Consider the following 143546-nt stretch of genomic DNA (forward strand, 5'->3'; position numbering starts at 1 on the left):
GTCAGAAGGTCGGCCCACTGCACTCGCAGTGCCCTTTTTACCTCTGCTCTTTGTTCTTTTACTCCTTCACTTCCAAAATGCTCTTTGTCTGGAAATTCCTTTCCAACCTGGGCTCAGACTGCTGCGTCAGTTTAGAGACAGGAGGGCACTCTCTCCCAGGCTCTGGCTTCTTCTACCTCCTGCCAGCCTGAGATCCTGTGGGGACCCTGGGTCTGCAAGATTGCGTTAGGGGTAAATGAGGCCTCACCTCACTCCCTCAGAGGCCAATTTTACCTAAAAGAGGGGCCCCAAAGTGCTGTATGATGTCCTGAGGGGGAATGTTGGCCCCTGGCCTCCCTACTCCCATCCTGTGTTCTTGTGGGGTGGTCAGGATGGTCAAGGGGCCAGTCAGTACACATGCATACACCCACACCCACTTTCACATCTGCACTCACACCCACACCACAAACTCCCAACCACTTCCTTTGTTTTGATGGTGAGAGAGACAGGATCTTGGAAGCTTCCTAACCTCTTACCCCAAATCTCTCCCTCCATGGTCCCCCACCCATTTAGGGGACTGGCCTTTGCCCTGGGTGGGGCAGGATTGGGGCAGAGTTGTATGTGGGCGCTGACTCAGTGCCAGGCCCTTCTTGCAAGTGGAGTCACGTCCCTCCTTATTCACCCTGGCGACATGTGCTTTGGCTGTGGTGGCCACATCGGAGAGTAGGAGCCCCCTTGGGCCAGCCCCGGCTCCCATTGCCAATGCCCAGCCTCCACTGTCCTCATGGGTCAATTTCCTTCCAGCCCCTCAGCACTGGGCACACTGTGGGCGACATGAAATCTCTTTCTCCTCTAAACTAATACAAACCCTACATTTCCAGAAGATCTCATTCAGGATGCCCCTCTGTTAAAAAAAAAAAAAAACCTTCCTGGGATTTCCCTGGTGGTCCAGTGGTTAAGATTACATGCTTCCAATGTAGGAGGAGCGGGTTCGATCCTTGCTCAGCGAACTAAGACCCCACATGCTGCGTGGTGCTGCCAAGAAAAACAAACAAAAAGTCTTCCTGATGACTCTTTCCCTTTGGCATGCCCACTGAGGATCCTGCTGTTGCCATGAGCTTCTGCCCTGCCTGGTGTTACTGGTATCGTGAAAACAAGCCGAACCCAGAGTTTCACTTCTGCTGAAATGTCCCTGATGCCAAGATCCGCATCTTTGACCTAGGGTAGAAGAAGGCAAAAGTGGATGAGTTCCCACTCTTTGGGCACACAGTGTCTGATGAGGATAGGGAGCTGTCCTCCGAGGCCCCAGAGGCTGCATGTATGTCATGGTGAAAATCTGTGGCAAAGATAGCTTTCACATCCAAGTGTGGCTCCACCCCTTCACATCACCTGCATCAACAAGATGTTGCTCTGTGCTGGAGCTCTTAGGCTCTGATAGGCTCCAGATAGGTATGTGCAGTGCCTTTGGAAAGCCCCAGGACCCAGTGACCAGGGTGCACACTGGCCAAATTATGATGTCCATCTGCACCAAGCTGTAGAGCAAGGAGCATGTGATTGAGGCCCTGGTATGTGCTAAGTTGCTCAGACGTGTCCAAATCTTTGTGACCCCATGAACTGTAGCCTGCCGGGATCCTCTGTCCATGGGATTCTCTAGGCAAGAACACTGCAGTGGGTTGCCATGTTCTCCTCCAGGGGATCTTCCCCAGCCAGGGATCAAACCTGTGTCTCCTGTGGCTTCTGCTTTGCAGGCGGATTCTTTGCCACTGAGCCACCAGGGAAGCCCTGAGACCCTATTCATGACCAGATTCAAGTTCCCTGGCCACCAGAAGATCCATGTCTCCAAGAAGTGGGGGTTTACTGAGTTTGTTATTTATTTAAAAAATACCTATTTATTTATTTGCTTGCATCGGGCGGGTCTTAGTTGTGGCATTTGAGATCTTTAGTTGCAGCATTTGAACTGTTAGTTGTGTTCTGTGGGATCTCAGTTCCTTGACCAAGGATTGAACCCAGGTCCTCTGCCTTGGGAGCGCCAAGTCTTAGCTGCTGGACCATCAGAGAAGTCCCGGGACTTACTGTTTAATGTAGATGAATTTGAAAACATAGTGACAGAAAAGTGGCTCATCCCAGATGACTGTGTAGTCAAATACATCCCTAATCGTGGCCCCTGGGCAAATGGTGGGCCTTGTGCTCAGGAGAGCCTTGGCGCTGTCCCCTCCTTATCACACTCACCAATAAATCCTACTTTCCTGTTAAAACAGAAAAATGGCCTTCCTGATGTATTGCTCCACTTCCCATCTCGATCCCTCCACGTACCTCCCACCCCTGTGTGAGGAAGCCCAGTCTATGGGAAGTTTCTGGTGATTTTGAGAGAGTTTCTCCAAACTCAGGGAAACAAAAGGCCCCTCAAACTGTGCTGCAGTGGACCAACTGTGTGATCTGGAATAATACCTCCAGCTGAAGGTGGAGGTGAAGTGTGAGTGGTGACCGGCCTACTCCATGCTCTGGGCGCCCCAGATCTGGCCACCTTTCTGAGTGTCAGGTGGCCATGGGGAACAAGGCCATCATGTGCTGGGCCTGGACACCTTCCAAACAGGCACAGCCTGGGTATGAGAGTCAACAGGATTGCAGGCTGAATGGTCCTGTTTTTATGCTGCCTCTGGGTGGATGGGAGGGGCCTAGCTGGGAGCTCAGAAGAAATTGGGAGCAGAAGTGACCATTCAAGGTGGTAATGTGAGGGCCTTGGGCCTCCTTAATTAAAATATATATATTTAAAATTTGGAAATAATTCCAAAAGTTTATGAAAAGTTGTAAAAATAAAACATAGTTCAAAGAACATCTTTATTCTTTTTGCCAAGATTTACCTATTGTTGGGAATTCCCTGGTGGTCCAGTGGTGGTGGTGGTGTTGTTTAGTCACTTCAACCGTGTCCAGTTTTTTGTGACCCCGTGAACTGTAGCCTGCCAGGCTCCTCTGTCTGTGGAATTTTCCAGGCAAGTTTACTGGAGTGGGTAGCCATTTCCTTCTCCAAGGGATCTTACCAACCCAGGGACTGAATCCGAATCTCCTGCATTTCCTGTATTGCAGGTGGATTCTTTACTGCTAAGACAGCAGGGAAGTCCCCAGTGTTTAGGACTCCACATTTTTCACTGCTGAGTCCCCAGATTTAATCGGACAGACACACACACACATATGTGTGTACATGCATAATTTTTTCCCTAAACAATCCGAAGTTAAGTCACACATGTCATGACCTTCACCCTGAAAACTTCAATATTTTCCAAGAATATTTTTCTTGTGGTGTCAACTTTACAAATTGATCCTGAGCCAGTGCTTTAAGCTGCCGTCGATCATCTAGTCTTATTTGTTGACCTTATTATGTCCTTGGGTTAAATCCCCTTCCCCGATTGAATATCTGAGAGTAGATACTGCAGTTAGTTGGCATGTCTCTTTAGCCTCCTCCTCTGAAACATTCCCTCTGCCTTTGTCTCCCACGCTGTTGAAAAGTCCAAGGTCTTCGTGAGGGCTCTAGGCAGAGGTGGGTGAAAATGAGCTAACGTACCTCCTGCAGCCTCCATAATCTTGCCCCACCATCTAACCATTGTTCATTTGGAATTACCAAGGATGGGACTAACTATTTCACTGAAATATTTTCTTCCACCCAGATAATTTCTATCCCTTCAACGATGTCTAATTTCATTGAGTTTGGCCATTTTGGAGAGAATGTTTTATCAAATGTATCATAAACTTGTGTTCCTTTTTAAAAGAGGACATGCTACATCCTTTAAGTCTTTCTGGATGATCCAGGTCAAAACTCTAAATGGAAATCATCATGCTTTGTTGCAAAACCAGCAATTATGGACGCTTAGGGCCTGATTGGGTTTCCTTGGTGGCTCAGATGGTAAAGAATCCACCTGCAATGCGGGAGACCTGGGTTCGATCCCTGGGTTGGGAAGATCCCTTGGAGGAGGGCATAAGCCACTCCAGTAGTCTTGCCTGGGAACTCCCCATGGACAGAGGAGACTGGAGGGCTACAGTTCATGGAGTCGGACATGACTGAGTGACTAAGCACAGCACAGCACAGGGCCTGTTTACAGCTCTGCACTAAATGATCACAATGACTCTGCTCTTGGGTACTTATTTTTGTACTTTTTTCCCCCTGATTCTGAGATTCTAGTCATCTGCCATTTCTTATAGTTTCTGGTACACTTCTAGGGCTTCCCTGATGGTTCAGTGGGTGAAGAATCCACCTTCAGGGCAGGAGACACAGGAGATGTGGGTTTGATCCCTGGGTCAGGAAGATCCTCTGGAGAAGGAAGTAGCAACCCACTCCAGTATTCTTGCCTGGAGAATCCCATGGACAGGGGAACCTGGCGGGCTACAGTCCATGGGGTTGCAAAGAGTCAGACACGGCTGAGCAATTAGGCACACTTGTAGCAATTCTTTTTTCCTTTTTACAATTCATATTTATTTATTTGGATGTGTCGGGTCTTGGTTGTGACATGCAGGATCTCAGTTGCATCATGTGGGATCTTTCTTTGTACTTGGGCTCCAGAATGCATGACTCAGTAGTCGCAGTGTGGGGGCTCAGTTACTCCAAGGCATGCAGGATCTTAGTTCCCTAGCCAGGTCGCCTGCATCTCAAAGTGGATTTTTAACCCCTGAGCCACGAAGGAAGTCTCCAGAAATTACTCCTTTAAATGGTTGTGGGCTAGGAAGATTGATAACCCAATGTGCTAGAATTGTTTGCAAAGCAGGAATCCTAAGTGCTTTCTTTCTTTATTAGACACTTTTATTTATTTATTTAAAAATGTTTTTAAAACAAAATTCACACTTTATTTAGGTTGAAATTGATTATGCAAAAGTTGATTTCCTTCACTAAAAATAACTGCAATATTTTGTGTATTATTCCTAGGTAAACCACAAACACTTCTTTTTGTAGGTTTTCTAGGTTTTGCTTGTAAATCAAGATGAGGCAGTAGACACCGTCATGTCTTCTGCACAGCCAGTAGCTTGACTGTCATGCACTTACTGAATGCACTTACTTGCATTCAGTAAGTGAAGTGATGGAAAATATCGAAATTTATCATGAATTTTGGTTTGAGGAAGCCACAAATGTGGCAAGCAAACTTGACATTCAGATGACAATTTCAGGGAAATTTCGCAGAGTTTATGGCTCAGCTGGTAAAGAACTAGTCCGTCAATGCAAAAGAGACGTGGGTTCGCTCCCTGAGTTGAGAAAATCCCCTGGAGGAGGAAATGGCAACCTACTCTAGTATTCTTGCCTGGGAAATTCCATGAACAGAGGAGTCTGGAGGGCTGCAGTCCCTGGAGTCTCAAAGAGTCGGACACGACTGAGCGCACATGCACGTAAAAACAGAAGGGACACCAGAGACTGTCCTGGCTGACTCCTCCCTCAGAGGAGGAGACAATGGGGGTCAGGGTGGGGCCAGCAGGGTCAGCAGTGTTGTCTGAAGGTTTGAGGGAGGGGAGAGCTGCTGGACACCACTGATAGTGGGCAGGTGACTGGAGAAAGAACCACTGCCTTCTCACGCCTGGTGGCGATGGCCAGTGTGGACGCAGGCCCTGGAGCCAGACTGGCATCAGCGGTGAGATGGATGGGGGTGAGGGGATCATGATAAACACCCCATTTCCTGACATGCCCCATACAACACAGCAGCCCTGGGGCCAACTCCTTCAAATACACAGAGATGATGACACTCACACACAGGCAAGCCCCTGCTCTCACAAGGGAACATCCTCCTGTAGGTGGGCAGCCGCTGACCACATGGAAAACTGACTGTACGCTGAGTGGGGGGAGGGGCTCTCCCCCTCCCCCACCCCAAGACATGGCGCTTTGTGCGGCCCAGCTGGGACAAACGCAACATCTCTGAGCTTGGACACAGCGATCTTGATCAGGAAAGTGAACCCCCACTGACCAGGGCACATCCTCGCTCTTGCGGATGCCCCCAGAACACTCCCACGGTGAGAGGAGCCCTTCACACGCTGGCACACGTGCTCAGGTACACACGCGTGTTCAGACACACGCAGGTCCAGGGAAGCCCTGGCCCTTGGAGTTTGGGGGCGTTGATCCGGACATCCTCCCCTTTCCAGGATTTTTGTCAACTGCAGCCTGACGATGGGGAAGATTGGCTGCTTCGGCTTTGACGTGGACTACACTCTGGCTGATAACGGAAAGGGGGAGGGGTGGGGGTGCGGGAGTGAGGATTTGGGGGCCAGGGGCGCCGGCCGGGGAATGGGCATCAGCGGGCCTGGGTCTGCTTGGCCCGCAGCCTACAAGTCTCCGGCTTATGAGACGCTGGCCTTGGAGTTGCTGCTCCGGCGCTAGGTGTGCATCGGGTACCCACACGAGATCCTACGCTACACCTACGTCCCCACCTTCCCCACCAGGCGAGCAGGGCCCGGGGGTGGGATGCTGAGCCGAGTCCCGGCCCCGGCACCCCATTCACAGCCTCTATGCCCTCACCCAGGGGGCTGGTATTCGACGGGCTCTACGGAAACCTGCTGAAGGTGGATGCCCAGGGGAATTTGCTGCAATGCACCCACGGCTTCTCCTCCCTCTTGGAGTAAGGCACCGGCTGGAGGGCAAGGATGCTGCAGGAAAGACGGTGGGGGCTGAGTCAAGCACACAGCACGGGCTCGTCAATGCCAACTGGAGAAAGAGGGACAGGAGTTTGGGGACAGGCGCGAAGGAGTGGCAGGGCCTGGCCGACCACTGGGGGGCGCTGTGGAGGGGGCATCATGGCACAGTGCTCACTCCCTCCTCTGGAGGTCTGGAGCTTCTACCCCAGCAAGTTCATTCAGAGGGCCGACCTGCAGCGGTTTCACATCCTCAACATGCTGTTCAACCTGCTTGGTGAGGGCTGATGGGCTGCGGGCTGATGGTGAGGTGGTCCCGGCTCTGACCTGGATCCTTGGGCCAGAGACTGACCAGCCTCCCCACCCCCAGAAACCTACCTCTGTACCTGCCTGGTAGACGACTTCTCTGGCTGCTCCCGCTACATCAAGTGCGTTCTGTGCCCCTCCCCTCCCCCAGCCCTGGGTGACCCAGCAGGATACTGCTCCCCTTAGGGGCCAAGCCCTGAAGTGGGGGCTCCAGCAGGAGGCAGAGGCTCCTCCTAAGGGGTTCCCAGGGCTTCAAGAACTCAGTGGGAAGGCCTTAGATGTGGGAGCCCCCAACTGTATAACTGATACCCCTAGGGGTGACCCTCAGCACAGGGTGACACCCCTCCCAAGAGGGCTGGGACATGAACCCAGTGTCCTGCTCACTGTGGATGGAAGGAGTCCCACTGATAGGGCTCCAGGGTGGTGGTCACCTCAGGGGCCCTTACCAGCCTTCCTCTTGGCTTGACTCAGCTGTGACACGGGCTATCAGCACGGGAACCTCTTCATGTCCTTCCAAAGCCTCTTCCAGGATGTGATGGATGCCATGGATTATGTCCACCATTCGGTGAGTGTCCCAGGACCCCAGGCCGCACCCAGGTCCCCAGATCCCATAAGGTTTCCCTCTGCTTCCGGTTGAGGATGGTGGTCTGGGTTCCTCCATCTTGGATGTAGGCATGTGCATGCATGCCCACGTGCACACACACACATACACACATGAGATGTGAACTCACAGCTCTGCTCCCTCCTGTGGGGCTGTCTCAAGGAGAAGACCTTGGATGACTTAGAGAAATAACTGGAGATGGTGTGAGTGGCTGTAGACTAGGGTCATGACTAAGCCTTGTCCCCCTTGTCCCCTCCTCCCCCAGGGCAGTGGGGCTGCTCCTCCTTTCCCTGGCTCCTTCTTCAAGATGTGGACAGAGCTCTGCACCCTGGTCTTGTTCCTTGCCTTTCTGCCTGACCTGGGGCCCCCTGCCCACCCATGGGGCTGAAACCTGAGAACAGGCTCCCAGGGCAGCTCTGGGGAGGCCCCACTGCTGGAGGTGGCTCCTGTCTCTGCCCCAGGCATGAATCCCTGTCCTGCTGGACAAGATGAGGGAGGTGGGAAAAGTGTTCCTGGCCACCAACAGCAGCTACAACTACACAGATGTGAGTGTGTAATTGGAGGTGGGTGGAGGGGCGGGGCTCAGCCTCTGGGCCAGAGAACTTTCCTTTCTGGCTCTGGGTAAGCTGAGGCCCTGCAAAAACAGTGAGGGAGTGGAGAAGCAGTGGGGGTGAAACCCTCACTGCCTGGTTGGTATCTTGGGTTCCATTTCTTGGCCTTTTAAGGTCTCAGTGAAATGTTAGTCAGTCATGTCTGACTCTTTGTGACCCTGTGGACAGTAGCCAGGCTTCTCTGTCCATGGGATTCTCCAGGCAAGAACATTGGAGTGGGTTGCCATTTCCTTCTCCAGGGGATCTTCCTGACCCAGAGATCAAACCTGCCTTTGCTGCACTGCAGGCAGATTCTTTACCCCTGAGCCACCAGGGAAGCCTAGGTTCTCTGTGAAATTATCCATTTCCCCTCCATCTTGCTACTGTGGTCCCCGGTGTGTCCTGTGGGCTGAGGGCCTTGGCAGCCCTTGGTCCAACCCAGCTAGGTGCTCTAACTCCTGGCTTTTCCTTGCTAGGCCATCCTGACCTACCTGTTAGGCGCTGGTGAGGTGAGTGCCATGGGCCTGGCTGGTGGAGGCTGTGCCTAGGGCAGGGAGGCCGGGCCACCTTGCTGTAGGTCCCTCCCATGTCCAGCTCTCTCCTCCGGAGGAAACAAGGGTATGGGAGGGATCGTTTCACCTGAGTGGGCCCATTGAAAACTCCTCAGTGGGTGCTGGAACTTCCCCAGTGGGTGAGAGACTGGTGACTTCAGCCAGGCTATGGGAAGAGCCCAGAGGGGTGGGGAGACCTTGGAAAAGTGACTAGATATTTGGGGAGGGGCTGGATGGGGCAGAAGAGAGTGAGGGAGGGGGTGAGAAGTGGCTTTGGCAGGCCTGGGGGTGGGCAGTGTGACATACCTTGTGGGGACCCGGCCGGCTAATGGGTAAGCAGGGCTCCAGCTGGGGCGGGGGGTGGGAGGGGGGGGGGGAGGAACCTGTGCTCTCGTTCTGTGTCCCTGGGTCTCTGACTCTGTGCTATGAGGGACTCCAGGGGCTGACACAGCCACTCAACATCCAGCGCTGGCCTCTGCTAATAGCTTTTGAGCCCTTCCTGCCAGCGTGGCTGGGGATGCTGGGTGGTCAGAGGCCCAGATTCCTGAGCCCTGGGATGTCCCATCTGGCTGAGAGGCCAGGGCTGAGATGGGGGAGCTGGCGAGTTTTCACCGGTCCAGAGCCAGGCATCCCGGCCAGGGTGAGTGGGGCAGCTGTGGGTGAGGACCTGGCTGAGAGCCTGAATCAGATTTTCCAGGCTGAGCGCGTGTGTTGGCACATGCCTCACCATGTGCCCCGCCATGTCTCATCCACCCACCTGCAGGCTGAGGCTGCAGCCAGGCCCTGGAGGTCCGTGGACACACAGAAGCCCCACTTCTTCGTGCAGGGCACAGTGCTGAGACAGGTCAACATGGTAATGCAGGGGTCGAGGCCTGTCCTCCGTGACCCATGAACCACACTGTGGGGAGGGAGCCCGCCTCTCAGGCTTGACTTGCTCTTGGTGGTGGCTGTTCTGCTGTCTGTCTGTCCCTGGAGGCAAGGATCCAGGGAGGGGACTCCTTCAGGGCCAGCTGTGGCCCCCTTCTCTCCTCACCCCATAGTTACCCCTGCCAGTCCCAACCCGCCACCCTCTCTGACCAGGGCACCCCTCTGCCCCCTCCAGGACACGGACAAGCTCTGTGTTGGTACCTACACTGGCCCTCACCACCACTGTGCTGCCTACTCTGGAGGTACCATCTCCCCCTTTCCCCTCCCTCCCTCCCTCCCATTCCTCCTTAGCGACCCTCCTTCAACTAGAAGCCCACGTCCTGGGCCTGCCTGCCAGGACAGGACTAGGAGCCCCTGTCCCCAGCCTGCTCCCTAGGACAGGAAGGACTGTGAGTGGGCCTGTCCTTCTCTGGTCCGGCAGGTTCATTGGACACGGTGTGTGAGCTGCTCGGGGTGCGGGGGAAGGACATCCTATACATCGGGGATCACATCTTTGGGGACATCCTCAAGTCCAAGAAGCAGCAGAGCTGGCAGACTTGTCTGGTGGTTCCTGAGCTGTCCCGGGAGTTGGGCATCTGGGCCCCAGAGAAGGGTGAGTTGTAGGGGGCAGATCAGCAGGGGGCACTGGCCAGAGATGCTAAAGCCTGCACCATGGTCATCGTCCCCTCTCTCCTATGTGGGGTCCATAGTGACCATGATCATACTGTCTGCTCTGTGCTTTATGAGAGTGGATTTATTTATTCATGAGGAAACAGAGACCCAGAGAGGTTAAGTGTCTTGCCCAAAGTCACACAGCCTGGAGGGCTAAAGCTGAGACTCACATCCTGTCTCCTGACTCCAGAGCCCCATGGTGCTTCTGTAGTCCAAGGTTTACTCCCTCATCTGACTGCATCCTCCCTACTCACCCTGAAAAATTTAGTGAGTGCAAGGCCCAGTCCTCCAGCTGAGAAGTCTGAAGTTACTGTGAACCCAAACAATTCGGGCTTGTTCTAAGGGCTGGGTTTGAGTCACTGATGTCACAGAGTGAATGGAGACACTGAAGAGGCTGGACACGCATCTAGTGGACCTGTACCAGCGAGTGGCCTGACCTGTGACCCCTACCCTGGGAGGGAAGCAGGATGGAGGGTGGTGGTCCATGTCCACGCCTGGCAGCAGGGTCCACGCCAGGTTGCTCAGGAAATCACGATCTGTTTCAGACTGGGCTTCCCTACTAAACTGGACTCTGACCCCCTTGAGATGCTCACCCTGACTGCTAGGCTCTTCCTCCTGAACCACTGACCCTCTCATACGTGGGCACACACCCAGCTCAGCGCCCCCACTGGGTGCCCGCAGAGTGCCTCCCACCCCATGCCATCTGGGGAGGTTGTACCTGGAGTCTCTGGGGCCCCCCAGCTCCTCTCCTCCTGGGTCAAGTGGCCATTTTTGCACCGGGCATACAGATGACAGCAGTTACAGCCTGCAACTCATCAACTCCACCAAGAGGGAGATTCGGGGAAGAGCAAGGTGCTGAGGAGGAGGGGATGGGCCTCCAGAGGGTGAGGCGTGTGACTCCAGGTTGCCTGCCTGGATTAGCTCTTTCCCAGGTCCCCAGAGCCTAGTTATGACTCCCCCAGTCTCCAGGAGTGCCACTGGGCCTTGTGAGCTGGTGCCCTCTGCTGGCCCACATGCTGAATGACAGCAGTGTGCTCTTGAGGGGTTGAGGTTTTTCCATCTCCACCATTAACCTTGAGAATGGATTGGGTTCTCATGTGACCCACTGCCTGGCTAGCATCTGGGGTCAGCCAGACAAAGGGCCTGAGAAGACAGGCTTTAGGGTGGATGCGCTGGTGGGTCTGGGTGAAGAAAGGACATGTTCCCTAGTGTCTTTCCTGACGAGTCACTAGAGGTGGAAGAGTCCCACAGGGATTCAGGCCACTCGGCCTTCCCAGGCCCGGTAGGGACCAATAGTGCAGGTTCTCGGCTGAACCTCTTGTAGGAAATTCAGTGCTTTCATGCCGCATGATTCTCCCACAGCTCCTCGTGGGGACCTGGACAGGGATTGTCACCTTTATTTTATAGATGGGGAAACTGAGGCACAGAAAGGGGAACAGGGAAGCCCTAGGTCACACTTGGTAACACGGGACCACTTTTCTTTTTTTAAAAAAACTGTTTTTGACCTGGGACTTCACTGTTGTGCACAGGCAAGTGGGCTTCTTACTGTGGTGGCTTCTCCTGTCGCAGAGCACAGACTCAATAGCTGTGGTGCACAGGCATAGTTGTTCCCGAGGCATGTGGCATCTTCCTGGACCAGGGATTGAGCACGTGTCCTCTGCATTGGCAGGCAGATTCTTAACCACAGGACTACCAGGGAGTGGAATGCTTTTTTAGATTCTGAAGGCAGGGCCTGTAATGAGGTGGGGGCCTGCTAGGGGGAGTGGGGTAGGAGTGGGGCTGGGTGTGTGGGTCTTACCAGAGAGTAAGTGATGCTGAGAGTGTAGAGCAAGCTGGTCGCTCTCCAGGGCCAGGCAGGGAAGCAGGGAGTGGGGCCTGGGGCCAAGCAGAGAGAGCTGCCCCACCTCCCAAAGCCCGCACTGGCTGAGCGCCATGGCAGCCCCTTCCCTGTGGTGGGCGAGGGCCTCAAGTGTCCTTGGTGGTGGTGATGGTTTAGTCGCTAAGTCGTGGCCGACTCTTGCAATCCTGTGGACTGTAGCCTGTCAGGCTCCTCTGTCCATGGGATTCTCCAGGCAAGAATACTGTGGGTTGCCATTTCCTTCTCCAGGGGATCTTCCCGACCCAGGAATCGGACATTCCTGGGTCTCTTGCATTGCAGGCAGATGATTTACCAACTGAGCTATGAGGGAAGTCCTCAGTGTCCTTAGGGGACTGTTTCCCGGGAGGGCAGAGCTGGGCCTGACCCTGATAGACAGGTTCACTTGTGGGTGATGCAGGTCTGGGGTGTTGGGGGGAAACGGGATCTCGAATCAGTGAGCTGCCCCTCTGCCAGAGAGTCAGCCGGGAGTTGGACCTGTGCTACAGTGTGATGGGCAGCCTGTTCCGGTGTGGCTTCCGCCAGACACTCTTCTCCAGCCAGCTGATGCGCTACGCCGACCTCTACACAGCCACCTGCCTCAATTTCTTGTACCACCCACTCAGCTCGCTGTACCGGGTGGCCCCGGAGCTGGTGGTTCCCTGCGGAACCTCCCTAGCATCCCTGAACCTCTGTCCCAGAAGGACCCATGGGTGGTTGGCCCTGCCAAGAGCATTTGAGGTCACCAGACCCCCCTCTCCCATCTCCAGGCACAAATGGGCCAAACCCTTGCAGATAACTGTCTGCCTCATAAAGAATGCTCTGGAGGGGTTATGGTTCTACAGATAAGATGCCTCTGCTAGGAAGTTTTCCTCCTGCTCAATTTTAACTCCTGCTTTAAACTGAGACTGCATTATCTCCCTAGTACACATGATACCACTTTCAAGGAGGAAGGCTGTGGTTCCCCTACCTTCAGTAATTGCAGTACAGTGATCGTAGGGGAAGTGAACGAAACAGCAGACTGCATAGTAAACACTTCAGCTGGTTTTCCTCTGGAAGACCTGGGATGCTTCTCAGTCAAGAGCAGGGAAGTGAAGGCGACAGTGATGCCACAGCGTTCATGGGGGCCATGAGACTGACCAGTGCGGAATTCCCCGGGGCATGCATGTCCCTTCTCCCAACGAGCGGTCATTATTTCCATCTTATATGATGTACCGTCTGCAGTCAAGGATCTAGACTTGAAGCTAGTTCTCTGGGGCTCCATGCACCCTGTTTTTCTTGCCACTCTCAGCTGCCTTCCTGATAATTGAGAGCAGGAGAAACCATTTTATGTTTCTGGGCTGGGTGTGTGTTTTTTTTTTAAACGATTCTGTTTAATGCTTAATATAACTCAGCAAAGTAGGTTTTCGTCTCCTCATTTTACCACTGGTGAACTGGAAGTGCAGAGAACCTAAATTACTTAGGTTCAGACTGCTGCTGGGTAGGCTGCAGAGTCAGGATTTGAATCCAGGGCCGCTTTGTCCCCTGCACCACACTGCCACATTGAGCTCTCATTGTGCAGCCTCTCCTCATCTCCGGGCTTTTAAATGAGCAGACTGGAGGATTCCTGTAGGCAAAACAGGGCGTCTGAGGCGTTATCGTGCAGTTAGACACCGTTCCTAAAGTAGAGACCAGACAGGTGAAGAAACAGCATCCGGAGCACCCAGGTGAAAGAGCTAAAGAAACCGGAACTTACCCAGCAGTGCTGCCTGGGATTTTTGAGGAAGTGAAGTCCATCTGCCAGAAACTTCCTCCTCCTGCTGACCCTCTTGGGCTCCCTTTTCTGTAGCATCACTGGGCAGGAAGCTGGCAGCTGTGGGCAGAGGATGGCGTTGGGGGGTATTGATGTGTAACTGGGGACTCCGGAAGGCCTCGGCACCGATGGCGCTCCTCCACCTCCTGTGTTGGTCCCTACAGATGCCCCATGAGACAGCAGTGGAGCAAGAAAGGGCCGGTCTGGTTCCCGCCTTCAGCCTCTTCTCTCGCAGCCAGAGGCTGAGTTACTGGAAAGTGAGGGCTGCCAGCAGACTGGCCGGGGAGTTCAGAGACTTGGGGACTCCTCTTGGGCTAAAGCAGGGGTCCCATTGGAGCAGTATCAACCTGAGGGGTTATTTGCTCCCAAATTTGCTGCAGGAGCTATTTTGTCTTCCAGTGCAATCATTCCTGAATATTCATGTAGGAATACATTTTATTTTTTTTTTTTAGGAATACATTTTATTATACGTTGCTTTTCATTTCTCATTCGTTATAGTTAAGGTATGATATTGATTGTTAAGATTATAGAGACAATCATATTGTCTATGAATCTCAATTCAGAATCAAGAAGAGCAAATGAAAATATTTGTTTTATTTATTTTTTAAGTATAGTTGATTTGCAATGTTGTGTTAGAAAATACTTGGTTTTAAGATGAGGCAGGGGGTCTGAGAGGGCCAAGAACCACTGGTTGTCAGACTCACAGGTCCTGCTCGGCTGACTGAATGGGGGCCCGTATCTCCCCACATTTCTTCTGGATCATTCCTCTGATAGATCCATCCTCATCCTGGGAGAGGTGACAGAACACAGACTCTCCCCAGCCAGGCTTCCTCAGCAGGTGACTTTAATGGACACAAAGTGGAGGGGCTCCTTCTTCGCCCCCTCTGTGACTCTGCCCTCTGAGTGGAGACCCAGACTTTCCTGGGTGCAGGCTTGGCTCCTCACCTAGTTCTGCAGCCCCGAGCCCTGCAGGAGGGTTCCTGTTTCTACCCTGGCATTCCTAGGGCTTGATTTTCAAAATGCCCATCTTATTGGTTCCCTTTATCGTGGTGGCTCCAGGCTCAGTGTACATTCTTCCCACCAGTGATTTTCACCAGGCGCCTCCCATGTGCCTGACAAAGTAGAAACTGAATTATGAGCCGTTTTACTCCTGCCCAGGAGAAGCTCAAAATTCAAGTACATCGGTAATATTAAATGAGAAGCAAAAGTGATGAAGAAGAGGTGGGGAGAATACACAGAACTGAAGGTCTTAATGACCCAGATAACCTTGATGGTGTGGTCACTCACTTAGAGCCAGACATCCTGGAGTGTGAAGTCAAGTGGGCCTTAGGAAGCATCACTACGAACAAAGCTAGTGGAGATAACAGAATTCCAGCTGAGCTATTTCAAATCTTAAACCAGTGGTTTGCAACTATTTTTTCCTTCCCAACCCACCAGAGGACTAGACCCACTCCCCTCTGTAACTGTGGGTTCTCTGGGGATGTGTTGGTTACTCTATCCTCTCATCTCCATCCCAGGGCAGACTAAGGCATTTGGACACATTTTCTACCCCTGGCTGGGAGTCACTTTGTGAACCTGGGAAGGTTCCATAACCAGCTTTCTTTGTTTCTTATAAGACTGAGGGCAAAGAAAGGAAGACCAGAAGGGCTGCATGGAGGCAGACTGAATCCAGGACATGGCTGGCATCACTGTCCTCTTCTATGAGATATTTTTCAGATAACAGGAAAAATATGGGAGAGAGAGAAAGCAACCATATTGAAATCTCCTAAATGTAACAGATCTGGAGCCCAAGAGCCCTTCTTTTAGGGAGGAGGAAGGGGTCTTGTTCTCCCTGTCTGCTGGGCCGTTTGTGTGTACCAAGTGGAACTATTTAACCCAGCTCCCCTGAGTGTATCCTTTCTCATCCATTTTTATTTCTATAAATTTCTTTTTAAAAATAGTGTTTCTGTGCACTCGATTTTTTGATTCTGTTACTAGTAATGACAATGGCTATAGATGACTTCATTAACTGTTCTTTCCAGTCACTGTGAAAGACAGCGAGATAGTCTTTGAACTTGATGTATATACATGCATTAAAATCTATAAAAAGTCCTTCTTGTGATTTTAAAACTTGATTCTTCATTCTAGTTGGAGCTCCTCCATGGTGTTAAGCCCTCGCCCTTTACTGAATTTGAGTTCACTTTTCTTGTTAATGGTATCACCTGGAGGCTTTTGTTGTTCAGGCTCTCAGTCGTGTCTGACTCTTTGCAACCCCATGGACTGCAGCATGCCAGGCCTCCCTGTCCTTCACTATATCTCCTGGAGTTTGCTCCAATGCATGCTGTCCAAACATCTCATTCTCTGTCGCCTCGTTCTCCTGCCCTCAGTGGAGGCTTAGAAGGAATATATGTTTAAAATGAAAGCGTGTGATCCAGTTTGCTAGTTTTATTTTCTGTGGGTAAATAGGGGAAACATTTGGAATATCTGAGGATAAATAAGGGACAACAGGCCCCGTGCTTAAGTTCACATTTTTTGATATATCCTGTGCATTTCAGAAGCTTCCAGACCTTTCATTCTTTTTCCTGTGTTGACTTTTGGGCCTCAGAGTCACCAGAGGCAAGTTTTCCAGGAAAGGACTAGGTACCCCTGACCTTGTGTCTTTATTTTTTAAAGAAACAGAAAGTATATTTTTAGCTCTGTTTTCCGTCTTTTTAAATATTTATTTGGCTGCACCTGGTCTTAGCTGCAGCATGCAAACTCTTAGTTACGGCATGTGGGATGGAACCTGGGCCTCCTGCACTGGGAGTGCAGTCTTAGCCATTGGGCTCCCAGAGAAGTCCCTGGCCTTGTTTCTTTAAACACTAGACTCTTATTAAAGGCCTACAGGATAGTATTTTACCAGGAAAACTGCTCAGACCCTAGGACGCATGCTTTTCTTTGAAACCCAGCAGCATTACAAAAAGTATTTTGTTAATAATACAAAAATGAATGCTTAGAATTCCCTCCTAGGGCAGAGAGAATGCAGAAATGGCCTGGGGGATAAGTGGCCTGGCAGAAGATGCTTAAGGGGTCTGAGGAAGAGATGAGGCAGAGGGAGGGGAGAAGGGGTGGGGGGGAGGGCAGACCCGCAGAAAGAAGAGGTGGTCAAAGCCCCTTCCTGTGCTTTTCCACCTCACCTCTGCTCCTCCTTCAGGTCTCAGGGGCCTCCCACCTCCCTGATCCTCTTTCTCAGGGTCATCACACTCTGACACTTGTGATGCTTTAACATGTGTCCCCACTAGACTTGTGGCTCCATGGGGACAGGTCATTTGGGTCACCATTGTATCTCTGGTGTCCAATGTCCTGTATGTTTTATTGCATGAGCCATGTAACCTGACTTATTATTACACTAGGCCAGCGTGTAGAATTGCAGGGAAAAGAGTGGGGCTAAAGATATATCATAAAGACCAGAGGAAGTGGGGAAAGTAGATAGACAGCTTTGGATTAGAACTCTGCTCAACTCCTAGGAAGTCATCTGTATTTCTATCTGGGGGTTGTTCATTTGATGTGGTGTTTTGTATTTGTTTTTTAAAAAACACCTTATGTCGGGACTTCCCTGGTAGTCCAGTGGTTAAAACTCCACCTTTCAATGCAGGGAGTGCAGGTTCGATCTCTGTTGGGGAATTAAGATCCCATATGTCACGTGGCAACTAAGCCCATGTGCTGAAACTAGGATCGACATATATATGCTATCACGTGTAAATATTAATAGATAGCTAGTGGGAACCTGCTGTATAGCCCAGGGAGCTCAGCTTGATGCTCTGTGATAACTCTGTGATGACCTAGAAGGGTGGATGGGGTGGGGAGCATGAAGGAGGGATGTCCCAGAGGGAGGAGATATATGTATATATATACCTGATTCATGTTTTTGTACAGCAGAAACTAACAATATTGTAAAGCAGCTATCAGTTCAGTTCAGTCACTCAGTTGTGTCTGACTCTTTGTGACCCCACTAACCAGAGCATGCCAGGCCTCCCTGTCCATCACCAACTCCTGGAGTTTACCCAAACTCATGTCCATTGAGTCAGTGATGCCATCCAATCATCTCATCCTCTATCATCCCCTCTCCTCCTGCCCTCAATCTTTCTCAGCATCAGAGTCTTTTCAAATGAGTCAGCTCTTCACATCAGGTGGTCAAAGTATTCAGAGTTTCAGCTTCAACATCAGTCCTTCCAATAAACACCCAGGACTGATCTCCTTTAGGATGGACTGGTTGGATCTCCTTGCAGTCCAAGGGATTCTAAAAAGTCTTCTCCAATCCCACAGTTCAAAAGCATCAATTCTTTGGCACTCAGCTTTCTTTATAGTCCAACTCTCACATCCATACATGACTACTGGATAAACCACAGCCTTAACTAGACAGACCTTTGTGGAAAAAGTAATGTCTCTGCTTTTCAATATGCTGTCTAGGTTGGTCATAACTTTCCTTCCAAGGAGTAAGAGTCTTTTAATTTCATGACTGTAGTCACCATCTGCAGTGATTTTGGAGCCCCCCAAAATAGTCAGCCACTGTTTCCACTGTTTCCCCATCTATTTGCCATGAAGTGATGGGACCAGATGCTATGATCTTAGTTTTCTGAGTGTTGAGCTTTAAGCCAACTTTTTCACTCTCCTATTTCACTTTCATCAAGAGCCTCTTTAGTTCTTCTTCACCTTCTGCCATAAGGGTGGTGTCATCTACATATCTGAGGTTAGTGATACTTCTCTCAGCAATCTTGATTCCAGCTTGTGCTTCATCCAGCCCAGCGTTTCTCATGATGTACTCTGCATAGAAGTTAAGTAAACAGGGTGACAATATACAGCCTTGATGTACTCCTTTTCCTATTTAGAACCAGTCTGTTGTTCCATGTCCATTTCTAACTGTTGCTTTCTGACATGCATACAGATTTCTCAAGAGACAGGTCAGGTGGTCTGCTAATTCCCATCTCTTTAAGAATTTTCCACAGTTTATTGTGATTCACACAGTCAAAGACTTTGGCATAGTCAATAAAGCAGAAATAGATGTTTTTCTGGAACTCTCTTGCTTTTTCAGTGATCCAGCGAATGTTGGCAATTTGATCTCTGGTTTCTCTGCCTTTTCTAAAACCAGCTTGAACATCTGGAAGTTCACAGTTCACGTTTTGCTGAAGCCTGGCTTGGAGAATTTTGAGCATTACTTTACTAGCATGTGAGATGAGTGCAACTGTGTGGTAGTTTGAGCATTCTTTGGCATTGCTTCTTTGGGATTGGAATGAAAACTGACCTTTTCCCATCCTGTGGCCACCGCTGAGTTTTCCAAATTTGCTGACATATTGAGTGCAGCAGTTTCATAGCATCTTTTAGGACTTAACATAGCTCAACTGGAATTCCATCACCTCCACTAGCTTTGCTCGTAGTAATGCTTCCTAAGGCCCACTTGACTTCACATTCCAGGATGTCTTGCTCTAGGTGAGTGATCACACCATTGTAATTATCTTGGTCATGATCTTTTTTTGTACAGTTCTTCTGTGTATTCTTGCCACCTCTTCTTAATATCTTCTGCTTCTGTTAGGTCCATACCATTTCTGTCCTTTATTGAGCCCATCTTTGCGTAAATGTTCCCTTGGTATCTCTAATTTTCTTGAAGAGATCTCTAGTCTTTCCCATTCTATTGTTTTCCTCTATTTCTTTGCACTGATCACTGAGGAAGGCTTTCTTGTCTCTCCTTGCTTTCTTTAGAACTCTGTATTCAAATGGGTATATCTTTCCTTTTGGCTTCTCTTCTTTTCACAGCTATTTGTAAGGCCTCCTCAGACAGCCATTTTGCCTTTTTGCATTTCTTTTTCTTGGGGATGGTCTTGCTTCCTGTCTCCTATTCAATGTCACGAACCTCTGTTCATAGTTCATCAGGCACTCTATCAGATCTAGTCCCTTAAATCTATTTCTCACTTCCCACGGTATAATCATAAGGGATTTGATTTAGGTCATACCTAAATGGTCTAGTGGTTTTCCCCACTTTCTTCAATTTAAGTCTGAATTTGGCAATAAGGAGTTCTGAGCCACAGTCAGCTCCCAGTCTTGTTCTTGCTGACTGTGTAGAGCTTCTCTATCTTTGGCTGCAAAGAATATAATCAATCTGATTTTGATGTTGGTCATCTGGTGATGTCCATGTGTAGAGTCTTCTCTTGTGTTGTTGGAAGAGGGTGTTTGCTATGACCAGTGCATTCTCTTGGCAAAACTCTATTAGCCTTTGCCAGCTATCCCCCAATTAAAAAGAGAATTGGTTGTCTCATATTGGAAAGTACAGTGCTTGGCTGGCTCCGGGCTTTAGCCCGGGGATCAAATGATGTCATTGGATGTCACCTCACTCTCTCCAGCTCTCAGGTTTATTCCATATTGGTGCCATTCTCAGGTAGGCTTTTTTCCTCCATCAGTATAAGTAGATTTACAGATTCCCATCCTATCTCTTTTGGCAACTCTACCAGGAAAAGTCTCACTGGTTTTGTGTGAGACACAACCCATTATCCAGTCAATGTCATTAGCCAAGAGATACTGGGTGCTGGTCGGCCTGACCTGGGTCATATGTTCTGGTGGGTGGAGTCCATTCCTCTTAAGCTATAGACTGTGAGCAGGAAAGAGGTTGTCCTCAGGAAATTAGGGTGCTCTTTTTTAAAGATAGTTATCTATTTTTATTTATTTGGTTGCTCCAGGTCTTAGTTGTGTTATGTAGGATCTAATTCCCTGATCAGGGATCAAACCCAGGATCTCTGTATTGGGAGTGTGGAGTCTTAACTGCTGGATCACCAGGGAAGTCCCTAGGGTGTCCTTATTAGGACTGCATGCCCAGCAGGCACAATGGATGTCTTTTATAGCAGGTGTAACTGGTACCCAGTAAACAGTAATAATGGCCATAGCTTCTCCCTTCCCTGTCTCCTGGTTCCCAGGCATTCTGCATCTGATGTCAGCACATAACCATCCCTGTTTATCTTCAATACTCATACTCCCCTCTCCTAAGAAGCTGTCCCTACACATTAGATTTACAACTGTTTAAAGCCTGTATCTCTGCTACAATTCCCTGTGAATCTTCCTGCCAAGTGATTAAGGGCCTGCCTTCTTTTCTTCCCTCCTGCTCTGGTTTCTAGGAACAGCTATTTACTGAACAAGCGGGTTACTGAGAACCTACAAAGAGCTCCAGAATCAGGGTGTAGTTTTCTGCAGCTGCTGTACCATCCACTATCATTTCCACATCCTTTTAGATCTTAAAGATGCTACTTAGTCTAATCAGGCTGTTTAAAACCTCTAATTTGTCAGTTTGAAAACTACACATTATTAGATGCCAACAATTTATCCTGCATTGTCAGAACCCAGAATGGTATCGAGACATCGTGCTAAGAACTGGCAATGGTGAAGTTGCTCTTTTGAGAACTAGGAGGGATGAGCTTGACTCTTGTTGTCTGCTGATTCTGAATATTTGATTACTCCCAGTCCGATTTTCAGCTTCTGTGCCTTCTAAGCATTATTTGGCTTCACAGATGAATTGAGTCTGTCTATAAGGGGAGAAAAGGGCTGGCTGCATGGATTCCTGCATTTTCATTGTGGTGACAGTCTATTTCTCATTGAGAGTTATTCTATTATCTTCAGGGTTTTATAGCTCAGTTTTAGAATCTTGTTTTTATAAATCATAGAGATGGCTCTGCTTGCCTCACAGTGGGAACATCCGAACCCTGGGTGAGGCTGGAGGTCAGATCAAGGTGAGTTCTCCCGGGTAGTGGGTGTTCCCTGTGAGGCCTACTGGTGTTTCCCAGTTGTTGTTATTCAGTCGCTAAGCTGTGTCTGACTGTTTGGGTCCTCATGGACTGTAGCCCGCCAGGCTCCATTGTCCATGGGATTCCCCAGGTAAGAATATTGGAGTGTGTTGCCATTTCCTTCTCCAGGGGATCTTCTTGACTCAGGGATTGAACCCAGGTCTCCTACTTGTCAGGCAGATTCTTTACCACTGAGCTACCTGAGAAGCCTGTGTTTCCACAGACATACCCCTAATTCTCTAGGCCAAGCTACCATCACAGTTTTCTGTAATAAATAAGATAAATAAGCAGGAATGAACAAAGGTTAATTTTTTTTAAGATAATATAAATATCAAAAAAACTGAAATCTAAAATACATCAACTAGGTCCTTTTATACAATATATTTACACTATGATTCTGACTGGGAAAGGTGAATGGGGAGTCTCTGGGGCTTAGGTGGTCTTCTCAGGCCAGATGTCCCCTACAGAGCATAGAACTGAAGAGGCAAGTATCCTCTCCCCACTGCTCTCTGCTACTTCCTTTTGCTTTTTTCTGAAGCATTTCTGAATAATAAATGCAAACTAGGTTTGAATATAAAAAGCTTAATGACCACCCCAATTTAGGATTGTGTATCATTATAGGAACCAGGCACAGAGAGGATGGGAATTACCCCTCATCTCCAGGGATTTGTGAGGGAAGTCAAAGATCACACAGAAAAGTTATTTGTGACCTCTAAGCCAAGGCACGGCTGGTGTAAACTCATCAGCTAAATGAGGGCATTTGACTAGATGGTGGGTTACATTCCATCTAAGTGGGGAAGGCCAGTGTCTACGCTCTGGTCTTTCAGGCTGCGAGGACATACCCTCTCTGCTAGGGTGGATGCTGGAAGGAAAGTTTATCGTATTGTGGATCTGACCTCCTGATATAAAAAGTAACTATGGTGGGATTAAAGTAGGTCAATAAAATTACAAAATTTTCTGTACTTGTGGGATAAATTAATTTTCAAAAGTTGGAAATTTATGTATGCTGTAAAACTGTGGCCAACTCTAGTCTTAAATAAACTAGACTTTCCTGTAGGGATATAAAATTTGAGAGTCAGTCCCGGTGAGTTACTTTTCAAGTTCCAGGGGCCCATGTCCTGCATCCACAATGCCTCTCCATTGTACAGTTTCTCCCAGGTCACCTGGGTAAGTGCATTTCTTGTCTCATGGAGGCTCTGAAATGTCTCTTAAAAAACAAAGCATCAAGAAATTATGATTCAGGGACTTGAAACCCTAACGTTACAGGCAAAGCCTCATTTTTGCGGAATATAAAGCACTCGGTCTCTTCCACTTCTAAGAGCTCGTTGAGAGAAGCCACCACGAGGTCGTGTTCCTGCAGCATTTCCGGGTAGCGGGACACAGCTCGTTCGATCCTGGCCGAACGCCTCACGGGTGTGATCAGCTTCATGTCCTGCACCTCTGGCATCCCATTTATCCTAAGAGAGCAAGAGGTGCATTCAAAACCTTGTAACTCCTTTCAAAATTCTACTTATTATTTTTTTCTTATTCTCTAAAAAAACATGAGAGAATCTCAACGTTGGCTGATACAAGAGATGTGTCTAGGGCAGCTCTTATCCTAAGACGGACGTTCCCTGAATGTTAGAATGAACTGGGTGGAGTCCATCTGTTGTCAGATGGTGTCAGCAGAGGGATTTCTTTGAATGAAGTGCTAAGTGTGGTTTTGTTTGAAGTCAACTACTTGGCAGAGTCAAGTCAACAACTTCACAGAGTTGACATCCTTTGGGGAAATTGGGCCTAACACCAAAAGAGGCTGGACTAAAGAATTCAAGACACTTTCTAGTTTTGAGAGTAAATTATCCAAAAACATCTTTTAAGATGGTGGACCAAACCACAGATGGAGACTGGAGCAAATTGGGCATCTTCCTGGTAAGGGCTTTAATGCATTCCTATAATAGCCTGAAAGATAAGCTGCAGAGACTTTCCACGGAGTGAATCCTGGCCACAGGAAACAAAATCACAGATTACATTTAGTCTTATAAAACTCATGGCCAGTCTGCTGAAAATGCTCCTAAAAATTCCCGAGCCAGTGAGAGGTGGCTTTCACATCAGCAGCTTAACTTCATCCACCCAGGAGCGGAGTATAGTGGGGAAATGACAAATCTGAGAGAGGTGTTTAGAGCGGAAAAAGCTCACCTGTGCTCCCCAGGAAAGTAAGACAAAGAACTGTGGTCTTGGTGCTTTTGTTTGAAATTTTCCTTTCAAGAGCATGAACAATGACATTGATACCCTGACACAGTTCCTTAAATTATTACACATTCTGTCTTAAACTTCCACTTGTTTCAAAACCAAACACTTGATACAGAGCAGCCTCTAACTAGCACAGTCCTGATCGCCCTCCTTGTTCTTATAGGCTGTTCACGGCCCCTTCCTTCCCATAGCTCCAGAGGTTGCCCTTGCTTAGCAATTTGTGCAGTACCCCCACTCCTGACCCCCAGGAAAGGTGGGTGGAATCTGCCATTGCAGGACAAAAGATGGTGAAGGGGGAGGACCGATTTCAGGAGGAAGGGGTGACTCCACTCCAACACCCCTCCTGAGTCTGGCAGCTCCTTCCTCACAGGAAGGTCAGATCTCCTTGGAGGTGCTGTGGTGGGGTAGGGTGTGTATAGAGAAAGGACTTTCTCCCTGGCATGGGTTCCACCCCTCCCCTTCCCCTCTTTCCCTTAACACCAAAGATGGATTAGATCACCTAGTCCTCATATGAGGCAGGGAGTATTCATATCACTAATCTGCTGGTATTACGGATCTTCAGAGAAGAAGCTGACAATTGGACTTAATTTAGACCTGCGAACACAAAAGCTTTACAGTGTGCTTACCGAGGGATTGGGGCGATCTGTAATTTGATACCAGGATGACCATCCTGTTCTGACTTTGTTATTTGGGGTGTTACTGACATCTGTTCGCTCTCTTTTGGGTAAAGGCAAGATGCTCCAGATTCTGTCTTCTTGGCCAGCTCTTCTACTGATGTTATATTAGTTTCAGCAACTAAGGAGTTAGAGATAATTCCTATGTATATAAGGTCAAAAGGAAAGACTTAGCAATTTAATACTGAAGCTAAAAAAATCAATACAGTGAAACAGGAATATCTCCATGACTTCTCAGTGATCCTTATGGATTCCATATGTTAAATAAAGAGTAACTGATTTGGAGTGGGACTTACAACTAGTTTTTCCCACTAAGCCTTGTAGTAATATGCTGCTGCATTAAGCTTCCTCCTAACCAGTCCTCCACACAGCCTTTGGGCCTGTGAGAATGGATCCCTGCTACCCTTTCAATATTCTGAATACATCCCCAGTCTCTTATTCACTCTTGAGGGAGCTCCCCTAGTGACTAGCTATTGGCCTCGTGCCCTCATTCCACACCTTGGGTCAATTCTCCTAACTCATTAGGGTTAACCCACTTGACCTTCTGGTCCCCTTGGACCCAGGGATGACCATATGGCTCTCACCTTGGATGTAGGTGTAAATGTCTTGTGTTAACACAATGTGCATCATAGCCTAAGCACCATAGCAACCAAAATGAAGGGAAGGAAATTTGACTGAGACAGATAGATATACTATGGCTGGAGGCTGAGACCCCAAGAGAGGCCAACAGGTGGAAAAAGGCATGAATTCCTGTCTCTCTTTTTTTAATCCTTTAAAGAACACTGCCATATATTATAAACAAATATCTGAATTGTAGCATCATTCTCAGTAAGAGTACCATTGAGTATATATATACTACAACCTTATTCCTAAAAGTAATGGGTTAGTTGGATGTAATTCCACATGGCTTGATTGTTCCCCAAAGTTCAATCTACTCTTAATGGAAAAAGATTTGTCACCTTTTAAGATTATAAGAGTAATCCATTTTATTTTCTCAAGGTGTCTTCCCCCCAACCCTGTTCATATCACAAATATAATTATATATAATTGTAATTATATTGTAGTATATTGTATATATAATGTGCCACTCACTTTATTTGGCACATTTTTCATAGAAGAATTCTCTGAAGGTTTTGGCCAATGACAGCAATGGTGAACTATGTGAAATGATTCTTGAGATGGCTATGTTTTAAAGATAGAACATGAATTTGGATGTATCCAGGTTGGTGGGCATGTAACAATTAAACACATAACTTAAACTAAAGTACCTCTCCTTTCTGGCTCAGTCTCTCCTGGTAAAGAGCCTCTTGTCTTCTTTCCAAGGAAGCAAGTCACCCTGGTCGAGGATGCTCTGGTGGGAAACCTTTGTTTGGGGTTGGAGCAGTATATTTACTTGTAATAATAGAAATCAATCAGCAGATAATGAAAGCTGAAAGGTCCACACCAGGGAAATCAAGAAGCAAGAGGCATTTCAGTGTACTTAAAATTCTTCTTTCCCTAAATGTGTTCCTCAGTGACTTTTGCTTGAGTAACTAGAGGGAATTAATTTAAATACAAAATAGCAGTACCTTCTGTGGTTCTGTTTTGGTCTTGCAAAATATTAAGGACAACTTCCCGCAACTCTTGTATTGGCTAGAAGGAAGAAAATACACGGATGGTATATTAAAAACATTCATGGAAAAAATGACCCAAGGAATTTATGATGTTGCTTAACATCAAATAGACTTTTTATAACAAGAATGTTTCCCTTTTAAATCTCTTGTCTAACTATAAGTAACATTTAAAAGGCTTCAGTTTTAGCTTTACAGGAAAAATAAAGGAAGAGAAAAAATATTGGTTTAAATGCTGGCATGCTTGACTTTAATGAAGAGATGAATTCATGGAACGTTGTCTATAATAAAATTTCTTTAAATCAAATTGGATTTCTTATTGATTGACATGATCCCATCAAAGATGTATTCCCATATCAAGATTCTAATCCAAAGATACAGAACTAAGCTATACAGAAAATCTGAAAAATGTTTTCCGTGCTGTCTTAACTGAATTTTTATTTTTATCATGAAAATCATATGTCAATACACACAACTGTACAATAGGTCAAAGTTAAAAAGGAAAACTACCCATAATCCCATCATCTAAATATAACCTTTAGTTAGCTAAATTTTAGACAATTTCCCCCCAGCTTTTCCTTTCATTCTTTTATTTGGTAACATAATATAAAAAAACACTAAACTAAAAGCTATCACAGAAAAGTAATTTTCTGATAAAATTATCTGAGATAGTCTTCCTTTTTTTTTCCCCCTTCCTTTTTAAAGTATGTAAACAATGCCATGAAACAGAATATCACAAATGAACTGTACTTTCTCATAGGAACACAGTATTTGGAGGCTGGTCTTCCTGACCTGGGACCCTGTATCAAATAAATAATAGATATAAACTGAAAATATAGCATAAAAGCAAAGCTGTCTATACATTTTTACAAAAGCTAAAATGCTTAAGCTAAACACTTAAGGAAATGGGAATAAATGTACAGAATACATTGCAAAGCATCTTAATTATATAAAACACTCATTAAGTGTATATTTTCATAAGCTTCTGGTTAAAGATGATAGATTGAGCACACAAATATGCCTAATCCCTCTTGAAACTCTTCTGAAATGATTTTAAAAAGGGTTTAAGGAGGCAATAGCCACAGAGAATAGAAGAAATAGCAACAAGAATGTAGAAGAAAGAGGTAACCAGCTTGACCAACAAAAGAGTCAAATTCTATGCTGGCAGTTTGGCAGAGAAAGAATCTGATTCAACCTCAAAGCCTCTGAAAGGCTCAGGAATTGCTGGAGGGCTCTAGAGCATCTGTTAAAAAGCAGTCACACCTGGGAATTGCCTGGCAGTTCAGGGATTAGGACTTGGTGCTTTCACTGCCAGGCCTGGATTCTATCCCTGGTCAGGGAAGATCCCGAAAGCTGGTGGTTTGGCCAATCAGTCAGTAAAAACAACCAGACCTCCAAATCCACCCTGCATCCCTGAACTCCAGGCAGACTGGTGGCTCTGTCCCGCCCACCTTCACCCCAACAGGGCAGCAGGCACATATGCTCCAAGTCTCCGGGTGATGTCATGCAAGACTGAGGGTGCGGGTGTCTGCTGAAAAAAGGGATAAATGAAAGTTTCCACACTGAAAGTTGAGACTCCCAGCTCCCTTTTCCCCAATAAGGGTAACTGGTAGCCCAGTTCCTGGTTCTCGGGAAGGAGGATGAATAAGCCTTCTTCAGAGAATATGACCAGCCTTAGAGGAAAGACCAGAAGATACCAATATTGGGGGTTCTTCAATCAGCTGACTCAGCCAGATCACTCTGTGGTAAAGCCTCATCTGTGACCAGAGTTTTTAATAAGTTTTTAAAACCTATTTCATACACATACAAACAGTCCAGTTTCACCAGCATCTGAGTAGAGCCTCTAAAGAACAATAGAGAATACAACCAAACACCCCATTCTTCCTTCAAAAAAAGGAGATGAGAGAAGAAAAAGCATTGGAGAAGAGTTAGGCAGTGCAGGAAGAAAAGGTAACTTGATAGTTCTGGTGAAAGGAGATCCCAGAATGACAACTGATAAAGATGGGGGTGAAGAACCACCAGTCAGCCACTCACTGCAACCAGAGAAAGCCCGGCAGTGCAGCAGTGAAGACCTAGCATAGCCAAAGGAAAAAAAAAAAAGCATAACCCAAGGAAAAGAAATCAACAAAATGTAATGTTTTGAAAGTATTGAAAAATATAGATAATTATAGAAGAGTTTGGAAGTACTAAGCAAAGGGAAAACAAGAAAATAATTTCAGGAAAATTAGAAAACCATACTTAAAAGGCAAAGTAACCATAGTATGTACTACATGGATCAGTGTATACGTCTCACCTATTTATGACAATGTGAGCACTGGACAGTGATCAGAATGTCTGTATGATTCTAATGGAAATAGGGAGGACAGTGAAGTCTACAGGGGTGATGGGGTGTCTGTGTGTGTGTGCTGGGGATCTGTACAGATGTGTGTGAAAAAGAGGGTTAGATCCTCATCCTGCAGAGTTAGAAGTCTACAAATCATGTCTAAAGATAAAAAATCAAGAAATAGTAATATTAGCACATTATCTGAAATTATCAAGGTAACAAAATACTCAGTTTGTTGTCAGTGGGAAATGGGAGGGAAGGGAAATAGGCCTTATGGTATAGACTTTATCAAACTATTTAAACTATGACCATGTAAAACTCTGATTTTGAACAATCATGGAAAAGGTATGGGAGAACATACAATGACACAGAAAGTGATATTATAGGGAAAAGAGTTTTAAGACTATTTGATGAAGTCTTTGTTAAATTATATAGAGACAGTGGTTTTACTAGGTTTTAGAATTACAAGTTACTTCATGAAATGGCCTTGAATGATTGATCTATGGATATTGATGTGTTGGGTTTAATATATTTTTTAGGTTCTTTACGGTGAGGTATGACTTTCTAAGTATTGGATATTGATGTTATACTATAATTTTCTATGCTGTTGCTTTCCATAAGTGCACATTTCTACAATGAGCATTAAGTGAGACATATTCACTTGACAAGAAAGTGACTCTATTTGTTTACATGTGACAGTATTTTCTAGAAAATAAATATTTTAATTAAAATGTTCACAAAGGACATATTGTACTTCATATTTTGCATATAACTTTATGAAGTAAATTAGAACCTTTATCAATTACATTATATAACTGCCATTTTGCAAACAACACAGAACTCATATGAAAGAGGAGTTTTAAGAAGTCACCCACTCAAGACAGATACTTACTGTGGCCCCATTTCTAATGGCCTCTTCGTAGAGCCCAATAACATCAAAGGTGCCTTTGCCTGCCAACAACTTTGCTTTGCAGATCCAAAATTTAGCAAATTTTTCAGCCTCAGGAATACTGGACAAAATGGCAAATACTTCATTAGAAAGTACACCCTGGAAAAAGAGAAAAATACCCAGAGGTAATTGTTACTGTCTTGCTGTTATTTTCACATCTCTTAATACTTACCATAGCAGGTTTGCAGAAATCAGTCTGATAAGTGGGTTTTTTTTTTATTAAAAATATTCAATTTTATTGAAGTAGTTTATATAAAAAAATGCACCTAATTAAATAGTTTCGAAGAGTTTTTGCACTGATCATTAAATTTTAAGAGTTAAGAGACCAAATAGAAAAATGTTTATCATAGCTCAAAGTAAGAAATTGTTCTACCTGTTTATGCAAAACCAAAACCAAACCAAACCCTAGAGTAATCAACCTTCCATGTATTTTTTACATAGTCATAATAATGCGAACACTGAATAGTGGCCAGAATTTCTGCTTAACAGAAGCGTAAGGATGCAGGTGTGAAAGGGTCATGGATGTACATGTGTATGTGTCGGGGATCCATGCAGGGGTGTGTGTGTGTGTGTGTGTGACTCAGTCGTGTCCGACTCTTCGCAGGTATATATAAAGAAGGTTAAACCACATACAAAGGAACTTTATAATGGCTTCATAGGTTTGGACCCTTTCTACCTTGTACCAAGAGCAGCGCAGTGACATGGACTAGAAGGAAACGGGAGCTACTATGCTCACACTGAACCAAGTAGCACCTCCTACTCTTCCTGAGACGGGAAACACACAGCAATAAGCTCACAGTCAAGAATCACTAATGTCTGAGGAAACCAACACTGCAGGAAAGAGGCATAAAACTCAACAACCAGAAGAACGAACACTGGTGCAAACAGCTGAGGGCGCAAAGAGGAATATATTTTAAGAGTGTTGTAGTCAGTATCTTCAGAGTGATAAGAAAATATTGCCATCATAAAACTAGAATCAATGTTATGAAAAAGAATCAATAGATGGGCAGAACAGTGGCACTGCTGAAGAATAAATCAGTGAGCTGAAAATCCAGCTGTGGAATTCTTCCAGAACCCAGTGAAACAGAACAAAGAAATGAAGTATATAGAAGAGTTCTGGAGGATACATCTATATTCTATATTGGATATATTTATTAGATACATCTATACATTCCAATATCCATGTAATAGAATTTCTTCAAAGACACAGAGAAAGAACAAAGCTGAACATGCACTGCAGTTATAGAAGAAAATTCCCAAGGACTGAACAGAGAAACAAGTGTTCAGACTGTAAGGTCCCCAGAAAGCTAAGCAAGATGGATGAAAAAAGACCCATACTTAGAAAACCAAGGATAAAAAGAAAATCTTAAATTCTTCCAGAGAGGGGAAAAAAAAACACCAAGATTACCTACAGAGGAATGAGAGATTGACATGAGACTTTAATAAATCAACAATTCCAGATACAAGAAAGAAAATGAAACAGTAACTTTCAAATCTTCCAGGAAAAACCATCTGAATTTAGAAATTTCCCCCAGTCAAACTATGAATTCAACATGAAGATGAAATGATGACATTTTTATAAGCATAACAACTCAGAAAGTTTACCATTAAAAAACCATAAAGTTATTAGTGAATGAACTTTAGAATTCAACTGGAAGACTTGAAACAAAAAAAAACACCAGAAGAATATGATATATAATTGCACACCATGTTTGAACTCATACTTAGCACTTTCTTTTGTGATTTCAATTTATATGCTTTCTTTATGAAATTAAAACTGGATCAAACAAAGACATGAATAAAAATAAACCAAAATACTGCATGTAAATTGAGTTACTAAATAAAATGGCAGAAATAAAGTTAGACATATATGTAATTAAAATGTACATGGGCTAAATGCACTTTTTAAAAGCAGAGAGTTTTCCATATTTTTGTTAGAGAAATTAAACTATGTATTCATATGAGACATACCTTTAAAAATAGAGAGATAGGGAAAGATTTATCAGACAAGTTGTAACAACAACAAAGCAGGTGTAGCAAGATTAATATCAGACAAAAGAAAAATCAGAGCAAGTCATGAATCTTTATGCACTTAACAACATAACTTTGAAAAATAGAAAGTAAATATTGACAGACAAAGTGACATTATGAAATCACAGTGCCAGTAAAAGACTTTGGTATATTTTTTTCAGAGAGCAAAAAAAAAGCAAGTAAATGAACAAAAAAATAATGGTGCTATTTAAAATTTCTAAGTTTGATCTAATGGATATCCATGTAGAATTTTCTATTCAACTGAGAATACATACACTTTTCAAACACTTTTGGAACATTCACCAAGGCTGATCAGACATTAAGATCAGAAAGAAAATTTCAACAAATTCCATCATTGGCTACATTCACCAACCACAAAGCAGTATAATTAAAAATTGACAGACAAGTAGCCAGAAAAACAAAAACAAACAAAAAAACCCAACACCAACAAAACCAACTACATATCTGGAAGTTAAAAGATACTCTTCTAAGGTAACTTCTGGGTTGAAGACCTCAAAATGGAAACATCAAACTAGCAACAAACGAGAACGTGTCAGTTATTGAAGTTCAGTGTCTTAGCTCTAAACCCACATTTTATCCTCTGCTTTGTTGTACAGAATTCTCTAAGTCTATAAATCACTTTCTGTTTTGACAGCAGTTCCTTGACGGGCTCCGCCAGTGTGGGGCAGTAGAGAAAGGCTGCAGGGTGGAGAAGAGGGGACTTCCTCTTTCTAGTTTGCTGTCTTCACCCCACTAACGGTCCTTCACTCTGGCAGCAGCAGTTGGTTCTAGCCTCTATCTTTTTTACCCTGGCATGCACGGATCCTGCCTCACTGTGCTCCTTCGGAGGCAAAAGCCCCACCTGGGTAGTTAGCATCCTTTTCTCCAGGTCTGAATCCCAGCCCCACAGGGCCCCTCCTGCAGCTCCTGTGGCACCAGCATCCTAAGAGCTGGAGTCCCATTTACACCAGGGTTTGTCTCTCCCAGCTTCTAGGTTCTGATGTCCCCAACCTCTCTTTGTTCCCCTAGACCTAGTGGACGCTGCTAGCTGCTTCCTGAAGTTATTGCCACTGTTACTTGAGATTCATTTCTGCTGTCAGTCCTGTGTGTGGCACCCCTCTCTCCTTTGATGATTCCCTTATCATTTCTGTGCACACAGGCTCACGAAGTACTTTACAGGCAGCATCTGTGCCTCTTTGTGATGTGTCCATGGAGTCAGAAGGGACTGGGCATTTTTGACCCTCAAGGGCAGCCATTAATCAATGACCATGGAATGACTAATGCCACAGTTTTCCTTGCCCCGATCAGGACAGCTCTTAGAGATGAGACCTGCGCTGTCTCTGGAGCTCCCAGCTGCAGTGACCCTTCATGAACTCTGCTTGAGACCACACCCTGCCTGCCCTCTTTCCCCTCTGGTCCCATACCCCCAACTCCCCTCCCAGTTGTCCCTTGGAGCCTCTTCCTAGTAAACTACTTCCACACAAATTCTCCTCGTAGGGTCTGCTTCCAGGGAACTCACATAAGACACTGAAAGTGATCTTCATATTACATTCTTTCTACTGAGATTTCTTGTGTTCCTGTTTTCCTGACTTGACTCTTAACTGATATGAAACATTACCTAGTCAAACCTGAAGGATAAGACCAAAGCTAAATTTGGAGGCTAGGCCTTGCCTTTTGACTATAGCTTCACCTCCAAATGTCAAATGTGAACTCTTTGGACCTTGATACACAAAGAAGGCAAAGTTCCTTTTGGATCATTCTGGATCCAGACTGCTTGGGTTAATTTCACAACTTCTCTGGGCTTCAGCTTCATTTATAAAGTGAATATAGTAATAGTTGTTATGATAATTGTATGAGATAATATAAGTGAAGTGCTTAGAACAGTACCTAGCATACCAGGAGCCATTATTTAAGTATGTATATTATTATTACTATCACTCCTCCTGTTAAAAGGAGTAGCTAAATTTCTTCTTAGACAGAGGTTATCTCCCCGAAACTATACTTAAGAAAAGTGTTTAAAAACCCTAAGACTTGGAAAAGCTTTGGAAGATTATCGTTCTCACTCACCCTTTCAATGAGCTGCAGACATTCTGTCAGAGTGCTGTTAATTTTATTGGACAGTTCAAGTTGTGCTTTCTTTTCTTCCTCTTCTTTTTCCATACTCTTCCAGAATGAAATATTCATTTCCTCTATTATTTTTCTTTTTGTTTTAAGCTCCATAGGAGGCCGTTTATAGATTTTCCCTTTAGATTTCCGCCATTCTTCCAACTGTTTCCTGTTACACAATTAAAATAGGGAACGGGTTTAGGGTTTTTTTCTGGTACATGGTTTTAAGATTCTAAAGTACGATGAGCATAGATTAGCACTGCACACCTTCAACTGCAAAATCAGGAGAATGTTTTAAAAACAAGTTACTAATTGTTACGGAGGCACTGGTTGCTCCCACCCTTCAGAAGGGTAGATGCCAGACGGAGTACTAGGAATACAACATGTGGTTAGCACCTCCATCTTCAAATTCCTTAATTTCCTGATTGTTATTCAGTTGCTATGTCATGTCTGACTCTTTGCAACCCAGACTGCAGCATGCCAGGCTTCCTTGTCCTTCACTATCTCAATAATTCCCTGATTATTCTTCAATATTATTCCCTGAAAATTTTTATTTCACCTGTATGCTACTTCTGACAATTGCTTTCTCAAGACATCCCTCCATCTTCAAGATCACTAACTCAGCACTCCATTTCTCTTCTCATAAGCTCTGTATCTGCCACTCAACCAGATGTACCAAACCTATATTCTGCCCTCAGTAGGGTCTTGGCCACTCAAAGTGACCCACTTGGCCCAGTTCCTTAACCCTTTCCTGATGACACAGGACCCCTGCTCCCCCTAACAGGGTCAATAATTTCAGGGCTCCTTTCTTAGGTAGCTAGTCTCTGATGGCACAAAGTCCTAGGCCTCACCCTCCCCACACTGTTCACACTCTGCACCCCTGCTTTGAGGCAGTCCACAGACTACTGTTGGGGGTGGCACCAAAATATGAGGACCCAAGCATCTGCATGTAGGCTCTTCAGCTTCTTTAAATCACAACTACACTTTTATGACTCACAAATGTACATTTCAGCCCAGATCATTCCCTAGGGCCCCAAACTTTGTAAAACCCTCTGCCTAATTGATATCTGTTACTTGATGTCTGGCATGTATTTAAAATTTAATATCGTCCAAAACAAAGCTCTTGATTTTCATCTCTAAATCTTTTCCCAAAGAGCCTTCCCCACATTGGTAAATACTATCCCAACTTACCCAGCTGCTAGGGCCTAAAACTAGGAGTTGTCATGAGTAGTCCTTTCTTTCCTTGCATCTGACACATCATCGTATAGTCAGTACTGCTTCTGTCTCCACTGCTACCATTCTTGGTCCAGTGCACCATCACCTCCTTCCTGGAATGCTGCAGCAAGCCTCCTAAGTCACCTCCTTGCTTCCACTCTAATCCTTTTCAGATTTATCCTGTGCACAGCTGCTGGTGATCTTTACAACGTAAACCAGAGTCACTGCCAGGAACTTCTCATGGCTCTTGGTATAAAATTCAAAATGTTCTCCAAGGCCAGAGGCGCAGAGCAATGTGCCCCCTGCCTACTCCTCCAGACTCACGTCTCACCACTCTCCTGCTCACTCCCTGCCATCCAGGAGCCCTGGCTTCCTTCCAGTCACCTGACCCAAGCTCATTCCTGTCTCAGGGCCTTGTACTATCAGTCTTTGGTCCTCTACTCAAATGAAACCTCCTTGAAGGGGTAATTTTCTGTAATTAATCTTATTTAATCAATGTGTTGGTTTTCTATTAATATCTTTTGTACTGGAAAGCAAGGTCTGTGAAGATGGAAACCTTGGATGACCTAGTGCCTAGCATGGTGTTTGGAACACATTAAGTGTTTAATTACTGTAAAATTCACCTTTTCTGGCACACAGTCCTGTGCATGTCGACAAATGCATGAATATCATGTCACTGTGACTATAATCAAGATATAACACCCTTAAAGATTCCCTGATATTTCTTGGTGGTCAGCCATGCCACCCACATCCAGGTCCCAGCAATCATGGATCTGTTTGCTGTCCTTACCGTTTTGCTTTTGCCAGAAAATCAACAACTATTAACACTCTTAGAATTTGCCTTTTCTAAGGTCAACTCATTCCCAGGACTTGAAAGCCATAGATTTATTATTCTAGTACTACACACCAGAAAAAAACTGTTCCCTAAAAGTAGACTGTGACCATGTGCACACCACTGTATCTCTCAGTGCCTGACACATTGTAGGTGCTGAAGGAACACTCCAGGAATGAGTGAAGATCTATTCCCTCTAAGGACTCCTCCTTTTGTGGTCATCAACGATGGCCAATTGTAATCAGACTATCTTATGATCCACTCTAGGTTATGTGGTCTAGACTGTGAGCTCCAGGGTAGGGACCCTGACCTCCTTGTTCACCAGCTCTAGGTCTTTGCATTAAGTTTTCTCTCTATTAAGAAGACCTGTCTTTCTTCTGGTTACTGTCCTTTTCCCAGCCCAGTTGTCACTGTTGAAAGTACCTCCCCTGACCCTTCTATCTGAAAAAATCATCTCAGCCTCCCTTTCTCAATCACCTCACCCTGAATCAAGTTGTTTATTTTCTGTTTCTTCAGGGGGCAGAGAGCTTGTCAGTTGTGCTCAGGGCTGTATTAGAAAATAAATCCTGCCCTCGCTTCACTCTGCTACACCTTTTAGCTACCATCTTATTTTATGTGGTCCTTTCACCCTTGCCAAGAATCTCCTTATTTTCTACTCCAACCAAGTGTACCAAGGTGCTTCTCCTGGGATGTTCACCACATCATGAGAATATATATGGTCCTGTGCGGAAAGTGTATGAAATCCTTTGGCTCAGTTTCAAGCATCACCTATGTTAACGTCTGAGGTCCTGATTTCTACCATCTGAACTCTATGTGAACCGCTTACTTCTGCTTCAGTTTACTTTCCAAGAAACTTGGCCTGCTCAGACTCATAGAAGCTTCCTGCTCCTTCTTCCCTGATAACCTTTCTGGCTTTACGCACTAGCTGGCTTGATGAAGGATTACCATCTCTGCACTTCCTATCTATGCAAGTTCACCACTCTGGCTCCTCCCACCCTGCCTCTGTTCTGTCCCCGTGGGGCACTTCCTGCATGAATAGTCTACCTCTGCAACCCCTACTTCTTGGTCAACTATTTTGCTTGAATTTCTTTTTTAAAAAAGAAATTAAAAAGAAAAAAATTAAAAGGAAAATAAAAAATAAATTATTTCAAGCATACAGAAGGTTACAGAGAACAATCTCCACCCAGCTCTATCAAGTCTTAATATTTGCTTTGAATTTTTAAGAATTATAGCTAAAAATTACCCAGGAGCCATTATTTATGACCCATTTCCTGACTTTAGCACTCTTGATGGTCAATTTGCCTAGCCATCTTAATTTGCAAAACTCTGGAATTAAAGTACCTTCGATCCTCTGCTGCAATCTTCTGACGTGGATTAGTTTGCGCCCCATCAGGGACTCCTCTTCCACTTACGGTTGGGCCACCAGCTTGAATCCGGGGAGCTGTCTTGTTTAGAAAACAATTCTGGGGAGGAGCGCTTTTGAATTTGGAGTCCAAAGTCCGTGCTCTTTGCTGACAGCTGGTGTTGCATTTATGCCCAGTGGCTCCATTTGCTCTGATGCTAGGGGTGTTTGGAATGATGGAGTTAAGGCTGCCAACAGTCAAATTTGGCCTTTGGCTTATGGCTTTTGATTTCTGCAGTGCATATGATGTCTGAGGTCTACAACAAGACTGAGTGGTTTTATGATCTTGCTTAATGTTTGGATGTCTGTGGTTACATCCTCCTTGAAGCACATTGGGGTGCGTACTGGGTTTGCTGTGTTTTACTTTCTGCTCAGCAACAGTGTATGACTGTAACTTAGTTTCATTTGGTCTTTCATACTTACCTCTATTAACCTTTACAGCCTTTATGTCCTTAACCACTGTTTTCTTTGTGGCTTGAGATCTATTAAGTGTCTGGACAAAGTGAGAGGGAAGGGTTTTGGGGGGTTTCCCCCCTGGTCTTATAAGGTCTGCTCCTCTAGAGAGTTGCTGAGACTTCCCTGGTGGAACCCTGGTTTGTGTTTCTTCAACAAATGGTTTCCTAACTCTCTGTGTCAGAGCAGCACCGTTCCCTGAGCTTTTGCCCAAGACTTCTCTGGTAGGAGCCAAAGTGCTTTTGGTTTGATTTGTTTTGGGTTTATTTATGGTCCAGGATTCAGGATTTGGCTTCCTTTCAGAGTCTGGTAAGTCTTGGGGCAAGTTCTCTTTATTCATCTCCTTTAGACAGCCACCCAGGGATTCATTTTCAACATGTGTATTGTCCACAGGGTCTGTACGTTTAGCAATTCTTTGATCTGTTACCTGCTGCTTTGTAGTTTTCAGTTCCTGTATATTAAGTGATCCCATGGTTTCTCTTGGCTGTTCTCCATCAGTGGACGATCCAAATCCATGCAGCTGTTGACTACTGCCAGGAGGCTTACCGTTTGGGCTAGAAGAAACACTTTCTGAAGTGAGCCTTTTACCTAGTTTTGGTGGCTCCAACTTTGGTCTCTGAGACCTGGTGATATTGGCAGGTCTGGACTGTAGTTTAATGCTGATGGATCTTGTAGCTTTGACTGCCAAGGCAACATGGTTGGTAACATCCTTTTTGGGTCCAATAGTCTAAAAAGACAAATAAAGGTAAAAACATTAGTCCATTGTTTTTAAAGTAAAAAAAAAACCAATTAATTATTTTGTTTATAACTTAAGAAAATTGATCCTGACAAAACAAAGACTCACTAATAGATGACTTTTATAACTTGAGTTCCTATTAGAAATATATTAGAATCCTTTAGCTTGATAGAATTAGGCAGAGATGCAGTGAACACACAAATATTGCTGTTTAACAAAATAAACAAGTACTTGCTGACTGCTCATTATGTCCCAATGAAGTATCCTTCCTGGAATTCCAGAAAGATACATACATAATAAACTTATGGTTAGGGTACCTCCTGAGTTCCTCCTCATACTTTCTTTTGTTTTTTTGTCTTGGATGCATCAAGAGGCAAGTGGGATCTTAGTTCCGTGACTAGGGATCGAACCCGCGTACCCAGCAGAGGAAGTGCGGAGTCTTATTAACCTCTGAATCACCAGGGAAGTCCCTTCCTAGTACTTTCTATTGCTACACTAATTCTCTTAACACTGCCTTTGAAAGGTCAGAGTGTCACTTAAGGAACACTGTCTCATCCTGGAGACTAGTGGTATGGAGTGGTGGGAGATGCTGGCAGGTCTGAGATACTTTGAGACAGCTCTGAATAAGCATCAAACATCTCAGTAGAAAGTGAGTCATATATGTGAAGTTAGGACAGGGTTTTAAGGTTAGATTCTACATTATTCATAAGTAAATACTTCAGTCATGTGACTTAATTTTGGCTAAGAAAGGGAGGACTAGGTAGTAAAAAACTGAAAACTAGGGAGGGATGTTTAGAATTAATATGGTAAATAACAGGAACAGGCCACTGAGGATTCTACAGCATCCACATTGAAAGCAATTACTTAGAAAGGAGAATTTGTCAGAGATTTACTGACTATCTAGGGAAAGATATGTCAGTGCTACAGCTATGACTTTCTGTTTTTGGTTTGGTAATATGATGAATAATTACTATGTAAGTTTCATGAATGTGTAACCAGAACCACTTGGCATTAAGAGCAAAGACTAATTTCTACTTACAGATTTAGAAGGCGGAGGATTTGGGCAATTATTCTTGGCTTTCAGGTAAGGCCTAAAAAAGATGAAATAAGATTAATTCTTAGTATAGAAGAATCAGCAAGGCTTGGGAGTACAGTGATTAAAAATATTAAAAATTATTGTGGTTATAATTTTAAATCATTAGAATTTCCATGTGGCTAAAAAATTCAAAAATTATAATTAAGAAAAAGTCTCCTTATCATCCTTCCCTTAGTCCTATTATTCTACTCCTTGGTGATCATGACCACTCTTACCTATTTTATTTCTGTGATCCTTTCATGGATGTCCTATGCATAGATACAACATTCTAACAATATTAATAAAATATGTTTTCTTCATATCTGCATAGTCTTACTCATTTAAACATCATTCCCTGAACACTGCAATGTGCCAGGCACTAGAGATTCAACGCCAAATAAGATAAATGCTTCTTTAAAAAGCGTGTTTGTTTTCTGAGTCTGTTTCGCAAATAAATTCATTTGGGATTAAATCAGCTATACTTCAACTTAAAAAAACTTGCTTGTTTTTTAAGTGTCTTCAACTAGTTAATTTTTAGGTGAGGAAAGCGATATAAATAAAAGAACATAGAGGCACACATGAAAACTAGTGAGACAGAAAACTTAAAAAAAAAAAAAAAGATAAGTAGAGGATAATTTAGATTCAAACTTCACAGTCATAAACTGCCAAACAGGAACTTTGATCAAGACTTGATATTTGTTTCTCTGGTCTTGGATGCACATCGCAGGAGGGCAGGGACTGCTTTGTTTTGGTAAGCACCTTATCTCTAGAACTAAGAGTGATTGATACATTATAGTTATTAAGTAAATTGTTGAATAAATGAATTAAGTTTTTTTATTTAATCAAGGAAATCACGTCAAGTAAAAACTCAAAAGAAGGCAAGAATATACAATGGAGAAAAGACAGTCTCTTTATTTTTATTTTTTTTCCAGAGTTAGTTTTATTTATTTATTTTTTCCATTTATTTTTGTTAGTTGGAGGCTAATTACTTTACAATATTGCAGTGGTTTTTGCCATACATTGACATGAATCAGCCATGGATTTACATGTGTTCCCCATCCTGATCCCCCCTCCTGCCTCCCTCTCCATCCCATCCCTCTGGGTCTTCCCAGTGCACCAGCCCTGAGCACTTGTCTCATGCATCCAACCTGGGCTGGTGATCTGTTTCACCCTTGATAGTCTACTTGTTTCAATGCCGTTCTCTCTGAACATCCCACCCTCGCCTTCTCCCATAGAGTCTAAAAGTCTGTTCTGTACATCTGTGTCTCTTTTTCTGTTTTGTATATAGGGTTATCATTACCATCTTTGTAAATTCCATATATATGCATTACTATATTGTATTGGTCTTTATCTTTCTGGATTACTTCACTCTGTATAATGGGCTCCAGTTTCATCCATCTCATTAGAACTGATTCAAATGAATTCTTTTTAATGGCTGAGTAATATTCCATAGTGTATATGTACCACAGCTTCCTTAGCCATTCATCTGCTGATGGGCATCTAGGTTGCTTCCATGTCCTGGCTATTATAAACAGTGCTGCAATGAACATTGGGGTGCATGTGTCTCTTTCAGATCTGGTTTCCTCAGTGTATATGCCCAGGAGTGGGATTGCTGGGTCATATGGCAGTTCTATTTCCAGTTTTTTAAGGAATCTCCACACTGTTTTCCATAGTGGCTGTATTAGTTTGCATTCCCACCAACAGTGTAAGAGGGTTCCCTTTTCTCCACACCCTCTCCAGCATTTATTGCTTGTAGACTTTTGGATAGCAGCCATCCTGACTGGCGTGTAATGGTACCTCACTGAGGTTTTGATTTGCATTTCTCTGATAATGAGTGATGTTGAGCATCTTTTCATGTGTTTTTTTGCCATCTGTATGTCTTCTTTGGAGAAATGTCTGTTTAGATCTTTAGCCCATTTTTTGATTGGGTCATTTATTTTTCTGGAATTGAGCTGCAGGAGTTGCTTGTATATTTTTGAGATTAATCATTTGTCTATTTCTTCATTTGCTATTATTTTCTCCCATTCTGAAGGCTGTCTTTTCACCTTGCTTATAGTTTCCTTTGTTGTGCAAAAGCTTTTAAGTTTCATTAGGTCCCATTTGTTTATTTTTGCTTTTATTTCTAATAATCTGGGAGATGGGTCATAGAGGACCCTGCTGTGATTTATGTTGGAGAGTGTTTTGCCTATGTTCTCCTCTAGGAGTTTTATAGTTTCTGGTCTTACATTTAGATCTTTAATCCATTTTGAGTTTATTTTTGTGTATGGTGTTAGAAAGTGTTCTAGTTTCATCCTTTTACAAGTGGTTGACCAGTTTTCCCAACACCATTTGTTAAAGAGGTTGTCTTTTTTCCACTGTATATTCTTGCCTCCTTTGTCGAAGATAAGGTGTCCATAGGTATGTGGATTTATCTCTGGGCTTTCTATTTTGTTCCATTGATCTATATTTCAAGACAGCCTCTTTAATAAGTGGTACTTGGAAAACTGGACAACTACATGTAAAAGAATGAAATTAGAACACTTCCTAACACTACACACAAAAGTAAACTCAAAGGGACTTCCTTGGTGGTCCATCGGTTAAAACTCTGCTTCCAATGCAGGGGGCGTAGGTACAATTCCTGGTTGGGGGAACTAAGATCCCATATGCCATATGGCTCAGCCAAAAAACGAAAAAGAAAAAAACTCAAAATTGGATTAAAGATCTAATAAACTCTTAGAGGAAAACACAGGCAGAATACTCTTTGACATAAATTTCAACAAGATCCTTTTTGACCTACCTCCTGAAGTAATGGAAATAAAAATAAACAAATGGGACCTAACTAAACTTAAAAGCTCTGGCACTGCAAGGGAAACTATAAACAAGATGAAAAACTCAAAGTAAAAGGAAGCTAAAACAAAGGCTGAAAGCTAACTTTGTAAAAATTCATTTTCAACTAAAAATTTAGCAACACATTGGGGAGAAAAACATATCAGTGCTAAGGTAAGTGTGGTGACACCACTGAGATGACAAGATGTTGACAAAAGAGAAAAGTGAGGCCGTCATATTCTGTTCATCTCCACAGTCAGTACTAAGACGAAGACCCAACCATACTCTCAGGCTAGAGGATGGGGATGTGCAGTTTACAGAGGAGGGATTATATAACTGGCTCTCATTTTAGAAAGCAGCACCAGGATCAGGACCATCCCTCTCCCAGCAAACAAAGCAGAGATGGGAGAAGCTTCCAGCATTGTAGGTGCTACTGTAGACCCTTCTCTCTCACCTTGGGAGACTCACAATAATAATGCTTTAATCTTTGCCAACATTTTTATCACACCTGCACCAAAATGCCCTTTTTGAATAATCCTAGGATCCTAAAACAGTCTGAGCAGACTGCAAACAAACGGGTTATGTTTTGGCAGAGCTTTAAATTGCCATTAGCAACCAGGGCACCAGAACTTGCATAACTGTGGGAGACAGACTCACTTGGTGTTTTGGCACTTCAGTTTTCCCTTGGCTGCTAGGTACTCCTGCAGCTTTCTCTGCCGCTCTTCTGCAAAACAGGCAAGCAAACAATAGAATTTTAGCTCAAGATTTTAACAAGCTCATTTATATTCTAAAAGAAGGCACTTTTCTGTATTGATTTTGGTGTTGGACCATAATGTTTTAAAGTCCCTAGCACTACAGACTTGCCTCCAGATTCACATCCACATTGACAATAAAATTTGTATGTCTCATTTTATGCTAAGCTCTTTACACTTACATTACTTCCTTTAATCTTCAAAAAAATCCTATAAGGTATTTTACAGTCTGAAATTTAAACATGGATAAAGGCTATACAGGGAATTTCCTGGTGGTTCAAGCAGTGAAGAATTTGCCTGCCAGTGCAGGAGATCCTGGTTTGATCCCTGGGTCAGGAGGATCCCCGGGAGAAGGAACTGGCAACCCACTGCAGTATTCTTGCCTGGGAAATCCTATGGACAGAGGAGCTTGGCGGGCTACCGTCCATGGGGTCGCAAGAGTCAGACATGACTTAGCAACTAAACAGCAACAAAATGGTATACAAAGCCAGACTTTGAAACCAGGTTTATTCAACCCAGAGCCCTTGCTCAGAGCCACTGTTTTCAGCTACAACCTATCAAGCTTTGCATGAAGAAATGCTATTACTGGCCCACCTGAGCTGGTGAGCTCAGGGCTTGTTTTAATAATCCCTTCTGACAGGAATGATGATTTTTGCCCACAAACCCTTTCTTTTGGAACGAAGGACAAAATAGGCTAGGCTGGAGGTTCATCGCAAACGTCTATCCATATAGTGACTTTCTTTCTAAGCAAGCCATCTGTGAGGGGATGAAAAGTCAGTATTTCTCTCTTCGAGAAGTTTCAACCTGGTAGTGGTGATAAAAGCGGGTCAAAAAAAGAACTATGGGAGTCCAGGGCAGGAACTGAGTGAGGGGAGTGGGGGATTGGAAAAGGCTAAAATTAAGATGGTTGTGGCACTGAAAAAGACCTTTGGGAGTCTCTTGGACATCACGGAGGTCAAACCAGTCAATTCTAAGGGAAAGCAACCCTGAATAATCATTGGAAGGACTGATGCTGAAGCTAAAGCTCCAATACTCTGGCCACCTGATGCAAAGAACCAACTCACTGGAAAAGACCCTGATGCTGGGAAACATTGAAGGCAGGAGGAGAAGGGGACAACAGAGGACGAGATGGTTGGATGGCAACACCAACTCAATAGACATGAGTTTGAGTAAACTCCAGGAGACAGTGAAGGACAAGGAAGCCTGGTGTGCTGCAGTCCATGGGGTCGCAGTGTCAGACATGCCTAACGGCCAAACAAAAACAACAGCTATAGAGGGTGCAAAACAACTCAATCTCATTTAAACTGAGTTGCGCTGTGTTTTGATATCTGGTTCTGATCCTTCCCCAGGAGACAGCTGTGTCAAGAGGACTGATGGAGTTGAGAGATGTGGCTGGAATCCCAGTTCTATGATGTCTAGCCAGTTAGCAAACCTTGCTGTTGCTGAGCAGATAAAATGGGGCAGAAATGCCCATTTTTAAGGGCTGTTGTGTAAAATGCCTAAGACAGTGCCTGGGCCCTGGGAGACAGTCGACAGGTATTGTTGCAGAAATTAACAAAACATTGTGCATTTTGGAGCAGGTGACAGATATCTGAGCGGGAATATTTAAAAAGTCAACAAAGGGCTCCAGACACATTTAGGAAGTCAGGGAGCCCAGGACCCTCAGCATCATGCAGATTGAACCCATCAGCTTCCAGGGCGCGTGTGTTGCAAGACCTCCGCGTCTGGGTGAGACCCGCCTTGACAGCTGTCACAGTCAGCTTGGGCGGGCGGCGTAGCCCCGAGGGCCACACCCCGGCTCCTCCTGAAGCCAAATCTGGGCCGCTGGAGCGCTAGGCTTTCCACTGGTTGTGCGATCTCGGGCAAGGACCCTCGGTTCTTTCCCAAACGAGGTGACAATGGCAGCTTTTTGCAGAGCTGCTGCGGGACTCTTTGGGAGGGTGCCTGGGAGGCGTGGCCCCGCGCACAGCGTCCCAGAACCCCAGCCGCGTTTTCTCACCGAGGCCTGGGGCGTGGGCTTGAGTCAGCCCCCGCTTAACCAAAAACGCCCACGGGGAGACAGAGGCAGGCAGGCAAGCGATCGGCTCACTTCCGCAGAAAGGACTCACCCGGGGTCCTCCCTTCGTCCCCGCCCGTAATACACAGCTGCTGGAGGTCATACTTACCAGCAGCGGCGGAGAGTCCAGGCCGCACCATGATTCTCAAACGACAGTTTTTCTTCAAAGGCCGCGCCTGGAGAGAAAGCCGGAGCGCCGCGCTTGCGTCCGCTCTCATTGGCTCCCGTGGGTTTGAAACATGCCAATCGGAAGCCTGGGAGGGCGGGCCCAAAGGAAATAGGTGCATTTCGGTTGGCTCTACCCTTCAAGCCCCACCCTGGGGCTATTTGATTGGAAGAATGTACAGGGAAAGAGCCGTTGGCATTGAAGACGGCTGGTTGGGCAGGAGGCGGAGCCCTCCCCACCCCTTTAAAGATGAGGTTTCTGGGTTGCTGTGCTTTCAGTTAGGAGAAAGGTGGCCAGGAGTGGCGACAGGGCGTGGGGTGCACCCGGGCCCCACAGACAAAGCTCCTCCTCCGCCCTTTCAGATTCTAAGGTTCATATAAAAATAGTATAAAACCAAATTGATGAATTTGGCAGCTCCTCACGAGTATACGTCCTACTTTTTATGGGTCTCTGAAGTTAAATGATCTTAGTTCTTAGTACAGCAGTTCCTGGGTGCTCAGTCGCTTAAATCGTGTCTGACTCTTTGCGACCCTGTGGGCTGTAGCCCGCCAGGCTTCACTGTCCATGAGATTCTGTAGGCAAGAATACTGGAGTGGGTTGCCATTTCCTCCTTCAGGGGATCTTCCCCACCCAGAGCTCAAACCCGCGTCTCTTAGGTCTCCTGCTTGGCAGGATTCTTTGCTATTAGCGCCGCCTGGGAAGCCCTAGAACTGAAGGATGACTCCTCTTTGTTTTTTATTATGGTAAGATATACAAAGCAAAGCTTACCATTTAAGTCATTTTTAAGTGTACAATTCAGTGTCATTAAATACATTTACAATGTTGTACAATTATCATCACTGTAAAAAATTAATAATTTTAAAATAAAATTTAATAAATTATAAATTTATAAATTTATAAAATTTAATAATAAAAATTAATAATAGGAACCCCCAATAGATTAGGGAGACCAGCAGGGGGAGATGTCACATCCTGTGACCATAAGTAAGTGAAAGTTGCTCAGTAACGTCTGACTCTTTGCGACCCATGGACTGTAGCCTGACAAGCTCCTCTGTCCATGGAATTCTCCAGGCAAGAATACTGTAAACATAGCAAGCCCGATAATAAGAAGAAAGACTCCTTTTCCCTGACAAAGACTTGCCAGTGAAAAGCCAGGGACTCAGTTTATTACAACCCCCTTCCCCCAACTTTCTTTCTCCCCTCTATAAAGGCATTTTTCTTCACTTGACTTGAATGTGGTGGCTTGCTGTGGTTGCAGACCTCAAATTGCAATTTATGTAATTCTTTATACTGAAGTTCTTTCAAAGTTTAATGAACAAATTATCAATTGCAGGCAGTACTTTCCCTGCATTAGTTTCTACAATTAAAAAAAACTAGTGTTAAAACTTCTCTTTCTAAAAAAAAGAGACATATTTCCTTCTGAATGAAGTTGGCGTATTGTCAGTAAGGAAGAAGGAGAGATGGTGATTGAGTGAACTACTAACAATGTACATCATATTCTTCTCTCTCTGATGTCACTTTTCAGAGTTTACCTACTATAAACCTTCTGACATCTTCCAAATCTGTATCTAGTTCTAACTTCTCTTGAGTTCCAGACACATCATCATCTGCTCATTTTACCTGGGTATCCTGCCAGTAGCTAAAATCACGTGTCTAAAATGGTACTCATTATGTTTTATCCTGGAGCTAGGAACTCCATGCATGCTCAGTTGCTCACTTGTGTCCAACTCTGTGACCCCATGAACTGTAGCCTGTCAGGCTCCTCTGTCCATGGGATTCTCCAGGCAAGAATACTGGAGTGGGTTTCCATTTCTTCCTCCTGGGGAATCTTCCCCATCCAGGATTGAATTCATGTGTCCTCCATCTCCTGGATTGGCAGGTGGAATCTTTACCACTAAGCCACCTGGGAAGTACTTCCACCAAAAATACTGATTAAGACACCACTACTCACCCACTACACTTAGTGCCCACAACCCTGCATCAGGCCACCGCTGACCCACGCCTCTGTAAGAGACTCCTGGATACACACGGGCAAGTCTGGGTCAGTCTCTTTTGGGTCACCGCTCCTTTCTCCTGGGTCCTGGTGTGCACAATGTTATGTTTGTGCCCTCCAAGAGTCTGTTTCCCCAGTCCTGTGTAAGTTCTGGTGTCTCTATGGTGGGGTTAATGGCGACCTCTTCCAAGAAGGCTTATGCCATACCCAGGTCTGCTTTACCCAGAGCCCCTGCCCCTGTGGCAGTCCACTGCTGACCCATAACTCTGCAGGAGTCACTCGAACACAATTCTGTCTCAATCTCTGTGGGGTCTCTGGGTCCTGGTGTGCACAAGGTTTTTTTGAACCCTCTGAGCATCTCTGGTGGATGTGGGATTTGATTCTAAGGGGTGATTTTGCCCTTCCTACAGTCTTTCTGGGGCTTCTTTGCACTTGGACATGGGGTAGCTCCTCAAAGTCGCTCCAGCACCCTGCAGCCACTGTTCCACTGCTGTGCACCTGCCACTCCAGTGTAGTGGAGTGTGCATGGGACCTTTTGAAGGAGGTTGCCATTATCCTCATTACCTCCACCATAGTTTGGCACCAAGTAAATAAAAGGAAGGGAACACAGCCCCACCCATCAACAGAAAATTGGATTAAAGATTTACTGAGCATGGCCCTCCCCATCAGGACAAAATCCAGTTTCCCCCATCAGGAAGCTTCCATAAGCCTTTTACCTTTCTCCATCAGAGGGCAGACAGACTGAAAACCACCATCCCAGAAAATTAACCAATCTAATCACAAGGACCATATTCTTGGTCTAACTCAGTGAAACTATGAGCCATGCCATGTAGGGCCACCGAAGATGGACGGCTCATGGTGGAGAGCTATGACAAAATGTGGTCCACTGGAGAAGGGAATGGCAAATCACTTCAATATTCTTGTCTTGAGAACCCCCTGAACAGTATGAAAAGGCAAAAAGATAGGACACTGAAAGATAAACTCCCCAGGTTGGTAGGTGCCCAATATGCTACTGGAGATCAGTGGAGAAACAATCCCAGAAAGAATGAAGAGATGGAGCCAAAGGAACAACACCACCCAGCTGTGGATGTAATTAGTAATGGAAGTAAAGTCTGATGCTAAGAAGAGCAATATTGCGTAGGAACCTGGAATGTTAGGTCCATGAATCAAGGCAAATTGGAAGTGGTCGAAGAGGAGATGGCAAGAGTGTATGTTGACATTTTAGGAATCAACGAACTAAGATGGACTGGAATGTGTGAATTTAACTCACATGACCATTATATATAATACTATATGCAAGAATCTCTTAGAAGAAATGGAGTAGCCATCATAGTCAACAAAAGGGTCTGAAATGCAGTACTTGGATGCAATCTCAAGAACAACAAAATGATCTCTGTTTGTTTCCAAGGCAAACCATTCAATATTACAGTAATCCAAGTCTATGCCCTGACCAGTAATGCTGAAGAGCCTGAAATTGAACACTTCTATGAAGACCTACAAGCCCTTCTAGAACTAACACCTCAAAAAGATGGCCTTTTCATTGTAGGGGACTGGAATGCAAAAGTAGGAAGTCAAGAAACACCTGGAGTAACAGGCAAATTTGGCCTTGGAGTACAGAATGAAGCAGGGAAAGGCTAATAGAGTTTTGCTAAGAGAACACACTGGTCATAGCAAACATCCTCTTCCAACAACACAAGAAAAGACTCTATTCATGGACATCATTAGATGGCCAATACTGAAATCAGATTGATCATATTCTTTGTAGCCAAAGATGGAGAAGCTCTATACAGTCAGCAAAAACAAGACTGGGAGCTGACTGTGGCTCAGATCATGAACTCCTTATTGCCAAATTCAGATTTAAATTGAAGAAAGTAGGGAAAACCACCAGACCATTCAGGTATGACCTAAATCAAATCCCTTATGATTATATAGTGGAAGTGAGAAATAGATTTAAGGGATTAGATCTTATAGACAGAGTGCCCGAAGAACTATGGATGAGGTTCATGACATTGTACAAGAGATAGGGAGTAAGATCATCCCCAAGGAAAAGAAATGCAAAAAGGCAAAATGGCTGTCTGAGGAGGCCTTACAAATAGCTGTGAAAAGAACAGAAGTGAAAGGCAAAGGAGAAAAGGAAAGATATACCCATTTGAATACAGAGTTCCAAAGAATAGCAAGGAGGGATAAGAAAGCCTTCCTCAGTGATCAGTGCAAAGAAATAGAGGAAAACAATAGAATGGGAAAGACTAGAGATCTCTTCAAGAAAATTATAAATACCAAGGGAACATTTCATGCAAAGATGGGCACAGTAAAGGACAGACATGGTATGGACCTAACAGAAGCAGAAGATATTAAGAAGAGGTGGCAAGAATACACAAAAGAACTATACAAAAAAGATCTTCACGACCCAGATAATCACGATGGTGTGATCACTCACCTAGAGCCAGACATCCTGGAATGAGAAGTCAAGTGGGCCTTAGGAAGCATTACCACAAACAAAGCGAGTGGAGGTGATGGAATTCTAGTTGAGCTCTTTCAAATCCTAAAAGATGGTGCTGTGAAAGTGCTGCACTCAATATGTCAGCAAATTTGGAAAACTCAGCAGTGGCCACAGGACTGGAAAAGGTCAATTTTCATTTCCAATCCCAAAGAAAGGCAATGCCAAAGAATGCTCAAACTACCGCACAATTGCACTCATCTCACATGCTAGCAAAGTAGTGCTCAAGATTCTCCAAGCCAGGCTTCAACAGTATGTAAACTGTGAACTTCCAGATGTTCAAGCTGGTTTAAAAAAAGGCAGAGGAACCAGAGATCAAATTGCCAACATCTCTTGGATCATGGAAAAATCAAGAGTGTTCCAGAAAAACATCTACTTCTGCTTTATTGACTATGCCAAAATCTTTGACTGTGTGGATCACAATAAACTGTGGAAAATTCTTGAAGAGATGGGAATACCAGACTACCTGACCTGCCTCCTGAGAAATCTGTATGCAGGTCAGCAAGCAACAGTTAGAACTGGACGTGGAACAGACTGTTCCAAATCAGGAAAGGAGTATGTCAAGGCTGTATATTGTCACCCTGCTTATTGAACTTATATGCAAAGTACATCATGAGAAACGCTGGGCTGGATGAAGCACAAACTGGAATCAAGATTGCTGGAAGAAATATCAATAACCTCAGATATGCAGAGGACACCACCATTATGGCAGAAAGTGAAGAAGAACTAAGTAGCCTCTTGATGAAAGAGAAAGAGGAGAGTGAAAAAGTTGGCTTAAAGCTCAACACTCAGAAGACTAGGATCATGGCATCTGGTCCCATCACTTCATTGCAAATAGATGGGAAACAGTGGAAACAGTGAGAGACTTTATTTTTGGGGGCTCCAAAATCACTGCAGATGGTGACTGCAGCCATGAAATTAAAAGACACTTGCTCCTTGGAAGAAAAGTTATGACCAACCTAGATGGCATATTAAAAAGCAGAGACATTACTTTGCCAACAATATTCTGTCTAGTCAAAGATTTGGTTTTTCCAGTAGTCATGTATGGATGTGAGAGTTGGACTACAAAGAAAGTTGAGTGCTGAAGAATTGATGCTTTTGAACTGGGGTGTAAGAGAAGATTCTTGAGAGTCCCTTGGACTGCAAGGAGATCCAACCAGTCCATCCTAAAGGAAATCAGTCCTGAACATTCATTGAAAGGACTGATGCTGAAGCTGAAACTCCAACACTTTGGCCACCTGGTGTGAAGAGCTGACTCATTTGAAAAGACCCTGATGCTGAGAAAGACAGGAGGAGAAGGGGACAACAGAGGATAAGATGGTTGGATGTCATCACCAACACAATGGACAAGAGTTTGAGTAAACTCGGGGAGTTGGTGATGGAGAGGGAAGCCTGGTGTGCTGCAGTCCATGGGGTTGCAAAGAGTTGGACATGACTGAGTGACTGAGCTGAACTGAACTGAGGCTCACCCACTTTCCAATAGCGGTAAACTGTGAATCATCTTGAACTACTCCTTCCCCATTAATTCCCACATCTAATTCCAAAATCTCTTGATTTCAACTTTTTCCAACTCAACATACTTTGTATGCATGCTTTCCAAAGGGATTCATTAGTCTTTAATGTGGTTCTGAATGTGTGAATTTGTATAAACAGATGAACACACATGCTGTGTTTAATACAAGTTTTAAATGAACCAGGGAATATTATCATTCCTAATGCCATTTATGCATACTGAGAAGCTAACAAAGAGGAGAGAAAAAGCATAAAATCTGGGTTTAGTTTTGTAAAATGACACTAATTATAGTTATTTTTATGAACTCTTATCATCTGTTCCTAATTATACCATGAAGTAAACTAATGGTTAAAATGTGCCAGATTTATTTTTTTAAGCTTTATTCAATTATGATTGATAATAATGTGTCAGTTCTCATTGTTGATGATAATGGAATGCTATGATTGGATCACAACCTTTGGAACCTAGCAGGAACATTGCTTATGTTCCAGAATAAAAAGTTTAGATAATGCTTATTTCATGGTTGCCAAAGTTAAGTTCATCCCACTTTAGCTAGTAGGATTCAATAGCAGATGAAACTGAATAACACAAGAATGCCAAATCAAGTTTAAAGGCAGAGGAGTGAAAGATTTTGGCCAATTACCATCTCAGGCAAAGTAATTAATATAAATTTATTATCATAATCACAGGGCTCCCAGGTACTGAAATACAGAAGTTCATGACAATGGAAAAGGCACAACTTGAACCAAAGTGCATTAGTACCTCAAACTCACTCAGCCTGGAAAACACTGTCTACTATTATTGAAGATACCTGGTCATACTCAGAGATTGCAAGGATTGCCATAAATATAAATATAATTGCCATAAATATACTAATATGTTAGAAATAACAATATCTTAGAAATAATGGTTATAAATATATATGCATATATAAATAATAACTTAAAACAACGTTTCATGCTTTGAATTCTTCTTGAGGCTCAGCTTCAAGAAAAGTTTTACTTAAATGAACTCATTGGCATAAAATACTATTGAGGTAGGAGGACTATAGTCATCATTACCTTGATTTTGAAGATGGTCAAACTGAGACCCCAGAAACTTACAGTATTTGATAAAGGGCCCATCAGCGGCTTAAAAGTAGAAGCTGAGCAGTTGGAATGAAAATTGTGTGTCCATGGCTTATTTCAACTGCTGTCATGGGTATTAATATTCTTATGCCTTAGTTTACTCATCTATAATGTGGAAAGAACTTTTGTAGCCACAGATAGTAGCCTCAGTCTTCCCAAGATTCTTGTGCAGAATAATAATTAAATTGATTGGTAGTTTGCAAAGTATAGGGTGTTCTTTAAATAACAAGCAACATTATATGTTAGTGTTGGTTCTACTGGACTTTGTGTTCTCTCTTACAAAGAGAGTAAACATTCATTTAGAATTACAAAGGCTCAGCACATGCTCAGCAAGTGACTAACAGTGAAGGATTCGACTCCTTCATGTACATAGTACATACGGATGGTCACCACTTTACAAGTAAGTAGAGTGCACAATCAAGGCTATTTTTCCAATATCTGAAAGTCAGTGATCGAGGGTGGCCCGCTTGCCATGTGCACCAGCTTTTCTTGCTTTGTGGCAATAAACAACTTTGGATGGGCAACTGATTTGAAGTAGTCCATAGAGCCATGCTTTTCCCAGAAGAAGAGGAGATTGGTCTCATCTTTGATGATTTTGGGTGTCTCAGGCATCTCCTAGGATACAGAGAACAAAGATCTGTTAGAGAACAAGAGGATGCTAAAAAAAGAAGTGACCTCAATCCTTTGGCATTTGTCCTTCGTGCAAAACACAGCACTTTAGGACTATGACTACATAACATGATGATACAAGTTCTTCATTCATTTGTTCATTCCAAAAGCGTTCATTACATGCCTATTAGATGTATGGCCCCGTCTATTCATAATAATTAATTTCCTTAGTTAAGTGGAGAGAAATCCAATTTCATCATGAAGATTGTCAAGTACACTAGTGTCTTCTTGTATCCTGGCAGGTAGGGTGAAACATTGCCTCCAACACAGGCATAAAGCATTCTGCATCAAATCTGAGCATGAATGACTCTAAGACCTGAAAACCTTTTGACCTCTAAATGTTCAAAGCATACTTTGGGAAAGTAATTTAGAACTCAGACATGTTTATCTCTGTATTTAAGTCAACAATTGAAGGTAAAAAGAACCCCACCCCAACACATACAACTTCCCAAGCATATCAGCAGTTGAATCCTTTCAAGACAATTTTTTGACAGCTGTAATCTCTTTAGATCATACTCCTCTTGTGAGTATGACAAAAGTCTGAAAGTGCTTTCGTGGAAAAACAAAATTCAAATTCTAACTTGAGATGCTTCTCTGTTCTTTTAATCTAAAAGAACTAAACATCCTTTTGAGGTTTCCCTGGGGTTTTCAATGTCAACAAGAATTTTATTTTCCAAACCTATTTTTCTCCTGTTCCCACCCCACCCCCGGCCCCCATCTCAGTAAATGGAATTTCCTTTCTTCCTCCTGTTGGTTCAATCTCTAAAATATAACCAGATTCTGTCTCCTTCTTTCCACTTGTCTCACAATTCTCCTCACTCACCCCAACTGTTATTACAGCATCCTAATTGGACTCTATTGCCTGCTTTCTCTTCTATTCTCCAAGTTAGAAAAAATATGCAAAAACAGGACACTTCTTAGCTTGAATTCCTTTCCTCTACTTATCTTTCCTCTTTTGCAGGGTACCCTAGCTTCCAGATCCTTGGGTGTCCTTTCTGATCTTTAAAACTCACCTGTAACCTCTTGAAGGTCTAGGGCTAGGTGCACTCAGACCCCTCTATTTGGAATGCTTGTCCCATCACCCCTTTGATGGTATACTCCTTTCTGTTGACAGCTCTCATCTCACAGGGAGCTCTGTCTAAACAGTATGGTCCTATTTTCTCTATCTCAGAACCCTGTTCATTGGCTTTACAGCATCTTGCCCTTTTTGCTGGTCATTTGGCTTGTCTGCCGCCTGTGTCCCTCGGAAGATTGAGTTCTATAAGGCTTTGGCTCACTACTGTCTACTGAGCTGATGACACTCTGCTTGAAAAACTGAAGGCTCTAATAAACAGCGTTTATTGAGTGAATTCACGAATGAAGCTACTGCTCTACTCTGTAGACATCACTTTCATCTCACTTGATCCAGGAAGAGAAACACATGCACCCACATAAATCCTAGCTGGGGAGGGACTGGGTGGTGGATTATACATTTAGTGAATAAGAGTCACCTACTAGTCAGTGGAGAAACATTTGGCTATAGTGGGCATGTGTTTATTATGTTCGGACAGGAAGGTGGTAGTGGAGAGGAGGCTGAGATGACACAGAAAACTGGCACCAATGAAGACAGGGAGGAGGTGGAGTCAGGAGGGCTTGGGGCTTAGCTCGCAGCTTTTTGCTTTGCACCCTTTGGCAGGTGATTCATCCTCCCTGATCTCAGTGGCTTACTGAGTTTCTTAGAGGCAGGCTCCATTGTCCTAACACCTACTGTCACGTAGGTCAGGTAAGTGTCAGGAAAGCTCAAAGAGGGATGGAATAAACAGATGCCCAGGAATGGGAGGTGAATAAGAATCAGGCAGGGAAAAGAGCAAGAAGAAGGCAATTTCCCTTTTATGTACTTTGCCACTGCCATCTTGCTCTATTTTTCTGTCTCACAGATCCTGCCTAGAACTGCCTCTGGAGATAGTGGGTCAGAAGTAGGATGGGAAGGTAGGTGGGCAGGTGAAACTGTGGTGGGAAGGGAAGAACTGGCTCATCCTGCTAGGGATGTCTGCCTCTTGGGATCATCTACAAATGCATGGGCTGTAAATGAAGGTAGATCGGAGACTGGGAACAACTGACCTTTAGCAAGACAGGTTCGTCTTCATTTTGAGCACTCACAAACAGTTGAGTTTTTGAGATTCTTAGAGTCACAGGAAGCTGAGAATCCTCTTCTGATACATAAGCAACCATGTCAAATTTCACTGGCAAAGAGAAAAGCCAAAAAAGAAAGTAAATCCATTGTATTTGTATAAAATCAAGTGTTTATGAAGATGCAGTGTGTGTGTGTATGTGTGTGTGTGTATAGTTATGTCCCCAACTATGATGCAAGTACCTGAAGCTCAGAAATGGAATTTATATTGATACATCTTTGTATCCCTCACAATGTCTGCCATATTTACTAGGCAAGTAGATACCTAATGACTTTAGAATTTTCTATGTTGAATGAATGCTTGTGGGTGGAATAGTTTTGAATCTCTTATAATTATATTAATGGGATAAGACCCTGGAATTTGTGAAGTCATGAGCAAAATGGGGAGATTTAGTGAAGCTGATGCATTCATATATTGCTAAGAATAGTGAAAAGCAGTTCAATTTTCCTTAGAGAACAATGCTTAATAAAAGCTGTAAAATTATTTATGCCTAGAAATCCAGCATTTGGAATATGCTCCAAAGAAATACCCTCATAGAAAAAGAAATAATTTATACAAAGACATGTGCAACTGAATTATTTAGAGGAAACCCTGGACACCTGCACAGCAACATGACTGAATATCCTAGCACCATTAAAAATGGCAAATAACATATACTCTGTCCATATATGGGGAAATTGTGTGAAATAATATCAAGTAGGAAAGCAATTTATTTTGTAGAACACAAAATAATTTGTGAATGTCATAGAGTAGGAAGCATGTTAGCTGAAATATATCCAATTAGAAACAGCCCTGCTTGTTAGCACAGATTAACCTCTTTTGATCTCTGGAAATCATTTTGTTTACTGATGACATGTCCTTAAGCTAAAAATATGTGCAACATGGAAGCTGGCTCGGTGTAACAAAATTTCTTGGATCCTAAATTTCATTCTTCAGAACACATGCAAATCTTCCTGGTTTCTTTTTTTTTTTTTTTTTTTTTCTTTAAAATTATTGGGTGCTTTGCCTCACAATTATGCTATCAAAGATAAGGATTCTTTCTAGTTTGGTGTCATTAGGAAGTTTGATCAACGGGTTCCTCATTGGCTTCTAAGTAAATTTGGGTAAGTCATTATATATTTCTGAGACTCAGTTTCCTTACTTTTAAAATCTGAGGATAAAAGTGTCTCAGAGAACCAAGGGAGATAAAACCTTAGAAAGCTTGTTACTGCACTTAGTCTTTCAGAGCTAGAACACTTGTTAAAGCTTTCAGATTTGGCTGAACTTTCTGGCCTAACCCAGAAGTTTTTTGTTTTTTTTTAAAAACCAGGGGTCCAGAAGTTTTTTTTTTTTAAACCAGGGATGATGGGCTTCATGTGCAAAGCCAGGAATCTAGAGAGGTTTATTCTTTAAAAGCAGAAAGCTTAAAAGAAATGCAGAAATAAAAAGCTGAGGAGAGGGCTTCCCTGGTGGCTCAATGGTAAAAGAATCCGCCTGTGAATGCAAGAGACAAGGGTTCGATCCCTGGTCCGGGAAGATCTCACACGTGGTGGACAACTATTTAGCTACTGTCTGGGAGCCTGGAAACCACAGCTATTGAGCCCTTGTGCTGCAACTGCTGAAGACTGAGTCCCCCGTAGCCCCATGCTCTCCAACAAGAGAAGCTACCATAATGAGAAGCCAGAGCACTGCAACTAGAGAGTAGGCCCTGCTCCCCACAACTGGAGAAAAGCCCTTGCAGCAGTGAAGACCCAGCACAGCCAAAAATAAATAAATAAATAAAATCTTTTTTTTTTTTTAAAGATGGGGAGATGACAGAATTGTCCATTTACCTGCTTCATCCAGATTATTTAATGTAGCAGCCGTGAGGTATGGACCTGACATATCTCGAATTATACTTTGATTGAGGGCGTCGTTCAGGATGCATTCCTCGTGGATGACTCTCATGAAGTTGTATTTCACGTTACTCTGGAAGCTGTAATGTGCTGATCTGGGCCTGATGATTTCTGAAACCATTATCACAAGCTCAGATTAATGTCCAAGTACAAACACTGATGATGTATCTGCTCGAATACAAGCATACAAAGTAGTTATTGAAGGCACCTGAAGAATATCCCAAGGGAGGTAAGGAAATTGACAAAGAAGTGAAATCACCCCATCAGCGGAATTGATTCCAGGATTACCCCTGTGGTAACTTATCTCTAAAAACTTTGATTCTTTTCTTCAGGCAATGGTTGTTTTTTTATTAAAAGAGATCACATGTACAAATTTTTGGTTGTTTGGAGGTTTGTAAGTAACCGGGAAGACTCCTCGTATTCTCCAACTACATTTTCAAATCAATGCACTCTGAGAAAAGAATCCACTAAAAATTTTATATGTCACTGAGGTGCCATTATAAATGTCTGCCATCTTTTTACTTTATTTATTTATTTTCTTTTTACTTTAAAAAAGTTTTTTTTTCTTTTCTATCTACCACCTTTCTGAATGGTGGTATGTTTCAAAGCTTTACAAATTTTCATGGCTCTGAATAATTTTACTTCCAGAAATCTTTTATCACTGAGGAAATAAATGATGATAGAAATCAAGATTTATTGATATAGCCAGTCATTGTCACATTACATATATTGGTGAAAAACTGGTGCTCTAAAATGTCCTTTATGTATTGATAAATGAAAAAAGCTGCATATTAAATTGCACATAGGTGATCCTGGGAATGTTCATCATGTTTGTTAGTCTGTGTGTATGTACACGGAAAAGACTGTAAGGAAAGTAATGTAGTGCTGGCAGTGGTGAACTCTGAGGGGTAGCACGAGTAATTTTAATTTTTTTTCTTATATTTTCTAATTTTCTAGGTGAACATATGTGATCAACTGTTACTTTAAAAATATTAGATTTATAGTTCACGAAGAGGCTTGTACAGTAAAGGCATGGGAAAAAACTCATGACATCTGTAGTCAGGTAGAACTGATATGATTTGATGCTCTACCCTTACACACTGTGAGATTCTGGGCAGGTCGCTATCTCACTGAGCTTAGTTTCCTCACATATAAAATGAGAATGCAGGGTTCTTGTGAAGGTTACAGATAATGCAGTCATTAATAAGTTAGTAGTGTTTGTAGTATTAGCAAAAGTAATAATAACAATAATAGTGAACACTTATTAGGTATTTTCTATGTGCCAGGCATTATTTTAGTTCAGAAACTAGCAAGTGGTGACTCATTTAATCTTCACAACAATTAGGGGCTTGGATTAACTCCATTTACAGTAGAGGAGACTAAAGCTCAGACAGGTTAAGTAACTTGCCCAAAACATAACTAGTATGTGGAATAGCATAACTTGTAAGTGGTCACTCACTAATGGTATATAATTACTTTCTGCCAATAGGCTAGAAGTCACATGACTTAATCATATGGCCACCGAGTAAGCCTGTGAGCACATATGCTAAGCTCAAGTACCTACTGCTGTCTTCCCTTTGCAGAAGGATAAAAATTAATTTTCATTTCTTATATTTATCAGACAAATGGGTGGTTGCCCTCTTGTTACTCTGATTTTAGGTTTTATTTCTGCCTGTACTCTGCTGTCTGCATTTTCTTGAAAACAGAAAACAAGGATATTATTGTGTTTGACCCCTTACCTTCTTCTGTGTTATTGGCAATGGCTTCCAGGTCATCATCGGTGATGAACTGATTTAAACTCAACCGTCTCTTCTTCAGAATCTTTCCATTGGCTGCCACCATCACCACATTCTCCTTGAAGCTAAGCTTGGATGTCTTAGAGGTTTTCGAGGTATCCAGGGACATAAACTTATTCATGTGGTCCCCATGAAGTGGCTCATAGCTTGCATCATAGAAGGACTTCTGCGATGAAGGAAGATAGAAGCTGAGAGGCTGTCCACGGCCAGTGAACGACTCCTTTACAGTAGGAGTTTTATTCAACAGTCTTAGAAGAATGGCCATTTTGGTCTTGGCGACCCACGTTTCATCGGTCTTTCCCTCCCCCCACTCTCCTTCCCCCTTTTCTCTGTATCCCTCCCCTTTCCCCCTTTCCTCCCTCCTCTCCTTTTAGGATTTCTCTCAAAGGATGTGATCTTGGCAAGGCTTTTTGTCATCCCTCTTCAGACTAAAAAATGAGACCTTGTTATACTTAGTGAAGTAAGTCAGAGAAAGACAAATACTGTATGATATCACTTACATGTGGAATCTAAAAAATAATACATGGCTCCCCTGGGGGCTCAGTGGTAAAGAATCGCCCTAACAAGGCAGTTTGGGAAGTTCCCACTTCCTGTGGAGCAGTTAAGCCCCCACGCCACACCTGTTGAGCCCGTGCGCTAGTGACCAGGAACCACAATTACCGAGCTCACACACCACAACTATTGAAGCCCAAGTGCCCTGGAGCCCACGCGCTGCCGCAAGAGAAGCCACCGCATTGAGAAGCCTGAGAGAGTGGCCACCGCCTCAACTAGGAAAAGCCCGCGCAGCAGTGACCCAGAACAGTCAAACATAAATAAATAAAATTATTTTAAAAAAACTTGAAAAAAAAGATACAAATGAACCCATATACAGATCAGCAACAGACTCACAGACATAGAAAACAAACTGAATGGTTACCAAAGGGGAGAGGGAAGGTGGGGAGGGATGAATTAGGGATATGAGATTAGTAAATTCAAACTATTATACATAAAATAGATAAGCAACAAAGATTTACTATGTAGCACAGGAAATTATATTCAGTATTTTGTAATAATCTATATTGGAAAATCATCAGAAACAAACGTATCATTGTGCCCTACTCCTGCAGCTAACACAGTATTGTAAATCAACTACACTTCAGTAAAAAAAAAAAGAAAAAAGAGATGTTGTGATGATTCAGGTCTTCAAGTGATGATAGTGAGTGACTTGGTCTTCCAGTTAGTTCCCCCCAGAAGATTAAACATGTACTTGACAAGGCTCAACTATTTCAGGAATACTCCTCTAGATACAGCTTTTAGAGTCAGTACTGAAGAGACACAAAGCAGGACCTATACTGTCTATTTGTGGTCTCTTAGCGAAATAACACAGCATCTGAATGACTGCAGATTTTTTACTTTCAGTTGGCCTGCTTCCTCCACCTTAGCTTTATGGACTATTAGATCTAGAAAACTATCTCTAATCTCCGGAGCTGATGTTAGAGAGGATGTCCACAACATATCATTTAAGACCCCTGGGGAAGTAGCCCAAGGGTGCTGGATGGAAGCCTTCTGATGGAAGGCTGACCCAGGAGATTCCATTCTTGGAGTTTCAGGTTCATTCTGCTCTGTTCTGGGAAAATCCACCGAGATGAAGGGTGCCATCAGCTCTTAGTCTAGAGAGGGAGCTGGCCTCACTTATCATGAAGAAATGAATATCTCTGGACTTCTAGTGAAGGCAAAAAATCTAAGATTCAAGCTGTTGCTGTTCTAGTAGAGAAAATACTCTGTAAGGATAGCAATCTCCTAAGAATTACAGTCATTTGCTTACCTGATTCAGAGAGAGGTGGTCAATTTCAGAACTGTAGTCTTCATTTTCACTGTTAAACGAGATGACAAGAATTTAATTCTGTTTGTTATATCACTACATTCACTGGGCAACATATTTTAATAACCAAACTAACTTTGGTTACTAACACACACACACATAGCCATTACTGTCATCTTTGAAAATTAAGAACCTCTATGCATACACATCCATACAGTAATTTGTACCTGATAATCTGAAATTAGTAATCATCAGGCTAGGCCTTGAACTTTACTTGCACTCTATTGATAAAAATGAGGCTTGGCCAATTTACTGTATAGCATAGGGACTGTAACCTATAAAGGAATAGAATCTGAGATACATATATACATATATAACTGAATCACTTCGCTGTATACCTGGAACTAACACAACTTTGTAAGTCAGCTATACTTCAATTAAAAAATTTTTAAACAGCTCCCCCCTCACCAAAACCAAAAAATGAGGCTTGGCTAATGGATTGAAGAGTGGTAATCCAATTTCAGGGAAAAAATTTAAACTTAAGAGAGAAATCCTTTTGAAGCACTTCATCTAAATTTGAATCAAATAGGTTATTTGTTACACTTTGCTTTCATGTATTCACTAAAACAGATTTAATCATTTATACTTTGCAAAACATCCAGGCAACATTTCCATCGTCTACTTTGTGTTAGTGTGTAGCTACTGTGGAACACTGCATCTGTTTAAGGTGTTCCACAATTTAAACTTTTCATTTATTATCTTTCTCTTGCATCTGAATGAGACTGACTGCGTAGGTTTCACATGCTCAAACTGCTGTGAAGCCATTTCGCATTCCAGATTGAGATCAAGTTTTCCTAAGAAAGGTTTCTCTTTCTGACAATCCATTGCGGTAGCAGAGCATGTGAACTTGACTGAAGCTGGGTCTAAGTAGATGTTGAGAAACGCCAGGAGTCAGGAGACCTTAAAAGTAATCTTTCTAAAATGGCCATCTCCCTGTCAAAAATTTCACCTTGGTTTACCTACTGGATGCTTAATTTCCCTGAGTCTTCTCTGAACCTGCCCCGACTTCAGAGGTAGAACACATCTCTACAGCCTCTGCTGGTCTTGCCCCATCCTAGTTACTGTAATCCTAGCTGAATTCTTTCTTTTTAAAAAATATTGATTTTATTTACTTGGCTCAGCCAGGTCTTAGTTGCGGCATGTGGGATCTAGTTCCTTGATCAGGGATGGAACCCTGGGTCCCCTGCATTGGGAGCACAGAGTCTTAGCCACTGGACTCCCTGGCAAATCCCTGCTAGCTGGATTCTAATGTGCCTTGCTTCCCTCATTAAGTCACAAGAGACAGAATCTCTTTCCTACCTGTAACAGTTCTTCAGGTCTTCAAAGAGGTCAGGGACTTTGGCCATCTTCACTTCTGCAACAGAAAACGCCAGTAGCTGTCAGTCTGGCCAGTGTGTGAACAAGACACCTGCAAGGGGAACCACCTCCCTTCTGCGCTTCTAAGACACTTAGTGAATGACTGAGCTCACACTCAGCATTCTTCTTTTCACTGCCTTTGAATGATCTGCATATGTATTTGCCTCCTTGGCTAGACTGTAAACTTCTGTTAGAATTTCAGTATCTCTTAGGCATCCAACACAATGCATTCCATTTGGTAGGCATTTGTTGAAAATCTGAATAAGTAAAAAACCAAAACCAAAAAACCCCAACAAGCATGAAACATTTAATTTATACAGTTGCAAAAGAGAGAAAGACTTAGAAATTCCCAGTTTTCTCTGAATAGTTTTTGATAGCAGAGACTACCCCCAAAGGAAGGCTTGGCTGTAATCTCAAGCTTTCACAGGAAATCAGTTCCTCTGTCGCTCAATTTCCCACCAGCAGAGAGAGGATCATTTTCTGAAATCTGACTATGATTCTAACTCACCCGCCAAACCAGAGAGGGACGGCAAAGGAAGGAAGAGGCTTAAGTTTCAGAGAAGGCAATTTGAGAGATCACAGCCAAGGAGGAAAATATTTTAAGAGCCAAAGATGTGATAAGGACGATACCTTTGTTGAACCGAGCTAGCAGCAATGAGATGACTGGCTCCTGGTCTTCGCGTGGAGGCTTGAACTGAGCCAGGCTACCTCGCCTTTTGTCTGCTCCGGAGTGGGCGTGGCCACGATTGCGTCACTGGGAATTTACAAGACTTCTGTTTTGTATGTAAGTTCATTCTACCTATACCGGTCCAAATAATGACAAATTATATACTTGAATATAGTGTTTCCAGGAAAAATTCCTAGAGATTCCAAGAGTTTCTGACTTGATTCATTTACTTACTGCTTTTGCTGTTAACAATTTTAAACATGTGGTCTTAGAAAAAGGGGAAAAGAGCAGGAAATTTAAGTTTCTAAAAGTGTTTGGTGGGGGAAGGAGGGAAAACTCCCCAAAGCAGAATTGTAGATGGTTAGAGTTAGAGGGGTGCTTAGGAGCTTAATTCGTTTGTTGCACCCCCGGGGCTGAATATGAATTGATGGTACTTGACAGCCCCTGGCAGCTAAGGAGTGGCTCTTGAGGGAAGCCAACCCATCTTTTCTGAAGAGGGAGGTTTGCTTGAGTAGCCACAAATCACTCTGAGGGTGGGAAGACAATCTCCCAGTTAGGGCAGGGAAGAAGACAGAAAATCGACAGTCAACCACAAAAGTCAGAGCTTTTACTCCTCTGAATACTGTCAATCTGTTTCAGACAGAAGTGACAGAGCTTTATGAGAAAACTCTACGCCCTGGCTCATGTTACAGTGAAGTTACCTTCTACCAGAGCCCAGAGAGAAATCTAGTCTTCGCTAGGTTAAACCCAAGGTATATTAGGATAGCTGGAGACTCAGGGAGTAGCTGGATTCAAGAATGGAGATTGGGTGAACTTCCCTGGTTGTCCAGTGGTTAAGACTCCATGCTTCCACGGCAGGGGGCATGAGTCTGACCTCTGGTTGGAGAACTAAGATCATGCATGCCATATGGCATGGCCAAAAAAAAGAAGATTGGGAGAAAGGAAGGAGGGACTCATACATGAAACTAATTCAGTGTTGCCTGGCTGTAATCATTAAAGACTTTTTCAGTATCCTGAAGATGGCCCAGTTCCGGTGGCAGAACACCAGACTCAGCAGATAAATGTTTCTGTTTTCCTGGTTGGAGTTTAAGCCACATAATTTTAAATAAAGGAAATGGATGGGGAGAGTCAAGGAGGAATTTTTTTAAAAAGGTAAAGAGAGAAAGGCAAGGCACCAAAGTGCAACATGTTATTGAAAAGCAAAAAAGCTCAGAACCAGAAGTAAAGTGTGAGTGAGGTATGCTATTTGGTTTTGTTACTTGTAAATGATGAGGCTTGTTTTGTGACCATTAAGGTCTGTCCTAGGTGCAAAGTCTCTGGTTCTGATTCTGTAGCCCAGTTCAGTTCCTCCTGGTCATAGACCGGGTGTTATAATTGTTATAAACAAGAGCCACAGAAATAAATGGTATCCTGGATGCTGTGCTGTGCTTAGTTGCTCAGTTCTGTCTGACTCTTTGTGACCCCATGGAATGTAGCCCACCAGGCTCCTCTGTCCATGAGGATTCTCCAGGCAAAAATACTGGAGTGGGTTGCCATGCCCTCCTCCAGGGGAACTTTCCAGTCCAGGGATTGAACCCAGGTCTTCCGAGTTGCAGGTGGATTCTTTACTATCTGAGTCACCAGGGAAGCCAATCCTGGATGCAGGCAAAGTAAATGTAGGACCAGACTGGGGTCCAGCTTGGGGATCTCAGGATGGATCCTTTTGTGGACAGTGATGGCAGCCAATTCTCTGCATCTGTGCTTCCCTTTGGGCTCCCCTGGTGGCTCAATGGTAAAGAAGATGTGGGCTTGATCCCTGGTCGGAAAGATCCCCTAGAGAAGGAAATTGCAACCCACTTCAGGTATTCTTGCCTGGAAAGTCTCATGGACAGAACAGCCTGGCAGGCTACAGACCGTGGGGTCGCTGAGAGTCGGACATGACTGAGCACACACACATGCACGTGCTTCCCTTCAGGCAACACAGAAGTATTAACCCCGATCACCCCCTCTTGCCTCCTACAGATCTTGTGAGAACTATTACTAAGAAACAATTGCAAAGCACATTGTGAACGTGGGCTGCTATGGAGATGCGACTAAACAAAAATAATAACAGCGCTAATGATGGCTTCTGTTCTTGGGAGACTGTATAGTCATCACTGTAACACTTTAGTTCACTGAAGAAAATATCATTCTTATGAAAATAATAATTGGAAACTTCGATAGGGAGGACATTTTCAGGTGAAGGCCTCCAGTGAAACCCTGAAGATACCCAGTTTCTGGGAGGAATACATACCACCTCTTTGGTAATCCAGGAAAATACCCTTGGCTGTACCAGCAGTGGCAACACCCATCCTGGCCGATGTCACATCTCTGTTGGAGAAAATTCCTCAAATGTGGTTGTTGAATTTCTCAAGGTGGGTTTGAACGTTTTTTTCTAGTCAGCCAATTCAGGTTGGAGTCTTTTTCCAGAACGTGACTTTCCTTGAAACCAGTTGCAAAGAAAGAACAAAAATGTGGGTGAGACTGAGAAGTCCTTGCTTTGTTTTGGGGAACCTGCTTTTCTGTGAATGTGAACAAAACTTGACTTGTGAGTAAGTCTCAGCATCAGAACCCCTCTTTCTCAGAAACAGAGAGAGAAACCTATGGAATCCCAAGAGTATTTGGAGGTTGTCCTGTGACTGGGACTTTGGGTGGTTTCATGTTATACCCACTTCTTGATTCTGAGGAGACCTCAATAGTCCTTCTTTAGTCTTGTTTACTTACATCATTAAAAAATTTTATGGCTCACTTCTTCTGTGGCAGGTATTTTGCTGGGCATTGGTATTTTTTCTTTCATGATTCACAAAATTAGGTATGTGAAATAGATGATGTAGTATTTTGGTTGGTGAGTGGATACACTTTATGAGCTTGAAGGCTATGGGTCCAAAAAGTCACGATGATGCTTTTCGTTTGGAAACTGCTTTACGTAGTTCACAAAGAGCTCTCACCCGGGCAGCCTCGCTGACTCCCCACTTTACCTATGAGAGATATGGATCACCACGCCCTTTTACAACTGAGGACTCTTGAAGAGGTTAAGTGACCAACCTACAGTCACAAAACCGGCAGAGGCAGCACTCGAATTCAAGTTTCTGTTTCCAAGCCCAAGCATCTCTTCCCACTGCATATAGATAGGTGCTTATCTCATATCACCATCAATGCCAAGTGACAGGGCTGAAATGAATTGTTCTTCAAGGTCTTTCCTGCTTTAAACAGCCTATCATTCAGTGATTCTTGGGTTCTTTGTTAAAAAAAAAAAAGATAAAAGAGGAAATGTTTGAAATAGCTTCCCTCTCTTCTTCTCCAGTGAAATCTCACTTTTTGCTTTGAAATACAAGAAAGGGGTGAAGTTGATGAGTGTACTTGAGTACATAGTCCTGGTGGAGTCTGGCTGGGGACTTTAGTGATGCTCTTGCCTTTGTACCATGAAGATGGGAAACATCTATATGCATCTGGGGGACCAACTTTAAAATCATTGCAAGTAGTGGGATGTAACAGGGTGTCTGACCAAAGAGAGAAACGTAACTCCTCTCTGTGAATTATTGGGGAATGCAGTGATTTCTTTTTAAGAGGTGAAAAGCCTCTTCAGAGAAATAAAATGTGCAGAAACCATCACATGCAGAGATTTTTGTTTTAACTGATGTCCTATGTAGTTGTAATCTGCTTTTTTAAAATTTAAATTTATTTTTAATTGGAGGATAATAACTTTACAGTGTTGTGTTGGTTTCTGCCACATATCAACATGAATCAGCCCTAAGTATATTCCCTCCCTCTTGAGCCTCTCTCCCACTTCCCACTCCTATAATCTGCTTTTAAATTCCAGTTAGTGGGAAAGAGGAAAGGATCTAACAGGTAACCTTGTCTTTGATGTTCTGGGTGTTATACTACTTATCTCCTTTAATCCTCTAATCCTGAGGTCAATACTCTTATCACATTTATAGAAGAGGAAGTCAAGGTCCAGAGTCTTGAAGCAGTCTATCTAAAGCTTTGAGGTTACCAAATTGCTGAAACAGGATTCAGAGTCCAGAGCTGAGTTTCACTCAACCATGAGGGACTCTCTTTCTCCTAGTGTGACCTCTTCCTTTCCTTTGCCCTAGTTGATGTCGACTTTTTTCTGCTTTGTCTTATTAGCCTATCAAAGGACCTAGAAAGATATGTTGGTGGAGGATGCACTGCAGACACTATTTAAACTCTTACTTGAACAAAGAGGAAGTCACTTAGAGGGAAAGTATCAAAGTCCCAAGGTCACACGGAGAGTTCATTACGAGAGTGGGAAGGAAAAATGAAAACTGTTTCTTGATTTCTAGTTGCATTGGGTCTATTTTTGGTTGCATTGGGTCTTTGTTGCCACTTGCATGTGGACTTTCTCTAGTTGCAGGGAGCGGGGACTTTTCTTGTGGAACGCAGGCTCTAGGCATTCGTGTTTCAGTAGTTGTGGCATGTGGGCTCATTAGTTGCGACTTGCTGGCTCTAGAGTGTGGGCTCAGTAGTTCTGGCACATGGGCTTAGTTGCTCTGAGGCATGTGGAATCTTTCCTGACTAGAGACCCAACCCATGTCCCCTGCATTGGCAGGCGGACTCTTATCCACTGTGCCGCTAGGGGAGCCTGACCCTGGCCCTATGATAAAGAAAGATTAGGTTAAGAAAAAAAATCTCTTTATGGTGTCTCACCAGTATGTGGAAAAGGAATTAACAAATGAGATTCCATTCCGCGAGCTAAACCATTTATGTTTTCTACTCTCCTGGAAGCTGACAGTAAAGGCATTCATCGATAATCCCCTAAATATGTACAAACTGAGATAAAAGTGTTGTGAGAGCATCTAACAGAAGAGCTAGTCTGAGATTGGGAGTGGGCAATAGGGAGGGAAGAGGGAACATTCCATGCAGAGCAAAGGCCGTGGGGGTCAAATGATGAAATGAAAGTAGGGCGTTGAGGCTGGAGCCTAGAGTTGATGGGGGGAAGGGACCTAAGAAGGTGGTGAGATTAGAGGGGAAGGAAAGCAAGAACCAGTCAGACAGGGCCTTGTGTCGGTCCCACTAAGCTCCTTACCCATTTAATTTTGGGTAAACTTTGAGCCTACAACTAAGATCATGGCATCCGATCCCATCACTTCATGGTACACAGATGGGGAAACAATGGAAACAGTGACAGACTTTATTTTCTTGGGCTCCAAAATCACTGCAGATGGTGACTGCAGCCATGAAATTAAAAGACGCTTGCTTTTTGGAAGCAAAGTTTTGACCAACCTAGATAGCGTATTAAAAAGCAGAAACATTACTTTGCTGACAAAAGTCTGTATCTTCAAAGCTATGGTTTTTCTGGTAGTCATGTATGGATCTGAGAGTTGGGCCATAAAGAAAGCTGAGCACTGAAGAACTGATGCTTTTAACCTGTGGTGTTGGAGAAGACTCTTGAGAGTCCCTTGGACTGCAAGGAGATCCAACCAGTCAATCCTAAAGGAAATCAATCCTGAATATTCATTGGAAGGACTGATGCTGAAGATGAAGCTCCAATACTTTGGCCACCTGATGTGAAGAGCTGACTCATTGGAAAAGACCCTGATGTAGGGAAAGATTGAAGACAGGAGGAGAAGGGGATGACAGAGGATGAGATGGTTGGATGACCTCACCAACTCGATGGACATGAGTTTGAGCAAACTCTGGGAGTTGGTGAAGAACAGGGAAGCCTGGTGTGTTGCAGTCCATGGGGTCAGACACAGCTGAGCGGCTGAACCGAACTGAACTGAAACTTTGGGCAGGTGCTCTGAGAACTCAGAGAGCAGAGGGGTGGCTGTAACTTTCTCCAGAAGGAGAAATTCAAGTTGGCAGAGTCAAGAAAGGACAGTTTCGTGATCGGTTAGCAAATCCTTATTTAGGTGTGATCTCCTTGCTTTGCAAATACTTATTTGTTTCCTAATGTTTGTGCTTTTTTGTTTCTAGATCCCCTTTCCTTCTTCTCTTGGGGTGGTGGTAAATAGGGCTGTGTCCCCTCTTTGCCTTCTCTCTTGATCTGTGTCCCTTTTTCTCTCTTTCACAGACGAGCTATAGAAGTCAGAGCTCATCAGAAAGCTTCCTGTGTGGCAACAGACATGTTTGGGCCTGTTTCTCATTTTCTTCTTTCTGGCTAATTATGACTGCTTAGTTAGAACTGTATTTGTAAGTAATTTTGTTTTCTTTTGAGTCATTTTTTCATAGGAGTCATGTTTATCTCTGATGTGAACTTGTTTCTCAGTTAAAAAAAGCTTGTATTACTTTTATGGGTTCTAAAACATGCAGATTAAATATCGCCAGGGAAATTTTAAAAAATGAAGAAAATACACCCCCTCTCAAATTGAATAACTAGAAATTTTCATAATTACTATTTTGGTGCATTTCCTTTCGGTCTTTCTTTTTTTCAAGCCATGAATTGATTTGTTTCATACAAATGAGATACTCCAAGCACTTTCATATTTGCTTTCCTGGGATTTAGGGAGTATATATTTGGTAGACCATATTCATCAAATATTTGTCTCATTTCTAGGGTTAATTAATAAGTGTCTGTCTTTATTTCCTGGTCTCCCTTGCAGTTAGCTTAGATACACAGTTTGTCCAGCCAGTGCCCTGTGAACAGGAAGTGAGATGGGACTTGTCACATCTCTAGGCTGATGCAATCAAGGGCCAGTGTTTGCCACCGTCATTGCCAAGTTCCCCTGATGCAGAACTTCGGAGGTCATGTGTTCCAGAGGGTGTGGTCACAAATGCATGAGGTATGGGTGGAAAAAGCCTGAGATTAAAACAATCTGCATTAGTTTAACCTTATTGAGATTTTAGGACATATTTGTTACCCAGGCATAACCTAACCTATTCTGACTACTACTATGTATGACCATCCTTCCTTTCTCTATCACAAATTCCAAGGTGACATATACTTTTCCTCAAAACTCCTCTTTCACACAGTCTATTCCTCCCTGGACAAAAGTGTGTCTAACTTAGAATTCTTCTGGTCACATTCTTCAACCTCTGGTAGATGACTATTCCACTAAGATCAATCAAGAATATAACCAGATGTTTTCATTTTGGCTGAGTTTCAATTTCAGATATAAAGATAAATTAAATGTGAAAGCAAAATAGCCAATGATAAAGTTGAATTAACATCCTGGAATCAAAACACATAATTATTACATTAAAACTCTACCTCTATATGACACTTTACAGATTTTCAAAGCATTTTTTCATCAACAAAACTTTTGAGTTGGCCCAAAAGTTTGTTTCGGTGTTTCTGTACAATGCTATAGAAAAAACCTGAACAAACTTTTGGGCCAACTCGGTATAAGCACTGAACACAGCTTATTATGCATGCAAATGTTAAATTGCAAAGGTTCCATGCCCAGCACATGATTCTCTCCTCCCTCCCTTTGGTATGAACTCCTGAAAGCTGGAGAGAATACTCCCTTGATAAGAGCAATTGTGGCCCAGGGAGTGGAGTGGCAGGTGTGGTAGACAGGGTGGTGGGAGAGGCAAGAGATCCTGGATCTGACTCTGACCCTAACCAGTTGTATGACCTTTGGCAATTAACACACATTCCCCAGGCTTTCCTTATCTATAAAAGGAGGAAGTTGTACTGAGTGACTGTACAGACTTGTAGCCCAGATTGTCCATTCCACATTTCTGGACTACCCTGAACATGACCATGGCACCTCTGTGCCCTTGAAATGTTATGTTCCGTTGTGTAGAGCCCACACTGGACTCATTCTGCACTATGCTTTGGTCAAATCTTTCTCAGTCACACATACAGTTGAATCACAAAGAGATATATATCTTTTTCATGACTCCAATGGAAAATTTGATTTGTCACTCTGAATATAAATAGAAATAAGTTCCTTTTCTAGGACAGACGTATATAACAGTTGCTGATAAATTGGAAGGAAATGGCAATTGTACTCCATCTTTTCAGTGATGATGACTCAGGCTTGTTTTCTAGAAAGCTTGGTATACATAGACGACCATCTGAGTCCTTATTACCCTCGAGAAAAGGAAGTTTAGGTTTCTGAGCCTGAAAGGCTGGACAACTGTTGGAGTATTTTGAAAAAAGATAAAAGAACATTTAAGAAAAAAATATGATCTTAATTTCCTCCTTTCTGGACTCTTCCATCCAGAAGGTCTTCCATCCAGTGCTGTCCTCAGTATATTCTCTGCAGGGTTGCTCAAAGCACTGTGACTCCCTTGGGAGAGAAGAGGCAGCCTAAGAGAGTCTGGACTCAGCAGAAGGACCTGGAAGCAGAGGGGAGCAGGTGATTCTATAGAGCACACTTCCATGGAACCTTCCTGGAACCCTCTTGACAACCTGCTTCACAGATCCATTCCGTGTAAGGCATTGTATTGGAAGCCACATGAAAGAGGTGAAAAAGAACTCCATTGGCCCTTAACAGGCTTGGAACTTGTGGGCAAGACCTGTGCAGATGCTGACAGGACAAGCAGAATAAAAGAAGCGCTGTAATAAGACAGAAGCAGATAGATGGGAAGGGAGTTACTGAAGCTCAGTTGGTAAAGAATCTGCCTGCAATTCAGGTGACCCTGGTTTGATTCCTGGGTTGAGAAGATCTGCTGGAGAAGGGATAGGCTACCCACTCCAGTATTCTTGGGCTTCCCTTGTGGCTCACTGGTAAAGAACCCACCTGCAATGCTGGACACCTGGGTTTGATCCCTGGTTTGGGAAGATCCCCTAGAGAAGGGAAAGTTTACCCACTCCAGTATTCTGGCCTGGAGAATTCCATGGACTATATAGTCCATGGGGTCACAAAGAGTTGGACAAGACTGAGTGACTTTCACTTTCAGGAACTCTGAGGGCTGCATTTTAGCTGCGCCTCAAAGAATTAGATACAGATAGTGGAGAATGGACAGTACAGGTTGAGGAAATAATGTAAGTAAAAGCATAAAGACATTTCATATTTGTCTCCCCTACTGTGTGCGTGCTCAATTGTGTCCGACTGTTTGTGACCCTATGGACTGTAGCTGCCAGGTTCCTCTCTCCATGGGATTCTTTTGGTAAGAATACTGGAGTGGGTTGCCATTTCCTCCTCCAGGGGATCTTGCCAACCCAGGGATCAAACCTACTAGTTTGATCTTGCATTTTGTCTCCGGCATTGGCAGGCAGGTTCTTAGCCACTAGTGCCACTTGGGAAGCCCACTGTGCCCTGGGAAAATTCCTTAACTTTTACAGCTTTAGTTGCCTTATCTGTAAAACTGGGCTGGTAATTCTTTAGGAATTTTGGAAAGACTAAATGAGGTTGTAAGAGTGTTCAGTTTATTTATTTATTTATTTAACTCTTATCTTGAGATTTTTTATTATTCAGTTAGCACATTACCTTAAGGTATAGTTCTGCTACTAACAGGAGGAATACTGAGCCATTTATTAGACACAGAACTTGAAACCACTCATTCTCCCCCATGAACTTCAAATTTCTAGTGCATCTGCAGTCAGGAAATGCCAATCAGTTTTTAAAATTAATTTTTAATGGAGTGTCGTTGCTTTACAATGTTGTGTCAGTTTTTATCACACAGCAAAGTGAATCAGCTATACTTACACATATATCTCCTCCCCTTTGGACTTCCTTCCTATTTGGGTCACCATATAGTGCATTAAGTAGAGTTCCTTGTACTATACAGTAGGTTCCTCTCACCTCCAGAGAGTTCAGTTTACTACTAGTTTCCTTTTCCTTCTCCCCAAATTTCCCACATTCTCCCATCTTTCCACCTTTGCTCAAGCTATTCCTGCTTTGGGGTTTATTCCGCCTCTTCCATCCATGGAGTTAGGACCTTTCTTTCCTAACCCTATTCCCTCCTGGACACAGAATGGAAAGCATAGATTTGCTACAGGGAATGTCAAGCGTGGCTGGTGAGAGATCAGGTTACAGTCAAAGGAATTCTAAGTTGAATGCAACCTTGTCTAGAGTGGGTATAGTTGGCCGGAGTAATTATTAAAGGTTATCAGTTCATTCATTCATAGAAGATGGGGATCTTTGATCTGGGAACCTGTTTGAAGCCAGTGATTAAGAGAAACATGGTTCTGGGAATTCCTGGGTGATCCAGTGGTTAGGACTCTGAACTTTCGCTGCCAGCGGTGTATGTTCAATCCCTGGTCAGGTAACTGAGATGCTACAAGCTGCATGGCACAGTCAAACCCCTCCCCTCCCCCTGTCCCACCCAAAAAAACCAACCTCACGGATCATTTCTGCTAGCCGGAAACCATCCTGTACATGTGTTCACAGTTATGGGTGGTTATTAAGAAAGCTGTCATGTGGGATGCTATGGAGATATAAGTGGGGTGGGGGAGGGGAGAACTGAATCTATTCTTAAAGGGAAACAATGTAATGAATAGAAAGAGGAGGATTTATCCCAATGAATGAGCAGATAGGTGTAGGGAAAGCGATTCACATCTTGGGCAATGAGAACAGCATGCATGTTGCCCCCAAATCTAGAAGGACTATGGTGTATTAGAGAAACTGAAAATGGGCCAGCTTGGCAGAAGCCAAAAGAGTGAGGGGACTTTAAGTGGCCTGACATGAGGGTGAAGGGGTTGGCAGGGCCAGGTCATGACCCGCAGCCTTGTAAACACATTAAGGATATCAGATTTATCCTGAAGGCAGTATCAAGATGTTTTGAGCAGGTAAAATCAGGTTTGTATTTTTTAAAGATCTGTATTGTGTTTAAACTGGAGAAAGCAAATGAGGGGAGAAAGCTACTCCCAGTAGAGGAGAATCCTCCCAGTAAGAGATGAGGATGGCTCTGACGTGGGTCCTGGCAGTGGAGGAAGAGGGAAAGGGTGTATTTGGGTTATTAGAAGGTAGAACCTACAAGACTTGGTGATTAGCTGGGGGATGTGAGGAAGATAGATGACTCCAAGAAAACTACCGCCTCGGATGGCTGATGTATTTTATTAACAGTTATCCCTATTGTGGAAGGAGCAGTGAGGAATAATTACAGCACTATATTCTAAGATAAACAGTAACGGGCTTGCAGAAGAGGCGGTGGAGTGGGAGGAGCCTGTGACTGAAGCCAGTGGGAGTTGGGGGCATGTGTTTACAGCTCAGAAAGAGCCAATGGGCTGGAGACGGTGATATGGAATCCTTAGCAGTGCAAGTCTTGAGAAAGGGTGAGAGGCTCTGAGAGGTGCAGCTGCTGGTCAGAGGGCAGGTGCCCGGGAAAGGATGGGAAGAGTAGTGGGAAGCCAAGGAAGTAGGGAAAGCATAGAGCATGTGAGTTCCTGGGAGTCAAAGGAGATGCCAGCTCTGGTCTATCCACAGGGCACAGTGCAGTTCACTTGTGGTGTTACTCATTGCTTCTCCTAGCTTGTTCTGACCTGTTCCAGCCCTTTCATTTCAGCCACCCCATGCCCTATTCTGCCCCCAGCCTTTTCGTGGCTTAGAAGAAAGCGATTTGATAAAATCTTCCATGCAAAATTTCCAGGACCAAATATAGTGCAGATATTGATGTCTCTTAAAAGAAGAGCTTGGAGAAAGCAAGGTCTTAGGCTGGGCCTGAGAACTGTGCTTTGTGAGGGCTATGGACCCACTGCTGTGCAGTGCTGTGCTCAGTCATGTCTGACTGTTTGTGACCTGGTGGACTGTAGCCTGCCAGGCTCCTCTGTCCATGAAAATTTTCAGGCAAGAATACCAGAGAGGGTTACCATTTTCTCCTCCAGGGGATCTTCCCCTCCAGGGATGGAATTTGCATCTCCTGCATTGGCAGGTGGATTCGTTACCACTGTGCCAACTAGGAAGCCTTACTAACCCACTGAGAAAAGTAAATACATGAGCATTAAGGTACAATGTAATTTAAAATTTTAGAAATTAACATTGGGCACCATCATGCTTTATTCAATACTTGGATAAATAATCCTTAAATCCAGCTGAGACTGAAGGTAAAAGAGGAGAGAAATAACAAAATGTTGAAGAGATCAACTGAGAGCTTGCGTCAGAGGAAGGAGAAAAGATTGAAGAGGTGGGTGGGGTTCCCAAGTTGTGGTGGGCATCACTAAGTGTAATATCTGAACTTTCATTTATGACCAAGAAGGAGCCCCTGGAGTGTTTGGAGCAGAGCAATGCTGCATTGGGGAAATTTCTAACAGTTATTAGCACAGAAAGTGAGTGAGGCTGGAAGCTCAGTCTGCTTCTCCAGGTGAAAAGTGACAAAAGGATGGGCAGAAGGAAGTCGTGATGGGACCGGATGGAGAAAATGGATCAGAGAGGCCAAAGTAGGGAAGGAGGAATGGACCCTGATGGGTCCTGGGTGTTCGAGAGAGAACGAGGACTCTATGGTGACATCAATCTGGACAATGGAGAAGTCTGGAAGAGGAAATGGTTTGGGGAGGAAAATGATGATTTACACTCTAGACAGTTTGAGTCACATGGGTAGGGCTTCACCCTTAGAAAGCATTTCCCATATTTCCCCATTTTACTTAGTTCTGCTTTGTCTGTGGTCCCGGGAATTTCTATAAAACGGAACCAGTGGCCTTTCCTTGCAGAGTTTGGAAAGAAGGAATTCATAGAAACAAAGTGAAAAAAAAGGAAGTGACGTATTCTTTGTCTCATAGGCTTGAGGGAGGAGACAGGATCTTCTGAGTCTCAGTCTAAAATTTCCTGAAATGTAGCCTGAAAGGTGGTGGACACCATGTCAAAGCCAAACTTCCAGTATTTAAAAGCAGTGGGGGAATGCTTACGTTATTGAATGAATGCTGTTCAGGAAGGAATCATCCATTGAAAAAATGAAAAGTTTGCCTTCTCCATACTAAAAAGTGCTAGTCTGTCAGTCATGTCAGGATATGCAACCCCATGGACCATAGCCCACCAGGCTCCTCTGTCCATGGGATTCTCCAGGCAAGGATGCTGGAGTGGGTTACCATTCTTTTCTTCAAGGGGTCTTCCCGACCCAGGGATTGAATCTGGTTCTCCTGCACTGGCAGGCACATTCTTTACTGTCTGAGCCACCAGGAAAGCCTCCAAATTCAAATTCAATTCCAAATAAATGAAAGGCATAGACATTAAAAAAAAAAAAAAAGAAATAATAAAATTGTGAGAAGAAAGTAAAGGCAGATATTTACATAATTCTGGGTCTTGGTTGTAGGGTCTTTAGATGGGGCTAGGGGTGGTGGCTGAGAGGAGCAAACCCACATCCAAGGTAAGGAGCAGCGGCTGTGCTTTGCTGGAGCAGCCATAAAGAGATACCCACATCCAAGGTAAAAGAAACCCAAGTAAGACGGTAGGTGTTGCAAGAGGGCATCAAAGGGCAGACACACTGAAACCATAATCACAGAAAACTAGCCAATCTGATCGCAGGACCACAGTCTTGTCTCACTCAGTGAAACTAAGCCATGCCCTGTGGGGCCACCCAAGACGGTTGAGTCATGATGGCGAGGTCTGATGGAATGTGGTCCACTGGAGAAGGGAATGGAAAACCACTTCAGTATTCTTGCATTGAGAACCCCATGAACAGTATGAGAAGGCAAAATGATAGGATACTGAAAGAGGAACTCCCCAGGTTGGTAGGTGCCCAATATGCTACTGGAGATCAGTGGAGAAATAACTCCAGAAGGAATGAAGGGATGGAGTCAAAGAAGAAACAACACCCAGTTGTGGACGTGACTAGTGATGGAAGCAAAGTCTGATGCTGTAAAGAGCAATATTGCATAGGAACCTGGAATGTTAGGTCCATGAATCAAGGCAAGTTGGAAATGGTCAAACAGGAGATGGCAAGAGTGAATGTCAACATTCTAGGAATCAGTGAACTAAAATGGACAAGAATGGGTGAATTTAACTCAGATGACCATTATATCTACTACTGTGGGCAAGAATCCCTTAGAAGAAATGGAGTAGCCATCATGGTCAACAAAAGAGTCTGAAATGCAGTACTTGGATGCAATCTCAAAAATGACAGAATGATCTCTGTTCATTTCCAAGGCAAATCATTCAATATCACGGTAATCCAAGCCTATGCCCCAACCAGTAATGCTGAAGAAGCTGAAGTTGAATGATTCTATGAAGACCTGCAAGGCCTTTCATAACTAACACCCAAAAAATATGTCCTTTTCATTATAGGGGACTGGAATGCAAAAGTAGGAAGTCAAGAAACACCTGGAGTAACAGGCAAATTTGGCCTTGGAGTACAGAATGAAGCAGGGCAAAGGTTAATAAAGTTTTGTGAAGAAAATGCACTGCTCATAGCAAACACCCTCTTCCAACAGCACAAGAGAAGACTCTATACATGGACATCACCAGATGGTCAACACCAAAATCAGATTGATTACATTCTTTGCAGCCAAAGATGAAGAAGCTCTATACAGTCAGTAAAAACAAGACTGGGAGCTGACTGTGGCTCAGATTATGAACTCCTTATTGCCAAATTCATACTTACATTGAAGAAAGTAGGGATAACCACTAGACCATTCAGGTATGACTTAAATAAAATCCCTTATGACTATACAGTGGAAGTGAGAAATAGATTTAAGGGACTAGATCTGATAGATAGAATGCCTGATGAACTATGGACGGAGGTTCGTGACATTGTACAGGAGACAGGAATCAAGACCATCCCCATGGAAAAGGAATGCAAAAGGCAAAATGGTTGTCTGAGGAGGCCTTACAAATAGCTGTGAAAGGAAGAGAAGTGAAAAGCAAAGGGGAAAAGGAAAGATATTCCCATATGAATGCAGAGTTCCAAAGAATAGCGAGGAGAGATAAGAAAGCCTTCCTCAGAGATCAATGCAAAGAAATAGAGGAAAACAACAGAATGGGAAGGACTAGAGATCTCTTCAAGAAAATTAGAGATACCAAGGGAACATTTCATGCAAAGATGGGCACAATAAAGGACAGACATGGTATGGACCTAACAGAAGCAGAAGATATTAAGAAGAGGTGGCAAGAATACATAAAAGAACTGTACAAAAAAGATCTTCACGACCCAGAAAATCATGATGGTGTGATCACTCACCTAGAGCCAGACATCCTGGAATGTGAAGTCAAGTGGGCCTTAGAAAGCATCACTACAAACAAAGCTAGTGGAGGTGAGGGAATTCCAGTTGAGCCTTTCAAATCCTGAAAGATGATGCTGTGAAAGTGCTGCAGTCAATATGCCAGTAAATTTGGAAAACTCAGCAGTGGCCACAGGACTGGAAAAGGTCAGTGTTCATTCCAATCCCAAAGAAAGGCAATCCCAAAGAGTGCTCAAACTACCACACAATTGCACTCATCTCACATGCTAGTAAAGTAATGCTCAAAATTCTCCAAGCCAGGCTTCAGCAATCCATGAACCGTGAACTTCCAGATGTTCAAGCTGGTTTTAGGAAAGGCAGAGGAACCAGAGATCAAATGCCAACATCTCTTGGATCATCAAAAAAGCAAGAGAGTTCCAGAAAAACATCTATTTATGCTTTATTGACTATGCCAAAGCCTTTGACTGTGTGGATCACAAAAATCTGTGGAAAATTCTGAAAGAGATGGGAATACCAGACCACCTGACCTGCTCCTTGAGAAACCTATATGCAGGTCAGGAAGCAACAGTTAGAACTGGACATGGAACAATAGACTGGTTCCAAATAGGAAAAGGAGTAAGTCAAGGCTATATATTGTCACCCTGCATATTCAACTTATATGCAGAGTACATCATGAGAAACGCTGGGTCTGAAGAAGCACAGGCTTGAATCAAGATTGCCGAGAGAAATATCAACAACCTCAGATATGCAGATGACACCACCCTTATGGTAGAAAGTGAATAGGAACTAAAAAACCTCTTGATGAAAGTGAAAGAGGAGAGTGAAAAAGTTGGCTTAAAGCTCAACACTCAGAAGACTGAGATCATGGCATCTGGTCCCATCACTTCATGGCAAATAGATGGGGAAACAGTGACAGACTTTATTTTTGGGGGGCTCCAAAATCACTGCAGATGGTGATTGCAGCCTTGAAATTAAGAGACGCTTACTCCTTGGAAGGAAAGTTATGACCAACCTAGACAACATATTAAAAAGCAGAGACATTACTTTGTCAACAAAGGTCTGTCTAGTCAAGGCTATGGTTTTTCCAGTGGTCATGTATGGATGTGAGAGTTGGACTGTGTAGAAAGCTGAGCACCGAGGAATTGATGCTTTTGAACTGTGGTGTTGGAGAAGACTCTTGAGAGTCCCTTGGACTGCAAGGAGATCCAACCAGTCCATCCTAAAGGAGATGAGTCCTGGGTGTTCATTGGAAGCACTGATGCTGAAGCTGAAACTCCAGTACTTTGGCCACCTCATGCGAAGAGTTGACTCATTGGAAAAGACCCTGATGCTGGGAGGGATTGAAGGCAGGAGGAGAAGGGGATGACAGAGGATGAGATGGTTGGATGGCATCACCGACTCAATGGACATGGGTTTGGGTGGACTCAAGGGGTTGGTGATGGACAGGGAGGCCTGGTGTGCTGCAATTCATGGGGTTGCAAAGACTCAGACACGACTGAAAAACTGAACTGAACTGAACTGAACTGAACTGAACTGAGTGAACTCTTAGCTATGGTATGTGGGGTCTAGTTCCCTCACCAGAGATTGAACCCAGGCTCCCTATATTGGGAGCACAGTGTCTTAGCCACTGGACCACCAGGGAAGTCTCTATTATTACTTTTTAAAACTTCTTTATAAAATAATAATGTAAACTCACTGATTCCATTGAAGCAAATATGTTTTTTTCCTTTTGGTCTGCATTTCAGTTTCTGAGCAGTATATATGATCTCATGTTATAAAAACAAATAAGACAACCCACTCCAGTATTCTTGCCTGGAAAAGTCCATGGACAGAGGAGCCTGGCGGGCTGCAGTCCATGGGGTTACATGACTGAGCGTGTGTGCACGAGGGTGGAGGGAGATGGGTTGGTAGCAATAAACTGGTAGAACTTAAAAAAAAAAAAAGACTGGCTGGAAATATACCAGTATGTCACCAACAGAAATATTTTGAATTTTGGATTACAGATATTTTAAATTTTCTTCTTTGTGCTTTTCTTTATTTAAAATATTTCAACCACAAACATATATTACTTCTGTTACACTAAGAAAAAAATTTAAAAATGTTTAAAAATATTTAAAACATTTAAAAAAAAGTCTTCCCCAATTGCTTATGAAAATTTTACACTCCCTGGTGTGATTCTCTCCTGCGCAGCTGCTCGCTCGAATAGTAGCCTTTTAATTCCGTCCGGCTTCTCTCCCACATAAGTGCGTGCCGCCAACCCATGGAGGATTCAGTGGACATGGACATGAGCCCCTTGAGGCCCCAGAACTATCTTTTCGGTTGTGAACTAAAGGCTGACAGAGATTATCACTTCAAGGTGGATAATGATGAAAATGAGCACCAGTTATGTTTAAGAACGGTCAGTTTAGGGGCTGGAGCAAAGGATGAGTTACACATTGTTGAAGCAGAGGCGATGAATTATGAAGGCAGTCCAGTTAAAGTAACACTGGCAACTTTGAAAATGTCTGTACAGCCAACGGTTTCTCTTGGGGGCTTTGAAATTACACCACCTGTGGTCTTTCAGTTGAAGTGTGGTTCAGGGCCTGTGCATATCAGTGGGCAGCACTTAGTAGCTGTGGAGAAAGATGCAGAGTCAGAAGATGAAGAGGAGGAGGATATGAAACTCCTAAGTATATCTGGAAAGCGTTCTGCCCCTGGAAGTGGTAGCAAGTTTCCCCAGAAAAAAGTAAAGTTTGCTGCTGCTGCTGCTGCTGCTGCTGCTGATGATGATGAAGACGATGATGATGATGATGATTTTGATGAGGAAGTTGAAGAAAAAGCTCCAGTAAAGAAATCTGTACGAGATACTCCAGCCAAAAATGCACAAAAATCGAACCGAAATGGAAAAGACTCAAAACCATCAACACCAAGATCAAAAGGTCAAGAATCCTTCAAAAAACAGGAAAAAACACCTAAAACACCAAAAGGATCTAGCTCTGTAGAAGACATTAAAGCAAAAATGCAAGCAAGTGTAGAAAAAGTTGGTTCCCTTCCCAAAGTGGAAGCCAAGTTTATCAATTATGTGAAGAATTGTTTCCGGATGACTAACCAGGAGGCTATTCAAGATCTCTGGCAGTGGAGGAAGTCTCTTTAAGAAAATAATTTAAACAGTTTGTTAAAAATTTTCCATCTTATTTCATTTCTGTAACAGTTGATATCTGGCTGTCCTTTTTATAATGCAGAGTGAGAACTTCCCTACCGTGTCTGATAAATGTTGCCCACGTTCCATTGCCAAGAATGTGTTGTCTAAAATGCCTGTTTAGTTTTTAAAGATGGAACTCCATCCTTTGCTTGGTTTTAAGTATGTATGGAATGTTATGATAGGAATAGTAGTAGTGGTGGTCAGACAGATGGAAATGGTGGGGAGACAAAAATATACATGTGAAATAAACTCAGTATTTTAATAAAGTAAAAAAAATTTTTTTTACAAAGAGATCTTCCTCTGGCCTTCAGCTCTTGGGGTTTTTATCTTTTGGGCTTCTGAAGAGGATGGGTATGCCTCTTTTCATTGGATATGTTGGTAGTTTTTTGGGTAGCAGATCCTTGTATAAAAGTCCCTCCAGACTACTCCTCTCCAGTTGGCCTGGGCCCATATTTAGCCTTATTTAATATCTGGGAAATCTTCTTTCTCAGCCCTCATCACTATAATTGAGCCAGGCCCTAGAACTCATTACTTCATTTCCATCTACTTGCGTTGTCTTAATGCAATCTCTTAATGTCTACTTTGGCATTTCCTGTCTCAGTTCTTGAGTTTCATTAAACAGAGACCTTAGAAAACTCTTAGTATGTGATAGACCATACCTTTTACTTCTTAAAATTTTGGAACTGTTTTCCTAGTCCAACTCTTCCTCATGGTAGAAGTAAGTATCTTCACCTGCATTTCTTGCGAAGACTTGGGTGATTTGAGAGTTGGGGGTACTTGTAGCTTTGTGAATCATGCTTCCCTGGTGGCTCAGTGGTAAAGAATCTGCCTACAATGCAGGAGATGCGGATTCAATCCCTGGGTTGGGAAGATTTCCTGGAGGAGAAAATGGCAGCCCACTCCAGTATTCTTGTCTGGGAAATCCTATGAACAGAGGAGCCTGGAGGGCTACAGTCCATGGGGTCGCAAAAGAATCAGACAGGACTTAGCAACTAAAACAACAAACAATGACAAACCTTGTGATTTTTTATTTTTATTGAAGTATAGTTAATCTACAATTTTGTGTTAGTTTCAAGCGTACAGCAAAGTTGTTCAGTTATACATCTATTTATCCTTTTTCAGATTCTTTTCCCTTATAGGTTATTAAAAGTATTGCATATACAGCCATTAAAAACAATGAAATAATGCCATATGCATATGCAGCAGCATGGATGGACCTAGAGATTGTTGTACTGAGTGAGGTAAGTCAGACAGAGAAGGAGAAATATCATATGACATCCCTTACCTGTGAAATCTAAAAAGAAATGATACAAATGAACTGACTTAGAAAACAGAAAGAGACTCACAGACTTAGAGAATGAACTCATGGTTGCTGGGGGGTGGGGACGGGGTGGAAGAGGGATAGTTAGGGATTTGGGGGTGGACATGTACACACTGCTATATTTAAAGTGGTTAACCACCAACAAGGACCTACTGTATAGTACAGAGAACTCCGCTCAATGTTGTCTGGCAGCCTGAATGGGAGGAGAGTTTGGGGGCGAATGGATACATGTGTATGTATGATTGAGTCTCTTCACTGTTCACCTGAAGCTGTCACAATATTGTTAACGGGCTATATCCCAAGACAAAATAAAAAAACATTGAGTACAGTTCCCTGTGCTTTACAGTAGGTCCTTATTTCTACATGCTATGCTGTGCTTAGTTGCTCAGTTGTGTCTGACTCTTCGCCACCCCAGAGATTGCAGCATGCCAGGCTCCTCTACATGGGAATTCTCCAGGCAAGAATATTGGAGAGGGCTGCCCTGCTCCCTTCCAAGGGATCTTCCCAACCCAGGGATCGAACCCAGGTCTCCCACATTGCAGGCAGATTCTTTACTGTCTGAATCACCAGGGAAGCCCAAGAATACTGGAGTGGGTAGCCTACTCCTTCTCAAGGGAATCTTCCAGACCCAGGAATCGAGCCAGTATCTTCTGCATTGCAGGTGGATTCTTTACCAGCTGAGCTACTAGGGAAGCCCCTATTTTATGTATGGTAGTATGTATATGTTAATCCCAAAGTTCTGATTTATCTCTCTTTCCCCCATTCTCTTTGGGTAGCCATCAGTTTATTTCCTATGTCTGGGGTTCCATTTAATCCTCAGCAACTTTGTCTCTAGGCCTGGCTAAATTATTTGTGTTAAGGATTGGGTTGAGAATGATTGAGGAGATTATTATGAAACTACAACTCTATTCAGTTTTGGGGGACAGATTTCACATAGGCAGGGGTCCTGAGTGATTAATTCATCTGTGGAGAACTAGTTCCTTCACTTCTTGCTGCAGGAAGGAGAACCTGGGCTTTGGAGTCTGACAGACTGGTGTTTTCTAGCATCTGAAATGGGGTACCTCTGCTTATAAGGTAGTTGTGGAAATCAAACAAAAGGTGAGTTTCCTGGTAAAAAAATAAATACTCAAAAATATTCAAATTCTCTGCTTTTGCTTCTGATGCAGTCCTTAAAATATTTAGAAATTCGCATCTCTCATAGAAATGAAATTTCTGTAATATGATAGAGGAAAACTTTATTCACTGATAAACTTTTGACCAACCATAAACTTATGCAAATCAGTTATCCTAGTTTCCCATTTTACAGATAAGAAACCTGAGTCCCTGGGAAGTTGAGTGAGTTGCCCATGGCTACTTAACTAGTATTTCACTAGATGTTCTGTCTTCTGTGCATCATTGTCTCTGTGTCTGTGCCTTTGGTTAGGCACAGTTTAACCCATGGGACTACCATTTAGTAACTGATTCCATTTGCTGGAAGAGGATTGATCCATCAAGCCACAAGTATTTCCTCTAGGCCTGGCATTGTTCTTGGTGCCAAAGAAGATACCGGTGTAACTCCAGTCTCTTTAGACCTCACTGCACTCCTACAAGATTGTCTGCAATGAGAAAGACTGACCATACCACGTGTTGATGAATATGTAGAGGAACAGAACTTTCATACTGTACTGGTGAGAATTAAAAATGATACAACTGCTTTGGGAAACAAGGTGACAGTTTATTCATTTAAACGTTTATTTACCATATGACTCAGACTTTCCACTTAGGTTTTTATTTACCTAAGGGAAATGAAAACATATGTTTATACAAAAGCACATACAAGAGTATTTATAGCAACTTTGTCATTACTTGAAAATGGCAGGGACTTTCCTGGTGGTCCAGTGGCTAAGACTCCACACTCCCAGTGCTGGGGGCCCAGTTCAGTACCTGACTGGGGAGTCAGATCCCACATCCTGCAGCTAAGATTTGACATGCTGCAACTAAAAATCCCTCATGCCACAAATAAAATGTGAAGCAAGAAAATGAGTAAATAAAGATAAATATTTTAAAAGTGGCAACAACCCAATGTCATCAATAAATGAATGGATAAAAAAGTATGGTACATCCACACACAGTGGAAAACTTCTCAGCCACCAAAAGGGATAAACTGATGACATACACATCAATATGGATGAATCTCAGAATAGTTATTCTGAAAGAAGCCAAACGTGGAAGAGTACATACTGTATGATTTCATTTATGGAAGATTCTAGAAAATGCAAACTGACTTATGGGGGCAGTAAGCATCAGTAGTTGTCTGGTGTTGGGGGCTGATCGGGGGAGGGAGGGTTACACAGGGGCATGAAGAAACTTTGGGGGTTAATGGAAATGTTCATTATCTTGATTGCGGAGATAGTTTCATTGGTGTATGCCTTTGTCAAAATGATCAGGCTGTACTCTTTCAGTGTGTGCATTTTTTTAGACTGGTCAGTTGCATCTCAATGAAGCAGTTAAAAGACTAAACATAAAAAGACAAAACAAAGGTACTCTGGGTCTCACAATTGTGTGGGTGTAAAGAAACTGCAAAAACAAATAAAGGCCTTTGTATAGCACAGGGAACTCTGTTCAATACTCTGTAGTGGCCTATATGGGAAAAGAATCTTAAAAATGGGGACTTCCCTGGCAGTCCAGTTGTTAAGACTCTGTGCTTCCGATGCAGGGGGCATGGGTTTGATCACAGGTAAGGGAACTAAGGTTCTGCATGTTGCGCGGTGTGGCCAGTAAACAAAATAAATACGGAAAGGAATCTAAAAAAATGAGTGCATTTATGCGTCCTCAGTTGTGTCCAACTCTTTGCGACCCCATGGACTGTAGCCTGCCAGGCTCCTCTGTCCATGAAATTTTCCAGGCAAGAATATTGGAGTGGATTGCGTGTATATGTATAACTGATTCACTATTCAATAAATCTGAAACTAACACAACATTGTAAATCAACTACACGCCAATAAAAATTAAAAAAAAAAAAAGAAGAAACTACAAAACCGTAATTCCAGTTCCCCTGACTGCTATTTCCTTCTGGCCAAGACCTTAGAGTCTGCTCCTGTGTCTCACCCGGCTTATCTTAGAGTCAGAGATAGCTTTGACACTGTAAATCCGCCTGGGAATTACAGTCTCCACGTGGCATTGACCCTGCTCTTGTTAGGAGTGGCTTGTGATGCTTCTTCAGGGCATGGTGCTGGCCCTGCTGCTGGGCATCAGCAGAGAAAGCTGATGTACAGGCCAGAGGCACAGTCCCTCCAGGAGGGGCTGCTCTCTGAGGACCTGCCTGTGGACAAGCATCAAGGCTATTCTGCATCAGGACAGAAGAGAGCAGATCACGTCCCTACCGCCTGCCTCTGTCTTGGGTACTTTTGACCCCCATGTCTCATGGAGTCTCTGATGAAATAACTCTCCCAAGCCCCTTCTCGTGATTTCCGTGCCTGAACAGAGGAACCTACTAAAGAAGAATGCCACAGTGTTTCCTCACTGCAGATTCCTGGGCAGATTCTCCTGCCCCCGCATTCAAATCAGCTCATGCCAATGAGTGACTTCCTGCTGCTTGCCTCACCCACTCATGTGACTTGCCTGGACCAAGTACAGTCCTGCTGTCTCCAAATATAGGCTTGACCTGGGTTTCCACCCGGCCCTCCCATCACTCAGGGCAGGCTCGGTCTGGTTGGCAAACCCCAGACATGAAGGACTTTCCCTACTTCCCACTGCTTCTTCCTAGGCTCCAAATCAGGGAGGAAGGTAGTACAGAGGAGGAAGGGCAAGGAGGAAAAAGTGAAGGAACCAGCATGCCTCCTCGTCCCAGAGCCATGGCCAGGCTGAGTAGGACCCATGAGAAACTTTGAATTAGATGTGAGATTGGTATTTTTGCTTCCTCTCCTCCCCTGCCAGTTCTCACCACGAAAATCCTTAAACATCCAGACAAGTTTGAAAAGTAGCACAGGTTCTTCCTGTAGCATAGGTGGTCCAGTGGTTAAGAATCTGCTTGCCAATGCAGGGGACACAGGTTCCACCCCTGGTTCGGGAAGCGTCCACGTGCTGTGGTGCAACTAAGACCGTGTGCCGAAGCTACTGAGCCTGGACACCCTAGACCCCATTTTCTACAACAAGAGAATCCACCACAATGAGAAGCCCGAGCACTGCAAAGAAGCAGCTCAACCCACTCACTGCAGCTAGAGAAAGCCCACATGTAGCAACGAAGACCCAGTGGAACCAAAAATAAAAATAAATAAATAAATTCAAGAAATTACTGTTTGTAATACTTCTCCCACCTTCAGATATACTTGGTGTTCCCTAGTTCAAAGACACTTTATTTTACAGCCTTTACAGAATGAATTTGCTGTCTTATATTAGCACAGGAAAAGTGGTCTGTAGATCTACTTATTAATTTTTTTCCCTGTTAATGTCATTTTAATTATTGTTTGTTGTTATTGTTTAGTTACTAAGTCATGTCTGACTCCTTGCTTCCCCATGGACTGTAGCCCACCAGGCTCCTCTGTCCATGGGATTTCCCAGGCAAGAATACTGCAGTGGGTTGCCATTTCCTTCTCCACTTTAATTATTATCCAGATGTTAAATGACTATCATGTTGCTCTTCAAAAACACTGAGCCAGGCAGCGACAAATGAGAGTTCCCTCACAGCCCTGTCAGTACTTCTAAAAAAAACAACTTTACTGAGGTAAAACCAACATATGAGAAATTGCACATGTTTAAATTGTGCAATTCATATGTTTTGATGTACCCATGCAAAACCATCACCATAATCAAGATAGTGAAGGCATTCCTCACTTCATAAGTTCCCGCAGGCCTCTTGGTAATTCTTTCTCCCCTCTTTCATTTCCAGCAAACACTGATCTGTTTTCTATCACTGTGACTTAGTTGACATTTTCTAGATTTTAATGGAAATAGAATTGCACAAGATGTACTTTTTTTTTTGGTCTCTTTATTGGCTTTCAAACAACCTTCCATATTTTACCCTCTACTCCCTCTTTCAGAGATACTAGATATTGGCTGGTTCTCAGTTTTCCCACTGCTCACTTAAGGTCAGCTTCCACTTGTCCAACTACTGCTTTCCAACTTTCAATTTTTTTTCCCCCTTGAGAAACTCCGCGTGAGGCTATGAACTCTTGCATCTCTGTTGAGAATGTGAACTCAGCACAGGGCATGCCAGGGAGCTGTCTGGTCTTCACCCCCCTCCCACTGTTGCAGTCTCCTTTCCTGTTCTCTTCATCCTTGTGGGTTTGTGCCTTTAAAGCCCCTTTAATGTTATTTTAGTGGGATTGGGAACAGAAATAGCAGCAGTGAAAGAGTTCATATCTGCAATCTTTATCTGGAATCTGAGACTGTTCAAATATGAAGATTATTCAAGAGAAAGCTCTGCACTGGCTGGAGGCATCAGAGGGCTCTGACAGCATGTTTGAAGCAGTTGCTGCAGGAAAACAGATGGAAAGATATACTGCATTCTTGGTCTAGAAGAATCAATATTGTTAAGATGACCCTATCACCCAAGGCACTCTACAGATTCACTGCAATTCCTATCAAATTACCAATGGCATTTTTCATAGAACTAGAACAAGTTATTTGAAAATTTGTATGGAAACACAAAAGATCCCGAATAACCAAAACAATCTTGAGAAAGAACAGAGTTGAAAGAATCACTTTGCCTGACAATACCACAAAGCTCCAGTAATCAAAACAATATGGTACTGGCACAAAAACAGACATATAGATCAACGGAACAGGATAGAAAACCCAGAAAAATAACCCATGCACTTATGTCAGCTAATCTATGACAAGGCTTCCCAAATGGCTTGGTGTTAAAGAATCTGTCTGCCTATGCAAGAGACACAAAAGATGCAGGTTTGACCCCTGAGTTGGGAAGATCCCCTGGAGGAAGAAATGGCAACCCACTCCAGTATTATTGCCTGGAGAATCCCATGGACTAAGGAGCCTGGTGGGCTACAGTCCATGGGGTTTCAGAGTTGGACATGACTGAGCACAACAACACAACATAACACACACACAACAATCTATGACAAAGGAGGCAAGAATATATAATGGAGAAGATAGTCTCTTCACTAAGTGGTGCTGGAAAAACTGGACAATTACACACAAAGGAATGAAATTTGAATGTTCTCTAACACCGTACACAGAACAAGCTGAAAACAAAATATTTCATGTTGCCATTCACGCTGTTCAGGCTGCCCAATGTGTTGGTTATGTTTGTTGTTCAGTAAAAGCTTGTTTCTCCTCCTTCCTTCCCTCTCTCTCTCTCCCTTCATCCCTCCTTTTCTTCTTTTACTTCAGCAGCTGATTTGGGGAAATTTCCCAGGAGGAGAAAGTGCCTGCCATGAGTAAGGGTAAATGAAGATAAATGAGATGCTGCAGCTTAGTTTAGGATGGTGTGAAGGTCAAGAGAGGCACCTCAGGAGTCAGCTAAGGGTGAGTCTTCCTGCCAGGAAAAGAAGAGGGAGAAAGGGAAGGGAGTTAAGATTAGCCTCTGAGTAAGGGGATTCTGAGCTTCCCTGGTGGCTCAGATGGTAAAGAACCTGCCTACAATGCAGGTTTGACCCTTGGGTGGGAAAGTCCCCTGGAGAAGGGCACAGCACTACACTCCAGGATTCTTGCCTGGAGAATTCCATGGACAGAGGAGCCTGGTGGGCTATAGTCCATGGAGTTGCAAAAGTCAGACATGACTGAGTGACTTAACATTTCATTTCAAAGGGGTTCCAGGGCCTGAGGCCAGGAAGAGACTTAGTTTTTATTTTTTGGGCTATGCCACATGACATGTAATCTTAGTTCCCTGACCAGGGATCAAACCTATGCCCCCTGCAGTGGAAGCACGCAGTCTTCACCACTGAATCATCAGGGAAGTCCCAGGAAGAGACATTTAACAGCCCAGAGTTTCTGAGGTGGCAGGAACTCAGCTGATGAGGAGCAGCCTGAAGGCCTGGACTTTTTTGGTGATCGGGTAGAAAGTTCCTTCCTCATACAGAAAGAATAAGTGGCTGATGAGTGGGTGAGTGTGGAGGGACAGGTTTGGGAAATAGGTTCAGGTAGAGACTACAGAGTTCTTATAGATGAGTTTTTGTTGTCCTAATCTTAGAAAATGGAATCTAAGGCTTTCTGAGAGTGGAGGGTGGCTGGGAGGAGGAAGGGTCTCTGGGGTTTAGGTCCTGAGAAACTGGGGAGCCCCTGCCCAGGTGTCTCTCAGGGGCTCTGCTGGGGTCACTCCAAAGGTAAGAGGCTCTTAGCCCTGCTAGATAGTGTAGGCTGAGAGAATCTTATTATAGTATTTACTTCCTTTTCTTTCGATGAAAGTTTAAAGGTCACCGTTTGCTCTTGCAAAGGAAGTTCCACAAATATTCCATGTGCAGCCTTAGAAATAAATAGCACGACATCAAGTTCATTGCAAACTCCCTGTTCTGGGGGAATTCCCAAGGAAGTGGAGGCAGAGTTCTGGGAGAGACAAGATGAATTCAGAGCGATTACTCAGTAGCTGCAGCAGGGACCAAAATTTACCTGCACGTTTCTCAGGTTCTCATTTGCCAACTCAGCCTAGAAGTATTTCTGTTGACGAAAAAAAAAAAAATAGCTGTGGGTGAAATAATTTATTTTTCAGGCATGGGCCTCCACCCCTGCTTGGCCTGGAGGCCTGGTTCCCCTTTGTCTGGGATGGCAGAGGAAGAAGGCCCTGGTGTCATTATTGAGGAAAGGGAAATGGGTGGGTATCCAGGCCTGAGTTCCATTCACTTGTAACAGTAACCAGAGCTGAGTGTCAGCTGTGTAGACATTCTACAGGTTGTATTTGAATCCCCATCTGCCACTTCCGAGGTATTGGCAAGGACTGTGAATGGTTCTGGGACATCCCTTCCCTCTTTGGGGCAGATAACCCAAAGCTCACTTTCTATGGATGGAGGGTGGGAGGTTAAATGTAAGTAATGCAGCTGTACTGCAGGCCAGAGAGTTACATGCCAGAGTCTCATATGTCATTCATCATTTGTGAATAGCTGTGGTATCAGGCTCAAGGTTAAAGCCTTCCTACCAGCTCTGGGGAACAAAATTTCCCTATTAGGCTGAGATACTTCTGAATAGAGAAGCATTTGGGGAGTTGAGAGACTAATATGTTATTTCCAGATGCTTTGCTTTAAAAATGTAGATTTCTTGGACTTCCCTCGTGGCATGGTGGATAAGAATCTGTCTGCCAATTCAGGGGACACAGGTTCTATCCCTGGTCCAGGAAGATTTCACATGCCTCAGAGTAACTAAGCCCATGCATCGCAACCACTGAGCCAGCACTCTAGAGCCCACAAGCCATGACTATTGAAGCCCGTGTGCTGCAACTACTGAAACCAGAGGGCCCTGAGCCTGTGCTCTGCAACAAGAGAACCCACCGCAATGAGAAGCCCACACACTGCAAGGAAGAGTAGCCCTTGCTTGCAGCAGCTAGAGAAAGCCCATGCAAAGCAATGAGGGCCCAGCACAGCCAAAAATAATAAATAAATAAATAAATAAAAATTTAAAAAATGTATACTTCTTACTCAGGAGAGAGAGCATAGTGAGTCAGAGCAGAACCAGAAGTACAAGGACAAAAGGAGGAGGGAAGAATTCAGGGTGTTGAATATGACAGTGTGTATTAGATTGGTACAAAAGTAATTCGGTTTCAGACTGTGAATTTTAAATTGTTATAACTAGGTTCAAACACATCTTTATTAATCAAAATAGGAACCATTACAATCAACTCATTTTTGCCAATGAGAAATGAGTTTATTTATTCCTGTAGCATAAAAAAATCCATGCTTTTGGATTCCACAAACTCATGGAAAGCATTTTCTGCCTCCTGCAGCTTATGGAAGTGCTTTCCCTGCAAAAAGTTGTCAAGATGCTTGAAGAAGTGGTAGTCAGTTGGCAAGAGATCAGGTGAATATGGCAGATGAGGCAAAACTTCACAGCCCAATGTGTTCAACTTTTGAAGCATTCGTTGTGCCATGTGCAGTTGGGCATCATCGTGGAGAAGAATTGGGGTCATATTGTTGATCAATGCTGGCTACAGACAGCGGTTTTTGGGGCATCTTATCAATTCACTGAGCATACTTCTCAGGTGTAATGATTTTGCCAGGATTCAGTAGGCTGTAGTGGATCAGATGGGCAGTAGACCACCAAACAGTGACCATCATTTTTCTTTTTTTTGGCTCAATTTTTGCTTTGAGAAAGTGCTTTGGAGCTTCTTCTTGGTCCAACCACTGAGCTGGTCATCATCAGTTGTTGTATAAAATCCACTTTTTGTCACATGTCCCAATCCAATTGAGAAATTGTTCTTTGTTGTGTAGAGTAAGAAAAGACAATGCTTCAAAATGATGATTTTTTTGATTTTTGGTCAGTTCATGAGGCACCCACTTGTTGAGCTTTTTCACCTTTCCAGTTTGCTTCAGATGCCCAACGACCGTAGAATGGTCGACATTTTTCTTTGGCAACTTCTCATGTAGTTATAAGAAGCTCAGCTTCATTGATTGCTCTCAATTGGTCATTGTCAACTTCTGATGGCTGGGCACTATGGTCCTCATCTTCAAGGCTCTCGTCTCATTTGAAAAACTTCTTGAACCACCACTGCACTGTATGTTAGCAGTTCCTGGACCAAATATGTTGTGTATGTTGCCAGCTATCTTTGCTGCTTCATGATCCATTTTGAACTTGAATAAAGAAGAATCCCTCAAATTTGCTTTTTGTCTAACATCATTTCTATAGTCTAAAACAAATATAAAATAAACAGAAAATAATAATTGTTAGGAAAAAAAGCAAGAAATGAGCATTAAAATGATGTATAACATAACCACATTTATTTAAGAATGTGTTCCAATTAGTTCAGTTCAGTTCAGTCACTCAGTCATGTCCGACTCTGTGACCCCATGAATCGCAGTATGCCAGGCCTCCCTGTCCATCACAAACTCCCGGAGTTTACTCAAACTCATGTCCATCGAGTCGGTGATGCCATCCAGCCATCTCATCCTCTGTCGTCCCCTTCTCCTCCTGCCTCCAATCTCTCCCAGCATCAGGGTCTTTCCCAATGAGTCAACTCTTTGTATGAGGTGGCCAAGTATTGCAGTAAAGAGCAAATTTCAACAGTGCAAAACTGCAATTACTGTTGCACCAAACTGATAGCAGGGTAAAGGGGAGGTGGCTGAATAGAGGGAGAAATGCTTCCACATTTGCCCACCCCCATGCCCAACTGATAATAGTCACTTTGTGCTTCATTGAAACAACAAAGACTGACCTTGTGAACAAGTCCTCTTTGACCCCACATCCCTCTTCAGCCACCACCTCACTTCTTTGTGTTTCTTCCTGGAGGGCTGTAATTCTGCCCTTTCTTCATTCTACTCCAGTGTGATTTCTGTGGCCACCACTCCCCTGATGCCAAAGCCAACCATTGACCACCATCTTGTGGCTGGTTCTCTGTCCTCATCTGCCCCAACCTATCAGCAGCACTGGAAACAACTGGCCACTCCCTGGTTTTTGAAGTGCTTCCTTGCTTTGGTTTGTGTGACACTTAATTTTCCTGGTTTCCCTCTTACTTTTCCTCTGCCCCTGGTTGCACTTTTCATTCACCTTTGCTGGCTCTTCCTCTCCTACTTGTTAATATTGGCATGTCCCAGGCTCAGCTTTGTGATTGTCTTCTTCTCACGAGGTCTAATTTAGTCCCAGGCTTCATTTACCCTCTGTTTGTCTGTTCCTAAGTTTATATCTCCAGCCTGTGTTTATTTTCTCTGAGCTTCAGACTTGTACATCTATCCGACTCTTTGCCATCATCACTTGAGTATCTAATTGATATCTCAAACTAAACATGCCCGAATGAGAATCTTTGACTCATCACCTACTTTAAGCCCCTTCCTCTCTGGGTCTTTCTCAGTAAATAGCACCAAGATTTACCTAGTTAATCTTAAGAAGTTCTTTTTTCAAAAAACTTTTTATTGAAGCATAGTTTATTTACAAGGTTGTGTTAGTTTCTGCTATTCAGCAAAGTGAATCAATTATACATACATGTGTATTCACTCTTTTTTAAGATTCTATTTACAGGTCATTACAGAATAGAGTAGAATTTCCCTGTGCTATAATTAGGCCCTTATTAGTTATCTATTTTATGTATATTAGTGAATATATGACAATCCCAATCTCCTGAAACTATTTTTTTTAAAAGAAGCTATCTGATTCATTTATTTTCCTCATTCCCATATCCAATCCACTAAGATGACCATTACTTCTACCTCTGAATTGTATCCAAAATCAATTTTTTCTTTCTTTGTTTTCCTCTAGAGAAATTTGGATGCAACATATTCTGAGCCACCATATTCCTTGGATGGTGCAGTAACTTCCTAATTGATCTCTCAGCTTCCACTTCTGCTCCTGGCCAGTCCATTTTTCATACAATGGTTACAATAATGCTTAAAAAATGTAAATCTGGTAATGTTACATTTTACTTATCATCTTAAAAACAATGGTTTCCCAATAATTTATAATAGCTCCAAATTCCTCAGAATGATTTATAAAACATGATGATGGTGGTCCTTATCAGTTTCATTTCATACCACTCTCAGTGATGTGCTGAAGCCACTTACATCTGCTTCTGAGATGACTCAGTGCATGGCTTTCCAACTTTGCATCTATTGATACCATGTTGGTAGCTTGAAGTTGCCCATGATGGAAATATTGACACCTTGGAAACTGGTAAATGACAAAACCCAAGAATTTTTTTTTCTCTCAGAGGGTCTCCTCTTTCTCATGATGCTCCAGCCACACTGGCCTTCTAAATTTAACTTGAACTCATCCATCATGTTGCTGCCTTAGGGTCTTTATGCTTATGTAAACTTATAGTTCTTTCTGTGTGGATAATTCTTCCTTTCCATGGTTGGCTTGTTCTTATCATTTAGAGCTTAGTTCAGAGTCGTTTCCTGGGAGAGGTCTTCCTTGATGAGCTTCCTTGATGAACCTCCTTAACTCTGCTGTGCCACTCTGTTTTATTGCTGACACAGCATTTACCTCTAACTGAAATAATTAATTTTAAAATTTATTTATTTATTTTATTTTTGGCTGCACTGGGTCTTCATTGCTCTGTGTGGGCTTTCTCTAGTTGCAGCAAGTGGGGGTTACTCTTCTTTGTGATGCATGGGCTTCTCATTATGGAGGCTTCCCTTGTTGCAGAGCTCAGGCTCAGGCACTGGGGCTTCAGTAGTTGCAGCTGGTGGGTTCTAGTGTGCAGGTAGTTGTGCAGGTTCTAGTTCTGTAGTTGTGGTGCACAGGCTTAGTTGCCCCAAAGCATGTGGAATCTTCCTGGACCCGGGATCGAACCCGTGTCCCCTGCATTGGCAGGCAGATTCTTATCCACTGCACCACCAGGGAATGTCTAAATAATTTTATTTTTACATGGTTACTGTTGTCTCTTCACTTTAAAATGTTGCCTCCTGTTGCTTCCTAGTACCTAGAACAGGGTCTGGCACATGGTTGGCGCTCACTAAAATTACTGAATGAATATGTGAACTTCTTTATGTTCTTTATCCTCCTGGGCATCAATTTCCTCATCTAAAACAGGATCACTGAGGTGATGTCACAAGATGGTGATAGGAGACCCCATTCTCTGTCCCCCAACAAGGATCAACAATTAGACAGCTATCTGTGAACGAAAACAGCTTCAAGAGAGCTCTGGAATCCACTTACAAAATATCAGCAAGAAAGTGGAAGAGAAGAAGAGAGGAAGAGAAAATCTGAGAATAACTGCACAAAATGGGAAGGAAGAATAGTTCCATTTTGCCTACATCATCCCATCCCTCGATCGAGCGTTGCTCAGCACCAAGAGGGAATTCCCATTAGAGACAGCCCCTGTTTCTGGGAAGGGGAAAGCAGGACCAGTCACCAGCTTCCCTTTTGGGGAACTACATGAAGGACTCACTTCATTTTCACCCCACCTGGTGACAAACTACACTTATGTCACATAAAAGAGACTTTAAGTGAAGAGCTGTAATAGACACAGGGTAATTGTTTAATTATAAAGGTGTTAATTCATCAAGAGGATAGAATAGTTGTAAATATGTATGTACTTGACATTGGAGCACCTAAACCATAGGCAAATACTAACATACATGAAGGGAATAATAGACAATAGTACAATAATACTAGGGGACTTTCAACAATGGATAGCTCATCTACACAGGAAAACTGTAAAGACATGTTGAATATGAATTGTGCTTTAGACTAAAAGAACGTAACAGACATATATAGAACGTTCTATCTAACAGCAGCAGAAGAGATGTTTTTCTTTAAGCACATATGGAACATTGTCAGCATGGATCATATTTTAGGTTACAAAATGTATCTTACACATTGTATGTGCTCAGTTGTGTTCAACTTTTGCGACCCCATGGACTCTAGCCCACCAGGCTCCTCTGTCCATGGAATTTTCCAGGCAAGAATACTGGAGTGGGTTGCCATTTCCTTCTCCAGGGGATCATATCTTAGCAGATTTTAGAAGATTGATATCATACCTAGTGATGACCACAGTGCTCTGAAACTAGAAATCAATAACGGAGGAAAAAGGAAAATTCACAAATCTGTGGAAATTAAGTGACACCCTGTGGAACAACGAATGAATCAAGAATAAAATAGAAAGGAAAATAAACAAATCTTGAAACAAACAAAAAAAGAAACATAATATATTAAAACTTACAGAATGAAGCAAAAGCAGTGCTAAGAGGGAAGTATATAGTGATAAATGCTACATTAAAAGAAAGGAAATATTGCAAATAAGTAACCTAACTTTATATCTCAGGAAACTAGGAAAAGAATGAACTAAACCTAAATTTAGCAGAACAAAAGAGATAACAAATTTCACAGTAGTAATAAGTGACAGAAATTAGGAAAACAATAGGTGAGAGTGACAAAACTGATTTTTTTTAAAAGACAAACACAATTGACAATCCTTTAGCTAGATGTACTAAAGAAAAAAAAAGGATTCAATAAACAAAATTATAATTAAAGAGAGTTTTCAACTGTGATTTCAAATCACAGAAATACAAAGGAGCATAAGAAATGACTATGAACAATTATAAGCCAATGAACTGAACAACCTAGAGAAACGGATAAATTCCTAGCAAGGTATAATCTACCAGTCTGAATTTATAAGATATAGAAAATCTGGACAGATCAATAATGAATAAGGACATTGAATCAGTAATCAAAAACTTTTCAACAAAGAAAATTCTAGGACCAGATAGCTAGTGAATTATACCAAGCATTTAAAGAAGAATTAATGCCAATTCTTCCCAAGATCCTTCCAAAAAATACTTAGAAGAGGAGGGAACAGTTTCAAACTCATTTTATGAGGTCAGCACTACCCTGATATCACAATAGGCTACTAAGAAAACTACAGGCCAATATTCCTGCAGAATATAGATGCAAAAATTCTCAAGAAAATTTAGCAAACCAAATTCAACAGCACATTAAAAGGATCATACACTATGATCAGGTGGGATTTATTTCTGCCATGCCAGAATGTTTCCACATTAATCAGTGAATGTGAAACACTACAGTAATAAATAAAAGACACAAATCATACAATCATCTCAACAGATGCAGAAAAAGCACTGTGACAAAAACCCACAATCTTTAAAAATAGAACTTCTGGGGATTTCCATGGTGGTCCAGTGGTTAAGACTCCACAATTCCAGTGTAGGGGCCCTGGGTTCCCTCCCTGGTTGGGTAACTAAAATCCCACATGTGGCTCAGTGTGACCAAAAAGTTGTTGGTTAGTTGCTCAGTCATTTCTGACTCTTTGCGACTCCATGGACTGCAGCACGCCAGGCTTCCCTGACCTTCACCATCTCCTGGAGCTTGCTCAAATTCATGTCCATTGAGTCAGTGATGTCATCTGACCATCTCATTCTCTGTCACCCCCTTCTTCTCCTGCCTTCAATCTTTCCCAACATCAGTGTCTTTTCCAATGAGTCAGCTCTTTGCGCCAGGTGGAAAAAGTATTGGAGCTTCAGCTTCAGCATCAGTCCTTCCAAGACTGGTTGGATCTCCTTGCAGTCCAAGGGATTCTCAAGAGTCTTCTCCAACACCACAGTTCAAAAGCATCACTTCTTTGGTGCTCTGCCTTCTTTATGGCCCAACTCTTACATTCATATGTGACTACTGGAAAAAACCATAGCTTTGACTGTATGGATCTTTGTTGGCAAAGTAATGTCTCTGCTTTTTCATATGCTGTCTAGGTTTGTCATAGCTTTTCTCCTGAGGGGCAAGTGTCTTTTAATTTCATTGCTGCAGTTACCATCTGCAGTGATTTTGGAGCCCAAGAAAATAAAGTCTGTCACTGTTTCCATTGTTTCCCCATCTATTTGCCTTGAAGTGATAGGACTGGATGCTATGATCTTTGTTTTCTGAATGTTGAGTTTAAAGCCAAAAAAGAAAAAAATAAAAAAGAACTATGGTGTGATCCTAATGTCCTTAGACTTCACCAGCCAGAGTCTCTGTTATGTGGGCTTGTGCTTGGACTTGCTAATGTGTGACCGCTCCCTTCTTGCCTAGTCTCTTCCACTGTTTCAGGAATTTCCCAGTCATGGTGCAACCCAGGAGCTTCAGAACAGGTCCACACACGTTTTTGCTTCCTCTCGTTTGCACATGGCTTCCTTGAGCTCCAGTGTAGGAGAGGGTTTCCCAAAGTTGCTCTATAGTCTGTAAGTTGAGTTGGGAGGGGCCTTCAATACTTGTACTGGCCTTTGGCTTCTCCTAAGCAGCATGAAACACAAAAACTCTCAACAAGTAGCTCTCTGGCCCTAACTTCTCCCTCCTCTGAGGACACAAAACCAATCTGCCAGGTTGAGCCGAGTATAGATATAACAAAACATCAGATTTGTCTAATCTTTCACCTTTTTAGAACAGATATTATACATGTAAAATATTCATTACCTAAAACATACACACTATACTATATATCACATATATTATGTGTGTATATATGTAATGAATATATATATGTATTATATTACATATATATACATGTAAATTATGTATACAAATATCAATATGTATATAGCAAAGCTAGATACAAACTAGGGTAATAATATAAAAGTTGAGTTCACTATTTTCCCTGGGCAGGATTAATTTGCTATCCCTATGAGAAAAAATGGCCCAGCACTCATCCATCTTTTGCAGATCAAGATCCAACTCAACACCATCTGGGCCTTGATCAATAGTAAACAGTAAGTTAAACAAAAGCACTTTTCCTCTAGAGATTTTCCTGGTGGCTTAGTGGTTAAGAATCCACTTACAAGGCAGGAGAAGCAGGAGACCCAGGTTTAATTTCTGAGTAGGGAAGATCCCGTGGTGAATCGAATGGCAATCCACTCCAGTATTCTTGCCTGGAAAATTCCATGAATGGAGGAGCCTGTTGGGTTGCAATCTATAGAGTCGCAAAGAGTCAGACACAAGTGAAGCAACTTAGTGCACACGCGCTTTCCTCTAGAGAAGGTAGTCAGCAAACTGACCCATGAATTTAATCTGGCCTTTTGTTTGTTTTTGTAATAAAAATGCATTGGGAAACAGCCTGTCCATTTGTCACAGGCTTTATGCCGAAGCGATGGTGTTGAGCAGTTGTGATAGAGACTTTATGACCCTCAGGCATAAAAGATTTACTATCTCTACTCTTCCAGAAAATAAAAAAATATTTAGAACACCTGGTGCCTTTTAGGCATGCTAGTTAGATGCTGAAAAGGTGCAAATACTTTTTGTCTTTTCCCCATTGGATAAATTTTCTCAACATAATGTTTGCCTCTTATGCCTGCCTTAAATGGGCAGTTCTGCCTTAGTAAGTCCAGTTGTTTAGATTTTAGTGATGTCAGTCAGTAAAGAGAAGGGGTCTAGGATATGCAGTAGAGATTTTAACAGAGAGCTTGGAAGAGAAAGGGTGGAGGCAGCTGTGAAGGAAATGAATGGAAGAGATAGGGACATTCTAAGAAATGGTACTCAGGGACTTCTTGGCAGTCTAGTGGTTGAGACTTGGCCTTCCAATGCAGGGGGTGTGGGTTCGATCCCTGGTGGATGAGCTAAGATCCCACAAGATCTGCAGTCAACATACAAAAACATAAAACAGAAGTAATATTGTAATAAATTAGTAAAGACTTTAAGAATGGCCCACATCAAAAACAATCTTGAGGGGAAAAAAAAGAAGTGATGCTTGGGCTATGGACACTTTTCGTGGGGTTTGTGGAAATAAGCCAAGGATCTGAATTACTTGAAAATTACTTTTTGTTGCCAAAATGTGTGTGTGTGTGTGTGTGTGTGTGTGTGTGTGTGTGTGGTGGGTGGATGTTTTCCCATACTGGAATTCAGCCCTGAGACTAGGCAGCAGAGTTGTCCATCATTTGAGATTCAAAGGGGCCAGTGAGAATGAAGCATTCAAGGACTGTTAACAAGTTGGGAGGAAAGAAGAAGCGCAGCATCCTGAAGACCGCTTGGGGACCAGCTTCTCTTTGTGGGGTGACTTCCTGTGATGTCAATTAACCCTTTTTTTAAGGTTTGAGAGTTGCTTGTGTGGGGACTTCCCTGGTGGTCCAGTGGCTAAGACTCTGAATGCAGGGGACCCGGGTTGGATCCCTAGTCAGGGCATTAGATCCCACATGCCACAACTAAGACCCAGGGCAGCCAAATAAATAATTTTTTAAAAAAGTTATTTGTGTGCTTAGAAAAAACATTCATTTGAGCCTAAATTTATTGTGAACTATACCCACTATAAATTTAAAAACCAAGATTTTTCTTTTTTTTTTTCTATTTATTTTTATTAGTTGGAGGCTAATTACTTTACAATATTGTAGTGGTTTTTGCCATACATTGACATGAATCAGCCATGGATTTACATGTATTCCCCATCCCGATCCCCCCTCCCACCTCCCTCTCCACCCGATCCCTCTGGGTCTTCCCAGTGCACCAGCCCCGAACACTTGTTTCATGCATCCAACCTGGGCTGGTGATCCGTTTCACCATAGATAATATACATGTTTCGATGCTGCTCTCTCGAAACACCCCACCCTTGCCTTCTCCCACAGAGTCCAAAAGTCTGTTCTGTACATCTGTGTCTCTTTTTCTGTTTTGCATATAGGGTTATTGTTACCATCTTTCTAAATTCCATATATATGCATTAGTATACTGTATTGGTCTTTATCTTTCTGGCTTACTTCACTCTGTATAATGGGCTCCAGTTTCATCCATCTTATTAGAACTGATTCAAATGAATTCTTTTTAATGGCTGAGTAATATTCCATGGTGTATATGTACCACAGCTTCCTCATCCATTCATCTGCTGATGGACATCTAGGTTGCTTCCATGTCCTGGCTATTATAAACAGTGCTGTGATGAACATTGGGGTGCACGTGTCTCTTTCAAATCTGGTTTCCTCAGTGTATATGCCCAGAAGTGGGATTGCTGGGTCATATTGCAGTTCTGTTTCGAGTTTTTAAAGAAATCTCCACACTGTTCTCCATAGCGACTGTACTAGTTTGCATTCCCACCAACAGTGTAAGAGGGTTCCCTTTTCTCCACATCCTCTCCAGCATTTATTGCTTGTAGACTTTTGGATAGCAGCCATCCTGACTGGCATGTAATGGTACCTCATTGTGGTTTTGATTTGCATTTCTTTGATAATGAGTAATGTTGAGCATCTTTTCATGTGTTTGTTAGACATCTGTATGTCTTCTTTGGAGAAATGTCTGTTCAGTTCTTTGGTCCATTTTTTGATTGGGTCATTTATTTTTCTGGAATTGAGCTGCAGGAGTTGCTTGTATATTTTTGAGATTAATCCTTTGTCTGTTGCTTCATTTTCTATTATTTTCTCCTAATCCGAGGGCTATCTTTTTCACCTTGCTTATAGTTTCCTTTGTTGTGCAAAAGCTTTTAAGTTTCATTAGGTCCCATTTGTTTATTTTTGCTTTTATTTCCGATATTCTGGGAGGTGGGTCATAGAGGATCCTGCTGTGATTTATGTTGGAAAGTGTTTTGCCTGTGCTCTCCTCTAGGAGTCTTATAGTTTCTGGTCTTACATTTAGATCTTTAATCCATTTTGATTTTATTTTTGTGTATGGTGTTAGAAAGTGTTTTAGTTTCATTCTTTTACAAGTGGTTGACCAGTTTTCCCAGCACCACTTGTTAAAAAGATTTTTCTTAATAAGTTCAAATTACAAACCTCACTATTCTAAGGCTAAGTTTTTGATAGAGCAATGAGAAAATCACTCTCACTTTTTAAATTAATGGACAGTTATTTCACTGTTTAAAATATTAAATCTCACTGAATCTTTAGCTTTTATTTTAGCATAGTAAATTGTGTTTTCCTTAAATATTTTAAGCTATAAATTTAATATACCTACAAATTTAGTAAGTGAGTCTTTCAAACACTTCAGAAACCTGCCAGGGAGAGACTTAGAAATCTAGTGAGTAAAGTATTTCTAAACACCTAAGCAATATCTATAACTCCAAAAAAAGAAAAAGAAAAAAGAAAAAAAAAGTAGTAAATCAGACTAAAAATTCAAACACTTTTTACAAACATAATCAAATTTTCTATCCTTCAAATTAAAATCAGAAGCCTCATATCAATTACACTTTTCAAATTGGAATGGCAAAGTTAATATTTCAAATTCTTTAATGTTTCAATATTTTAATGGTTTTAGGCACATTAAATAACAAAGACAGCTGACCAGGAGAATCTTAAAACTTATTTCTAAACTTAATGCCAAGGTGACAAAACAATGGATCTTATTTATATCATCAGTTCTACACTTTTCCTTTTTTCCTTTAAGTATTCTTCGAGTGTTGTCAAGCCACTTAACAGAGGGGCACAGATCATAGATTAACTGTCTTAGATGGTGTGTAGGTCAAAGATTCTGACCCTGAGGTTCCTGGGTGAAAGATTTAGGAATTTGATTTGGACCATTGGCTTGAAAATCTGAGCCAGTTAGTGACCTCTTCTTAGATAACTCTTGACGTAAACCATAAGGTAACACACTCAGTCAACCCTTAGTGTTGGAGTCAGGCTGCTGAGTCAGTGGCAAGCCTTCGGATTAGACTTTTTAGCTGTGAATTGATTTCACAACTAAGCCCCAAGGACGTCTTTCAAAGGGAACCCTTACGCAATTTTTATCTTAACCGCTTTTCATCTTTTCCCCACCTCGTGTGTACAGACAGAATCTTGCCTCTTGCCTGGATTGTAGTTAATATCCCTCATTGCTTTATCAGTTGCAACTTTCTTTACTATCTGAATTTTTCCCCCAATGTTCATTGATGACTGTGATTCTGTACTCATTGTATTGATTAATGGGTACTTTAATACACATACACATAACATTTCAGCATTCTCATGCATTTATTGCTTATGATAGTCACTGTTGACAGTCATCATGTAATAATGAATAAAGGGGAGATGACTTTCAGGGCCTTCTAGAAGCTGGTACGTCCTTAAAGGGGATGAAAGTGTGAAAGTGTTAGTCGCTCAGTCGTGTCTGACTCTGCGATCCCATGGAACATAGTCCGCCAGGCTCCTTGTCCATGGGATTTTTCAGGCAAGAATACTAGAGTAGGGGATCTTCCTGACCCAGGGATCAAACCTGGGTCTCCTGCATTGTGGGCAGATTCTTTACCATCTGAGCCCTCAGGGAAGCCGGAAGGGGTTGATGGTAAAGCAGAATAGTGTTTGGGGCTTGGCAGAGGAGGCTCCACCAGAACATACATGCATAGTCAGTGCAGCTCAGTCTGCTGGATCTGAGAGTCAGAGAGAGGCAGTGAGACAGTCCTGCTTAGGGAACCGGGAGAGGAGAACCCAGACTGTGCAGGACTAATGACCACAAGGACCTTGACAGCTGGCATCACTGAGCACTCTGAGCTGTCTCATTCAGAAGTCAGGAAAGAGCTGCTTTGTATTTCTATCCTAGGAATGACTGACCTACCTGCCACTGTACCCATGTATATCCCTGCAGTCCCGCACCAAGCATCACCTCCCCTGTGAGCTACTGAAGGTTTTGGCTCCTGTGATTCCCCTTTCTCTCTCCCCTCTACTGACTGACTCATATAAACCTCCCTGTGTGTTATAACAGCTCTTACCTTAAACATAAAAATCCTCTTTTGACCCCACAGCCCCCTCCAGCTACCTCAGCATTTGTCTGGCCTTCTCACTCCCACTTTTATTTCACAGTAGAACTACTGAGAGGAGCCTTGCCTACTCACTGTCTTCACTTGCTCGCTTTCTATTGGATGTGCTCAGTCACTCAGTTCTGGCCAGTTCTTCGCGACCCCATGGACTGTAGCCTGCCAGGCTCCTCTGTTTATGGAATTTTCCAGGCAAGAATACTGGAGTGGGTTGCCATGTCCTCAGCTTTGTCTTTTCTTTTTTCTAAAATAAAAGAAAAGTTTATTTACTTATTTATTTATGGTTGCACTGGGTCTTCATTGCTGCGTGCAGGTTTTCTCTAGTTGTGGTGAGTGGGGGCTACTCTTCATTGCGGTGTGCAGGTTCTCATTGCTGTGGCTTCTCTTGTTGCAGAGCACAGACTCTAGGACACACAGACTCAGTAGTGGTGGTACCTGAGCTCTAGAGCACAGGCTCAGTAGTTGTGGTACATGGGCTTAGCTGCTCCTTGGCATGTGGTATCTTCCCGGAGCAGGGATTGAACCTGAGTCCCCTGCATTGGCAGGGGGATTCTTGACCACTGAGCCACCAGAGAAGTCTTATCCTCATTTTTGTTATGGCCACACACCACCTCTTTCTCACTGAATACAGTGGCCAGGTCCTCACGTACTCAACCTCTCAGCATCCTTGGATTTTGTGGACCCCTCCTTTAACCATTTTTCTCCTGTCATCCTCTTCCTTTTCCTGATTTTTCTCTTCCCTCAGTCTTTCCTCCTCCTCAATGAGAAGCCTTCAAACTGAGCTTCTGAGCTGTGAGTTGATTACACATCTAAGCCCCATGGACATCTTTCAAATGACATCCTTACACAGTTTTTATCTTAACCGCTTTCATCTTTCCCTTACCCAATGTAGATAGATAGAATCTTGCCTCCTGTCTGGATTGTAGTTAATATCTCTCTTTGAAGGCCCCATTGCTCCCTTTCCATCTCTCTACATAGTGCCTCTGGCTCAGTCTTTGGCCACTCTCTCTTTTATAGCTACACATTCTTGGTAGGTATTCTCATGAGACCCCCAGCATTCCATGCCTTTATATGCCAGTTATTTCTGAATCTGAATCTCAAGGGGTATTACCATTTTATATTCTCATAGAAGTCTAATATGAAATGTGGTTTTCACTCCTCAAATGAAACTTGGACAAAACAAGACTTCTGGACCACCCCTCCCCTCGACATACCACTTGTTCCTTCCCAAGTCTTCCCCATTTCCGTTAGATACCCCCATTTGCCCAGTTAACCAGCTTTCAGATCTGTGAGTTCCCCTTGATTATGCTCTTTCTCTCATCTCCCACATTTACTCCATCTGCCAGTTCTGTAGTCACTACACCAGAACACATCCCTTCCTACCTTCTCTGCTTTTACCTTAGCCCAAGGTAACATTATCTCCTCATAGTTCATTGCCACAGCCTTCCAACTTGTCTTTCTGCTTCCACTCTTAACATCCTCTCCTTCTGTCCCCAGGGTCCATTCTTCACATGACAGCAAAAGTGATAAAGCCTCTATGAGGTCATCCCTTCTGGGAGTAGGATGCTTTGTGTAACACGCTAAGTCCAAACTCCTTACACAGAGACCTGGCCCTGGCCGGCCTTCCCATCCTCTTCTCCAACTTTCTCTCTTTTTATTTTTATAATTTTATTTATTTATGTATTTTTGATGGTGCTGGGTCTTCATTGCCTCGAGGGCTTTTCTCTAGTTGTGGCGATCCGGGGATACTCTCTAGATGTGGTGTGTGGGCTTCTTGCAGAGCATGGGCGTTAGGGCACATGGGCTTCAGTAGTTGTGGCATGTGGGCTCAATAGTTGCAGTTCCCGGGCTGTGGAGCACAGGCTCAGTAGGGCAGTAGGGGCTTGATGGCTCTGAGGCATGTAGGATCTTCCTGGACCAGGGATCGAATCAGTGTCTCCTGCATCGACAGGCAGATTCTTTACTACTGAGACACCACGGACATTCTCCAACTCTCTCTCTCTCTCTGCTTCAGTCACACGACCTTCTTACTTTGATGGGGTTCAAAGCAGGCCACCTCCAGGTATGTCACTTAAGTATATTGATTCTTTTGAAATAAAGTCACTTTGGAAACAGTGTAAGAAGAAGACTCTGACCCTCCTCTGTCCCCATGAATGCCAGAAATACATCTCTCATGGAAAGAAACCCTACCTACACCAGAAGGATGGGAGACATAGGGAATATGAGATAAGGAATTCAAGGCCAAGAAACTTGTGCAAACAAATAAGCTTCGTTACTTCAGTAGTCTTCTGCCCCAAGCAAAACCCCCTCTGTTTTGTCAAATTTTCTCAAATTTTCTTTGTCTGAAAGGTATAAAAGTTGCCTGCCTTGGTCGCTTCTTTGAGCTATATATCTTTGAGTTTCTTGGATATGTGAAATTAAATTTGATCTTTTCTTTCTCTTTTTGATGTCTTTTGTCAATTTCATTACTAGACCAACTCAAAAGACCCTAGCATGGTAGAGGAAAGTTTTTTCTTCCTCTACACCTCATTCATGACAAACTGATTTACAGCTCCCATTGGTTCTCTCCCCTTGGCGTGCTGTCCCCCCAATCTTTGCAAGATTGGCATCCTCTTACATCTCTGCTCAAGCCACCTCCCATAAAATGGCACCTCTCATTGCACCCACCCTTTATTTTCTATCCTAAGAAAGATTGCACCCACCCTTTATTCTCTATCCTAAGAAAGCTTTGCTATTTTCCTATCACTGGTATAGATGCTAGAGCCAATGACCAAACCTCCCCTCCACCCCCATCATTACAGAGGAAGAAAAGAAGCCAGAGGTCAGAGTGGCCCCAGGTCCCCACTTCAGCCTTCTCCTCATCACTGTGCAGCAGAACTTGATTAAGTGTTGTCACTGCCATCACCTGGCACCCTGACATCTGCTGCTGTCACTTTTGGCATCGTTCAACCAGTCCAGGCAACACAGCACCAGGGCAACAGCCCCATGAGTGGTGGGAAGGATGCTGGAGTGACCTTCACTTCCATGTTACTTCCATATGATCCCTGGCAGATGAAAGGCTTCATACCTCTGTCTCCGAGGGCTGGTGGGATGGGGGCATAGGGGCTGCAGGTGAGGGGCTAGAGAGAAAGAGAAGCATTGGCCCTTTCAAACAGCCTGTGCAGAAACTCAAGACTTGGAGTTTGAGTTTAACAGACTCAAATAACAATCATAACTCACACCTTGGTTTCCAGAGGGTCCTTCCTGCCTCAGCCCACCTGGGCCCCTCTGTCTCTAGCTGTCTCCCCAGTTGCCAGAAGGGAAATTGTTCTCAGAGGCAGTGATGTCCTGAGGCCCAGGCCCCTGGCACCTTCCTTGTACTTCCCAGTCTTACTTTTCCTTGTCCACATCCTGCATTTCATGGTTTTATGACCTGCTCTCAGAGAGGGATGTGAATTTTCACGATTACTTGTGTAAGCAAACAGTCATGCTTCTACAAATAAGAAGAGCGGTACTTCTGGACTTCCCATGGACGTCACTTGGCTTGCTTCCACACTGCCCATTTAGGAGCCAGGATGTGGGTGGGATGTGATAGGAATTGGGAGGAGGCTCTGACTGTGGTCCCACACCCCTGGGCGGGCATCCCATCAGTTCTCTAGGTCATCCTCACTCCGGCGTCCAGTTCAACCAGATGGTTCTGAGTACTTCAGCAAGGTTGTACCAGGAAGTGGGGAATGGGTGGGGAGGAGGTCTATCCAAAGGCATACAGTCTTACCCTTGTCCCTCTGACCGGGATGCTGGCGCAGTCACCCACCCCCAACCTGTCTTTCAGACCAGACACGCTCCCATCCACTATTGTATCATTTACCTTCCCCCACCAGCTTACTGCAGGCCACGCTTACAGAATGGGCCACGCCCTAACCCTATGTTGGTTTGACACAGAATCCAGTTCATCAAATCAAAATCCCCAAACACTGGCCCTCTACTCTTCAACTACCTGGATAGGATCTCCTTGAACGATAGTTGGAGCTATGGTGGTGGAGAGTGCAACCTGCTGGAGGGACAGACAAATAGAATTCCCAGTTCATCGGATAGACTTCCTACTTCTGGTTGTATTTCTGGTTGAGTTCATGATGGGATGGGAGGGTGTCAGCTCTCCTCACTCAAACCCTCTGACCCTTTCCCTTTCCTTTCCAACAGACTATTTTTACTTGTTTTTCTCTTTCTGACTTACTTCATCTCTATGACACGCTCTATCTGGGTCCATCCAAGTCTCCAATTTAGTTCCTTTTGTGGCTGAGTAATATTCCATTTGTATACATGTACCATGTCTTCTTTATCCATTCATCTGTTGATGGACACTTGGGTTGCTTCCCTGTCCTTGCTGTTGTAAATAATGCAGCTATGCATACTGGGGTGCCTCTATCTTTTACACATACATGTAGAATCTAGAAAAATGGTATAGATGATCTTATTTGCAAAGCAGAAACAGGGACACATATGTAGAGAACAAAGGTATGGACATCAAGGGGGATTGGGAGGTTGGGATTCACATTTATGCTCTATAGATACTATGTATAAGATAAATAACTAATGAGAACATACTGTATAGCACAGGGAGCTCTACTCAATGATCTGGGTGGCTTGAATGGGAAGAAATTCCAAAAGGAAGGGGCTATTGCTGTATAGTAGAAACTGTCACAACATTGCAACGCAACTATACTCCAAAAAAAAATTAATTAAGAGCAGCAACCAAAAAAGAAGCCATGATACATGAAAAAAATAGGCCATTTTTCTTTTCCAGGATAAGGCTCCTCAGTGCAGAGGGGGAGAGCTGGTTTTGGGAAATAACTTGGCCACAAACCAGAAATAGAACAGCCCTTGGAGGCTCTATTTTAGTCTTTGTCTCAGGTACAGGAATTGAAACACAATTAAAATACAATATCTTAATGAAAAATATTAAATGTAAGTATATATGTATATATATTTGTATAATTCATGAATATATTCCTCTGATAAAAAACTCAAACATTATAAATAAAGTTGAAGTTCCTCTTGATGACCCCCTCCCAGTCCCATCCCACTATTTTCAGTCTGGTCTGTACTCTCCAGGGCTCTCTGCCTTCCATACTCTTAGAATCACTTGGTATGCATTTTACTTTTTTTTCCCCCAAAATATATTTATTTATTTGCTTGGCTGTGCTGGGTCTTAGTTGTGGCACCTGGGATTTTAGATCTCTGATCTTCATTGTGGCATGCAGGATCTTTTTTTTTTTTTTTTAAGCTTCCGCATGCAGGATCTTTAGTTGCGGCATGTAGAATTTAGGTTCCCTGACCAGGGATCAAACCCTGGTCCCCTGCATTGGGAGCACAGAGTCTTAGCCACTGGGCCACCAGGGAAGTCCAGATTATACATTTTGGGTGGGCAGTGTTTATTTTTTCTTTTATGTGAATGATCTCATTCTGTGCTTAGAGTTCTGCAGTCTGACTTTTGCACACAATGATTCACCTGGATCTCTCTCCTTTCAGTGCTCTCTTTTTAATTTGCTGTGTTTTATTTAAGATTTTTTCTAACAAAGGATGTTTAGCTTGTTTCCAGTTTACTTTTTCCTAAACAATTCTAAAGTAAAAGTCCTTAAACTTGCTTTAGGGGAGACACCCAGTAGGGGAACAGTAAGTCATGTTAAAAATAAATTAGGCACTGTCAGGACTTCCCTGGTGGTCCACTGGCTGAGACTCCATGCTCCCAAGGTAGGAGATCCGGGTTGATCCTTGGTGAGGGAACTAGAGTCTGTGTGCCACAACTAAAGATCCTGCGTGCCAAAATGAAGTTTGAAGATCCTGCACACTGCAGCTAAGACCTGGCACAGACAAATATGAAAATAAATATTAAAAAAAATAAATTAGACACTATCAATTTTCTCTCCAAAATGGCTTTACCAAATTACTCTCACAGAGATGATTTGCAGGGCTTCCCCAATGGCTCAGGCACTAAAAATATCTGCCTGCAATGCAGGAGACACAGGAGACTCGGTTCGATCCCTGGGTCGGGAAGACCCCTGGAAGAAGCCATGGCAACCCACTGCAGCATTCTTGCCTGGAGAATCCCATGGACAGAGGAGCCTGGTGTGCTATGGTCCATGGGGTCGCAAAGAGTCAGACACAGCTGAAGCGACTGAGCACCTACACACAGATGAGTGAGATGCCTTCACAGTTTGTCAGTTATCTTACTGGCATGTCCTCTCTTTGGGGCCTGAGAGTGGAGCTGAACCAAGGGAAGGGAACAATACCACTGCTGGGGCTCCCATGGGGCGCCTCTGCTTTCTCCCCCAAAGCAGCCACCTGCCTCCCAGGAGTCCTAGTCCATGTTGCGGATGGGTACCACTTGGATGCCTGCTCCTAACAGCTGTTCCATCCTTTGCACTGCAGTTAGGAAACAGACTGAGCTGGGAGAGAGGCTTTGCTGGCTTGCAGGGTCTAGTTCCATCCACATCTTGTGCCCTGGCTTGGAGAACTGTGAAGAAGGAGGAGAGGGTGTTGGGAGCGAGCCACTGAGGACCGGCACATTGTTTTTCCCCAACTAAGTCATATGCCACTCCCCCCTTTTTTGTTTTGATAGAAGGCTTTAAAAACTTAGTACTATTTTATTTGAGTAGCTAATATGTTCACATGATTCAAAAATCAAGCAATATAAAAAGTATTGAGAGAAATGTCCTGCTCCCACCCTTATCCTCTTGTATCTTATTCCCCAGCCCCTCATGACTACTTTTTAAATTTGTTATGTATCTTCCAGAGTTCTTGAAATCAGATAAAAGACATTGGAAGGGACTGCCTTATTTCTTTTTAAACTTTTTATTTTGTATTGGAGTATAACTGATTAACCATGTTGTGATAGTTACAGGTAGACAGCAAAGAGACTCAGCCATACATAGACATGTATCCGTTCTCTCCCAAACGCCCCTCTCATCCAGGCTGTCACATAACATTGAGCAGAGTTCCATGTGCTATACATTAGAGGATTGCCTTACATATTTTTTTCTGCCTTTTGTTACATAAAAGCTGTGTTCTTAGTTGCTCAGTCGTGTCTGACTCTTGTGATCCCATAGACTGTAGCCTGCCAGGCTCCTCTGTCAATGGGATTCTCCAGGCAAGAATAATGGAGTGAGTTGCCATTTCCTTCTCCAGGGGATCTTCCCAACCCAGGAATTGAACTCAGGTCTCCTGCATTGCAGGCAGACTCTTTAATGATTGAGCTCTTAGGGAAGCCCACATAAAAGCTAGCACACTATAAACACTGCCTCTTGTTCTTTTTTAGTTTTCATAATATCTTGGAGAGGATTCCCATAATTCATTCTACAAATGCCCCATAATTCATTCTATGAATGTCTCACAGTTTATTTAGCCAGTCTTCTTTGGTAGAAACTTGAGCCGTTTCTCATCTTTTGCTGTTACAAGTGATGCACAATGAATCATTTTGATCATTATTGCACATGACTGTATGTCCACTTGTAGAATAAACCCCCCAAAGTGAAATTGCTCGGCCATAGGGGGATGCGTATTTGTAATGTTCATAGTTATTATCAAATTTTCCTCTGTAGAAGTTGAACCCATTTATTCTCCTCATACATGCATTGTAATGTTCAGGAGTGAGTGTTTCCCCAGTCTTTCCAATGGAGGGTGATGTTAAACTTTTGGTATTTGCTAATCTGATAGAAGAGTTTAATCTCAAAATGCTGTTAATTCAACTTTATTCTAAGTAATATGGAGCATCTTTTACTCTGTCCAAGATCAAATGGTATTTCCTTTTCAGAAGACAACCTATTAATATGTTGTTTTATTACATTTCTGCCTATTGTTTTGGTGGATTTTCATGATTGCTTTTTTTCTACTGTTTTGTGGGAACTCTATATATTAAACAAATTATCTCTTTGTCTGAGATTACAATTCCTTTCTTCCCCTGTGTTGTTTTTGTGTTTTGACTGGTGACTTCTGCAATCCTGAAAGTTTCCTCTTGGCCTCCTTCATTCTTTCATCCTCCATGCCTGTGTTCATACTGGTCCATCTATCTAGGCTACGCTCTCCTTTTCTTTGTGTGGGGAACTCTTGCTCATCCTTTTAGGCCTGATTCAAACATCACACAACTTGACCCTTGGTCTCCAGAGCAAGTCTTGTCACTCCTCTTAGCTGCTCCTTTCATACTTTGCCATGTCTCTACTTGTTTTGCTTATTTTTAAAAATCCACCTTCCCTATCTAACTAGGAACGCCTTACCTTTCTGGTTTCTGTACTCTCAGCCCCTAGGACATAACACTGGCTTAAGATGTGTTTGTTGAATAAGTGAACAGAGAAACACTTGGAAGCTGTTACCACCAGCCCTTATTCCCTATAATACTCTAGCTGATCCTGTTTTTCAGAGGAAACTTGTTACCATATATACTTTTGTTGAATAACAGAAGTGAAAGGGAAGGGCGTTCAAGCTGGTCTTTGTTGGCCAGTGATATTCCTAAGCACTTTGCATTCAGGGATGAGGAGGTTTCTAATTCCCCCAGGAGAACGCTCATGACTCCATTCATCTTTACTCTTCTACATCAGATCCCAGACAAGTCAATGACCATGTGGAAAAAAAAATTTGTTTACAGTGAAATTTATTTTAGAATCATTGAACAATCTGATCATTCTTCCCTCTTCATAAATAATTCTATTTAAGTAACCTGAGCTGGTATGCTTTCAGGCTTGGTGAAAGGACTTGACAGAAGGATGGCACACTAGCCCAAAGGAAATTGGTTCCATAGTTATTGAAGGCTAGGGTTTTTCACAGATGCGGCTGCTTCTTGGCCCACTGGAACTAAATTAAATAGACTAACCCATCAATAAATAAATAAATAAATAGTTAAGTGGTTGCTCATCAGGAGCTGGGTGCAAAGGACAGAGGATTTCTTTGGAACTAGTGTGCCATGGTTTCTGCCAGACTGGCTTTGAGTGAGTAGAAGTGAGAGAGGGGTGGCTCAGTGGATGGGGTCCGAGGATGGGCGCTGGGAGGAAGGGATTGTTCCTCCTGGCTGATGGGGAGATCTCTAAGCACTAATACAGGGCAGGCAGTTGGTCATGGATCAGACAATAGTGAAGTTCAGGCTGCAGCTGTGTTCTTCTCTTCCTTTCTGCCAGTCCTCGGGGTTATTCAGCCCACGTGGACTCCCTGGGTATGGCTTTCTTTAGGGAGAGAGGGTTTCCATTCTGAAGTCAGTTATATCCTGGCCACCTCTAAAATGTCCCAGGAAGACGGGCTTTTCTTCAGTTTGAGAAGTGCTGATGTACCAGTTAGGGTACAGGACAGACTCAAATTCAACTGTATCCTTGATTTCTGTCTTGTAGAAGACAAATCGCTTTTCCATATTCCTCTTGGGGTAGACTTTGGGGTCTACTTCCTACAGCAAAACAGAAATAAACATCTTTAAGAAGGAAAGGGCAAAGACACTCTACTCTAGTCTGGACAAAGTTGTTCTCTGGGTCGTTTAAAAATGGATTAGCAGGGTTCAGGTCTGGGAGCCAGGCTCCTGAGTTGTCTTTGGGACCCTGGCCTTCTGTGCGGTGACAGAAGGCACACTTGTCCTTCTCTGAAACTTACCATCAAATGCTAGGGTGTATAATATAGGTGGAAATGTTTTCAAAAGTGAAAATTAGGTAAAAGCTTCTAGGTGTAGCTAGTTTCCAGGGACTTATCCTGTGTTTTTCCTCATGGCTCTGGCTAGAATGACTTCAAGTTGGACATGAAATTTTTGCTGGGAAAACTGGTAGGAGGAGGAGGTGTGATTTGGGGAGTGTAGTGGAGATGGCAGTGACTGGTCCCTTGAACTGATTAAGTCCTCAAAGTGTCATCTATCAAATGATGGTTGTTGTTTAGTCACTCAGAAGTGTCCTACTCTTATGTGATCCTGTGGACTGTAACCCACTAGGCTCCTCTGTCCATAGCATTTCCAGGAAATAATACTGGAGTGAGTTGCCATTTCCTACTCCAGGGGTTCTTCCTGACCCAGAGGTCTAATTGGCATCTCTTGTGTTGGCAGGCAGATTCTTCACCTCTGAGCCACCAGGGAAGCCCCATCAAGTGGAGGAACTCTAACAATGTACTATCTGTTGGGTGGCAAGACAGAAGAAAATCTGCAGAATAATTTATTTTTTTGTAATGGGAGTGATAGCTACATGTAATGTAATGTTAAATAACATTTACATTAAATAGATTTCCATTTATGCAAAATTATCATGTAGATCTACTCCCAGAGGTTCCAGGGAAGGGGGAAAGTTAGTTGTCTTTGAAGTAAGTGATGGCTAGGGATGCCCCAGAAGAGCCTGAGGAGGGCCTTCAGCCCCTGGTACTCACTCACCTCCAGTTGCAGGGTGGGAGTATCACCTTTCTTCACACAAGACAGGTATAGATTCTTGTCCCTGATACCCAAGGCCACAGGAATCTTGTTGTCTCTTTCCTCTGCTTGCACAAAGCTCATGCAGAACACCACTGGGGAGAGGAGAGGGGTCTTGTGGTCAGGGACATGGCACTGCAGGGTCAGCCCAAACCCTGGACCCCAAGCCCAAGACTCTACAGTATAGCATCCTCTGTGGGAACCTACACTGAGGTTCCTATGGCAACCCACTGAGGTTCCTACAGCCTAACAGATAGGGTAATCCCACAGATCATAGCAGCTTCAGTTTCTTGAAACAGCTTTTTCCCTCAAACGGTCTGGGCTTCTCAGAGATTCATCAGAGTGGCAGTGAAAAATCAGGGGGTCTAATTTTTAGAAATAGGAGAAAGCTCTCATGTCCCTGACTGGTAATGTGCCCATCCACAAGAACATAACAGTATGATCAACATGAAAATTGAGAAAAGAGATGAAGCTGGGCTCCTGAAAGACACTGGGCATGGATCTATTTCAGGACTATAAAGAGACAAGTGGGAAGGGCCTGGGAAAGGAAAAGATTAGCTGGGAAAAGTGGTTCCAAAGAAAAGACACGCAGTTTTAATCTTCCTTAGTTACAGCTGTCTCACTTAGAGGCCCCAAGGTCATGCTCGCAGCGCTGTTCTAAAGAAACAAGGTTGTCTTGGCTTGGTTGAAACCAGGATGCTTTCTCTCAGGGATGCCTCTCTTCAAGGTCAGCACCCTTTGAAGAGAACAGTCTGGCTGTTCCTTTCAGCTGCCCCCTTGGTTGTACCCCTCCATACAGGGTTCAGCCACAGTGGCAAAGTGCCAGACAGATTCCCGCAACCCACGGGCCATCCCTGGACTTAAAACAATTGCCAGTGACATGGGCTTCCCTGGTGGCTCAATGGTAAAGAATCTGTCTGCCAATGCAGGAGACACGGGTTCAATTCCTGGTCCGGGAAGATCCCACATGCCACACAGCAACTAAGCCCGTGCGTCACAGCTACCGACACTGTACTCTAGAGCCCATGAACCACCTACTGAAGCCCCCTCACCCTGGAGCCCATGCTCTACAACAAGAGAAGCCATGCAATGTGAATCCCCTGCACCACAGCTAGAGAGTAGCCCCAGCTCACCACAAGTAGATAAAAGCCCTCACAGCAGCAAAGACCCACACAGCCAAAAATAAAGAAAAATTTAAAAAGAAAAATAAAAAAGTTGCTGGTGATAGTGGAGAGATATAAGTTCCTGCTTGTCAGTTAGGTTTCCCTCTAAGGAACCATCTGGTTTTGGATGGGAAGGATGTTAGGGGTGAGGGGGCAGGGTTGGGAATGAGGAAGGGCAAATTATCTCCTCACCATTCTAGTTTCAACCCCAACAACCGGAAGAAAGAACCCACAGGCAGTTAGGTCATGTCCATCAAATGACCTCTTTCTAACGGAAGCATTGCCATTAAATGATTTGGATGGGCAGTGGTCCTGGACTCGCTGGAGCAGTCTAATTTCTCAGAGTCACCTCTGTTGCTGAAAAATGAACGTACTTAGGGACTCAATGTGGTCTCATCACTAGAATCCAAACAAAATGTTTGCATGTCCTTCATTGTTGTTGTTATTTAGTTGCTAAATCATATCCGACTCTGCAACCCCCTTGACTATAGCCCTCTAGGTCATGGAATTTCCCAGGTAATAATACTGGGGTGGGCTTCCATTTCCTTCTCCAGGAGATCTTCCTGATCCAGGGATTGAACCTATGTCTCCTGCATTGACAGGCAGATTCTTTACCATTAAGCCACCTGGGAAGCCCCAGAATGTCCCTTACTATATGTTATTTCACTGCCATGGATCATTTTCCTTAATGGTCTGCTCTGTTGAAAATGTAGAGAATTAGCAAGCAACGAGGAGGCCAAGAAAAGAGACAAAGTCCCCAGGTACCTTCTCGGCTCATTTCCTGTGCGAGGAGGTGGAGCGCCTTCAGCACACATGGGCTAGCCAGCACCAGGGATTTTTGCTCTCTGTCCTGGAGTTTGCAGTTTACTGACTGCACGGCTGCATCACACAGAAACTCGTCGGAGGACGTTTCGAAGATGACAGGCTCTGAAATGTGGAGCACAGACATTTTTTAGGGAGATGCCCAGGTGATGATGGGAGGCAGAATTTGTTTCCTTGGAGGACATCTGAGCATGCCTAGCTGATGCTCGATTACAACATCAGTGGAGACGAAGTTGGGGTGGGTCAGAACACTGGGCCTGGCACCCTAAGAGGTAGGTTCAAACTTCAGCTCTATTACTTGCTGTGGATGAGCCATGGAGTCACTTATGTAAAATGGTTGTGGCAACCGATGTGGCCCAACAAGGACATTCTGAGATTCACAGGACATAATGTAAATAAAAGCATCCAGAATGATTGGCTGCTTTGCAAATATAAGTAGTTATCAAGGCCCTATTTTAAGAATAGTGTCAACAACTAAAAAGGAGACTAAAACCTTCACCAAGTTGAATTTTATATAGTAGTGTATTGAAATATAACATTTTGGGTACCATTTTATGCAGGTCTATAAATTCTGGAAAAGCTTCCATAATTTTAGGATGCATAGCATGATTAGCCAGTTACATCATTATTTCATTAAAGAAGAATTCCTTAAAAAATCTTTTAAGTGAACAAATCATTCTGATGGAAGACAAAACAAACAAAAAGACTAGTTTCAACTGAAGAGATGATTAACTGGGTTTCTAGGTGTCTCTGTTTTCCTCTCATTACTGGGCCCTCTACTTTTAAAGGGTTTCAGCCTCAGGGGGCTTAGCTGACTGTTAGGTTATGGACTCAGAAGGAAATGACCAGCGATCTCATGTCTGCCCTCAGTTCTCACTAGGTACCTTCTTCGAAGATGAATGAAAGGATGTTCCTCAGGTCATCATCATGGAAGACGTGTGCGTAGGCACTGTTCCTCAGCTTCTCCATGGCCACGATGACCGACACCACCTGCCTGAAGCTTTTGTTGTATAGCTGGTGAGAAATCTGCAGCTGGATGTTTCCAACTTCCACGGAGCCGAGGTCCAGGTATTGGATGCAGCTCTGTGAAGAGACCAAAGAAGTCAGCGTTGGAAGGTGGTTGGGCCAGACAACTCCCGTTTTGACAGGAGAGAGGAGGAAGGAGGAGATTCATGTGTGCTCAGGCGCTCAGCCACGTCCGACACTCAGACCCCATGGACTGTAGCCAGGCTCCTCTGTCCATGGGATTCTCCAGGCAAGAATTACTAAAGTGGATTGCCATTTTCTCCTCCAGGGAGTCTTCTGGACCCAGGGACCAAACCCGCTGCGTCTCCTCCATTGGTGGGCAGATTCTTTAGCACTGAGCCACCGGGGAAGCCCAAGAAGAGAAAACAGAGCTTCTGAAGATAAACTTTCATCTCCCCGCAGCCCAGAGAGGTTAAGTGGCTTATCCAAAAACCTAGCGGCCAGTGAGAGGCAGACCCTAAACCATATGTAAGCTTTCTAATGCAGTATACAACATTCTTCTAGGATAAATCCATTCTTACCTTATCTTTTCTTACACATTCTCCACCTAACCATAAACTTATACCTTCTTACACTATTTATCTTTTTGGAAGGCTATTGCACCAACGTTATGTATTTCATTTTTCATGGCCATGATGATCAGATTTTCAATATGCCTCTTGCCCAATCAACAATGTTCTATACAATCTTTTTCTCAAATGCTTTCTCATAAGCATCCCGCAAAACAGTGGTTACTATTATGAAATAGTTTCTCAGTTCAGAGAAACTGTTTAACTAACTGCATTAAGCCTTAACTGAAGTTGCTTGCAAGGCATGATAATGGTTTAAAAGTCTGAAGGACAGGGAGGGGGGATCAGGATGGGGAATACATGTAAACCCATGGCTGATTCATGTCAATGTATGACAAAAACCACTACAATACTGTAAAGTAATTAGCCTCCAACTAATAAAAATAAATGAAAAAAAAAGGAAAAAATTTTAAAAAAAAGTTTGAAGGACAGCTCAAGAGACCTGTAACAACACAGAGGAAAGCTGAGTGGGAGGGACATTCTGCTCAGTGCAGAGGCCCCATAAGAGAGAGCCAGAATGCTGCAAGAGACTGTGGGAGGCAGGGCTGAACAGAGAAACTGGGCTCCATCTAGGACTGGAGAAAACCAGTTATGCTGGTTTTAAAACCTTTAAAGAAAGGAACTTTTAGCAAGACAGGAATGCTAGATAAGGCTGGAGGAGGTTGTCACAAACTAAAAACATCCGAGAGAGAGAACAGCTGCCTGCTAATTGGTACAACTGCACTAGCTAGGCTGCCGGCTGGACTATCTGAGAGTTATTAGATTACAGAGGTTAGTACATTTGCAGAAGAGCAGGGACAACTGGAGGGGCAGCAATGCTCTCTGGGTCACAAAGTGTCAGACACTGCTGAGTGAGTGAGCACACACCCACAAAGAAACACTCCTCTGCTAGATAAATTTAGCTCCTGCAGGTAATATCTCAGAGCCAAGGGCTGCAGGATACTAGGCTCTCGGACATCATCCTGCTTATGACCCGTATTTTTCAGACGAGGATCAAAGGGGTAAAATGACTTGCTCAAGATTCAATGGCAAGTGAATAATTTTCTTGTACTTCCCAAACTCAACTTTTTGTTTACATCATGATTTGTCCTTAAGCTCCACTTCAGGGAGCAAAAAACAACCCCACCCTTAAAGGAGGCAGACATGTTCATTCTCAAGGTCATCTTCTCTGGGTCAGGTTCAGTTCAAGTGATTAATGTAGCTTCATCACTTTTAGAGCTGAACACCTCTCCTAAAAGAAGAATTAAATTTGCTTGGAAGCCTGAACTGTCTTCCTAACACAAGACAGCAAGCACTATCTCTACTAAAATTCCCCTTCTAAAAGCCTCTGCAAGCATAACCAGGATCACCAAGCCTCAGTGAAACACTGGTGGCGTGGGAGTTGCAGGGTGGCCAGCTTCCGTTTGTCTCACTGGAAGAGGAGAAAGTCATTCTATCACAAAATTCCATAGGAACAAGCCGGCCCAGAACACGTCCCTTGAGTCTTTCCTGTGTCAGAGCCCCTCAACATGCTGGGAGCAAAGCCCATGGACTCACCTTCATCTGTTTGGGGCCATCAGCCTCAAATAACAGCTCATTCTCGTCACTGTAATAAAAACAGAGAGGTTGCTCAATTATATCTCCTGGACAAGATTAGCTTTTCTTCCCAGTTGATAATCTTCATCATCAATGCATGTGTGCTAAGTTGCTTCAGTTGTGTCTGACTCTGCAATCCTGTGGACTGTAGACGACCAGGCTCCTCTGTCCATGGGATTCTCCAGGCAAGAATACTGGAGTATTGCCACACCCTCGTCCAGGGCATCTTCTGGATCCAGAGATCGAACCCATGTCTGCTGTGTCTCCTGCATTGCAGGCAGATTCTTTACCCACTGAGCCACATGGGAAGCTGGGCAATAGGAAACTTCAAACAACGTGTTCCTTAGGGCTGCCTGAAGCAGGCAGTTGCTATGGTAATATACATGGGACAGCACAGGAGGAGGGCAGGTACCCATTGCTCTCTGAGCTCTCTGTTGTATCCTGAGACCTAACTTCCAGCCCAGTGAAAATCTGAGCTTTCCTTCTCAGTTAAGCCAAACCTGCCAAGGGATCCCCTGGATTCTTCACTTGGAATCTTTCTTTCCTGTTTCCATATACAGGAAGCCCCTGAAGCAGCATCTGGGTGGCCTAGGGGTGCCATGACTGGACTTGCAGTGGGACATCAGTCCTTAAACCAGGTTGACTTGGAACCCTGCTTGCCATTTTAAGAGGCAGTTTGGGAGATGAATTTAGTCTCTAACCGCATGTAAAAATCCACTCTTGAGAGGAAAGCCCTGCTCACACGAGTGGTATCAATTTTCCCACTGACCTGTAGTAAGCCATCATTTCGTTGATGGGTTCAGGTACAGTTGCCATGGCTGCTTCAGAAACCTGTGCAAAGAGAAGAAAAATGAGTGACCATTGCCATGCCAGTCCCCATGAGGACTGCCTTCTTTACATGTGAATTGCCCTCAGCATCTTGTACCTGGCAGGCAGGCAAAGAAGCCACTTTCGAATGAATGAGTGAATGCATGAAAATCATCCTTTGGGTTCAGAGTAAGTGAAAGTCACTCAGCTGTGTCTGACTCTTCGCAATTCTCAAGGCCAGAATACTGGAGTAGGTAGCCTTTCCCTTCTCCAGGGGATCTTTCCAACCCAGGGATCGAGCCCAGGTCTCCTGTATCGCAGGTGGATTCTTTACCAGCTGAGCCACAGGGGTCCAGAGTAAAGCATTTGCTAAACCAAACCCAAACCAGGAGCGGATCTCTTAGGTGATTTGAGGCAGAGGTAGGGTCCTGAGCTCTCAGATGCCAGCTGCTAGATAAGTGGTATTAATTCCCCTATTATTTTGCAAGTTATGGCATTATAACACAACTGGCAGTTTTGCAGAAAGCCCAGCTGTCAGACAGAGAGGGAAGAGAAGAGAGAGGGAGGAAGACAGAAAAAAGAGAGAGAGAGAGAGAGACTCCTTTAAGACCTAGTCAGAAGGAAGAATTAAAGTGGTACCTGGGCAATGAAGGTTGGCTGGAAAGAATAGGATCCCTGAGTGGCTTGCTGTGCCTCCAAGCAGGTATACTGTCTACTGGTTTCTCCTACACTACTTTATGGCCTTCAAAAGCAGAAGTGGAGAGCTGAGAGATTTCCCCTTTGGTTAACTGATTTCACAACCAAGTTTAAAAAAAAAAAGAATTGATGGCAAATTCTGGGAGAGAAATAATTCTCCAGTTCTTGGGAGGGAAAGTGGTAGCAAACCGTGACACATTCTTGCAAATGTGTCCTTATGCAAATATATGTTGGTTTTTCTGATGATGTCAAACAAAAATAGTGGGTTTTCCTAGATTAGAAGGATGTTTTAATTTTGGATCTCTGGGGACAAAGTGGAGGACACACAGAGGCACACACACGAAAATGCTCCCTCACTCACTCATTTCACTTAAGTTTAGGAAACTTCTCACTTGGAGATGGATAAGTGAGCATAGGGAAGTGACAGTAACCCTGCGAATTCTGAACCCATCATGCTGTTTTCTACCTTGGAGGCTCTGGGTCAATTACCGAAGCCTCTGGGGAGACATCTGATCTTGCTAGGATGAGGCAGGGAAAACACCATTGTGCAGGGGTGCAGGCTTCAGATGGAGCTGGGGGAACCTTGGAGACAAGCTCATCCAACCCATTCTGACCAGGTGCTGGTATCCTAGCCGATTGCATACGGAATCGACATCAATATTTGATGGACAGTGAAACAAGCCTGGATTGAGAACCTGTTTGAAAAGATTGTGAATAAGTTTCATAATCACATTCCCTTTTTAAAATGCAGAGACGTTGGGGTCTTTTCTGGAGGTCCAGTGATTAAGACTCTGCACTTCCACTGCAGTGGGGTTAGGTTCGATCCTTGATTGGGGAACTAAGATCCCGCATGTCTCATGGTGGGGCTACATAAAAACTGCAGAGATGGTTTTTGCCTAACAAAATTTTTTTTCTGTTAAGTCTGAAAAGCAAAAAGTTCAAAATAAGAATATTCGGCTGAGACTATATCTGTTGGTAGCTCCAAGAGTTATTAGACATTAGACCTTTTTTCCCTCTAGCTTTATTGCAATGCAATTTACATTAAAATTGTATAAGTTTAAGGTGTTCAACAGGGGCTTCCCTGATGGCTCAGAGGAAAAGAATCTGCCTGCAATTCAGGAGATGCAGGAGATGTAGTTTTGATCCCTGGATTGGGAAGATCCCCTGGAGAAAGAAATGACAACTCACTCCAGTATTCTTGCCTGGAAAATTCCATGGACAGAAGAGCCTGGTGGGGTACAGACCACAGGGTTGCAAAGAGTCAGACATGATTGAGCGACTAAGTACAGCACAAGGTATACAAGTTGATGATTTTATATACATATGTGTGTGTATATATATATATACATATAGCAAAAAAGTTTAATCACTCATAAACTTATACATATATACAAATATACATATGTACTATATGTGTGTACATATATATACATATGTAATACACATAGTGTTGAGAACATATATGATTTATTTTCTTAGCAAATTTCAACTATATGATACAGTGCAGTGCAGTGTTAATTGCTCAGTCATGTAACCCTATGGTCTGTAGCCCACCAGGCTCCTCTGTCCATGGGATTTCCCAGGCAAGAATACTGGAGTGGGTTGCCATTCCTTTCTGCATTCCTTTCTGAGTAGGGATCTTCCCTACCCAGGGATGGAACCCAGGTGACCCCACATTGCAGGTGGATTCTTTACCACCTGAACTACCAGGGAAGTCCACAAGATACGTAATACAGTACAGTTCATAACGATCGCTATACTGTACATTAGATTCCCAGAACTTAGCTATCCTAAAACTGAAAGCATCATACATACTCTTTGACCAACATCTCTCGTTTATCTCATCTAGCCCTTGGCAATTGCTATTCTTTTCTCTGCTCCTATGAGCTTTGCTTTTATTTCTTTTTTAAGATTCCATGTATAGGTGGGATCTATAGCTTTTGTATTTCTCTGACGTATTTCACTTCGCATAATGCCTCTCAAGTTCATCTGTGTTGTCACAAAGGTAGGATTTTCTTCTTTTATTTTTTATGGCTAAATAATAATCTTTTATATACATGTTATATATCTCTAAATTGAGATATATATCTTTGTAACAATAGTCTGAAATCAGAAAGTGTGATATCTTCAGCTTTGTTGTTTTTAAGATTGTTTTGGCTATTCAATGTTTTTGGTGATTCCATACAAATTTTTGAGTTGTTTTCTATTTCTGTGAAATATGCTGTTGGAATTTTGATAGGAATTGTGGTGAATTTATAGATGGCTTTAGGTAGTACGGACAACCTAGAGGGGTGTGATGGGGATGGAGGTGGGAAGGACATTCAAGAGGAAGGGGACATATGTATACCTATGGCTGATTCATGTTGATGTATAGCAGAAACCATCAAAATACTGTAATTATCCTCTAATTAAAAATAAAATGCATTTAAAAATATTAGTTATCCTAGTCCAAAACATGGGATATCTTTCCCTTTACTCGTGTCTTTGATTTCTTTCATCAGTGTGTTCTAATTTTCAGTGTACCGGTCTTTTCGCCTTCTTAGAAATTTATTTCTAAGTATTTTGTTGCTTTTGATGCTTTGTAAATGGTACTGTTTTCTTTATTTCTCTTTTAGGTATTTTGTTATTAGGGTACAGAAATGCACCAGACTTTGTTTAACTCAGACACCAGAAGCATGCCTGCCTAGGTACTGCCCCAGGGTAGCCCTGGAAGAATGAATGAATAAATAATCAGGTCAAAACTGGTGCATGGAGTCTAGGAATGATGACTTCTCTACCCTCTTTGTCACCTATATTACATAATTTTATTATGTAATACATAATTTATGTATTATGTATTTATTTTTGGTTGTGTTGGATCTTCATTGCTGTACATGGGCTTTCTCTAGCTTTGGCGGGCAGGGCCTATTCTCTAGATTTGGTGCACGGGCTTCTCTTGATGCAGAGCACAGGCTGTAGGGAACTCGGGCTTAAGTAGTTGCAGCACACTGGCTCAGTAGTTGCAGTTCCCAGGCTCTAGGGCACAGGTTCAATAGTTGTGGCTCATGGATTCAGTTGCTCCATGTCATTTGGATCTTCCCGGATCAGGGATTGAACCTGTGTCTTCTGCAGTGGCAGGCAAAATTACCACCGAGCCACCAGGGAAACCCCATAGCACTTATAGTACTGAATCAGAACCTGGCTCACTTACCAGGTTCCCCTAGGAGCTTGTGAACTTTTAGAGCCAGGACAAGCACACTGTGTGATGTGCAAGTTCTGGAAGTAAAACTTTGCTGCAGCAATGCAGGAGACATGGGTTTGATCCCCTGGAGGAGGAAATGGCAACCCATTCCAGTATTCTTCCCTGGAAAATCCCATGGACAGAGGAGCCTGGAGGGGTACAGTCCTTGGGGTCACAAAAGAGTGAGACGTGACTTAGTGACTAAACAACAATCACAACAAATCTTGATATCAGGAAGGTAGATGCAAGAAGCCCATCTTCAGGATGTTGTATGCTCCACATGGAATCTAAAAGTTGCAACCTGTTCAATACATCCATTTGTTGTGGGTTTGGGGATCTGTAGTCATCTCCTAAGTCTAAGCCCTCATAAAAGTGGAGGTCTGGTTCTGCAGACTGTTTTGTCATCATAGGATCCGCTCTGGAAATGAACCCTTGATCCTCAAGTCTCATTGAAAGAACTACCACCTTCCTCAGACTCTTTGTGCTGGGGACCTGGTGGTCTGGTAGCTCTGTGGGTTCTCCTGACAGAGAATCAGAATTGGTGATGTGATTAGAAGCCAAGTGAAGGAAGATGAAAGCCAGCAGCAGTAAGAAAAGTAGGCAAGGGACTCAAGCATCATTTCTGAATGAATCCGTTCTGTTTCTGGGACTTGAGATAGAGGTCAGGAATGAAACTACTTCTCCATCTTCTTCGTCCACCAGTATCCAGAGTGCATGAGCCCTCATTCTTTCTGCTCAAGGGAAATTTTGGAGCCATGGGGCAATGCCCCTTGATGTAGTAATCGCTACAGTTCTGCCCTGTCTCATCCCGGCCCTGTGGCCTGGACACAAAATCTGGCAGCATTCTGTCCATCTCAGGAAGTGAAACCTCTTATTGTGTCAAGCACACAGATTGCACAACGCCTGTATTAAAAACTGTCTTTCCAAGGGGATGACTCAGGCCCCAGGACTTCCTTCCGGTCCCCAATAAGCAGAAAACGTCTCATTACAGATGTAGTTGCACAGAGGGAGGGCCTGGAAGAGTGATGACGATGGGGATGGAGCTGCAGACAACCCGGGAATGGACCAAGCAGAAGCAGGAGATTGGCAATCCTGGATGTTCAGCTTTTGGGGGATTCTTCAGCTGTTGAGTCATCCAAGCTCTTCTCAGCTCAAAGTTGCCTACTGCTCTGCCGAGTCATTCCTCTGAGACAGGACCCTGGCCTTACTCAGAGCAGTGTGTGCTTTGGTACCATCTTATGCCTCATCTTGGGCATCTAGCCTCTCTTATTAAGGTTGGTCTCACCCAAATGGTCTTCACTCAGTTTGAACAAGAAGACAGGCAAAATAATCATGGGTTAGTTTTTATATCGTCATGATACATGTAGTGATGTCTGCTCTATGTTGGAGGCCATGACCAACCTTACCATCTTCCCCAAGTCCCTTCTCATCCTCAGCATTGACTTCCTAACATTGTTCCTAAGAGTCTGTCATTTTCCTTCCATTATTTCTGTAGGTCTTTCTGTTATCCGAAAGTGTAAACAATGTCCTATATAGCCACACCTGTCACCGTGGATACATGACTCCTTTTCCTTCTGCACTGGGTATTATTTAGGATTGGGAAGTCTGATTTTTAGGTTTGAGACCTCTGTTCTTCTCAGAGCAACATCTTAGTTGGGTCTGCTTCCTGCCCTCTTGAACCCAAGTACTCAGAGAGAGGACAGACTCCAGGAATGCTCCATCCTTTCTCCAGATCTAGAACAAGGAGGGCTTAGATATTTAAGCAGGAGGCTCAATTCAGTGAGGTATATGGTCTCCAGTGGACTCTTCCTATAGGATGAGATCTTATTTCACCTCTGAGAACCCAGTGAAAACTTGCCCTTCCTTTAGATCTAGCAGAAAAACCATGAGTAGGTGAGATGGATACCAAGAACTTTGTGTTCTATATCTCTTTGCACACATAATGGGTATAGGAGAGCTGGCCATAAACATAAGACTCTGATACAACTTATCCCAAGGGTCTGGAAACACTCTGTAGAAAAAGCCAGGTAGCAAGTATTTTAGGCTTTGTTCACAACTCAACTCCACCATTGTTGTGATAAAGCAGCCATGGGTAATATGTAAACAGATGAGCTTATCTGGGTATGGCCTATAGACTGAAGGATGCACGTCCCTGTCATATACCATTATATTACACCATTTTTATTGTATGCAAATTTAGAGATGATACTTTAAAAAGGTTGTCCTTTCTCATACAACTCAAAGTCCAAAAAAACAAACAACTGGATTAAAATGTGGGCAGAAGAACTAAACAGATATTTTTCCAAAGAGGGAATACGGATAGCCAACAGGCAACACACCTAATCATCAGAGAAATATAAATTAAAGTCACAGTGAGATATCACCTAACATAGGTCAGAATGGTATCACCACTGAGAAAACAAATAACAAATGTTGGCAATGATAGGGAGAAATGGGGACACTTTTACCACATTATTGGTGGGAATGTAAATTGGTTTAGCCACTACAGAAAACAGTGTGGTTTCTTAAAAACTAAAAATAAAACTGCCATATGACCCAGCAATTACATTCTTGGACATATATCTGAAAAGAATGAAACACTAATTTGAAAAGATACACAGCCTCAGTAATTCAAAATGAACACAGCCTCAGTGTTCATTAGCCTCATTATTTACAGTTGCCAAGATGTGGAAGCAACCTAAGGGTCCATCAGCAGATGAATGGATACTGAAGATATGGTGCATGTACACAATGGAATATTGCTCAGTCGTAAAAAGAACAAAATTTTGCCATTTGCAACAACATGCATGGATTTGGAGGGTATTATGCTCTTAGTACGTGAACTGTGAACTTCCAGATGTTCAAGTTGAATTTAGAAAGGGCAGAGGAACCAGAGATCAAATTGCAAACATCTGCTGGATCATAGAAAAAGCAAGAGAGTTCCAGAAAAACATCTATTTCTGCTTTATTGACTATGCCAAAATCTCTGACGGTGTGGATCACAATAAACTGTGGAAAATTCTGAAAGAGATGGGAATACCAGACCACCTGACCTGCCTCTTGAGAAACCTGTATGCAGGTCAGGAAGCAACAGTTAGTACTGGACATGGAACAACAGACTGGTTCCAAATAGGAAAAGGAGTATATCAAGGCTGTATATTGTCACCCTGCTTATTTAACTTATATACAGAGTACATCATGAAAAATGCTGGGCTGGATGAAGCACAAGCTGGAATCAAGATTGCAGAAATATCAGTTGGATATTGGGAGAAATATCAGTAACCTCAGACATGTAGATGACACCATTATGGCAGAAAGTGAAGAAAAACTAAAGAGCCTCTTGATGAAAATGAAAGAGGAGAGTGAAAAAGTTGGCTTAAAGTTCAACATTCAGAAAAATAAGATCATGGCATCTGGTCCCATCACTTCATGGCAAATTAGATGGGGAAACAGTGGCTGACTATTTTTTTGGGCTCCAAAATCACTGCAGATGGATTGCAATCACTGTGATTGCAGCCATGAGATTAAAAGACGCTTACTCCTTGAAAGGAAAGTTATGACCAACCTAGATAGCATATTAAAAAGCAGAGACATTACTTTGCCAACAAAGGTTCGTCTAGTCAAAGCTATGGTTTTTCTAGTAGTCATGTATGGATTGAGTCGTACTATAAAGAAAGCTGAGCACCAAAGAATTGGTGCTTTTGAACTGTGGTGTTGGAGAAGACTCTTGAGAGTCCCTTGGACTGCAAGGAGGTCCAACCAGTCCATCCTAAAGGAGATCAGTCCTGGGTGTTCATTGGAAGGACTGATGTTGAAGCTAAGACTCCAATACTTTGGCCACCTCATGTGAAGAGTTGACTCATTGGAAAAGACCCTGATGCTGGGAAAGATTGAGGGCAGGAGGAGAAGGGGATGACAGAGGATGAGATGGTTGCATGGCATCACCTACTCAATGGACATGAGTTTGAGTAAACTCCGGGAGTTGGTGATGGACAGGGAGGCCTGGCATGCTGCAGTCCATGGGGTCACAGATTCGGATATGACTGAGCAACTGAACTGAACTGAACTGAATGCTTAGTGAAATAAGTCAGATAGAGAAAGGCAAATACTGTTTACAGTCAATTAAATGTGGAATCTGGGACTTCCTGGGTGGCTGAGTAATTAAGATTCCACACTTCCACAGCAGAGGGCGTGGGTTTGATCCCTGGCCAATAAACTAAGATCACGCATGATGCATGGTGTGGCCAAAAAAAAAAAAAAGCAAACTAGTGAATGTAGCAAAAAAGAAGTGGACTCACAGATATAGAGAACAAAATAATGGTTACCAGTGAGGAGAGATGAAGGGGGAGGGACAGTATAAGGGTGGGGAAGTAAGAGGTACAGACTATTAGATATAAAATGTGCTACAAAGATATGTTGTACAATACAGGGAATATAGCCAATATTTTATAAATAACCATAAATGGAGTTATTATTTTCATTTAGTTACTCAGTCATGTCTGACTCTTTTGCCATCCCATGGACTATATACCACCAGGCTCCTCTGTCCATGGGATTCTCCAGGCAAGAATACTGGAGTGGGTTGCCATTTTCTCCTCCAGGGGATCTTGCCGACCCAGGGATCAAACCCGAGTCTCCCACATCACAGGTGGATTCTTTACCACTGAGCCACCAGAGAAGCCCATAAAAGGAGTACAACCTACAAAAATTGTGACAGTCTATTGTACACATGTAACATATAATATTGTATAGCAACTATAACTCAAAAATAAAAAGTCAATGTGAAAAAAAGGGGGAATAAAAGCTTTCTTTTATTGGGCACCTACAGAGGATGAGGTGGTTGGATGGCATCACCAACTCAATGGACATAAGTTTGAGTAAGCTCCGGGAGCTAGTGATGGATAGGGAAGCTTGGCGTGCTGCAGTCCATGGGGTTGCAAAGAGTTGGACACAACTGAGCGACTGAACTGAACTGAACTGAAGTACTAGGCACCTTTATCTCATTATCTTGTTTAGTCTTCACTATTTACCTTTGAACTTTAAGGTAAATAGTACCGATCCATTTCACCTATGGGGAAACTGAGGCTAACAGAAGTAATTTATCTAAGACCAAACAACTAGTAAGTGTTGAAATCATGACTCAGATATGGGTTTGCTTAACCCAAACCAGATCCTTTTTTTTTTTTTAATCACTTAATTTATTGTCATGAGCACTTCTTGCCCCATTTCTGTGGTGTCCATGGTGTCCATCTTTCCGCTCCTTTCTCAATAATTCAGTTATATTCCAAACGATGTCGTCCTGGCAGATTGCGTGTTTGCCCCTAAGTGTTTCTACACTGGCCTAGTAGGGTTAGGGTGGACTCTTTCCTCCTCTTCCCACCTGTGACAAGTTGTGTGAGTTTGAGTCTTTCTCCTTCTCTCAGGGCAGCACGGGGACTTTCCAGCTGGGTTCTCAGTTCTCTCTCTTCCCTTTTCTGAGTATCTTCCTTATTCCTCTTCACTTCTTACCTGCTCTGGCTGCTGTGTTGCCTGATCTCCTCTGTCCTGTCCTTTTTCCTTAAGACTTTGCTATAGCACTGTCAAAACAATCCCTTTAGGGTTTCTACTGCCAGAATCTTACATCTTAAAAAAAAATGATGCTAAAAAATACATCTCTCCTAAAATCTGTGATAAAACACATCTCTCCTAAACTCTCTGTTGTGTATTCTACCCGCTGGTTGTTACATAATCAAAGGCGATTTGGCCACTTCCTTCTATGGCTTACTTAATTTCACTTCTTGACTCATTTTCTCCGAATTGGCTAGAACTGAGTTTTCTATTTTCTGGGAGAGGAAGTTCTCAGCAAGGTCACTCAGGATTTATTGGGTGTACTGGTTAAGTCTAGTAACCCAGACTCTGGGTGATTAGCTCCCCTAATTACTGAACGAGGATGTCTGATTGTGTAAAGGTGTTATAACAATTCTGCTCAAACTTCAATACAGTGGATAGATATTACAGAATTCACCAATCTCTGACTTGGAGTTTCTTTCTCGCCCTAATATTAGAAGGCTAGAAAATCAACATCTCCCTTTAAAGCATCAGTGGAACTGTCACACAGAACCCGTTTTTCAAATTAGGTTTTTATAGAGTGGTGTTTGACATGATAGTTCTAGAAATGATCAAAGTTAATTGATGATGTGCACAGGCAGAAAGTGAAATGCTGGAACTAGTCCCAATATCCTTGGGACTTGCCTGGCGGTCCAGTGGTTAAGAATCTGCCTTCCAGTGCAGGGTTTGTGGGTTTGATCCCTGGTCCAGGAGCTAAGATTCCACATGCCTCGCAGCTAGTGAGCCTGCACACCACAACTGGAGAGCCCACATGCGACAACTAAGAACCAATACAGCCAAAAATAAATGAATAAATTTTAAAAAATCCCAATGCCTTTCTTGGGCTTTTTGTTAATATATGTGTGCGTTAAGTCGCTTCAGTCGTGTCTGACTCTTTGCAACCCTGTGGACTGTAGCCTGCCAGGCTCCTCTGTCCATGGAATTCTCCAGGCAAGAATACTGGAGTGGGTTGCCATTCCCTTCTCCAGGGGATCTTCCTGACACAGGGATTGAACCTGCGTCTCTTACATCTCCTTCCTCGGCAGATAGGTTCTTTACTGCTAGCACCAACTAGGAAGCCATTTGTTAATATATATGCTTATTTTAAGATTTTCAAATAATTCAAAAATATTTAGAATAAAAAGAGGAAGCTCTTCACTCCCCTTCCCCACTTCCTTTCTCACTGGAAAAGGCATTCAATCAGAAAGTATCCCAGTCATCACCACCCAAAGGCTCACCCATCCCTCCATTCATGATACACCATCAGTTCCTAGAAAGGGTCTTTCTTGAGTGCTTCCTAAATGCCTGGGGTCTGTAGATTTCTCTTCATCCCCATACCTCACTACTGTTCAGGTCTTCCTTCTCACCTAGTTTATTTCAATCATGTCCTAATTGGTTCACGTGCTGCCTTGAAAATTCCATCCATCCATTCCCCACACACCAGCCACAGAGATCACAAAACAAATCTGGGACCCAAGCCCTTGTATCAGTCCTGTCACTGGCTTCCCATCCCCTTTGTGGATGAGCCCTCGCTCCTGAGCAGGGCAGACAAGTCCCATCGTGGAGTCTTCCGCTTTCCTCTCTGAGCCCACGCTTCAGCCCTCCCAAACTATTTGCAGTCCCTTGAATGTGATGACCTTTCTCAGCTTTGGTACAACCTGTTATTTCTGGCCTGAAACCTCCTTCTCCTATTTGGGGTTTGGCCAAACCCTAGTCCTTAAGGCTCATGTTTGCCTCCTCCACGACAAGTCTCTTCCCAAATTGGGTGGTGGGTACCCTTCTTACCTATGATGTGCCTCTAACACCCTCTGCAGGCCTCCTTCATTGTGTTTTATTTGCTTGTCTCTGTTACTATTTTTTCTTTTTATTATTGGAGTATAATTGCTTTTGGAGCTTCCCTGGTGACTCAGATGGTAAAGAATCTGCCTGCAATGCAGGTTTGATCCCTGGGTTGGGAAGATCTCCTGGAGAAGGGAATGGCAACCCACTCTAGTATTCTTGCCTGGAGAATCCCATGGACAGAAGAGCCTGGTGGGTTACAGTCCATGAGGTTGCAAAAATTTGGGCACAACTGAGTGACTAACACATGCATAATTGCTTTACTATGTTCTTTAGTTTCTGTTGTACAATTAAGTGAGTCAGCTATATGTCTACATGTATCCCGTCCCTCTTGGGCCTATCTCACCCTGTCCCCCTCACCCCATCCCTCTAGGTCATCACAGAGCACTGAGCTAAGCTCCCTGTGCTATAGAGCAGCTTCCCACTAGCTATCTATTTTACACATGGTAGTGTATATATATCAGTCCTACTCTCCTAGTTCATCCCATCCTCCATTTTTCCCCCACGTCCACATGTCTGTTCTCTACATCTGTATCTCTATTTCTGCTTTACAAATAAGGTCATCTGTACCATTTTTTTCTATGGGCTTCCCAGGTGGCGCTAGGGTAAAAAACCTGCTTGTCAATGCAGGAGACATAAGAGACGTGGGTTCGATCCCTGGATCGGGGAAATCCCCTGAAGGAAGGCATGGCAACCAACTACAGTTTTCTTGCCTGGAGAATCTCATGGACAGAAAAGCCTGGTGTGTTATGGTTCATAGGTTTGCAAAGAATTGGACACAGCTGAAGCAACTTAGCATGCACATACCATTTTTTGTAGATTCTACATATGTGTGTTAACATACTGTATTTTTTTCTTTCTGACTTCACCATATATGACAAACTCTAAGGTCATCCACATCTATACAAATGACTCAGTTTCCTTCCTTTTTATGGCCAAGTAATATTCCATTGTACATATGTACCACATCTTCTCTATCCATTCATCTATTGACGGACATTTCAGTTCAGTTCAGTTGTTCAGTCATGTCCAACTCTTTGCGACCTCATGGACTGCAGCACATCAGGCTCCCCTGTCCATCACCAACTCCTGGAACTTGCTCAAACTCACATCCATTGAGTCAGTGATGCCATCCATTTAGTCCCTTTCTATAAATGTACCTGTTGCAGTCTTGGGATTATTATAGCTTTGACCTCTGTGCCTGGCACGTAATGGTGCTCCATAAATGTTGGTTGACCAAATGTATGAAAGTCAGGAGTGATCACACCGTGCCACTCTCATTGCTTCCATCTTATTCTAGCTTCCTCTAATGAGGAAGAGTTTCCTTAGAAAAGAATCTCCTTGCATGAAAAGCAGAGATTCATCAGAAGTACAATGTCCACCCCAGAATGAACTCTTCAGCAACAAATAGGCCCCCCCAGACTCTTAGAGCGGGAGGGTGGTTCTGGGCCCAGTCAGGGGTGTTCCCCTCTGGGAGAAGCTCAGCTCCTGCCATGAAGGAGTACACCTTTGTGTCAGAGCAGGGCCCACCTGCTTCTCTGGGGAACTCTGACCCTTTTATGAAGTTAGCTTTGGGACAGGCAGGTAATGGGAGCTCCCCCCAAAACCACAAACAGGTGATCTGGGTCTCACCAGAAATACCCTGGAGGCAAATTTCTGGAAAGATGCTCCAATTTCTCCAATAGGGCAATTTTGAAGTGTTTCTTGAGGGCTTTTCAAATTCCTCTGAAAATGCAGGATTTCTAGGAAGATGAAGTCAGAGCTGATGACAGGTTGGGGTGAGAAAGTTTAGGTCAGGTCAGGTAAGGTAATGTCCATCATTCATTCAACACACCAGGTACCAGTTTGATGTGTGTTTGTGTGTGTATGTGTGTATGCACAGAGGAAGGGTAACACAACTAAACAAGACATGATGGCTGTCTTCCGGGAGTTTTTGCAAACATCCACAATTTAAGATGGAATATGGCAGTGCCGGGACAGATATAAAACTTCATGAAGCTGTCGTCTCCTTTTCCTCTCCACGCTCAGGGACACAGCCAGGCCACAGGAGGGAGAGAAACATGTTCCAGCTCTCTGTGGGCTGCATATGCTCCAGACTGCATGCTGGGCTGCTTTTGGGGGACTTGTGGGCTTTGATGGGAATGGTCATTTAGTGCAGGGCAGGGCTGAGGACCTGAGAATGCCAGGAAAGGAGTGGGGTGAGCATCCCCTCACTCTGGACAAGAGACTGTGAGGAAGAGCAGCGCTGGCCCTGGCAATATGGTGTCTGGAGAAACTACAAAAGTCTTCAGGTCCTACTCTATAGCACAGGGCATTCTGCTCAACATCATGTGGCAGCCTGGATGGAAGGGGAGTCTGGGGGACAATGGATATATGTATATGTATGTCTGAATCCCGTTGCTGTCCACCTAAAATTAACACAACATTGTTAATCAGCTGTACCTCAATGCAAAATTTGTTGTTGTGGTTCAGTCACTCAGTTGTGTCCTACTCTTTATGATCCCATGGACTGCAGCATGCCAGGCTTCCCTGACCTTCACTGTCTCCCAGAGTTGCTCAAACTCATATTCACTGAGTCAGTGATGCCATCTAACCATCTCATCCTTTGTCACACCCTTCTCCTCCTGCCCTCAATCTTTCCCAGCATCAGGGTCTTTTCCAATGAGGCAGCTCATCGCATCAGGTGGCCAGAGTATTGGAGCTTCAGCTGCAGCATCAGTCCTTCCAACGAATATTCAGGGCAGATTTCCTTTAGGATGGACTGGTTTTGGATCTGCTGTTTACTGACAATCGAAACTGGTTGTATTCTCATTGTGTCCCCAGGCCAGGGTATGTGATGAACAGTTGTTCAATTGGGGATTGATCAGACCATCGTTTGCCAGTTCCGGATGACTGATTCTCTCTGGATTTTTTTAGGTCTTACTCCTCCTTCTCCAAAGGATGCAGGCCCTGGAAAGTTAGTGTCATTCAATTCAGTGCCTCTGGGTGGGCGGCTCATGTCCCTCCGTCCTGCCAGGGAGATTGTACTACTTTAGCTGATGGGGCAAGTTTCCCTGCCTCTCTCAGTTCCTCATGGGAGTTTCTTCTAAAATTGCTTGCTCAGTCCAGAGAATGACCTTACCCAATAGGGTCCTACTTCACAGGGGCTTAAGGCATTGTGATGTCCTGATCAGACATCTCCTCCTGAGCTCCCCAGGGCAGCCGATGGATGAGGGACTAGCCTGGCTCAGGGTCCAGCCCAGATCCAGCAAAGCACAGAGTCCCATGCAGGTACCCAACTTCAGGCTCGAGGTCCTCCCACCCACGCTGTATGTTCAGATGGAGAGAACATGAGGTGCTCCACTGTTCCCCCTGGGAAACCCCAGGACTCTGAAATCTCAGTGTCAGCCAAGGCCACGTTCTTCACACAGTTCCTGCCACTTGAAATCCGTCCCCTGCTTGTTGTCTTTTTTAAAATTTAATTAATTTATTTTTGGCTTTGCTGGATCTTCATTGCTGCCCAAAGGCTTTCTCTCATTGCAGAGGTGGGTGGACTTCTTGCAGGGGACAGGCTCTAGGGCATATGGGCTCAGTAGTTGTGGCACATGGGCTCAGTTGCTCTGAGGCATGTGGATCTTCCAGGATCAGGGATCAAACCTGTGTCTCTTGCATAAGCAGGTGGCTTCTTTACCTCAAGACCACCAGGGAAGCCCTGCCTATTGCCTTTTCTATAAATGACGTTGTTGACAAGGGGACTAGCCTGGTGTGAGTGGAGATGGAGGGAAAAGGGAATACATTCTCAATGTTTCCTCTGAATCCACAGCAGTCAGGTTGGCTGAGCACATGTGGATTTGTCAGACCACTTAGCTCTTGTGTTGTCTTGTAGATATCCAGCTCTCAAGAGTTCGCTGGTTTCTGTGAATTCCAGCAAGTTCTTTAACTCTTTCTTTCCAGAGGGTGATTTCCTAGGAGACATTATTTTAAAGTATCAAGAGTATGATTGGATTCACCTCAGGCTCCTGTTGTCACAGGACAGGGAGATTTCCTCTGACTTCTTTTAAGTTCTAAGTCATGAGAAAGCAAGCCTGCAAACAAGCAAATAAACTCATCACATGGATACCCAGAACCAAACCTTTTAACTTAATCTCCCCAGGTGACAGCATCCTTCTTGGTTACTAGGGAACCGCTTTGGGTGTGATGGCTTGGGGACATAGCTGACCCTCCCCACCAGTCTGTAAGCTCCTAGGGGGCCATGACAAAATTGTCCACCTCACCTTCTCCTGTGACACCTTGCTTAGGGCAAGCACTCAATGAACCGGCTGAGTTATCACTGAATAAAGTATTCCAGGAGGCCCTCAATGAGTGAGTTGAAAAGACTAAGGAGGGCCTCAGATATAGTGTTGCCCTCCTTGTCCTGCCAGCAGATGTCATTCCCTTCATAATGAGAAGTTGTCCCTTCCCTATGAGAGTGACCTCATTTCCACTGCTGCCACTGAATCTCTGACTGTAGAGATAATCCAGCAGGGATTGTTGGTAGTGAGTGAGCGCTGTGCTGTGCTAAGTTGCTTCAGTCGTGTCCGACTCTTTGCGATCCTGTAGCCCACCAGGCTCCTCTGTCCATGGGATTCTCCAGGCAAGAATACTGGAGTGGGTTGCCATGCCCTCCTCCAGGGGATCTTCCTGACCCTGGGATCGAACTCACATCTCTTAAGTCTCCTGCATTGGCAGGTGGATTCTTTATCACTAGCACCACCTGGGAAGCCATATGAGTGAGTATGTGTGCTTTAAGACTGGAAAATGCTAACTGGCAACAGTTACTCCTAAAGAGCTCACTTGACCTGGGGCTGCAGTGAACTTGGGGAATCCTGTTCCCCAGTGCGCATCACTGCTCCTTTGTCTCATGAGTTCCCTGAGACTTCTGACTGAATGGAACCCCAGGTGGGCTTACGGCACGGGGGTTTCCTGAGGTTTCCCACATCCCTCATAATTTATCCTCCTCCCTTCCCAAAGGTTATCATTACCTTCCATGTAGTATTTTCAGTACAGCTGGGAATACAAAGATGGATTAAAGATGGTTTAATCAAGGAACATGGGCTTCCCTGGTGGCTCAGCAGTGAAGAATCTGCTTCCAATGCAGGGAACCTAGGTTCGATCTCTAGGTTGGGAAGACTCCCCTGGAAAAGGTCGCCAAGAGTTGGATACAGCTGAGTGACTTATATTTCCACTTACTTATCACCTTGAATATAAGGAATTAATACTCCAGGCAGAAGAAGCTTTACTCTGGCCACCCCCAAGGTTGGATGCCTCTTGGAAAGGCTCCATTTCAGCAATCATGCATGCAGGCATCCTGTTCTCTGCCTGCAGCATTCCTGCTTTCTCACTCCCCCACTCTCAAAGCACCAGTTATTCACCCTTATCAGAACCTCTAGCCCACAGACATCCCCCTTCTCTATCTGCCCCCTCTGCTTTTGCTTCCTTATCCATCCAGTTTAATTTCTAGGCTCCATCTTTGCAACCATTTCCTTGACAGTCTTCTCAGCAGACTTCCTCTTTTTCCTTCCTAGCGTACGTGTGCATGTTCAGTATCACAGTCATGTCTGACTCTTGATGACCCCATGGACTGTAGCCTGCCAGGTTCCTCTATCCGTGGGATTATCTGGCAAGAATACTGAGTGGGTTGCCATTTCCCCCTCCATTTCTTCCCTAGTACTCACTAGACAAAGCCTCTGACCTGGTTGTGTTAATGGTGTGCCTCTCCATGGGGACTGCTGGGGACTGTTGGAGAAAACCACTTGGCCTTACATATGGCTGTGACCTGGATGCATGAGCTCCACCACAACCCACTGCTCTCTCATTCTGCTCAGTCATCCTAGGAAGATTTCTCTGGCATTTGTGCACAGCAGCAATATCCTGATTCCATCACTCGCATGCTCAGTCCTTGAAAATAAATCTCATCATCTGAAAGTCTGCTCAGCATCTCCCACCATACTGTCAACTGCATCCCACCCACCCCTACTATGCTCTTATTCCTGGAGTGGTACAGGCTTTTTCTTTTCCCCAGGTTCTGAACATCCTGACTCATTGTTATTTATTTATTTTTGGCTGCACTGGGTCTTCATCGCTGTGTGCGAGCCTTTCTCTAGTTGCAGAGAGCAGGAGCAACTCTCTAGTTGCCGTGTATGGGCTTCTCATTGCAGTGCTTCTCTTCTTGCAGAGCACAAGTCCTAGGTGCATGAATTTGCAGCTTGTTGACTCTAGGGTGTGGAGATTTCAGTAGTTGTGGTACACTGGTTTAGTTCTTCTGTGGCATGTGGAATTTTCCTGGGCCAGGGATTGAACCCGTGTCCCCTGCATTGGCAGGCAGATTCTTATCCACTGAGCCATCAGGGAAGTCCCTGACTCATTATTATATAATAAAAAATTTTATCTGAACTTTGTCCCAGATTTCTGGCAGGGTGCTTCTGAAACCCTTGGAATTTCCTCAGTGACAGGTAATGATCTGACTCATGGCAGGGCATCTAGAGAGTTTCATGCTGGTGCCTGGTCATCAGAAGGACCAATTTGATGATTAGAGGGCTGGGGCTGGGAGACACACGATATCAATCCTTTCTTCTGGCCTCCTGGGATGAGAAGGGGGTTGGGGATTGAGTTCAATCTCATAGCCAATGATTTAATCCATCATACTTGTGTAATAAAATCCCCCCAAACTCTGGACACTGAAGCTTGGAGAAGCTTTCTGGATGAGACACACAATGATGCACCGGGCATGTGAGGCATTCTGACCCACAGGGAGAAGGCAAGAAAGCTCTGTGGTTCCTCCCAGACCTTCCTCTAGATGTCTTGTCATTTGGCCTGTCTTCCTGATGTATATCCTATATAATAAAATTATAATACTTTACACTACAATTGTTGTTATTGTTCAGTTGCTCAGTCATGTCTGACTCTGCAACCCCGTAGGCTGGCTGCAGCATTCCAGGCTTCTCTGTCCTTCACTATCTCTCAGAGCTTGCTCAAACTCATGTCCATTGAGTTGATGATGCCATCCAACCATCTCATCCTCTGTTTCCCGCTTCTCCTCCCTCTCTCAATCTTTCCCAGTATCAGGGTCTTTTCCAATAAGTTGGCCCTTCACATCATGTGGCCAAAGTACTGGAGCTTCATCTTCAACATCAGTCATTCCAAGGAATGTTCAGGGTTGATTTCCTTTAGGATTGACTGGTTTGATCTATTTGCTGCCCAAGGGCCTCTAATATAGTAACAATAATAGTACTTTCCTGAGTCCTGTGAATCTTTCTCATGATTTGTCCAACCTGAGGGGGTCATGGGAACTTCTCAGGTTACAGCCACTTAGTTGGAAGGTTGGGTGGCCTGGGGACCCCTGAAGCACAGCTGGCATCAAAAGTAAGGGATGGTGCCTTTTAACTTGTGGGGTCTGTACTGACTCTGGGTGATTATTACTAGAGCTGAATTGAAGTACACCCAATTGGGATTCAAATGGGATACCCATCTTCTTAAAGACCTTATATTGATCTTACTCATCTTCAACCATTTGCTCTCTGCAACTCCATCTCACCAGACCCACTCATGTCTTGCTTTTCTAAAACAAAACAAAGGAAGACAACATCTTTCCTCTACTCTCTGCCTATTGCTTTGCTTTTCTTGAAAGAGTGCCTTCTCTTGCTTCTCCTCCCACTCTTCAACCCTCAACGGTTTGCTGCCTCCCAGATGGAAACTTCTCTCATGAAGGTCATCCCTGGCCCACAGCTGATGGAACATTTTCTGCCCCCTCCCCTTTAAAAAATTATTCATTTAATTTTTTGGTTGCACTCAGTCTTTGTTACTCCATGGGCTTTCTCTAGTTACAGCAAGTGGGGACCAGTCTTTGTTGTGGTGTGTGAGCTTCTCACTGTGGTAGCTTCTCTTGTTGCGGAGTACCGGTGCATAGGCTTTGGTAGTTGTGGCTCTCCAGCTTAGTTGCTCCACAGCATGTTGAATCTTCCCAGACCAGGGATCGAACCCATATATGCTTCACTAGCAGGCAGATTCTTATCCACTGAACCACCAGGGAAGTCTTCCCCTCCCCTTTCAAATTTGACTTCTCAGCAGTATTTCACACTATTGACTATTTTCTTATCTTCTTCAACTATAAACCCCTCCTACCCTACCTTCTGCAATACCACATTGATTTTCCTTTGTCCTATTTTGAGGTTTTTTTTTTTAATTATTGAATTTATTTCTTTGGCCATGTGGGTTCTTAGTTGTGGCACATGGGATTTTCGTTGTGTTATCAGGATCTTTCCTTGTGGCCTACAGTGGGCTTAATTGCCCTGTGGCATGTGGGATCTTAATTCCCTGACCAGGGATTGAACCTTCTTCCTCTGCATAGCAAGGCAGATTCTTAACCACAGGACCACCAGGGAAGTCCCGTGCCATTCTCTTGTATTTCCATCCTACAGAAGTCTCATCATCCACATGGGTTCCTAGAGCACTACCTTGATTCCTTCTCCTCATTCACTAAGCTAGCTCCTCTTCTGATCAACCACTTGTTTGGCTTCTTCTACCTCCAAGATACCTCTGGTCTCTGTGCATATACATCCTCTGTGTCTGCTGCTCCCTAGTCTAGATGACAACCCCCAACTCACCTCTTCATTGGTCTCCCTGCTGTTCATCAAGTGACTCTCGAACTTATTCTCCACCTACAGCTGGAATGATATTTTCAGAACAGATGCAGTCACATAGAGCCAGAGCTTTATGTGGGGCTTCCCTGGCGCTTCGGATGGTAAAGAGTCTGCCTATAAGGCAGGAGACTGGGTTCAATCCCTGGGTTGGGAAGATCCCCTGGAGAAGGAAATGGCAACCTACTCCAGTATTCTTGCCTGGAGAATTCCATGGACAGAAGAGCCTGGTGGGCTACAGTCCATGGAGTCAGAGAGAGTTGGACACGACTGAGTGAAAATATTTTTTGATTTGGTCTATGTAAGGTACTAGTGGCTTTTTAGTTGAATGAATGAATGTCATGTCCTAGCTTAAACCCCAATATTTTTTTAATTATTTATTTTAATTGAAGGATGATTGCTTTGCAATATTGACTTGGTTTCTGCCATATATCAACATGAATCAGCCATAGGTACACATATGTTCCCTCCCTCTTGAACCTCCCTCCAGTTCCAACCCCATCCCACCCCTCTAGGTTGTCACAGAGCACTAGTCTGAGTTCCCTGAGTCACACAGCCAATTCCCATTGGCTATCTACTTTGCATAGGGTAGTGTATATGCTTCCATGCTATTCTCCATATGTCCCCGCCTCTCCTTCCACTCACCTCCCTGTCTGTGTCCATAAGTCTGTTCTTTATGTCTGTGTCTCCATTGCTGCCCTGCAAATAGGTTGATCAGTACCATCTTCCTAGATTCCATATATATGCATTAATATATGATACTTGTTTTTCTCTTTCTGACCTTCTTCACTCTGTATAATAGGCTCTAGGTTCAACCACCTCATTAGAACGGACTCATATGTGTTCCTTTGTATGTCTGAGTAATATTCCATTGTATTTATATACCACAGCTTCTTTATCCTTCAACTGTTGATGGGCATCTAGACTGCTTCCATGTCCTAGCTATTGATGTAGTGTAGGAAGGAACAACCTAATAGTTTCTCATGAACCTTAGAGTCCAAGCTCCTGGACACAGTTTCTAGCCCTTCTGACCTAGCCCTTATACACGCCTCTCTTTAACTTTAATTGTTATCATGCTCACCCTCCCTCTATGCGGGACACTCTGCCTTTGTTTTCCCTGTTATTCATCTTCTACATTTCAACTTTCATGGGCCTTTTCCTGTCTCACCTGCTATTGGGTCCTAGTCACTTCCTGCTCCACCAATTATATACCAATTACATTTTTATTGTGGTTGTTTACAGTATCTATTTGCACACCCTATCCGTGTCTCAGTATCCCCATCACTCCCTATTCTTGGCAACATTTGATGTAGCCAGACTTTAAAAAAATGGATAACTTGGTAGAAAATGATATTTTATTATAAATTAATTCCCATTTTTCAAATTTTTAATGAGGTTGAGCATCTATTTAAATATTTTCTAGCCAAGTGTGTTCTTCTATGAAATGCTTGTAATTTTCCCTGATGATTTTTATTGTTAAAATTCATTTGTAGGCGTTCTATTTATATCATCTGAATACCAATTTTTTTTTTTTTTTTTACTCCACTGAGTGGCAAGTGGGATCTTAATTCCTCCTGTCTATGTCTATGTGCTTAGTTGCTCAATTGTGTCCAACTCTTTGCGACCCCATGGACTGCAGCATGCCAGGTTTATGGGGATTCTCCAGGCGAGAATAGTGGAGTGGGTTACCATGCCCTCCTCCAGGGGAATCTTCCCAATCCAGGCATTGAAACCAGGTCTCCCATATTGCAGGCGGATTCTTTACCATCTGAGCCATGAGGGAAGCCCAGAATACTGGAGTGGGTGGCCTATCCCTTCTCCAGGGGATCTTCCCAACCCAGGAATCAAACCAGGGTTTCCTGCACTGAAGGCAAATTCTTTACCAGCTGAGTTACCAGGGTAGCCCTAACCAGGGGTCAAATCATGCCCCCTGCAATGGAAGTGCAGTCTTAACCTCCGAACCACCAGGGAAGTTCCTAATTATCAATCTTTTGTGAAATGTGTATGTTGCAAATATTATATTCCAGTTTGCAGCTTGCCATTTCACTTTTAATGAAAAAAGTTTAACTTTTAAAATGAGATAAAACAAAAACAAAACAAAAAAACCACAAAAAACAAAATAAAAAAAAAAAAATAAAATGAGATCAAGTCGATCCGTCTTCTAGTTATGGTCTATACTTTTGGTGTCTTGTTTAAGAAATATCTTCCTGCACAAAGCCACAAAAATATCCTCTTATGTTTTGTCCTAAAAGTTTTCAAGTTTTGCTTTTCACATGTGTGATTTTATCCCATTTAATTTACTGCCTCCTCTGCTGGAGAGGGGCTTCCCTGATAGCTCAGTTGGTAAAGAATCTGCCTGCAATGCAGGAGACCCTTGTTCAATTCCTGGGTTGGGAAGATCTGCTAGAGAAGAGATAAGCTACCCACTCCAGTATTCTTGGGCTTCCCTTGTGGCTCAGCTGATAAAGAATCCGCCTGCAATGTGGGAGGTCTGGGTTTGATCCCTGGGTAAGGAAGATCCCCTGGAGGAGGGAACAGCTACCCACTTCAGTATTCAGGCCTGGAGAATTCCATGGAAAGTATAGTCCATGGGGTCGAAAAGAGTCAGACACGTCTGAGCGATTTTCACTTTCACTTTCTGCTAGGGAGAAGCTGCAGGAGGATGTAAAACATCAGTCTTGTTTCTTGCTGATCCCCAGAGCCCCAAGTAGTCACTGGTACCCAATAAGGGACCTGTGACTAAACACATAAATAGTTGAATGACTGAAGGTAGAAACAAAGTAGCATGGGTGTTCAAAGGGAGCAAGAGATACCTTTGAAGACATGAAGGAGAAAAAGTAGGATAGTGGTTCTCAATCCTGGGTCCACAGTGGAATTCCCCAGAGAGCATTAAAATGTACTGTGGAGAGACTTCCCTGGTAGTCCGGTGGCTAAGACTTCATATGCTCCCAATTCAGGGGCCCTGGGTTCAATCCCTGGTCAGGGAACTAGGATCCCACTTGCTGCAACTAAGACCTGGGACAGTCAAATAAATTCATTAAATAAATGACAATAATTTAAAAAATAAATAAAGGGGAAGGGGAGGGGAGACAGCTGGGGAGAAGGAGCAGTAGAATGGGTAGAGAGTGTGAGGAAGAGAGTAGTGGGGAATCTGCCCCGGGAGAAAGGTGGGCGAATAGGTGTCAAGGGGATGGTTTCTCAGGGATCCCCATGGACACAGCACTCCTCCCAATCTCCAACTCAGCCATCAGTGAGCAAGGGTTCCAGGTTCTCTCTTTCTCTTCCTTGTTCCAGGAGCAGAATAGTGACTGATATACAGGAGGAGAGTGGAGGCAGCCTGGTGGGGAGTGAGGGGTGCAGAATGCAAAGATGGAGGAAGAGGATGAGGCTTCTGTCCCCAGAGGAGGAAGACTGGGGCTCCAGAGAGGCCTGTGGGTGATGCCAGACTCCACCTTAGGCCAGGTAGGAAGTATTTCTGTGAAGAATGATGTGGAGTGTTGTGGTAGAAGCAGCCAGCTATAGTCAGCTTCCTGAAGTGCCAAGCCTCTTAGATGGCTTTTAAAAGCCGTTTAATGGTGTTTTCCCCTTCATGGATCACAACCTTGTTGTGGCAAAGGAGCTATGGTTTTTCCAGTAGTCATGTATGAATGTGAGAGTTGGATCATAAACAAAGCTGAGCACCAGAGAATTGATGATTTTGAATTGTGGTGTTGGAGAAGACTCTTGAGAGTCCCTTGGACTGCAAAGAGATCCAACCAGTCAATCCTAAAGAAATCAGCCCTGAATATTTATTGGAAGGACTGTTGCTGAAGCTGAAGCACCAGTACTTTGGCCACCTGATGCAAAGAGCTGACTCATTGGAAAATTACCCTGATGTTAGGAAAGATTGAAGGCAAAAGGAGAAAGGGGAGGCAGAGGAAGTGATGGTCAGATAGCATCACTGACTC

The 143546-nt window shown here is 43.4% G+C and overlaps 4 protein-coding genes and 2 pseudogenes across 5 annotated transcripts; 3 read left to right on the forward strand and 3 right to left on the reverse strand.

The window, feature by feature from the left end:
- The first annotated feature begins 1092 nt into the window (after positions 1-1092).
- On the forward strand, positions 1093-1537 carry LOC110132579 (large ribosomal subunit protein uL16-like; annotated as a pseudogene).
- A 4003-nt stretch (positions 1538-5540) lies between these two features.
- Positions 5541-17047, forward strand: NT5DC4 (5'-nucleotidase domain containing 4). The gene is given in 18 exon segments (XM_070472734.1): positions 5541-5585; positions 5824-5999; positions 6091-6159; positions 6265-6387; positions 6468-6559; positions 6758-6853; positions 6947-7004; positions 7354-7447; positions 7616-7684; positions 7945-8028; positions 8550-8582; positions 9388-9477; positions 9727-9793; positions 9973-10143; positions 10574-10625; positions 10983-11038; positions 14009-14203; positions 17022-17047. Coding segments are annotated over 18 exon segments (1596 nt in total).
- A 4877-nt stretch (positions 17048-21924) lies between these two features.
- CKAP2L (cytoskeleton associated protein 2 like) lies at positions 21925-45084 on the reverse strand. 2 transcript variants are annotated; one of them, XM_020886031.2, is made up of 9 exons: positions 44988-45084; positions 42728-42794; positions 39230-39281; positions 36941-38181; positions 33514-33721; positions 29359-29514; positions 26102-26165; positions 24486-24654; positions 21925-23087 (listed from the first exon to the last, which is right to left on the reverse strand). In XM_020886031.2, exons 1-9 carry the CDS (start codon positions 45016-45018, stop codon positions 22862-22864), a joined length of 2214 nt encoding a protein of 737 aa, XP_020741690.2. In that variant the 5' UTR covers positions 45019-45084; the 3' UTR covers positions 21925-22861. The 2 variants fall into 2 exon arrangements, with proteins under 2 accessions (XP_020741690.2, XP_020741689.2); XM_020886030.2 differs by having other exon boundaries at positions 24486-24675.
- A 6620-nt stretch (positions 45085-51704) lies between these two features.
- IL1A (interleukin 1 alpha) lies at positions 51705-62583 on the reverse strand. Its single transcript, XM_020886047.2, has 7 exons — positions 62532-62583; positions 61845-61899; positions 60489-60537; positions 58628-58850; positions 56826-56999; positions 54944-55065; positions 51705-52789 (listed from the first exon to the last, which is right to left on the reverse strand). Exons 2-7 carry the CDS (start codon positions 61889-61891, stop codon positions 52598-52600), a joined length of 807 nt encoding a protein of 268 aa, XP_020741706.1. The 5' UTR covers positions 61892-61899; positions 62532-62583; the 3' UTR covers positions 51705-52597.
- Positions 62584-79766: 17183 nt separating this feature from the next.
- LOC139037116 (nucleophosmin pseudogene) lies at positions 79767-80982 on the forward strand (annotated as a pseudogene).
- Positions 80983-111852: 30870 nt separating this feature from the next.
- IL1B (interleukin 1 beta) lies at positions 111853-120324 on the reverse strand. The gene is made up of 7 exons (XM_020885996.2): positions 120244-120324; positions 119567-119628; positions 118759-118807; positions 116512-116710; positions 115571-115732; positions 113607-113737; positions 111853-112649 (listed from the first exon to the last, which is right to left on the reverse strand). The coding sequence occupies exons 2-7, from the start codon at positions 119611-119613 to the stop codon at positions 112437-112439; spliced, it is 801 nt and encodes a 266-aa protein (XP_020741655.2). The 5' UTR covers positions 119614-119628; positions 120244-120324; the 3' UTR covers positions 111853-112436.
- Positions 120325-143546: the final 23222 nt, after the last annotated feature.

The sequence above is a fragment of the Odocoileus virginianus genome, chromosome 2 (genome assembly GCF_023699985.2).
Source record: "Odocoileus virginianus isolate 20LAN1187 ecotype Illinois chromosome 2, Ovbor_1.2, whole genome shotgun sequence".
Taxonomy (NCBI): Eukaryota; Metazoa; Chordata; class Mammalia; order Artiodactyla; family Cervidae; genus Odocoileus; species Odocoileus virginianus.

What these genes read in the sequence shown, in the direction of transcription:
- CKAP2L (XM_020886030.2), bottom strand. Translation starts at nt 45,018, where the DNA reads ATGGTGCGGCCTGGACTCTCCGCCGCTGCTG. An exon ending in ATCCTCCGCCTTCTAAATCT is followed by an intron (nt 38,182 to 39,229) that starts GTAAGTAGAAAT and finishes TTGTCTTTTTAG; the next exon opens with ACTATTGGACCCAAAAAGGA. An exon ending in CCATTAGAAATGGGGCCACA is followed by an intron (nt 26,166 to 29,358) that starts GTAAGTATCTGT and finishes TCTTCCTTCTAG; the next exon opens with CCAATACAAGAGTTGCGGGA.
- IL1A (XM_020886047.2), bottom strand. Translation starts at nt 61,891, where the DNA reads ATGGCCAAAGTCCCTGACCTCTTTGAAGACCTGAAGAACTGTTACAG. An exon ending in GACCTGAAGAACTGTTACAG is followed by an intron (nt 60,538 to 61,844) that starts GTAGGAAAGAGA and finishes CTCGTTTAACAG; the next exon opens with TGAAAATGAAGACTACAGTT. An exon ending in ACCACCTCTCTCTGAATCAG is followed by an intron (nt 58,851 to 60,488) that starts GTAAGCAAATGA and finishes CCTTCATCGCAG; the next exon opens with AAGTCCTTCTATGATGCAAG.
- IL1B (XM_020885996.2), bottom strand. Translation starts at nt 119,613, where the DNA reads ATGGCAACTGTACCTGAACCCATCAACGAAATGATGGCTTACTACAG. An exon ending in GAAATGATGGCTTACTACAG is followed by an intron (nt 118,808 to 119,566) that starts GTCAGTGGGAAA and finishes TTTTTATTACAG; the next exon opens with TGACGAGAATGAGCTGTTAT. An exon ending in ACAGGAAATGAGCCGAGAAG is followed by an intron (nt 113,738 to 115,570) that starts GTACCTGGGGAC and finishes TCCTCTCCCCAG; the next exon opens with TGGTGTTCTGCATGAGCTTT.